The 144,179-nt window shown below is 42.6% G+C and overlaps 1 pseudogene; it reads left to right on the forward strand.

The window, feature by feature from the left end:
* The first annotated feature begins 25,170 nt into the window (after positions 1–25,170).
* On the forward strand, positions 25,171–111,085 carry LOC144277952 (zinc finger BED domain-containing protein 5-like; annotated as a pseudogene).
* Positions 111,086–144,179: the final 33,094 nt, after the last annotated feature.

Raw genomic sequence — 144,179 nt, forward strand, 5'->3', positions numbered from 1 at the left:
ACAATAGACGCTACAATTTTTCAGATCTTGAAGCTAAATCTAAAGAATAATGATATCAAAAGGTATGGCTAGAACTTTAGGGAGGAGAGCTATAGGTTTAACTGCTACAGGAGGAGGAGCGGGGTCTTGCATTTAGTAGAGCATGGCCCTCAAGAACTATGACATCTACTAGATCATGACACGTCATGATATCAAATATGAGCTTCCTAGGTATCTGGACCAACATAAATTCAGAGATGAACATTTCTATTTTTCTTGCCACATACAAGGCACAACTTTTTTGTGGAATTTTTAATAAGCCAATTTGCATCAGCATCAAAAGGTATCCTGGCAGGGAGCTGAAAGCAAAATTATTTTCCAGTCAATGTGAAGTTGAAGCCTTGACACAATTACTCATATTGAATAGGAATTGTTAATGCAACACAATTTATTAAAGCAAATTTGTCTAGATATTATCATGCTGAAGAATACTGTATAATGAGATGTTGTCACTTTTTCTGGTTAAAGTAATTGAGAATATAGAATCAGAAGTTACAAAATATAGTATTAGTTTTACTGAGTGACTAAGAAACAGAGCACATGAATGAGGCTGATATCGTACACTTATAGCTCAATGGAAGTTCTTTGAGAAGCAGGAAAAAGTCATGACTAGTAGCTAACAGCTGATGGCATGATTCTGCCACCTTTTTAGCTGAATAACATTTTATTCCACAAATAGCCCCAGTGACTTCATTAAGGGCACTCATGGGGTAAGGTGTTACTGAGCAGGAGTAAAGGTGAGAGAACTGGGCCCTGATTTAGCAAACCCTCAGTCAGGTTATCCAAAAATCTCAAGATTAGAATTTTTTCCAAACCAACCTTGGTATATACATGCCTGAAAATAGCAAGATGGGGGGAAGGTGGGGAAAAGGAGAATGGGACAGATCCTTTCAATGGGAAGAAAGTGCTGAAATATGTTTGAGGATCTGGGCTGTAGTACGTGTAGTTATAGATGCATGTTAAATATTACATAATAAATAGGTATTAATGCTCAATAATGAAACTTACATTATGGTTTAAAGTGAAGGGATATGGTATGGATTCAGGACAAATACTTATGCATTAAAAATAGAGTCTTATCATCTATTCAGTGGTGGTTGATACTGCTAAGTCCATTGAATTGGTCTCCAAAGTCATTGCAGTGCACTGGAAAATGTCATTCTCAATCTATTGCATAGATATCAAAACTTGGTGCGAGAAGCATGAACCAATCTGAAGGAAAGCGTACAGTGATTGGTGGCAAAAAGCCGAGGAGTTAGGTTGGCCATGGGAGGTGTCAGAATGAATGAAATGGCTGCAAGGAATGCATGCACAAGGTGACAAAGAACACTCCACTGTGTGCTAATCAGAAGCACATTAGAAAACAAGCAGGATTCTCAAAAAAAATCATGCAGTTTGCACCTTAAGAAAACAGCTGGATTAGCACTAGCAAACATGCAAGAGGTAGACAAGCATGCCCTACATTTTCAAATGGAACTTTCTAGGCACACCAAAGCAGCTGTGTACCCAGTGTCACTTGGACAGTCAGTGGCATTTCAGGGCATGACTCTGATGATAAGCAAGCAGTTTGCTTTCAGACAAGTGCAACTGTAAAGAGGAACCAAATTAGGCATGTGCTGCTCGTGATGATGTTCACACGCTATTCCATTGTATTCTGTTCAGGAAAACAAGGAGAATGTGTGGCTGTGGTTGGAACTCTACCTTCTGTTGGCTATTATGATCTTTTCAGGCCCAGAGCGAGGATAGAACCTACGGTGAAAGCTCCTAGGAATTGGATTTAGCCAGAGACAGAATGGACAACACTCAATCTATTGAGGCAACAGAGAAAAATAAATGAATGAGAGGGATGTTGAGGATAACATAATACTTTGAAAACGAAGGGTATAGGCAATTTATCAGCTTCCTGCTAGCAGCTACCTGACAGTAGCCTCAGCCAGTGGGACTCTTTTGGTGCCCCCTGCAGAATGAAAGCTGTGTTACCAAAGAGTGAATCTTTTCTCCAGTGGCTGGGCCTTTGCTGACACAGAAAGTTGCAGTTTGTAACTCTCTGTGATAGGCTGAGTCAGTCTGGCCCAACATGAATGCATGTGTTTTCATTTTAGAGCAGGAAAGTGAGTTCGCTAGCATCAGATAGAATGTACATCCTATGGCACTGGATTGTTATGCTTATTGTGGATGAAAGAATTCAGGGAAGTTCAGTTATGAGCAACAGATGACAGGCCAGAAGTGGAACCCTCAATCAAGACACTCCTGTAATTAGGGAATATCCAGATCAGGATCTATCTTGGAATTTCCTGGCTCCTGATTATTTACATACCAGGATTCCAGAGTCTGAACACCCTTAGAAGTGGGGAAAGTTTGGATCTGAATGCAGAACTGTGGTCTCAACTTCTCTATTAATTCAAGATCTTTCTGTTCAGCAATGCTACCAATCCTCAGAGTCTTGTGTACAAAATGTGTACCTGCATCCGATCCACAAACATCTGCAGATGCAGATATCCACAGATTTGTAGGGCTTTAATAATCTTTTCTTCACCTTCATTCCTGAACATCAGCTCTGTTTTAGCCTTATTGGTTGCTTAAGGAGAGTTTATTGTTGCTCAAATTTCTTTCTCGCTAGTCTCCTCAAAATAGCCTTAATGGAAACAGAAACTTCTATATTCACCAAATTTGACCCCAACAAGGAGTCTGGAGTTACCATTCACTGCACTGAAATGTTGAGAATTTCTGCAGTTTACTGAAGTGCCCATTGAGAAAGAAACAGAAAAAAAGAAGTACTAACAATATGTGTCTAGAGTAGACTGCCAGAAAAAACTCATGAAGTGTTTATTGGTCAATACTGCTTGCTGTGGAACTGTGATGGGGTGCCTGCCCCACACTGGGCTCTAAGGGATTAATAGAGCCCTAGGGAGGCTGTGCAGGAGGCAGTCAATCAGAGAAGGTCTGAAGGGAGCAGCCAATCAGGGCCAAGCAGGCCGATATAAAAAAGGGAGCTGCAGGGCAGAGGAAGGCAGTTCTCTGCTGGGAGCCCAGGGAAGAAGCACTGTGTCTCTGGAGGGCTAAGAGAACTTCCAGCACCCTGGACAGAGCAGTACTGCTAGCAGGGATCAGGGGAGCGAGAGACAGCTCCTGGCTTGCTGATGGGGTTTGCAGGCTGAGGCCTTGAGGCAAGGGCAAAGAGGATGCTGGGGCCATGAGGAGTGGCCAGATAATTTGCTGCAGTAGCCACTAAGGGAAGAGCCTGAACTGTAGACTGCAGGTCCCCCAGAAGGGGGGGCACAGTGCATGGCATGTCTGGAGGGCTGTGTCACTGTAGAGGATGCTGTGGTCTTTGGAGAGATATGGGTTCTAGAGCAGGAGTGACAGCAGCGAGGCACCGCATGAAGATGATGCACTAACATGCAGAGCTAATTCCCAAGACAGCCAACAGGAGGCACCACAGTGGTGAGTGAATCCCTGTTGCAGGAACTTAGCTGTGTAGTTACTACAGAAAAGCACTGATTGCATAAGACGGGATAAGGGGTGTTGATGGTGAGGAAGATATCCATGTTATGCCTTTTCTTCTACCTTTACTATTAATCTACACTGTGAAGTGATAATAGAATATAAAAATGTTTGTGTGTTACATTTAGGATGCCCCAGCCCTCTAATAATGGCTACTACTTCCCCTTTCCTTGCACTTCTGTCATTGTACTGCTTTTAAGTACTGCTCAAGAAGATGGATGACTCATTCTTTTCTTTGTCTTTATCAATTTTTTTTGGGATGAAATAGTCAATACATTGTGTTTTCAGTCAGTCCTCATGACAGGACCAGCTCCACAGCTAAGTTTATATGTGCCATGGGGACAGAGAAGGAGCAAATCTATTGGAAAATGATGAGTCTTTTAGGCCATTCCCAAAATATGGGTCTCCTATTCATTAAAACTGGGCATATTTGAGAACCCACACAATAACTCCATTTAGTGTGATGGTTCTCTAAACCAGAAGACAGAATACAGGGAAAGAAATAGAGACAATGAAGCTCATTTAATTTAATAAACTATATATCATCTGGACAAAATAGACCTTAATCCCTTTTGTTCAAGGTTGACTATGAACCATTATTTAGAAATCACTAACAAATTCATGAACAGAATTAATCATTTTCAGAGTTGTCTAAAATCTCTCTAAACTCCTTTATACTCTAAGGGGAAGACATTAAGATTGATATCTCTGCAGATCTATGTTTACTTAACCAAGAAGCAAGGACTCTTATTTTATATTATGTGAAGATGTTTTGTCTTAAGGTGACTTTTGTATCAAACTGTCACTGATCTAAGAAAGATAATAATGATTTTAGTCTTCAATTAAACCTTACTTTTAGTGAAAGTAAACTGTAGCTAGAAGTTGCTTCGTTGTACTTTTATCAATAATCCTGAATAGGGTGTAAGCTCTCTTTTGGCAAAAAAGAAATGGATCCTGGTATTTAACACATTTTGGAGCAGATTCTGCCATTCTTACTCTTGTTGAATAGAACCTTGTTCTACAAGTATTCCCATAGGAAAGAAGGTACTGTGTTGTAAGGATGGCTAGATTAGTCATTAGTTAATACATTGCCTGATAAAGAGTTAGTGGTGTTTTAACAGTGTGTTTCTTTCACATGGTGTGAGAAAGTCCCACAGGAATCTGAGACATTGAACTTGAATTTAAAAGTTTAGAAGTCAAACACTTTGGATTCTCACCAGATGAATGGCCCAAGGCCATCTTTTAGTGTTTGTGTCATTTTCACACACACACTGCACATGAAAACATGCTGACTTGCAAGATCAAAATACCCTGGTGCCATATTCCATAGCATTTGGGCCCATGGCTGTTTTCATAGCTGGTGATGCCCTTTAGTTTCATTAGGATGTAATTGCCTTTGCTATACATAGTGAAGCAAACATTTGAAAAGCAGTTTATTTCCAGTTCTTATGTATAAAACTGATAAAAATACAGTTAGGAAGAACATGTTTTTTCAGCCAATATGGTCTTATTAAACTCATGCACCCCTGAAAGGCATATCTAGCTGCATCATATAGCAGGAGGAAGGACGGTCTTCTACTTAAAGCACTGGACTGAGAGTTGGGAGATCTGGGTTTATTCCCTACTCTGCTACAGACTTCCTTTGTGATCCTGAGCAGATCATTTTTTAGCTCCCTTTGCCTCATTTTTCTCAGATGTAAAAAAAAGGTTAATAATACATCCTTTTCCGCACCTGTTTTGTCTAGTTAGATATTTAAACTCTTCAGAGCAGGAAGTCTCTCTTGCTATGTAAATATACATTGGCTTGCACATTGAAATCCTGATCTTTGTTGGGGGTTTCAGCACTAATGTAATATAGGTCAGTGATAAATAAAATATAGCACAATGGAGCCACGGTCTCTAGCACTGACAGATAAATACATTTAAGATAAAGGCACGATCTACAACAGTTTACACTAAGATCAGCGCTTCCAGAAAGTACTACACATGTGGTCAGAGTGGACTTACACAACAATTAAGAATATACAAAGTAACCCATAAAGAGGAAGACTGAGGAAGACTATTTCACCAAGTCTCCGTCTTCATTAAAAAATAGGGGAAAAAAGAAATTTACAAAAACACTGAATTTTATCAGACAAGGGACACAATTCCCCAAAAGCTGATCGGAATATCTACGTAGTATCTGTTTATCCTGGCATTCCAGATGCTTCAGAGAAACAGACTCTGAATGCTATTACATCAGATACTAAGGTAAGATCAAATTCAGCCATCATGCAATTCCCCTCAATACAATTTGCTTATGCTTACATTATTTTAATTGGATTTAAAAGACTAAACTTTTGATGTAATTACAATCAGAAAACAGAAAAAATGTATAAAATAAAAATCAATGTTCCATACTGAAATAACTACATTTTAATATCTGGTTTAGAAGAGGCTGATTACATTTTCTTTTCAGAGAGAAGGAGAGAGGTATTCCACAGACCTCAGCAACGGACACAAAGATATGGTGCTCAGGTGCTATGGTCATGAACGTGGTATAGGAATTTAAACAGAATAGAAAATACTGAATGAACGGTGTCCCTTTGCCTCTATAAACCCAAGTTCTAACAATGCCATCCCTTCAGAGCTTATATGGAGATGGTCTGCAGGGAGTTAGATAGTCACTTAGATAAAATAGACCTGCTGACCCTGAGGAACATATAACCAGACATGCTTAAGCGGGCACATCTGGGAGAGTGCACAAAGAGACCATTATGAAAGTGAAACATGATTGATTAACAAGGAAAAAACAAACACCTTGGATAACTGGAATGGAAATCAGATAAAAGACTTCACAAGGAGATTCTGTCTGGATTGAAGTACATTGTGAACAATGAAAGTTGCAGTGAATGCCAATATTACTTTGTGAAAAAAAGTTCACTGCTAGCTAATTTGTCCTTCTATTGAGGATAACTGACAAAAGAGGTTCCCTTAAAAAAAAAAAAAGAAAGAAAAAAGAAACTAGACTTACTGGGAAAACTGGCACATTGCATAGATAAAAGAATTCTTTAAATTATTTAAAAGACCTGCAGGTGTAATACAAGTTGACAAAATTTCAGATGAAAGGACAATTAATAAAAGTAATGGGCAAACCAAGATGAAGTGGACATTGACTAGGAGAAGTAAGTAAAGCCTGTGGGAGTCTACTACTGGCAATAATTAAGATAGCGGAAAAATATACTTTTTACTTATAAAATATGTTTAGTTGGGTTACGTTACCTTTTGTCAGCTTGTGACACGATTCAGCAGATGGGTACATAAAAGTCCTGTCTCTCTGTGACATATTAGTTCATACCACAAAAATATATTTTTCTATATTTAGTATTCTATTTCAATGCCATCACTCATTTTTGTGTAGGCACATAAGCATGTAGGAGACAATTTCCTGTTATTGGTACCACAAAGCAAATTAAAGTCCCCTGCAATTCAAAATAGCTTTAATTCAATTTGTGCTCCCAGCTAAGTACATGCTGGTATCTGTGTTTGTCTGAAAACAAATGACATGCAGCCATCAATAGCTGATGGCTAATTAACTGAATGAAAAAACTGATCTCTTGAGTTTTTACGCATATTACAAGTATTAGATATGGGTAGGCTAGCATCCATTCTTTGACTTCCAAATAGGCTCTACTTTCCTTATTTGGACAGACTTGCCATAACATCAATCTAGGTATTTAGTCTTAGATTGATACCAAGGCAATAGTTAATCCAAATAAGGAAAATAGGGTACCATGCTAAAGTTAAAAAATTAATGCTAGTCTATCTATATATTTTTATTTGCTCTGTATCCTTCTTTAATACAAGCATTGGAAACAGTCAGGACTGATTTTGATAAATGTCACTTTAAGCACCAAGGTTATCCTTTCATCAGTTACTTCATCTCCTGCCCTGCTGAAAGAAGCACTGAAAACAAATTTGTCCGAGGACAATCAGAGACAATCTATCTAGCATTTTCCATATATTTGATATATATTTCCTTCTCCAGGCAGGGTGGATTCAGCATTGTTAGCTATAGGTGAGCCAGCAGTAAAGAAGTAGCACAGAACTTCATGAGTCTTGTTACTGATTTTAATTATGTTAGATGATGGGTGAAAATAGACTTCATGCTAAATCAGATTAATTTAGTTTCTAGGAAAATATCCATTTGGGCATGATGGTAGATCCTGGTGGGTTAGGATTAAATTGAATGTGGTCTTCCAAAATTTAAGGGTCCAGTTTCTTTCTGGAGTCAAGGCAGCTTTGGGTGTGCTGTTGGTGCAAAGCTGCCCTAAGGCCAGTGTAACCCTCACAGGAGGATGCTCTGACCATGCAAAGCTAGTACAAAATGCTCTTATGCTACTCTCTCATCCTCTATGGCATAGACTATTTAATTTAGGAATGAGGATGTGGCTAGGGCTTCTCTGTACTCCAGTGATCTCTGGCTGCTGGCATAATTCAGCACAAGCCTCAGACTACTCTGATTTACACCACAGGATCAGCCCAGTACACAAATATCTCAGGACTGGGAGAAGCAGAAGGTGTACAATTCTATCTACTCCCATCCCTGCCTGACTTGTGGTGTGTGCTCCTTGTTCATAGCCCACCTAACATGGGCCACCTCCTTGATCGTATTCCTTCAGCTCCTCACACAGACACGTCTTCCCTATTTCATTCCCCCACACTCTTCTTCTCTGTATTCATTTGCTAGGAGCTAGAGAGAGGCACTACATGTTCTTCTCTTTTGTCCCCATTGTTATCTCCTGAGAGATTCTAGGTTTTTCACTCACTGCTGCTTCCAGCACCTGCAGGCTGCTGGTTCTGTTTCCCAAGGATTCAGGCAGACTGAGTATGTCTACCATGCAATAAAACACCCACAGCTGGCCTGTGTCAGTTGACTCAGGTTGTGGGGTTATACAGTTGGAGTCTAGACACTTAGGCTGGGGCTGGAGCTTAGGCTCTGGGTCCCTCCCCCAGCCTGAGCCCAAACATCTACACTGCAATTTTATAGACAACTGCAAGTGTTTTACTGCAGTGTAGACATACTCACTGAGTAAGGTCTCCCTTCCTGGGCACTGGGAACATGCCAGGGGAGGTAACAGAGGTTGAGGACAGGGAGTGGGTGGGGCATGGTGAAGGAAAGTGCTGTCAAGCTTCCCTACACAGCTGTCATTGCTGTGAAAATCCTGAGGTGCAACACTTGTGCAGTCCCAATCCTGGCCCTCTCTTGAACACTAATTTACTGTATATGATAGATTTGTAGATGTTTACCTAAGGTAGGATGAAATTAATAAACTCACATTCACCAGTAAGCAGTGCCTAACTTTTAGGTGCAGTGAAAAATCACAGGAACGCCACCGTGATTCACAAAGCCTGTCTTAGGCATACAATGAATAAAGAGAGTCCCCTTAGAATGTGATCCACAAAAGCTAGCACACTAGGCATAGAGCTGCCTCAACTAGCCAATGGAAGATGCTGAGCAGAAGAATCTGTGCTAAGCCCCACTCCCTCACAGAAATAGGCACTGGGTCTGCAGGGAGGCACATATAGATAGGTCCATCAATGGCTATTAGCCAGGATGTGCAGGAATGGTGTCCTAGCCTCTGTTTGCCAGAAGCTGGGATTGGGTGACAAGGCATGGATCACTTTATGATAACCTGTCTGTTCACTGCCTTTGGGGCACCTGACATTGGCCACTGTCAGAGGACAGGATAATAGGCTTGATGGACCTTTGGTCTGACCCAGTATGGCCATTCTTATGTTCTTATATATGGGCTTAGTGATCCATGAATGGGAACCCACTGCCTGGAGTCAGGCAGCTTAGGCACCTAAAATATTTCTTGTGGGAATACATTAGGTGCTGGTCTTGCTCCACACAAAGTGGCTGGAGGAGGAGGTGGTACTGATGAGTGTGTTGCTTTTAGCCTAGTGGTTAGCCACATTGACTGGAATGTGGGAGACCTGAGTTCAATTTCCCCCTCTTTCTGATAAGGGAGAGGGGAAGGCTTTGAACAGAGTTCACTCACCTCTGAGAAGAGTTCTCTAACCACTGAGCTATGGGATATTCTAATGTGGGGCTCCCTCACTCTCTCCTGTTGAAGCTGGGGATCAATAATAAAAGATTTCAGAATAGCAGCCGTGTTAGTCTGTATTCTCAAAAAGAAAAGGAGTACTTGTGGCACCTTAGAGACTAACAAATTTATTTGAGCATAAGCTTTCATGAGCTACAGCTCACTTCATCAGATGCATGCAGTGGAAAATACAGTGGGGAGATTTATATACCCAGAGAAAAAACCAGTCAGAGAACACTTCAATCTCTTTGGTCACTCGATTACAGACCTGAAAGTGGCAATTCTTCAACAAAAAAACTTCAGAAACAGACTCCCAATGAGAGACTGCTGAATTGGAATTAATTTGCAAATTGGATACAATTAACTTAGGCTTGAATAAAGACTGGGAGTGGATGTGTCATTACAGAAAGTAAAACTATTTCCCCATGTTTATTTCCCCCCCTACTGTTCCTCACATGTTCTTGTCAACTGCTGGAAATGGCCCACCTTGATTATCACTACAAAAGATCCCCCCCCGCCACCGCTCTCCTGCTAGAAATAGCTCACCTTACCTGATCACTCTTGTTACAATGTGTATGGTAACACCCATTGTTTCATGTTCTCTGTGTATATAAATCTCCCCACTGTATTTTCCACTGAATGCATCCGATGAAGTGAGCTGTAGCTCATGAAAGCTTATGCTCAAATAAATTTGTTAGTCTCTAAGGTGCCACAAGTACTCCTTTTCTTTTTAATAATGAAAGAGTGATTGACCAGAATCAGAGAGAGGAAGCATAAGACTGAAGCTGTAGTCCCGTGGTTAGGGCACCCAGCTGAGAGGTAGGAGACACAGGGTCCAATCTCCCTGCTGTAATCACTGACATTATTAATCACAGTGCAACAGCTTGAACAGGAAAGACTGAGGGAGCACCACATCAGAATATTCCATAGCTCAGTGGTCAAAGAACTCTGCTGCGAGGTGGGAGATCCCTGTTGAAACTATCCCCCTCCCGCCACACCCCCCCGCCTCAGATGGAGGGAATTTAATTTTCCCGGAAAGTGCTCTAACCACTGGAATAAAGGCCAGCAGCACCACCTCCTCCAGCCAGATTTTGAATGGGACCTGATCAGTTAAACAGTCTCTGAGCGCACCTTCTGGATTGGGTCCCACACACAATTTGTGTGCATGAACACCTATCTCTCCTCCCCTCCCCCCACCCGGTTCAGACATCACTCTACGACTTAGGCAGGAGACAGATGTTCAGATGCCTAGAATGAAGCAGCTGAGCATATGACCAGAAGCAGAAACAAAGGTGTCTAGGAAACCTTTACCCTGAAAATTTAGAGAGTTTAAGCACCTGCTGGGTTTGGTGGCAGTTTCAAGGATCCCAGTGGAACCAAAACTGGGCCATAAATGGCTAAATCTGAGATTTAGGCACCTAAGAACCTTTGTGGATCTTGGATTTGGTACTCAGGTGCATGATGGGGGCATTACTCACTGTGTCATAGAGCTTTATTTTAGTTTCTGATTCTATTATTAATTGCTGGCCGTTTGTTCTATTAGTGTCAAACTGTGCAATTTTTTTTAAAAAAGCCCATCCCTAATTTCAAACTATAATCTCTGGCCTTTGAATTCATTACTGTGATGTGACTACACAAACTAATGATATGCTTATTGTGAGCTCTCAGGGGTTTTCATTCTGAGTTCCAGCTTAATTAAACTTTATTATTGAAATCCATTCCAAACCCAGAACACACAAAGAAGGTAACCAATTTGGTCAATAACATCCGACCTGAATAAAGTGACTAGAACTGCATGCTTTGTTTTCAATGGCATGGATACAATAACTGTAGAAAAGTAGCAGGAACACAATGGTCAAAAAGCTACAATGTGAGAGTCTTTTCCCCTTGAACTGAATAGGAAATGCACAAGTTTGCTCCCTTCCCACACAGGCCCTGATATTTGGTCATCAAATGACACTGAGCAGTGTCAAAAATATCTTCATCTCATTTAAAGTACATTCTGCCAGTACTTTAGAGCTCATGACCTTATTTACTCTGACTAAAATATTATACATGGCACTAGGGCAGTTTTCAAAAGCACTCAACCTTTGCTAATCTCCTCCTAGTAGGGTGTAAGGCATGACCAGTCATGTGTATTTTTGGGATTATGCTTCCTTGAAGGCCTTTTCTCCATTTGTCTTAAACCTCATGTATTGCAGTCCCATGAACTAGATTAGTCATACTCCAGTAACCCATGTTATAACTATTGTATTCTTAGTGATCTATTTAAAAAAAAAATTGCTGAAGGCAATACTACTTCCATCAGACTTCTGGGATACAATTAATGTGAGTCTGGTGCTAAATCAATGTTAACACTCCTAAAGGCCTTATCTGCTTCAGCAGAGTGATACAAGCGTGTGAACAGCACCTGCAAGGATGAGATTTTGTATTACCTCTTTTACTTAATCATAGAATCATAGAATATCAGGGTTGGAAGGGACCTCAGGAGGTCATCTAGTCCAACCCCCGCTCAAAGCAGGACCAATCCCCAACTAAATCATCCCAGCCAGGGCTTTGTGAAGCCTGACCTTAAAATATCTAAGGAAGGAGATTCCACCACCTCCCTAGGTAACGCATTCCAGTGTTTCACCACCCTCCTAGTGAAAATTTTTTTCCTAATATCCAACTTAAACCTCCCCCACTGCAACTTGAGACCATTACTCCTTGTTCTGTCATCCGCTACCATTGAGAACAGTCTAGATCTAATGTTTTCAGTGATCATTGTTCTACAATGTCAGTCCAAGAAGTTATTCATGAAACTACAATGAATACTAAAAACCAGAAAAAAATCAGTTTAGAGGAATGCCCCACAAGGGGAGAAGCATTATCAAGCATGAAATATGAGTTCACCACAAGAGGGGTTATCTCCTCCCCAGCAAAATAAGGTCTACAGACATCTTTGGCTCTGTGGTAAGACGGTTATAGTGCTTCAGGAGTTCACGCTTGCTACTGGGTAAATGAAATCTAATTACAGAAAGTACAACCAGTTTGTGGTTTTCACCCTAAGTCTTGACAGTCTGCCCTAAGGTTGGCACTCATGGTTGTGAACCACTCCAGACAGCATGTCAGGGCTGCTCCTAACTCTGCCACTATCTGTCTGTGTGGGCAAGTCATTTAACCCTCTGTCTGTGAGTTACCCCATGTATGAATGGGAATATAAATGCTGTCTGAGCTTCATAAAGTAGCTTAAGATCTATGGAAAATAGAAGTGATGTGCTATTTTTAATAACACATGGTAATGCCCAGAAAACCCCATCAGTATTAGGGCCCTGTTGTGTTAGGTGCAGTACAAATACAGAAGTAAAAATGGTTTCTGCTCATGAGAGCTTATGACTAAGGAAATTACAGATCAGCTTCTCAGTTTATGTATATTTGCATAGTGATTTTGAATGGTCTTTAATGGAATTATGCTAATTTACACCAGTTGAGGATCTGCCCCCCCACAATTAATTACACTATTAACATTAAAAGCAACATAAAAATGGAGCTCTAGGCTTCAACGTTAGGAATACTTTTCTCCCTAGATAGTACAACGCAGGGCTGATATCTTACTTGACTGTTGCATAGAACAGATGCCAGGTTTAGCAAGGATATTCTTTACTGCACCCAGTCCCCAGCTGAGCACAAGCAGGGCATCAGGGATGTTGTGGGGAGAGGAAGGGGCATCCAGAGTGAGGTGGAGTGCACAGTGCTCCACCAGAACCCTGGTCACCATAGCTGCTGGCGGCAGGTGATATAACTTGGAGAAGCCCTGCAGCTGTTTTACGTTACTCTGACGCCTCTTTCAGTCACCAGCTCACTGAAGATCAGGGACCTAAAAGGCAACATATGTAATAGCTGTTGTCAACTTGCTATTATAATGTAAGAAAAGATACTGGAGACGTTTTAAAAAACAGTAAACACTTATCGTGTTGCTGAGGCCTGTACAGATAGGTGTTGCTGGCTTGCCTGTCTGCCTAAAAGGGCTGGAGCAATTTCAAAATGCCCCTGCTAGTAAGGCTCACTACACATTCCCTCCCCACCCCCTACTCATACAAAACTACTGATAACTTTGGTTCTGACTCCAAAGTTCCTACTATCTTTACTACATAGATCCATTGTCCCAAGCCGTGCTGAATGTAAATTGAGGATTGAATCCTACATGTAGATAACCAAGACCACTAAACCCATTAGTTTGGATGTGATGAGATACACACTCAGTTCTATATTCAGCTCATGTGAAATTGCAATGCATTCGTTCTCCAGTCCTCATTAGACTGGCCAGTGTATAATGTTACTGATGGCAATTATACACAATACACGGGGGCCATACAGAAGCCAATAATGTGCATTTAAAAACCCCATTCCATACACACATTTCCCACTGGCTAGCAGTACACATGCAATCCTGAATTAATTACAAGAAAGATTCTACTAAGGCAATAGGCCCCTAGTCTCTAACATAGTATCCAGAATGATAATTCTGTCATTGAGCTAAAGTAGCAGGTCATTTTGAAATTATTCTGTGTACATGAAAATCAGTGGTTACAGAAGTCACTGTTTTTCATAGTTTCAGAGTAACAGCCGTGTTAGTCTGTATTTGCAAAAAGAAAAGGAGTACTTGTGGCACCTTAGAGACTAACCAATTTATTTGTTTTTCATAGTGTAATGCTGATGTAGAAGAAGTGTCTTAAGGTTGAGTCTTATGGTGGGGACAAAAAACAAAAGGAAAAAAAGTATATTTCTGTTGCTTAACTGGCAAACAATTAGATTAGTATTACACACTGTTTAGAAATGCCCCAGAACTAGAGCAAGACAAAACCGTTTGTGTGGTCTAAACATTTTCCCAGAGAAAAATGATTTCCCCCCAAATTGAAGATGTTGGTGGAAAATTTTCTTTCGGTTGGGATTTTCCAGTGTACCGCTGAAAAATGGAAATAGATACAATTGGGAAAATGAAGGTGTCGGTGCAGAAAGTGGTGCAATCTCATTAACGGAGCTATTATCTATTATTTGTTTTAGCAGTTAGCTTCTCTTGACTTGGTGAGATTAGGTGACTCAGATCATGTTCATTTATTGGAGATGTCTGTAATTGCTGTTTTTTAAATACATAAAATTGTAGAGAATTTAAAATTACAGTTTGTTAAATGAAAAGGAGGACTTGTAACACCTTAGAGACTAACACATTTATTTGAGCATAAGCTTTCATGAAAGGTTTGTTCATGAAAACTTATGCTCAAATAAATTTGTTAGTCTCTAAGGTGCCACAAGTACTCCTTTTCTTTTTGCGGATACAGACTAACACAGCTGCTACTCTGAAACCTGTCAGTTTGTTAAATGTTTCATACTCAAACATTTCAACTCTTATAGTTGTGGTATGAAAGCTAATGTCAGAATTTTTAGACAAACTTCAATCCAATTAAATTTCCAAGGGGCTCCCTGGGAATTAGAAACTATAGGAATGTTAATCCAGTTCACCTGCAAAGTAAGGCTCTAAGAATCTAACAGCAGGAGAATTATGTCCTTGGGTTGTCCATCAGATAACTGACAGTTAACATAATCAAAATGGATTGAAGCAGATCACTGCTCATTCTCAAAGTTAAAATGTGGAATTGGAAGAATGCCAAAAGCATTGTAAAACTCTGGTTCTTGGCCTAACCTATGGAGTCCTTTCTGTATACAAAACTCTTACCTTAAGTCATAACATTTGCCATCTAGAAAATTGAAGAACTAGAAACTTGAGGGGGTAGGAGAGAAAGGTGTTGATATAAAACATGATGTTCCAGTGACTCCAACTGGAGTTTGCTGACTTTGTTGTTTAATTTCCCCCCAAATGGAAACTATTCTTGCTAAAGCCAAGAGTAAAAGGTCAACAGTTCCTGTTCATCTAGTGTGAAACAAGAACTGCAATGTTATAGAATCACTGTAGCATAAGCACTGCAGCCTTGTCAAACGATAGAAGCATGTTACTAGTATGCCTAAATACATTTTTTGCTGAAGTAATCAGATGCCATTAGGATGGCAAAGAACAATCAGACATTTTGATTTACTCTGGCAAGGATTTGAGTGTTTGTATAACTGAATTAGATTTATATTTACATTTTTATTAGAGAAGCCAACATTGGAAGCCTGACATTTTGCTTAACCCACAAGCACTCTTTAGAGTTATTTCCTCCTTAGAGCTATTGAATGCAACCCATCTAACATCAGAGAGTAGCTTGGCAGCACTTCTCACTCAGTGTGGGTGAAAATCCTAAATAGCGTAGCATGTACGTAAAGGTATTGGAAACCTTGTTTAAAAGTTAGAAAGGTTTGTTCCCCACATTCTCCATCTCTCTTTCCTGGATGGCCCCACAGGAAAGCTTTTGGTGAGGGTTGGATAGCAAACACTCAACATGCCATTTTCAGACTGAAAATATTCAGAAATAACAAAGGAAGGAAAGCAATGGCAATAGCAATACCATGTATAGTTTTGACATCTGAGACCAGATTCAAAAAAGGAAAGAATAATCATCTTAGTTATTATAGCCTTGTTAGTCTAACTGCTGGCCTTCTACAATAACCCTATGACAGAAAAAAAAATACCCGCTAAACACTGAAGACCCCATCCTGAAGGAGTGCTGAGCACATCTCAGCCAAAGACTACAGCAGGTGTATAAATGTGGCAGTCTCCAGCTTCCAGGGCTGATTTACACAAACCCAGCTCCCTGGTACAGTTCAGAACAGCTGGACACTAATTTACCCCAGCTGCCCACACCCAAAGGGCTGTCCCAGAAGCCATGTTCTCTTTAATTCCAGGCACAACCCTGTGTAGAGTCCAGGAGGTGGCAACATAAGCAGCCACTTTGATGGTTCTGTGGCACCAAAGGACCCTTAAAGGGTGGATGAAACTGACTTTAGCCCTGCTTTGCACTGCCAGCAGAAAGAAAAGCAGCTGAAGCAGGTCTGAAGATCTGGCCCCTTGAGGAAAACAGAGCCATACACAGCAGAGATTTATAAAAACAAATCATGTAAACATATTTACTAGGTTTTTTTAAAAAACAAATAGTGGATGAAGGAAATGCAACATGTAAGCCTTCTGTCAGGTGCTGATGGCAAAAACAAGGGCTGGGTTCAAAATATCACAGAGCAGGGTTCTCTCTCCTTGGATTCCTTGCTGCAAAAAATTTTCTCGCACATCAGTGGCAAGTTCAAAACCGAGTGCTTCATTTACAGTGCCATACAAGTCCTTGTCCCCCACAGCATCAGGCTTTTACCTTTGCACTAAGCACAGGGCAAGAAATTGGACCTCCCTCAGATCCCAGTTTCTCTAGCCCTTCCTTCTAACCTTTCCTGCACCTCTTTCCTTTTTTAACTGCCCTCAGCTGATGAGCTGAATCACCTTGCTAATTGCTTAATCATGCAGTCCTTAGCCAATTATCTCCGCAGTTTCTCCCAAGTAGGGGACGCTGGCCAAGTACATAGAGTGGTGAGTCAGACTTGGCTACTCACACTCTGTCACAGGGTCCCTCCTCTTCCAAAATAACTAAAACATTGGCTCATCCCTTCACCCAGAGTCATACTCAATTTCAACCCATGGGTAAAAGACAAGAAATTTTCCATGGTCCCCCTTAGCAGGCAGTTCTTCCCCCAATCACAAGCAGTCTTGAATATATTTGTGTAAATATTAAATATTTGTTCCTCTTGTAGGTACTTATAGACTGTGATCAAGTCACCCCTTAACCTTCTCTTTGTTAAGCTAAAAAGATGGAGCTCCTGGAGTCTATCACTATAAAGTGAGATTACAAATTCTTTAATCATTCCCCTGGCTCTTCTTTGAGCCCTCTCCAATTTAACAACATCGTTCTTGAATTGAATTGTCTGAAAATCATTCAGACCTGGGAACACCAGTGCCAAATACAGAGTTAAAGTAACCTTTCTACTCTTGCTTGAGATTTCCCTGTTCATGCATCCAAGGATTGCATTACACCCAGTTTACCAGGCAATCCAGATTGCTCTGTATTAGTGACCTGTCCTCTTCCATATTTATCACTCCACCAATTTTTGTATCACCTGCAAACTTTATCCAGTTTTTAATCCATTTAATTTATGACATGTTGATTTTATATTCTATTTTTTAAAACAAAAAGTCTTGCAGCACCAAGTAAAACCAGTTACAGAAGTCTAGAGTATATTATATCACCGCTATTACCTTTATCATCCAGACGTGTAAAAAAAGAGGATCTGTATAGTTTGACAGGATCTATTTTCCATAAACCCATGATGATTTGCATTACTTATATTACCTCCTTACTTATATTATTCTCCTTTATTTCTTTATTAATCAAGTCCTGCATCAGCTGCTTTGCTATCTTGCCATCCGGGCTCAGGGAGAGCTGTACTGGCAGCTGTAAGGAGCCGTAGCAGACCCTTCACCTGTCCCTGGCCCGTGACCCTGCCCCCTGGGTCCATCACCCAGGGCAGATGTAGGATCCGCACCATGGTTCCTCACAGCTGCCTGCCCAGCTTTTAATGTCAGAGCCCTGCACAGATACAACATTTGTATTCACATCTGAGCGGCTAGCTGCAAAAATGGTCCATGGATATAAAGCTGATAGCCGCAGATTTGCAAGCTCTACTTACAAGTGGATATAGCAGGGCAGATCCTCGGCTGTTGTGAATTGGTGTAACTCTACTGAAGCTGATTAACTTCAGCAGGAGATCTTGCATGTGCAGCACTTTTGAAAAGGAGGGAAGTGACTAAGTATGTATTTGGGACCCTAGCTTTATTATCCTATTTTTGAAAATACTGGCCCACCTATGCAGTGGAAGGTGCACTCTTGCATTCATTAGGATATAAACTGGAATGTCAAATACACACAATACCTCTAACCTCTGAATCTGTAAAATTAGGATAAACATAGGTGGGGAAACTAAGGCAGAGCGGTTGACTTTTTCTATGGCCTTGAGAAATTCATTCAATGTCAGAGCTGAGATTAGAAATCAGGGATGAAATGTTGACTTCAGTGAAGTCATTGAGAGTTTTGCCATTGACTTCAATAAGGCCAGGAGTTCCTGCATCTAGTTCATGGGCTTCGGCCTACAATTATTATAACCTTGATTCAGTAAAGCATTTAAGTGCAATGCTTTACTGAATCAGTGCCCCTCTTATTACAGAATCTTATAATCTTGTTAGTCTGCATTTTGCTAATCAGTACATTTCATAATTTGTACCAAAAAGGGACCTTTTTCCCAGAAAAGCTTTACTTGCTGGTGGCTATCAAATAGCAATCATAGAATATCAGGGTTGGAAGGGACCTCAGGAGGTCATCTAGTCCAACCCCCTGCTCAAAGCAGGACCAATCCCCAATTAAATCATCCCAGCCAGGGCTTTGTCAAGCCTGACCTTAAAAACTTCTAAGGAAGGAGATTCTACCACCTCACTAGGTAACGCATTCCAGTGTTTCACCACCCTCCTAGTGAAAAAGTTTTTCCTAATATCCAACCTAAACCTCCCCCACTGCAACTTGAGACCATTACTCCTTGTCCTGTCCTCTTCTACCACTGAGAATAGTCTAGAACCATCCTCTCTGAAACCACCTCTCAGGTACTTGAAAGCAGCTATCAAATTCCCCCTCATTCTTCTCTTCTGCAGACTAAACAATCCCAGTTCCCTCAGCCTCTCATCATTAGTCATGTGTTCCAGACCCCTAATCATTTTTGTTGCCCTTCGCTGGACTCTTTCCAATTTATCCAAATCCTTCTTGTAGTGTGGGGCCCAAAACTGGACACAGTACTCCAGATGAGGCCTCACCAATGTCGAATAGAGGGGGACGATCACGTCCCTCGATCTGCTCGCTATGCCCCTACTTATACATCCCAAAATGCCATTGGCCTTCTTGGCAATGAGGTCTCATATTAAGAATTTGTTAAATTCTACAATAAATTCTACAACAATTCTGTAACAAATTGTATTGTACATTTACTAGAACATTTTATAATTTCAATACAAATAACGAAAACTAAAGCACAATTATCAAAACGAATGATAAAAATACATTTTTGTGATGCATGATCCTTGCTTTTTTGTTCTGGCTATTTGTTAATGTATTGATTTGCAAAATCCACTAATTTGCAATGGCAACTACTGTGTTATTTTTGAGGACTCCAGGAAAGGGGAGGATGTGGAAGTTGGATAGAGGGGAAGTTGAAATAAAACAAAATTAAAGTCTGATTTTTCAAGTGGAAAGAATCTTGAGAAATAACTCACCTCCAAGCCATGATTAAATAATAAATGCAAAGAATGGTAGAAGCACTTAGAATAATATATTATTGATGAAGAATAATGAATTGAGTCATTTACTATTCACACATTTCAAGTGTAGTAATATATAGAGAGAGTTTTCATTAAAATTGTCTTTACGTGATTTAAACTTGAAAAAATGTAATTATTTTGATATATTCCATGTTAATTTCCTTGTAGATGAAAGTAATATTAATGCTGTTCCCTGCAGCAGAGAGTATAATCATGCCTGTACATCTCCGATTAACTAATAATCCTGCAGTATCTACTGGCTATTTATAGGGAGATATTCAGTTGGTGATAGAAAGTCCACCCAGAAGAGGGTTGCAGATGTGTAAGGCGTCTCAAACTCAGTCAGTCACAGAATACATGGAGTCCTATTTATGCTGGTTAATGAAACAGTCTTCAATACTGACCATTAAGAGCTTTTATAAAACACTCCTGGAACCCTTCATACTATACATGCTATGAATATGTAGAGAACCCGAACCTTTGCCCAAATATCAAACTGAATCTGTTTTTGGGGTTTGAAAAAGTTCAGTTAATTCTTTTCTTTCCCCTCCTTTATTTTCTGTACTCCCTGATTTTGTCCAGAACCAGGACTGGAAACTCTCATTTCAAAGTGCACTAGGGGCTTAGAGTGTGTGGCAGCAGGGTCCATACCAACACTATGTGTGCTGGCTAGTGACGGGTAGACTTACATCCCAGCCTGTCAAAAACGAAGTGTTCATTTTTAGGCAAGCCCAAAGTAATGAAATATGGCAGGAAAGGCTCTTCTTGTGGCATTTCCAATCTGGGTGAAGGTAGCAAGTCATGGAAATTTCACAGCACCGTCTGTTCTTGTGAGATGCCCACTCAGATCTAGACCAAAGCTGTACAAAGAAGCTTTTGGACAAGTCCACAATGTACCTGAACTGAACTCTGGATTTTAGCATGTCACTGGTTATTCCAACCCATCTGTTCTAGAAAGAGTTGAAATTAGTGATAGATGGATTAAAGGTTCGGTTCCAACCTTATCTGAACTTCTTGGGTTCACAAAATTGAGTTCTAAATTTCACAAGTATAGCCCTTTGTGTGAGATGTAACATTTACTTCATCAGTCAGGCCAGAAACATCATGAGATCAATCTTTCTTATGGTACTTTGGCAAACTTGCTTCAGCTGCCGTGTTCAGACATGCATAAAATGAATAATAATGGGAGATGTTAGAATAAAAAATATTTCAAATGTCATAAAAGTATCATATTTTTGTTCAGGTCAAGTTTGAGGCAAGGGTTTGGGTTTGTTTTTATTTTATCTGTACCTGTTTACTAAGCCCTAATTTTAAGTTGTTTCAGTTCAGACAGCAGACAAAAGTTTATGATCGTTTGAATGTTTTTGACTGACATGGCTCACCCACCTCAGACTGTGTAATCACAATGATTTCTTCTGGCCTTCACATCTATGTATCCTAATATATTTATGATTGCTTTAAAGGTGTCAAAGTTTGAGTCTGAGTTTTAAGCCAAGGTTCATGATGTGTTGAAATTCTGTCTGTCTGTCTCTCTCTCTCTCTCTATGCAGTACTGAAGCCTAAACAGGTACTATGCAGCCTGGTTTGTTATGTAGTATAAATAGGGCCCCATATAGCCTGTACTTCCATGAATGTTGAATTTGCCAGATTCCTTGCATAGCTGCAACCTGGTTTTAAAGGGTTCCCCCCGCCCCGCCCTTAGATAGGCACATATCCAATATAAATGGTGTCTGGCAAGAGATAACTAGGCTAGATTTTCATATATTTAGGAATCTCAAACTAGGCTTCTTGTGTGGCTCCATTTTTAACTTATTCACTACAAAAGCTTTTTGTAAACTCTTCTGTTTCTCCTCAGGCCCTGAGCCTGCACTTCTTATTCTTATTGTGAGATCATGCTTCCCCTTTCCCTCCGATCCCAAATTTCTACACAGAAAAATGCCCCTGCTCAAAATCATATTAAATATGCTCCATTGTTGTGCTTATGTTAGTGCTGTGCCCTCTAGTGGTAAATGATAAATCAGCTCCACAGACAAAAGGGGACAAAGATTGGAAAACCTGGAGAGAGAAACAGCCACTAAACTGAAGGGAATGACTGAAAAAGACAGCATAGATTTAACTTGTACTCGTACCGCTAGTATGCTGCTTTTACCCACTGTGCTATTTTTGATTATTCTCTGCTAGTACATGCAGCTGGAAGCCCAGGTGTCGATCTCATTCTGACATGACTCCTTTGGCTTCAGTGGAGTGACTCCAGATTTACACTGGGACTAGGATGAGGTGCAGAAATGAGAGTGCAGTAAAAAAGAGCTGCACTGCGTAATGGGAGCAGTACTATGGTAACAGAACAATGTGCACTGTTCCTTTGGCTTCCACAGCAGTACAAAAAAGTTCCAAATGTAAAGAGACACAGGCCCAATTGTGTCTACTTGTTTACAACACATGCACAAACACAGTCACTTTGGTGGCTGTGACACACAATGAAATCACGTCACTAGAGTGACCGCAACTCAAGGTGAGAGGTTAAATTCTGAGATGTTTCTATGGGTTTAATTTGATCAAGTTGTGCCCGCAACTCTCCTTTTAACAAAAGCTGTGAGAGAGACCTGTAATTCAGCTTCAATTGCACTGTCTTCATTTCTTTGTTTTCTGCTTGCAGATACAGCCCTGTTAAAAGTTATTGTCTTTATTTTATTCGGTGAGAAGAGGAAAACCAGCACAGTCTGAACTATCTGGAGCTTATGCCTTAACACAGGAGAAGGAGGGGCCAGTGGTGAGAAATTCTGAGTGCTCTAGGATCCTCTATATTTAGAAGAAAGAAAGAAGTGGCAAATGGCAGTAAACTGAAAATCAGGACCAGACAGAAAATGAAAGCCATGGATTCAGCATCACCAACATAAGTCTTAAACCTGTCTTGCTTACCTCCTCCCCGATGTGATTAATACTTTTCCCTTTCCTTGTAAGTGCTGGGGGCCTCCTAAAAGGTGGCATAGAACGCTCACCATGGCAGAAAAGAGTGGGAGGTTATGGGATCTTTTCCGAAGTGTAGTGAAATTGAATTTGCTTTTGTTTTTGAGGAGATTGATAAATCAGCAGCAGAGTGTAAGATTTGTGAGCCTTGCTACAATGCAATGAAGAGCCTGGCACACCAGTTACCTGGAAATGAATTATAAATACCAGAGGCAAGGAGGTCTTCCAAGTCAAAAAGATTCAGCTGCCCCCTAAGAGATGGCAACAATGGCGTTAGTATATGGTTGTTGGCAGCACTTTGGATTACTCTAGACTTGGTTAGATGTAGAAGTGTACTAGAAATGAAATACATGCTGCCCTTAGATATGTTCAACACACCTGACATATCTGTAGACATAGCAAAATGGCCAAGGCTGCCACTGTGAGGAATTGGGGCTATATTTGTATAACTTATGATTAGGACCCGACCAAATTCACAGCCATGAAAAACGCATCACAGACCATGAAATCTGGGCTCCTTCCTTGAAATCCTGGTCTTTGGTGTGCTTTTACCCTATACTACACAGATATCATGGGGGAGACCAGCTTTTCTCAAATTGGGGGTCCTGACACAAAAGGGAGTTGCAAGGGGGTTGGAAGGATTTTTTAAGGGGGGGGCACAGTATTGCCACATTAATTTCTGTGCTGCCTTGAGAGCTGAGCGGCAGCTGTTGGCTGGGTACCCAGCTCTGAAGGCAGTGCCCCATCAGCAGCAGTGCAGAAGGAAGGGTGGCAGTACCATACCATGCCATGCTTACTTCTGCGCTGCTGCTGCTGGTGGCTCTGCCCTCAGAGCTGGGCACCCAGCGGGTAGCCACAGCTCTCCAGATGCCCAGCTCTGAAGGCAGCGCAGCCGCCAGCAGCAGCGCAGAAGGAAGGGCAGCAGTAACACAACACCCCCTAGGATAATCTTGCAACACCCCCCCCCAACTCCTTTTTTGGGTCAGGACCCCTACAAATACAACACTGTGAAATTTCAGATTTAAATAGCTGAAATAATGAAATTTCTTATTTGTAAAATCTTATGACCATGAAATTGACAAAAATGGACTGTGAATTTAGTAGCACCCTAAATTCTGTTTGATCTTGTGAAGCTGTATTCTGAAAAACTTCTGTATAATGAGTGCCTGTATATAAGACAGGAAAAGGAAGTGAGGGGTAGGAGAGAGCAAAGTCACAGAAGTTGGGAAGAGGCTCCATGAAGGGGAGAGAGTGGCTAGCATGCAACAGCCTGAATGAGGAGGGGACACCTTGCCTGCCTATCTTCCTGGACCTAGATAGTTCCCCAAGGATTCACAAGGGAAGGGTGAGATAGAAAGTCAGGAATATTGTCATTTCAGATTTTTATTGTTTTGTATGATCTGTATTTTGAAGAACAGAGAATCCTTCTACACTGACATTTATATAAAATATTGTCATCCGTTCCAAATACAGATAAGATAATCCTTTTAGGAAACTTTAACACAAGAGTTGGCCAACATTCTAATGTATGGTGTAGCACCATTGGGAAGGAAGGAGTGGGCAAGACCAATTCCAGTGGCACCCTTCTACTCAGCAAATGTACAGAGCATGACATTGTGATCACAAACACAATCTCCAGACAAAGCAACAAGTACAAAAAAACTTGGCAACACTCCCACTCAAAATAGTGGCACCTCCTAGACTATGTCATTGTAAGAACACAGGATCTAAGATGTCCAAATCACCTATGTCATGAGAGGCGCTGATGTTTGCTGGACTGAACACCGCCCGGCAAGGTCAGTCATGTCCATCAGGATTTCACCAAAACATAGAAAGCAATCCAAATCACACAGACAACAATACAACATCCAAAGACTTAAATCCTCAGTGCACCAAGAGAACTTCCAAACACTCCTCAGTGGAAAAACTGGCCATATGCACACCTGGAAATAACAACACAGGTGTTGAAGACTGGGAAGCCCTAAAATAGACCATCCATGAGGTTTGCAAGGAATCCATCAGCCTTGCTACCTGCCGCCTCAGGACTGGTTTGACAACAACAACATTGAGATTACATCCCTTTCAGGCCAGAAGAGAAAAGCTTTCTGCGACTGGCAAAACCAACCACTATCCCATCAGAAGCAGAGCTCTTTCCATCAGCTCAAAGCTGAAGTTCAAAGGAGGATCTGAGAAATCAAAAACAAATGATGGGAGGACAAAGCAAAAGAAATCCAAACATGCGCTGACAGACATGATATGCAGAACTTTTTTTGTGAGACAAAGACCCTGTATGGACCAAGCTCATGTGGCCTCACACCTCTGAGCCCTGAAGATGGTAGTACCCTTCATAAAGATAACAAATCCATCAAAGAGCGCTGGAATGAACACTACCAAAAGCTTCTAAATCGAGAACTGACTGTGACTGATGACACCATGGACTCCATCCCTCCGCACCCAATCTGGGAAACTCTTGACAATCCACCAACACCTGAGGAGGCCTGCAAAGCAATTAAACAAATGAACAATAAAGCACCAGGTCCTGATGGCATACCAGCTGAAGTACTGAAATTGGGGGGAGAAACACTCAATAACAAGCTGCATTTGCTGCTCCTCAATCTGGCACACCAAAGAAATCCCTTCTGACTTATATAATGGTAACTTTGTCACCATTTTCACAAAGGGAGACAGAGCCGACTGTGTCAACTATCAAGGCATGGCCCTCCTGTCCATCACTGGGAAGATACTTGCTAGAATCTTACTGAATTGCCTGCTCCCTCTTGCAAAGGAAATACTTCCAGTGTGGCTTCAGACCATCGCAAGGCACCACCGACATGATTTTCACAGCCAGGCAGATCCAGGAAATATGTCAAGAACAATATCAGGAGCTGTGCATGGCCTTTCTCTATCTGACCAAAGCCCTGGACTCTGTCAGCCATGAGGCTCAGTAGAAAATCATGTCAGAGTTTTTGGCTGCCTAAGCAAATTTATCAGCATTGTAAGACTCATCCACAACCAGATGACTGCCTCCATCCTGGGCAGTGGCTCTACCTCTGAGCCCTTTGTCATCCGAACTGGGGTAAAGCAAGGCTGTGTAGTGGCACCCCCCCTTTTCTCCATTTTCTTAGCAGCTATGAAAACATTAACCCAAGACTGTCTACCACAGGGCGTTGGCATCCACTACTGGACTGATGGCAACCTCTTCAACCTTTCTTGTCTCCGTGCCAAAACTAAAATATCAGCAACAATAACCAAACTTCAGTATGCAGATGATTGTGCTGTAGTTGCACACTCAAAGGAGGATCTACAAACAGCTTCTCTGAAGCTTACAAAAGCCTAGGGCTCTGAACATCGGCAAAACAAAAGTTCTCCACCAGCCAGTCTCCAGTCAATCATCAGACCCAACAAGGAAGATCTACACTGATGAAGAAGAACTGGAAAATATAGAATACTTTGCCTATGTTGGCAGCCATCTCTCACAGAGGGCAGACATAGATGTCGAGATTTAGCACAGAATCTGCTGCACCAGCTTTGCCTTTGGCAGACTTTTGCCAGGCGTTCAACAATCGCAACATCAGAACACATACTAGTCTTAGTTTATAAAGCAGTGGTAATCCCAACTCTCCCCTACAGCTGTGAAAAAATAAAAAACCTGGAGCACCAGCACTATCTTCAGAAGATCCTCAGCATAAAGTGGGAGGATCATCCCACTAATGTCAGTGTCCTCACAGAAGCCAACATAGAATCATAGAAACATCTTCAGTATTGAGGCCCTGATGACCCAGCACCAACTGATGTGGAGCGGGCAATGTGTGTGCAAGCCTGATGTATGCTTACCAAAACAACTGCTGTACTCCCAACTCACCAAAGAAAGGAAATGGGGAGGCCAAAAGAAATGCTTTAAAGACACCCTCAAGATAAACATCAAGAGATGTGGCATTGACACCACACACTGGGGGCCAGCAGCCCAGGATAGGGATAGCTGGCAAAGACTAGTCAGAAAGGCACGACCACTTTTGAGGAAATTTGCCTTGCCATGGTCACAGAAACACCAGAAAAGAAAGTAAATACAACTGTCATGCAGCAATCATGGCCCAACTCTGTCTTCCAACCCCACCTGCAAAGTGTGCCAACAAGCCTGTGGCTCAAGGAGCAGACTCCTCAGTCACCAAAGGACCCATGAAAAATAAAACCGGTGAAAGATCATCCTCAACCTTGAGGGATCGCCAACCATGATGATTCTCTTGTGCCTTACACTATTACGCATAAAAGAGCGTAAAGGTCTTGGACTGTACAAAGTGTGTGTGCATGCTGACTACTTCCCCACTGCTGTGTGCCCTTGAGAGAACTAACTTATACATCAGAAGCTTCACACCCGTTGGGATGCATTCAAGTATCAGGGAGTTGAAAGGGTAAGCACTGAGCCCAGGGGAGGGCTTAGTGGCTCAAAAGAAGGTTTCAGCACTCAGAGGGAAATGCCAGATAGAAGGCCTGTGCCCTAAGATCGTGCCTAGGGATCCCAAGATTGGGGAGTGGCTAGATTCCAATCAGGCTCCAGGAGCTTGAAATACCCCAGGAATTCAGCACAGGCTTGGATTCCCTTCATACTAGTCCTAGTGGGTTGCCAGGAAGAGGCGCTCTCTAGGAACTGAGCAGCCATGAATCTATATTAGTCCTTAAGGTACTACCATGGAAGGTATTGATCTCTTTGAATAATGTCACAGAATATGCTGCTGTTGCTACTTTGAGTAATGACAACATGATGTTTCCCCCACAAAATACAGCTTTTCAGAACAGTTCGTTAGGTAGGCACTAACAGTCATGAACCACTCCAGACAGCATGACACTTACTTCCCCGGTTACTTACTTCCAAGATTGAGGAGGATGGAGAGAATGAGCCCAGTGGGTTTCCACAGAGGAACATCTCTCTTCCTCCCACCGTTCCCTCCCCCTGAGGGCCAGTCTTATTCCTCCTGCTTTCCATTCCAAGCTCCCCATCCAGGGTGATGTTTATGATTCAGTTCCCCACAAACAGATGCAAATTTCCCATTGGAAGAAAATGCAGCCTGAATCTCTGCAGGGACCCTTTGCTTCTCTTGCTGTCTTTGCCCCCTACTGGATTCAGAGGAAGCAACTCTCAGCAGGGATCATCTAGGAAAAGGAAGGGGCAGAACATTTAAAATATAAATTTAAAAACACCATCAGGGGGCCTGATTTTTCAGATGTGCTGAGTACCAGCAGCTCTTATTTACTCCACATGGAGTTGTAAGTGCCCAGAATCACTGAAAACTGTGCCCCTACATCTTACTATCCCATCTGTCCAGTTGAGGAGAGTATGCAGATGATGTTTTTAGTTCATCCAGTGTTATTCAATAGGAATGACTCCATGCAGCAGAACAATCCCTTGCAGGACACATGGAATTTTAAGACTCCAGGGGTGTGGAGCAAAACTGGTCAGTTATGCACCCCGTGATTCTAACTTTATAGAAAGTAAGTCCGTACACACACAAAGATCTTTTTTAGCTACACTTTAATATTTGACCATGTTACTTTCAATATATAAGCTTAATTTAGGATTTTACCTCTCAGAGGCCATCTGCTTACAATTTAATCTTACACATTAAGCATAAAAGTAAATTACACACAGCTGGTAAAGTAATTCTTGGTTAATTATTAAGCAGATATTGGAAGACAGAAATGAAGAATTTCCTTTCAGTGTAGCAATGATTTTATCTTTCTTTTAAAATCAGGCTACATACCAGTATGTAACTTTTAAAACATTCCCTTTCTTAAAAATGTGTTGATAAAGAATTTTAATCATGTATCAATTCCACAGAGAAAAAAAACTCTCTTATCTGAAGCTGAGACCTGTCAAAGCTAGCTTGAGTTAAATCTGAACTCAAATGCAACTGCTCATCACAATGGAATCACACTGTGCGGAAGGAAGCTGGGTTTCAAATCACCACGGGTTTCTACTTCTAACAGATGTTTGTATCTTACTTCATTAAAAGACATAAAATTGACTTACTGGAAAATAATTAAGTTCAATGAGTTTTGGATTCTAGGGACTTTGGTCTGTCTTTTTTGTTAGCAGTTCCATTTTGAAAGGGAGAGTACTACAGCGTAAACAGACTTGAGATCTCTGTTCCTGTTAAAGGTGAAAGAATTAACTTTGGGTTATTCTGACTCATCTCATATGGAAGTATGGATGGAATTCTGTAACAGTGTGTGTCATTTCTCTCAACATACCAGGCCCAAATAGTGGGACACAATGTGTGTCTAACACCCACAATAGCACATATAAAAATAATTAATGCAGGAAAATTAAAACACAGCTGGATTCCTTCTTGTAGTGTAAATGACTCTTTCAGATTCATAATTCTTTATTTCTAATGCAAAGAATTTTCAGCATTAAAAATGAGGGGATAACAATGTTCTGAGGAATGTTGGGAATAAAATGCCCCTCAAAATGAGTTATAACTGACAGGTGCTGGGGCAGAACTTAATTATTCTAGGTTGTATAAAATGGAACAACTAATTTGTAATACTTTCCCCCAGAGCTGTGATTTTAAATCAAATACCTTTTTGATGACCAACCGTTGTGTTTATATAATTATACATCCAATTTAGTTTTATTTTGTTCCTGTGCCTCTTTCAAAATAAAATTTGAGAAAGCAAGCAAGAGAGAAAGAAGTAGTTTAGCAAATCAGTTATCCCTGAACTAAACTCCTTGCTTTCTGCCATCCCAGAGGTGGTCTGTGTGATTTTAGCGGATGGGAGAGTAAGTAAATTTCTGAAGGCACTAAGAAAAATTAATGAATTTGTATTTTTACTAGAGAAAGGAAATACTAAAGTTTTTATGACTTTTACAATGTTTTCCTGAAATCAGAACATACCTTTGATTTATTGCAAAGCTGTTTCAGTGGAATAATATAGCAGTAAAGCAGTGGGTGCATGGTGAATTTAATCTCTCTCAAAATGCTGGATATCCTGCAAAACAGATTCCAGAATGTTCACTCTTTTGAACATGCTCTATTTCAGGAGCAATTCAAAACTTGGGGTGTCCACACTTCAGCATGAACTTTTATGTCTGACCTCTCACAATCCATAAAATGTACAGCAGCATAACAGTGATATACACCACACCATCTTCATTATCGAAAGCTCTCCCAGAGGCACTACTGTGCTGTGAGAAGATCAGACAAGTCACAATAAAACAGAACAAGAAGTTGCCTTAAATTCTGCGGTAATTCATAATGCCATTGCATTTACAAATAATATCCACCAGGTGGCAGAAGGAAACAAATTACAGTATAAATTAGCAAAACACTTTCTGATCATAATGAATGGGGAGAAAGACATTAAACTCAGTGACAGGTTTCAGAGTGGTAGCCGTGTTAGTCTGTATCAGCAAAAAAAACCAAAACAAAATGAGGAGTACTTGTGGCACCTTAGAGACTAACAAATTTATTTCGGCATAAGCTTTCGTGGGCTAAAACCCATTTCATTGGATGCATGCAGTGGAAAATACAGTAGGAAGATATATATATACACAGAGAACATGAAAAAATGGGTGAACAAACTTTTTATGAAAAGTTTTTATGAAAAAACTTAGTATGCTCTCAACGTTCATATATACAGTGGGCATCTCTGTGTCAGCAGCTAAAACACCATGTCAGTATGAAAAGATCAATAAAGTTGATCTTTAATCAAGATCTACAAGTTAGATGAGCCCTCGGGAGCAACGTAGAATGTTGTTTACTGTTGGAAGATATTGAAGTGGGCTCCTATAAGTATCAGTGGTTATTAATTATATTTTTAATGTTTTACATGTACTGTTTGCAATTATCATGTGTTTGTGAATCTACATGCACACACCTTTTAAAGAAGGCATATATTTCAGATTTGAAATCAGGAAAGCAATTAGACCAGGGGTGGGCAAACTACGGCCCATGGGCTGTATCCATCCTGCGAGCTGTTTTAAGCTGGCCCACAAGCTCCCGCTGGGGTGCCGGGTCGGGGGCTGCACCAGCGGCTCAGCCACACTCTGGCGCTCCAGCCGGGGCACTGGGTTGGGGGCTGCACCACATGGCTCGGTTCCGATCCAGCTGGGGCACTGGGTTGAGTGCCGAACCATGCGGCTCAGCCCCACTACAGCACTCCAGCCAGGGCGCTGGATCGGGGGCCGCACCATGCGGCTCAGCCCCACTCTGGCCAGGATGCAGGGTTGGGGCCCCGGGGGACGCACCATGCAGCTCCCGGAAGCTGCGGCATGGCCCTGCTTCGGCTCCTATGTGCTCCAATGGCCCCCTCCAGTGCTCTAATGGGACCTGCAGAGGCAGTGCCTGCAGTTGGGGCAGTATGCAGAGATGCCTGGCTGTGCCTCCACGTAGGAGCCGGAGAAGGGACGTGCTACTGCTTCCGGGAGCTGCTTGAGGTAAGCATCGCTCAGAGCCTGCACCCCTGAGCCTCTCCCCATGCCCCAATCCCCTGCCCCAGCCCTGATCCCCTCCCGCTCTCCAAACCCCTCAATCCCAGCCCAGGGCACCCTCTTGCACCCCAAACCTCTCATCCCCAGCCCCACCCCAGAGCCCGCACCCCCAACCGGAGCCCTCATCCCCTCCCCCACTCCAACCCCAATTTTGTAAGCATTCATGGCCCGCCATACAATTTCTATTCCCCAATGTGGCCCTTGGGCCAAAATGTTTGCTCACCCCGGATTTAGACCAATGTTTCAAACATGGGTTTTTAAAGTTAAGTCCTTAAATACACAATTTCTACAGGAGCTGTGAGTGCTCAACACCTCTGAATATCAGGCCACCTTTATTTAGGTGCCTAAGCAGGGATTGTAGGGAGGAAATCTGTTCTTTCTCTGTGACTGTTCTGAAGTACTGTCCCAAAGTGATACGTCAATAGAAGAGGTTTTAGAACAAATTGATAAACTAAACAGTAAAAAGTCACCAGCACCAGATGGTATTCACCCAAGGGTTCTGAAGGAAACTCTGATATGAAATGGCAGAACTACTAACTGTGGCCTGTAATCTAACACTGAAATCAGACTTTGAACCAGATGACTGTAAGGTTGCTAATGTAACGCTAATTTTTAAACCGGGCTTCAGAGGTGACCTGGCAATGACAAGCAGGTGAACCTGACTCAGTACCAGCAATGTGGTAGAAACTATAGTAAAGAACAGAATTATCAAATACATAGATGTGATTTCTTGGGGAAGAGTCAATGTGGCTTTTGTAAAGGGAAGTCATGCCTGACCAATCTATCAGAATTCTTTGACAGAGTCAGCAAGCATCTGGACAAGGGTGATACATTTGATACAGTGTACTTGGGTTTTCAGAAAGCCTTTGACAAGGTCCCTCACCAGAGGCTCTTAAGGAAACTAAGTAGCCATACAGAAGGTCCTCTCATGGATCAGTAGCCAATTAAAAGATAGGAAACAAAGGGTAGGAATAAATGGTCAATTTTCGCAATGAAGAGCGGCAAACAGCTTGGTCCCCTAAGGCTCTGTATAGAGACCAGGTTGTTCAACATATGCATTAATAAACTGGAAAAAAGGAGTAAACCCTGAAGTGGCAAAGTTTACAGATGATACAAAGTTATTCAAGATAGTTAAGTCCAAAGCAGACTGCAAAGACCTACAGAGGGGTCTCAGAAAACTGGGTGAGTGGGCAAGAAAATGGCAGATAAAATTCAATGCTGATAAGTTCAAAGTACAATAGAATCTCAGAGTTCTGAACACCAGAGTTACGAACTGACCAGTCAACCACACACCTCATTTGGAACCAGAAGTACTCAATCAGGGAGCAGCAGACACCAAAAAAAAAAAAAAAAAAAAAAAAAAAGAAAGAAAAAGAAAGAAATACTATACAGTATAATACTGTGTTAACCGTAAATTACTAAAAAAAACAAAACAAAGGGAAAGTTTAAAAAAAAAAGATTTGACAAAGTAAGGAAATAGTTTCGGTGCTTGTTTCATTAAATTAAGATGGTTAAAAACATTTTTCTTTTGCATAGTAAAGTTTCAAAGCTGTATTAAGTCAATATTCAGTTGTAAACTTTTGAAAGAAAACACCATAATGTTTTGTTCAGAGTTATGAACAACCTCCATTCCCTAGGTGTTTGTAACTCTGAGATTCTACTGTAATGCACATTAGAAAAAAAATCCCAACGATATTGGGTTCTAAATTAGCTGTTACCACCCAAGAAAGAGATCTTGGCAAAACCATGGATCGTTCTCTGAAAAATTCGGTTCAATCCACAACAATGGTCAAAAAGGCTAATAGTATATTAGAAGTGTTAGGGAAGTGATAGAAAATAAGACAAAATATAATGATGTCACTATGTAAATCCATGGTGCAGCCACCTGGAATACTGTGTCCGTTCTTGTCACTCCATCTCCAAAATGGTATACTGGAACTGGAAAATGTTCAGGGGAGCACAACAAAAATGATCAAGGGTACGGAACAGCTGCCATATGAGGAAGACTAAAAAGATTAGGGCTGTTTCAGGTTAGACAAGAGGTGCCTAAGGGAGGATATGATCAATGTCTATAAAATCGTGAATTGTGTGGAAAAAGTGAATAAAGAAGTGTTATGTAGCCTTCACCACAATACAAAAACCAGTGGGTTACCTGATGAAATTAATAGGCAGCAGGTTTAATACAAACAAGAGGAAATACTTTTTCACACAGTGCAGAATTAACCCTGGAACTCATTGCCATGAGATGTTGTGATGGCCAAAAGTATAACTGGGTTAAAAAAAGAATTAGAATTCATGGAGGATAGGTCCATCAATGACTATTCGCCAAGATGGTCAGGGATGCAACCCAATTTTTGGGGCAACCCTAACCCTCTGACTACCAGAAGTTGGGAGTGGATCATCCCGTAATAGCTCTGTTCTGTACGCTCCCTCTGAAGCTCTGGTACTGGCCACTCTCAGAGACAGGATACTGGGCAAGATGGGCCATTATCTGATCCAGTGTGACAGGTCTTATGTTCTTGTTATTAAGGCATGGAACTAGGATCCAGGAAACCTGAATTAAATTCCTGGCTACAACCTCCTCTGTTACCTTGGGCAAGTCACTTAATTCCGGATGACTGGAAAAAGGCTAATGTAGTGCCAATCTTTAAAAAAGGGAAGAAGGAGGATCCTGGGAACTACAGGCCAGTCAGCCTCACTTCAGTCCCCGGAAAAATCATGGAGCAGGTCCTCAAAGAATCAATCCTGAAGCACTTACATGAGAGGAAAGTGATCAGGAACAGTCAGCATGGATTCACCAAGGGAAGGTCATGCCTGACTAATCTAATCGCCTTCTATGATGAGATTACTGGTTCTGTGGATGAAGGGAAAGCAGTGGATGTATTGTATCTTGACTTTAGCAAAGCTTTTGACACAGTCTCCCACAGTATTCTTGTCAGCAAGTTAAAGAAGTATGGGCTGGATGAATGCACTATAAGGTGGGTAGAAAGTTGGCTAGATTGTCGGTCTCAACGGGTAGTGATCAATGGCTCCATGTCTAGTTGGCAGCCGGTGTCAAGTGGAGTGCCCCAGGGGTCGGTTCTGGGGCCGGTTTTGTTCAATATCTTCATAAATGATCTGGAGGATGGTGTGGATTGCACTCTCAACAAATTTGCGGATGATACTAAACTGGGAGGAGTGGTAGACACGCTGGAGGGCAGGGATAGGATACAGAGGGACCTAGACAAATTGGAGGATTGGGCCAAAAGAAATCTGATGAGGTTCAATAAGGATAAGTGCAGGGTCCTGCACTTAGGACGGAAGAACCCAATGCACAGCTACAGACTAGGGACCGAATGGCTAGGCATCAGTTCTGCGGAAAAGGACGTTAGGGTGACAGTGGACGAGAAGCTGGATATGAGTCAACAGTGTGCCCTTGTTGCCAAGAAGGCCAATGGCATTTTGGGATGTATAAGTAGGGGCATAGCGAGCAGATCGAGGGACGTGATCGTCCCCCTCTATTCAACATTGGTGAGGCCTCATCTGGAGTACTGTGTCCAGTTTTGGGCCCCACACTACAAGAAGGATGTCAATAAATTGGAAAGAGTCCAGCGAAGAGCAACAAAAATGATTAGGGGTCTGGAACACATGACTTATGAGGAGAGGCTGAGGGAACTGGGATTGTTTAGTCTGCAGAAGAGAAGAATGAGGGGGGATTTGATAGCTGCTTTCAACTACCTGAGAGGTGGTTCCAAAGAGGATGGTTCTAGACTATTCTCAGTGGTGGAAGAGGACAGGACAAGGAGTAATGGTCTCAAGTTGCAGTGGGGGAGGTTTAGGTTGGATATTAGGAAAAACTTTTTCACTAGGAGGGTGGTGAAACACTGGAATGCGTTGCCTAGGGAGGTGGTAGAATCTCCTTCCTTAGAACCTTAGAAGTTTTTAAGGTCAGGCTTGACAAAGCCCTGGCTGGGATGATTTAATTGGGGATGGGTCCTGCTTTTGAGCAGTGGGTTGGACTAGATGACCTCCTGAGGTCCCTTCCAACCCTGATATTCTATGATTCTATGATTCTATGGGCTAGATTCACAAAGGAACTTAAGAGTGGTGATGCAGATGTTGCCATACCTAACTTATAAACTCCTAGAAAATTGCTGGGATTGAATTAAATGAGTATGGTGCTTAGGTTCCCTATTCAATGAATGGAGGAAGATAAGTGCCTAAAAATGGAATTCACAAAAACCAGCAAGCTAGGTGGCTCACCACCTAAGATAGTCAATGGGTGATGCCCAGGCAAAGGGTATGTCCTAAGCCTCTGCTTGGGATTCTCATTTGCAAACCCTCTCTTGTGGTTAGATGCCTACACCATTTTTGGAAGAAGCTGGCGAGGAGATGATGGGAGCAAGCACTTCTTCATCAGTGAGCTCTGAGCCCACTTACCAGGTTGGTCCCTGCCAGTGAGTTAGGAGGAAGAACATTTACTTTCCCTGGTTCACGCATATGTAAGGGGACTGTTGTCTGCTTACTAAAACTCAGTGGGTGTGTTTTGGTTGGCTAACTCCCAGTACCAAAAGAAAGAGGAAGGGTCAATGGGAAATCAGGACCCTGAGATTGACAGTCCCCAGGAACAATGGAGAGAGGCCAATGCTCCAGGTCAGCCTGATTGACAGGGCGGGCTGGCTAATCAGGAAGTCAGGATGCCAGGGTCAGACAGAGTGGGGCTGAACTAAGAAGAAAGCAGGGACCCAAGCTGAGCTGCGGAGGAGAGCCATGCCAGCCAAAGGGGCCAGAAAAGTAGCCCAGGAAGCAGGTCAGTGCTGGGAGCAGAGTCACAGAAGCAGCCCTCAGAGCAGACCTGTGCTGGGAGCAGAGCTGCAGCAACCTGAGCCAGAGGGGCCAGAGAAGCAGCCCAGGGAGCTGGAGGCAGAGCAGCAGCAGCAGCCGTGCTGAGACATAGTGGTGGAGCTGGATCTCAGGCAGAATGGAGCAGGAGCTGGTGCTGGGGCTGGAGCAGTCTGGAGCCGGGTGGTGAGCAGCTGGGGAGAGCGAGGGGGGACCCTGGGCACCGGGCCCAGCGCAGGGAGACGCCCCCAGCCAAGATGCCCTGTCGGCCAGATTTGGAGGGGGATCAATAACCCTGATGGGGTGAGGGTGACGCTGGGAAGAAGGGTCCAGCCTGAGAGTGTGTGGCCACCACCAGACAATTGTCTGACCTGGAGCATCCCTGCAGCACAGCCAAGGCCTGAGAAGGAGGCCGAGGACTTATGAGAAACAATCTGAATTTTCCTTATATGCCAGAGACGCTGGTTGTGATGTCCCCGGGCCACAGAGCAGGATGATGTGTTTTCCTTTAACCTTTCCAGTCCCTGGAAAAATCATGGAGCAGGTCCTCAAGGAATCAATTCTGAAGCACTTAGAGGAGAGGAAAGTGATCAGGAACAGTCAGCATGGATTCACCAAGGGCAAGTCATGCCTGACTAATCTAATTGCCTTCTACGATGAGATAACTGGTTCTGTGGATGAAGGGAAAGCAGTGGACATATTGTTCCTTGACTTTAGCAAAGCTTTTGACACTGTCTCCCACAGTATTCTTGCCAGCAAGTTAAAGAAGTATGGGCTGGATGAATGGACTATAAGGTGGATAGAAAGCTGGCTAGTTTATCAGGCTCAACGGGTAGTGATCAATGGCTCCATATCTAGTTGGCAGTCGGTATCAAGTGGAGTGCCCCGAGGGTCGGTCCTGGGGCTGGTTTTGTTCAATATCTTCATAAATGATCTGGAGGATGGTGTGGGTTGCACCGTCAGCAAGTTTGCAGATGACACTAAACTGGGAGGAGTGGTAGATACGCTGGAGAGTAGGGATAGGATACAGAGGGACCTAGACAAATTGGAGAATTGGGCCAAAAGAAATCTGATGAGGTTCAACAAGGACAAGTGCAGAGTCCTGCACTTAGGACGGAAGAATCCCATGCACCGCTACAGACTAGGGACCGAATGGCTAGGCAGCAGTTCTTCAGAAAAGGACCTAGAGGTTACAGTGGACGAGAAGCTGGATATGAGTCAACAGTATGCCCTTGTTGCCAAGAAGGCCAATGGCATTTTGGGCTATATAAGTAGGGGTATTGCCAGCAGATCGAGGGACGTGATCGTTCCCCTCTATTCGACACTGGTGAGGCCTCATCTGGAGTACTGTGTCCAGTTTTGGGCTCCACACTACAAGAAGGATGTGGAAAAATTGGAAAGAGTCCAGCGGAGGGCAACAAAAATGATCAGGGGACTGGAACACATGAGTTATGAGGAGAGGCTGAGGGAATTGGGGATGTTTAGTCTACGGAAGAGAAGAATGAGGGGGGATTTGATAGCTGCTTTCAACTACCTGAAAGGTGGTTCCAAAGAGGATGGCTCTAGACTGTTCTCCGTGGTAGCAGATGACAGAACAAGGAGTAATGATCTCAGGTTGCAGTGGGGGAGGTTTAGGTTGGATATTAGGAAAAACTTTTTCACTAGGAGGGTGGTGAAGCACTGGAATGCGTTACCTAGGGAAGTGGTGGAATCTCCTTCCTTAGAAGTTTTTAAGGTCAGGCTTGACAAAGCCCTGGCTGGGATGATTTAATTGGGGATCGGTCCTGCTTTTAGCAGGGGGTTGGACTAGATGACCTCCTGAGGTCCCTTCTGTCATAAATATAAAGGGAAGGGTAAACCCCTTTGAAATCCCTCCTGGCCAGGGGAAAGCTCCTCTCACCTGTAAAGGGTTAAGAAGCTAAAGGTAACCTCTCTGGCACCTGACCAAAATGACCAATGAGGAGACAAGATACTTTCAAAAGCTGGGAGGAGGGAGAGAAACAAAGGGTCTGTGTCTGTCTGTATGCTGGGTCTTTGCCAGGGATAGACCAGGAATGGAGTCTTAGAACTTTTAGTAAGTAATCTAGCTAGGTATGTGTTAGATTATGATTTCTTTAAATGACTGAGAAAAGAATTGTGCTGAATAGAATAACTATTTCTGTCTGTGTATCTTTTTTGTAACTTAAGGTTTTGCCTAGAGGGGTTCTCTATGTTTTTTGAATCTATTTACCCTGTAAGATATCTACCATCCTGATTTTACAGGGGGGATTTCTTTATTTCTATTTACTTCTATTTTTTATTAAAAGTCTTCTTGTAAAAAACTGAATGCTTTTTCATTGTTCTCAGATCCAAGGGTTTGGGTCTGTGGTCACCTATGCAAATTGGTGAGGCTTTTTATCCAACATTTCCCAGGAAAGGGGGGGGTGCAAGTGTTGGGAGGATTGTTCATTGTTCTTAAGATCCAAGGGTCTGGGTCTGTAGTCACCTAGGCAAATTGGTGAGGCTTTTTTACCAAACCTTGTCCAGGAAGTGGGGTGCAAGGTTTTGGGAAGTATTTTTTGGGGAAAGACGCGTCCAAACAGCTCTTCCCCAGTAACCAGTATTAGTTTGGTGGTGGTAACGGCCATTCCAAGGACAACGGGTGGAATACTTTGTACCTTGGGGAAGTTTTGACCTAAGCTGGTAAAGATAAGCTTAGGAGGTTTTTCATGCAGGTCCCCACATCTGTACCCTAGAGTTCAGAGTGGGGGAGGAACCTTGACACCTTCCAACCCTGATATTCTATGATTCTATGATTCCCATTTTTTGCTTATTTTTTAAAAATTGATTGCTGTTTAATAAATTGTATTTGCTTTGAACTGTATGTAATGGTCAGTGAAGCAGAGAGAGCACCCTGGAGTGGGGAAACCCTAGCCCTTGCCCTAAGTGACCACAACAAGGTTGCGGGTTGAGCTCCCCAGGAATCCTGCACCCAGCCTTGTTGGGGTTACGAGGACTCTGCCACACAGTAGAGTGGAAGGGGAGCCCTAAGGTCAGGCAGGCCTCTGGGTAAAGGAAGTGGGAGCGAGGACTCAGATCCTTTCGCTAGCCCACTTCACCATGGTAGTGTATGAGCCAGGAAAGTTCCCCACAATAGTGGGATCATTCCCCTGCTTACACATACCACTGGGAATTAAGCTTCCAGATGCCTAGATCAAGAAAGCAGTGCACATGCTCAGAGACAGAAACATAGGTGCCCAGGAAACTTTTACTGCAAAAATGTAAGTGCCGAGCAAATGTGGCCAACTAGAGGGTTCGGTGGCAGCTGAGCAGGGGCTGAGCAGGGGCTTTTTGCATCCCAGTGGGGCCTGATTCTGGGACTTAGGTGCCTTAAGTGGCAGTTAGGTGCCTCAGTCCTTTCATGAATCCAGCCCTCTGTGCCTTAGGCCTGGGCTACACTAGGGGGGGATTGATTTAAGTTACGCAACTTCAGCTACGTGAATAACGTAGCTGAAGTCAACGTACTTAGATCTACTTACCGCGGTGTGTGCACTGCGGTAGAAGTCCGTTTTGCATTCCTCTAGTGGAACAAAGTGGATTTAAAACTTTCTGGATGGCATTAAACCAGAGTATCAGTCTCTACACCATTCTCTCCTGTCTTCTCTCCTCTAGGGGGTGTATTGAGGATGGAGCAGGCCACGGCTGGAGTCTGTTGATCCTTAGGCTACCATAATATAGAGATGCCCTTAGGTTGCTCTTAATTATACGGGGAGTTGGATTGGTTCCCAGCTGTCCCTGGTATATGTGGGAGGTGGCATGGAAAGTCAATGTAATCCCCCTTTCTTCCCTGAACCAGGTCCAAAGACTGCATTTGTGCAAATGGAGAGGTTTCCTAAATGTTTCTAACAGATTAAATTAATCAATAGAGAATAGTTTTAAATAAGACTACAAATCTGAGAAACTGAATTAAATGATTTAGTGTTCATTTATTTCTATGTTCATACAGTTTTTGGCCTTTAGTGTGTGTCATGAAGACTGGAAGCATTTGGGGCTCAAGTAGAGATAGGAGAAATTTTAGTGGCCAAACCTCCCTCTCTCTCTCTTTTTTTTTTTTTTTTGTATAACACACAGATTTGGTGACATCCAAACTTTTCATGAGTTTGTGTTGGTTTCACTGAATTGCTCATGTCAACCATTCCCTCCACCCCAATTTTTTGTTTTGAAAAAGTCAAAATGAAACATTTCAGTTTTGGGTTTAAAATGAGTTTTTGATATTTCCTTCAACTTTATTGTAAAAATTAATAATAATAATTAATAAATGCTTGATATCAAAACACAAGTTTTAATTTTGGGTTGAACAACATGTTTGTTCAATCCAAAAGAAAGTTTTTGCTTTTGTTTTTTATTTTTGTTTTGTTTTTACTTTTCAATCTGCCAATCATTTTTGGTTTGACTCAAAATGATTTTTCCCAATTTTTCAGAATTGCCAACAAACCAAAAAATCAGTTATTCACCCATGTCTAGGCTCAAGCCCTTTGTCAAGAGCTCTACTCTAGTTGCATGAAAAGTCTTCAGGCAACTGACTCCAGTCTGCAGGATGCACCATAAGATTAGCGTTTTGTGCATGAATTTAGTATGGCAGATGATATCACAGGAAATAACTGAGGAGATAAATATTTCAGGGGATTATTGCCTTTCACGATTGCATCTGATTGAAGAAATAAAGTGCCTTGAAGACCTCCTTACATATCACCAAAGTATTAAAAATGTAAAGTTTCCCCATAGCCTTTTTACATTTTGAAAATATTTCAGCTTAAAAATAAATGTTGTTCTGATCAGCAAGTAGTCTCAGCTCCAGCTCATAAACCTTATGGAGAAGTAAGCTTGTACTAAAATATTTTCAACCATTTTATAGATTCAGACCTTAGTCAGAGCTCTGTAATCCTGGAAACATTATCACTTATAATTAGACCTCTCACCCTTTGCATGAAATATTGAAACAAAGATTCTTCTTAAGTGTCTTTGAGTGGTTCTCCGTGTAGAGATGAAAGATTCCATAGCATTTTTCATTTTCTTCCCTTATACACCCAGACTGAGATTTTGAAAGGAGTCTAGGGTAGCAGTTCTCAGCCTTTTCCATACTGAGACCACTTTTGCTCTAATGTATTTCCATCCACCCAAATTCTCCTCTTATCGATCCAGGCTCTATTTAGGGCCCTTCCGCCCATTGACCAATATGAGAAGAGCAAGTGGTCAATACCCCCTGATCCCTGTTTGTGATCCCCAGGTTAAATCTTCTAGACTGCTTTGAAAATCTCATCCTTACACCTTTTGTTAGTTTATTCCACACTCCCATCATTCATTCATCCATTTTCTAATGTACTCATGACTATCACCATGGTATATGGAAATTAATCTCACCCTCTGCTCCGTCAGCATGAAAATTATATTCATTTACACCACTACTTACAACACCTCAGAATTTGATCTGTGACATACAGGAAAACATCCATGTTAGAAAAGGATTAATTATTTAAATCACCAAGTTAAACAAGACTTAATAAGGGCTATCTTTGTCACCCTTCACCATTTCTCAAAGCCCGGGTGTAGGTATATGCACTTTACTAAGTGGGCCAAACTATCACAAATTAGTTTCCTTCTAAACATTGATGTTCTTAGAGAGATCCCATTTTTTTTAAGGTTAGACTAGCATTTTCCTAGGCTTTTTGGTACCTATCTCTCCCCAGCTAGAGGAGCTGTTGCAGCAACTGCTGGGAAACCTATGTCTGAATTTATGAATACCAGGGGCAATTGCTTAAAAATAAAATTCACTTCCAGTGCCGAATAGCACAGGTGTGATGGGAACAGACACTTTTCAAATTACCGTTTGAGGTTTTCGTTAGGAAGTTGAGTGAAAGAAATAAACTAGAATGATACAAAAGCAGCATGAACTAAAAACTGGTTAAATTGTACGTCTAAAAATGTAAGTGTAAATGGAGAATCATCATTGCATGGGTGTGCCTCTAGCTGGGATCTAGCTCGCTCAAATAACCATAGTAGGGAAGCCACAGCAGCACAGGATAGCCGCTTGAGTACACACCCAGGGTCCCGGGCAGGTTTGTATTCCATGTTGCTGTGGATTCAGCCTTCCCGCTCTCTTCCACTCTTTCCTTATACTCTTTGTGACCCAGTGTGCCTAGGGCAGCCCTCACTGGAAATGCCAAGGTTAGGGCAGGCTGCAAAAGGGAGAGCAGACGCTCCCAAGACTGGTGGTTAACACTGAAGTAGACTCACCAGCCAATCACCAACTGAGCTCCTGATTCCCCACACTGGTTATCAAGAAGCAAAAAAAGAAATCAACAGCCCCTTTATTTCAGTGGTTCAGCATCAAAGGTCAGGATGACACACTGCATCTTTTAGAAATAAACATGAAAATCTAATGAATGCAGATATGAATGGAATTAAGAGTGAAAAGAAACTTTCCAAACACTTTGATGAGTTTAGTACTTGAGAAACAGAGGATCAGTTCTATAAGAACTTAAGTGATCTGGTCATGGTCTTGCAAATCTTCACAAGCTTTTTTCTCCGTATTCTCCAAGTTCTTCATTTAGGGCCCAAGCCAAAACTCCATGCTGTTTAGCATCTGTGCAACATGCCTCAGGTGGCATGTGACCAGGATTCATCACAAAATTTGGTCTACTTCCCATTGACTTCACTGAGCTTAAAATTAGGGTCCTAGTGGTGGGGGGATTTAGCCATGTGTGGTGTCTGACTGACAACTCTCAGAATTCTCCTTCTTACATCCCATATTTTGGGGATTGTTTATCCAATGGTGTTAGGGCAGCTACATCTGTTCATGCATTTAAATTAAAGTTAAAGACCTTTCTTTTTTGATCCATTTTTAGTGTTTTCCTAATTTATATGCATCACCCGGGTTTGGAATAGTTTATTTAATGCAGTTTGGCCTCTTTTATCTGTCACTGATATTTTTTATGTGTTTTGTTTGACAGCACTTTAAGATGTGCATGTGATGTGCATGAAAACAGCTTTATAAATAAAGATTGATTACTCAGTAAGATTTGCCCAATAAACTATGATCTTCACAAAAGGCTGTGGAAATATTGCATGCTTTTTTAAAATGATAGCATTACGTACCTGGCAACTATGCTGATTTAGTGGATTCTGTAGCAGCTATTGTCTTCTGATACCATGCATGTGGCTTTTGAATTTTGAAGTAACTGAAACTCTGGGCAGGGCTGGTGTCTGTAGCCTCTATTTCCCAGATGCTGGGAATAAGCGACAGGGAATGGATCACTTGATGATTACCTGTTCGGTTCATTCTCTCTGGGGCACCTGGCATAGGCCACTGTCAGAAGACAGGATACTGGGCTGGATGGACCTTTGGTCTGATCCAGTATGGCCATTCTTATGTTCTTCTGTTCTGCAGGCAAACATTTTGCTTAAAAGCTTTTTGTTAGTTTGTTTGTTTTTCCCAGGGGCAGGGACAGAGCAGGGGAAAAATCTTTTCTTTTCTTTTGTTTCTTTTTAAATTAATCATTCTGCTACTGCTGGTACTAATCAGCTTGTTTGATATCAAGCTAAACAGAACAGTGGGAGGGAAACTTTCTCTCTGATTGAAAGAATCATCTGAGGAGAGTCAGTGGGAACCAATGGGATTTATGTAGGAACAGTAGCAAGAGGATTTCAAAGCTGTTGTAACAGTGTGCAAAATGTTTTTGGCAGTTGGGGAAAGTAGTGCGGAGGAGGGGAGAAGGGGATGAGCTGTGAGGGAGGTAAAGAAAGAAAGAAAGGTATGTAGGAAATGAAGATGGGGTGGGTTTACTCCTGGCTGTGAAGTGTAAATAAAGTCCTCTATCTGCAACAAGTTCAACAGTGAAAGGTAGTACAATCTCGTCCCCACTGGGAGACCCACAGACTGAAAAGGGGGTGACATTGGCCAGAGACAGGGCAACGAGGCAATATATTTCTTCACTTCATCCCAACTATAAGCTCTTATGAAGCCTGCAGTTAGGGTGACCAAATAGCAAGTGTGAAAAATCTGGATATGGGGTGAGGTGCCACACGCACCTATCCGAGACAAAGCCCTGAATATCGAGACTGTCCCTATAAAAGTGGGCCATCAGGTCACCCCACTTGCAGCAAAAGAAAAACTTTCCACCTTGATGGAGAGTTGTGATGGAAATAACATTTGCATTCCCTAATGGGAAAACAACTTGACTCAACACATTCAGCCGGCAAATTAGACTGAAAATGAATAGCAATAAGACAAAAATCATGGCCTTTAATATTGCCTCACCATCACCAGTACGGATACAGGATTATGTTCTCACCAATGTAGAAACATTCACATACTTGGGCAGCACCATCAGCCAGGATGGTGGAATAAGCCAAGACATCCGGAACAGAATCAATAAAGCCAGGAACACCTTCAGGAGCTTAAATACAGTCTGGAAATTGTCAAAATGCAACACAAAAACCAAACTCAGCGTTTATCAGAGCTACGTACTTTCAACACTGAATGCTGGGGAATGAGAAAGTATGACATGTCCAAACTGTCTTCATTCCATACCCATGCCTCAGAAAAATCCTTCGTATCTTTTGGTCCAGAACAATTTCAAACCAAGATCTATTGACACCGTGCAGCCAAGAGGATATGAGCACCATCATTGCCAGGAGGCGCTGGAGATGGATTGAGCATGTGCTTCAGATGGAAACTGATTCCATCACCAGTGTAGCACTAAGATGGACACCTGAAGGCAAGCGAAAATGAGGCTGCCTGAAAACAACATGGTGAAGAGCTGTGGAAGCCGAGCTGAAAACCCTGGGGCACAGCTGAACCATTGAAAAACTTGCCAGAAACAGACAGGAGTGAAGGAGCTTCGTTGCTGCCCTAAATGCCAGAGGCATAATGGGAACACGATGATGATGGTCCCTAGCTGGTGAATCATGGTAATGCATAACAGGCCTGACTGGAGCAAGGGGTGAGTCTGGCACAACAAGGTGCCAGCAGATCCTGAGGAGGGAAGAGAATAGGAAATAAAGGTGACATTTCATCTATCTCTTCCTAGTCCCATCAGTGGCTTTCCCCACTCCTCTGTCTCTGTACTGCTGGGTCAACCCTTCCCAAATGTTACTGTTTGTTGCACCAGCTCCATGTCAGGTGGATCCCCTCAAACACATCCCCTCTGCACAGTGGAACCACATGAAAGTAGGCAAAAAGGAGTTTTGCTCTTGCGACCTGTTTGATTTGCAGGCATAGTTGTGAGACTGCTAAAATTATCAAACATAAATCTAGCCAGGGTATTATCATTTATTTTTATTCTAAATGAAACTGGTAGAGCTGCCATTAGTTAAGGCTGTATGACACTTCCCATAATAGGGCTCTGCTTTCTGTTTATATAACTTTAGACACTTTAACCATTTAGGTGAAAATTTTCCAGGGTGCTTGTCTGGCTCAGGCACAATGTTTAATTTTATTAATGATTCATTATTATTATTATTTATTTATTCAGCAAAACAGGTTCAGAAGTTTCTGAGAATGAGATTAAGGAAAATAAATTGTTTTACCCATATTAAAAAAAATTTATAACCACTTTATTAAGCACAGACTTGTCAGAGTTTGGCAACTAAATTTTCTGAAGATTTCATCCGCAATGAGCATGCTCCAGCCAGGGCTAAAAGGGCTGTGGGTCTCGGTAGTACTGGCTTCAGGAAATGAGAGCAGTGACTATATCTCTTGTGCTCTCTCTTTCTGGTGATCAGGCAGCATGGAGGAGGAAGCTGCCTGACATGAATTCAGATGCAATAAAACCTGCATTTGGTGGGAAGTAAGGAAGGAATGGTGGAGGGAGAAGATTGGAAGAAGTCTGGAGGAGGTGGGTGAAGAATGGGAGCTGGAGAAGGGAGACTGGCATTGGCTCGTCAAGGAGATGAAGAGGGGGCAGTGAGATGAGGAGTCTGGAGATGGAGACTGTGACAATGGCTATGGGAAAGATAGGGACTTGGGTGGGAAGGTTCAAAGGGGAGACTAGGACTTAATGAGCAAAGAGACATTGTTTGGGATGAAAGCCCCAAGCACCCAGATTGGAACTCACTAGGTGAAGAGACTGGGATTGGGATAAGAAGTTAGAGAGATGGAGAGTGAGGAGAGACTCGGACAAGGGACCTGTGGTTTGAACAGAGTCAGAACTGGGACAAGGACAGGCTGGAGGGCAGAAGCATAAGGAGTCAGGAGGGTCGGTGTCCATTAGAGCACACTTCCCCCGAGAGCCTGGAATGGACACCAAGATCCCACAGGATTGTTGTAAAAAAATTAATGAATGTCTGTGAGGCACTCAGCAGCTGTAATGATGAGCACCACAGCAATTCCCGTAAGGAAATGAACAACTCTGTATCCAGAGTAAGGTTTGAATATTGTGGAATAAACAAGGGCTGGGACCACACACTGAACAGGGAAGAGAAAACAAAATATTGAATAACTGCTCATTAAGTGAGCCCCACCCATCCTGTGCACTGAATGAGGCAGGAGTGGAAAAAATACCATGTGATCATATAATTAAAGACTGTATCATAATGCATCCACACAGGCACCTGAGTTAAAGTTGCATCAGCAACCTAAACTCTGACATTTCCTAGATTTTGAGTTTCAATTTTGTATCCTTAACCTTCTTTAATATGTGTGTGTGTGTGCGTGTTTGTGTGTGTGTCTAGCACCAGGGGTAAGAATGGCACTTTACTAACAGTTCATACCTGAAAAAGTTTCAGAGTAGCAGCCGTGTTAGTCTGTATTCGCAAAAAGAAAAGGAGTCCTTGTGGCACCTTAGAGACTAACCAATTTATTTGAGCATGAGGTTTCGTGTAGCTCACGAAAGCTCATGCTCAAATAAATTGGTTAGTCTCTAAGGTGCCACAAGGACTCCTTTTCTTTTTTCTGAAAAAGTTTATAATCTATATAGACCACATTTAGATATAGGAAAGACAAGGGAAGGGGAAGATAAAACTTCACTCTGATTAAATGCTAAATAATAACAGTAATAATTAATTAATTAATAATGGCCCCTGTCTTTCTCCTTGTCTCCAGCTAGTTCCAGTTATGAAACAATGGCCCAGATTCTCTGCTGGTGGAAATGGGTGAATCTGCACTGAAATCAAAAGAGCTCCAGTCATTTACACCAGTGGAGTATGTGACATGATATGTCTTGTCTTTCCTCATTGCTCTGGTTTCAATTCGTCTCTTTCATATCTTGGCAGTAATATATCACCTAATGCTGTTGGTGGGACACTGTGTGATCCAACCCATGGCGGCAACATAATATTGAATCATCTGATGCTTGGTCTTTTGTGTATAAGACATTTTTTTTATTTTGACACTAGACCTGCTTTTGTTTGGGCATAATTTAATTTGACAGAATCTGGAGTGGAAGAAGTTAATGTGACAGTTCTCGGGGCACCCAAGTCTATGAGTTACCCTGTTACACCTGCCTCCAGCAAGAGGGAGTCTGCCATGAGGTAACTGGATCAGATCCCTGACACTCTCAGCCTTTCAGTCACTCAAGCTTTCTCCTCTGTGTCACAGTTACTAATTAGATATGTGAGAAAACAGCTTATCAGACAGAAGAAGATTACAGAGTTCAAAGACTGCAATAAAAGACTAGTGGACATGAGAGACAATGCAGATGAAAAGGACAAATCAAACTTTTCCAGCCAGGTTAATGTGCCCATTGAAGTGCTTGTCTTGCCGTTCACACACACACCCAGACAAAACAGGCCCGAACCAGATCATTTGAATCTGGATCTGGACCTGAATTTTCACCAAATGTTGGGAGTGCTGGGATGTATGAGGGGCTTGACCTAACCAAATGTGTATCTTTTTTTTCATTTGTCACTTGAAGTCATGAAAAACATGGAGAAAATAATGAAATATAAAAACTGGGCTCAAGAATAAAACACTTTATCAAATAAATAACATGTCAGACCTTACAGTCCACTGACTGTTTGTAGAGAATGTTAATAGCATCACCTAGGCTACCGTTACTCCCACCAGAAGTCAGGTTTTTTTACAAATACGATCTTTCAGCTATTGCATTAACCTTATACTCCCACACACCAAACTGGAGCTTAAAGGTCACCTTTAATGTGTCCTGTGTTTTCAAAATGGCTATAATTCCAACCTGAAGATTATTTTGTCCAGTAAACCCATTTACTAATCCTGAACTTTAATTCCTTCTTGTTATAATTTATCTTTATTAGAATATTTCTGTTATAATTTAAAGCACTGAGTTTTTATTACTAAATGTTACTATTTCTTATTATCTTTTCTATTGTCTTCCTGCTCCTTCAGTGCACAACGATAAAACCTCTTGATTGGGAAAGGAAGAGGTTTTCTAATGAGTCTAGCACATTCAATAATAGTAGCTGTTCCTGTGAGTAACCACTCTGTACTTTGTAATACTGTATCTTCATGTGTATAACATGAGGAGATGTCAGTGAAATGTAGAAAAAATGACTGTTATATGCCCCAGTACCATTCATGGTTATACACAACAGCAGGGCATTGTGTACGCCTCGTTAGAGCTGCAAATTTTCTTGAAGGAAATGTTTTCCAGCGACAAATGAAGATTTAGCAACACCAAATGTTTTGTGACCTCATGTCAATTTCACGGAATAGTTAGTTTAAGGGGGGGAAAAAAACCCTGAAAATTCAAAAACACCCTAAATCTTTTGTTTTGACATTGTTGAAACAAACCCTTTTGACGTTTCTGTTTGAAATGACATTTTTTTTCCAAAATATGCTTTAATTTTATTATTTAAGAATCCAAAAACATTTAACAATGGTAGCAATTAAAATGAAAAGATTTTGGTTTTTGTTGAAACAAAACATTAAATTAAACGGGAAACAATTTTTTTTCAAATTTTCAACCAAAACTTTTCACTATCTGAATGTTTCTCATTTTCTGGGTGCTCAACATGAGGCACCTGGGGTCAGATATTTGAAGTGCTGAGCACTCACAGCTGCAAGTGAAGTCTATGAGAGCTGTGCTTTGAGCATATACAATGTTATAAAAATGCAAGGTACCCTAACAAATCAAGCCCAAATGTCTCAAGTTGGGTACCTTAATTACACAAGTGTCATAAATATAAGGGGAAGGGTAAACCCCTTTGAAATTCCTCCTGGCCAGGGGAAAGCTCCTCTCACCTGTAAAGGGTTAAGAAGCTAAAGGTAACCTCGCTGGCACCTGACCAAAATGACCAATGAGGAGACAAGATACTTTCAAAAGCTGGGAGGAGGGAGAGAAACAAAGGATCTGGGTCTGTCTGTATGCTGGTCTTTGCCAGGGATAGACCAGGAATGGAGTCTTAGAACTTCTAGTAAGTAATCTAGCTAGGTACGTGTTAGATTATGATTTCTTTAAATGGCTGAGAAAAGAATTGTGCTGAATAGAATAACTATTTCTGTCTGTGTATCTTTTTTGTAACTTAAGGTTTTGCCTAGAGGGGTTCTCTATGTTTTTGAATCTAATTACCCTGTAAGATATCTACCATCCTGATTTTACAGGGGGGATTTCTTTATTTCTATTTACTTCTATTTTCTATTAAAAGTCTTCTTGTAAAAACTGAATGCTTTTTCATTGTTCTCAGATCCAAGGGTTTGGGTCTATGGTCACCTATGCAAATTGGTGAGGCTTTTTACCAAACCTTGTCCAGGAAGTGGGGTGCAGGGTTTTGGGAAGTATTTTGGGGGGAAAGACGCGTCCAAACAGCTCTTCCCCAGTAACCAGTATTAGTTTGGTGGTGGTAGCGGCCATTCCAAGGACCACGGGTGGAATACTTTGTACCTTGGGGAAGTTTTGACCTAAGCTGGTAAAGATAAGCTTAGGAGGTTTTTCATGCAGGTCCCCACATCTGTACCCTAGAGTTCAGAGTGGGGGAGGAACCTTGACAACAAGGAAATTTAATTCTAGCCTTTCCTAACTCTGAGTGCTTGATTTTGCAGCCTTAACTTACTTTTAACATATAATTTTGTGTCTAACATATATTATTAATATTTAAGCCATGTACTGCATAAATAGCTGTATTATTTGTTAATTGATGCTAGCATGCATCAGGGAAATGCATACTCGTCATTACTGCTCCATTTCTTGTTTTGCTTGGTTTGCTCTAGAGCTAATCTAGCAAGTTTTGAAAAAGGAAAGCATATTCACTTATCTGTGTCTCTAGGCAGCTTGAATTCTCCAGTAAGTATTTAATAAATTGTTCAGAATATTTGACTAATTTTGTTGGTTTAATTTTTGCTTCTCTTCCTTCAGGGACTCAAGATGTGTTGAACTGATACAGGAGTTTGACCCTTTTAGGCACTGATTCCTTCTCAAGGAGTTTCAGCTAAAAATCCAAGTCAATTTGAGAGTTAGCTATGCAAGTAATAACACTTTAATTTGTGGCTCTGATGAACCCGTAAGTAATCAGTAAGGGGATGATTTTGACTAAGTGAATAAGAGTTTTAAAAAAAATCCTTGAAGCCAATCCAGCTGTTGTCCATTTGGAGATGGTACTACCCCAGAGCTATGCAACCTCCTACCTCAAAGACACCCATTTTAATAGAATGCTGCCATACAAGTCTTTGTGGTTTAATCTTTGATTTAATTTAGTGATGAAGGGTCCGATCCATCTCCTGTTCAAGTTGATGGACAGACTCCAAATGAGTTCAGTGGGAGTCAGAGCAGGCATTGGCTTGGGCTAGCCATAGTGTGGAAAGGCTTGCTTTTTCACACAGATCCTACAATGCATAGTAGCCCTGATCCACAGGGTTATTCCACTCAGATGTCTCTTGAACAAAGACAAACATGGCAATTTTGGGATTTGTATCATTAACTTGTACCCCAGCCAGACAGTGTCTCAAATGATCCTGTTGCCGGCACCCAGTGCCGAGAGGCTGAACAACAGCTTGAGTTGGTTCGTTACCCGGTGTGCTGCACCCAATAATCACAACGGGGTGGAGAAGCAGAAAAGTTTATTTGAAGCTTCAAAAAGGTACAGGGAGATTTGAATCTCAAATCCTGTACAACAAAGCAGGAAGTTACACAGGCTTTTATACATCCTTTTTCCCAGCATACTTATCCAATAGCAAGCTGCTCCAAGTATCCATATAGCCAGCCAATCCAGTTCCCAGCTAGTTCCCTGATTCTCTGTATCATTTGTTAAACTATACATAAAGCTGCTTTATTCAGCATTGTTCTTCCATATCTCCCCTGTTTGGCCTTGCTTAGTTTCAGGCAGTCTGACTCTGCAACATACTGTTGCAGATTCTCAGCATAACTGCTGTGTGTGCCTCCAGGCGGGGGGGCCAAGGACACTTGGGCCTAGCACGCAGAGCTGCTGCGAGTGCCTCCAGGCAGGAGGGGGGCCAAGGACACTGGGGCCTAGCGCAAGGGGGCTTCATCGACACTCGTGGTCTTCCATCCCCTCGAGTTACCTAGTGGCCATGCCCCAGTGTTCCCAACAACTCCCCCCTTTGAGAACACTCAACAGCCTTGGCTCTGAGTTTTCTCACTTGGGCTACTTATTTCTTTACAATATGACTTTGCATAAGCACTTTGTGATAGCCCTGAAGAGAACGACTTATTAACTTTTGCAAAAGGGCCCTGACACATGATACCGCACAGCATAATACCAGTAATACAAGCAATACAGGAAAGAGAATTTTCAATAGCAGGCTAAATAAACCACCAAGCTAAGACGACAAACCCCAGCCTGAAAACAAGGTTTGCAACCAATCGTTTTCTGGGGCAGTATAGGCAACCTGTGCTCCGGCTCGGGCATGGGCCTCAGCCTGTACCACCTTTTCATAAATCTCATAACTGCTATCATTTACATATACACAACATCGGGGCCCGATGAGGGCACAAACCCCTCCTTGGGATGCCAAGAGATAGTCCAAAGCCAGCCTGTTTTGGAGGGAAAAGGTCCTGAGCTGCTGTACCTCTTTATTTAATGTTTTTACTGCTGACCCTAAATCACTAACCGAGTCCTCTAACTCTAAGGCCACTTTCTCAAGTACCATCTGCAGCCTTATAGTATAGCGGCCTATGCATGCCAGGGCTGGCCCGGTAAACAGTGGCGCTATTCCCAGTACAGAGCACCCTACAAGCTTCTCGGTTGTGAGGGGATTCTTCATATTGCCCTCCAATGCCTTAGTCAGTCGCCGCAGGGTTTTTTTCTCGTGACTCAACAGAGGTGTCTCGGGCATTTCTAATCTTTCCTTTGGGCAGTGTGGCAGTTATGGAAAGATGAGGAACTCCATGAGCTATATAACAGCTACCTGTCCAGTTGGCTGGCAGTACCTTGTAAGCCTTTCGGCCACATACAAAATAGTGACCCTGTAGGGCCCAGTAAGGACTATTTCTTAAGGGGATTCCTGGGATATTTAAGGCTGCTTTTCCAAACAGTTCATATGCCCCTAGGGGGGCATCCCATCCTCCTGATTGGGTACAAGTGGGGGCATTTCTAATTGTGCCATTCAAATTACACTCGCCATAGGGACCACTACAAACCCACCATTGGCTTGCTACATTGGAGATATTAACTGGACGGCAAGTTACATTTCCAAACCCCTTTTTTGTGGTAAGATTATTTGTAAGTGTTTCCCTAAAAGGGGAGGAACCATTACACCCACACTGTTGGCCTCCCCTGTTGGTTTTTATCCAATACCCATCAGCCCACTGTGTAATAACACAGGAGCTCTTTCCCACAGGATGCCCATAGGGATCAGTTTGGTTTCGGGTAAAACATAACACTCCCTCAGCGAGTACTGCAACTGAATACTCCTGGTCCTGATAGGTGGCTTGCTGTAAAGAGGTCTTGTTCCAGAACGGTGAGTCCGTTCTTTCCTGCTCTTTGGTGGTGGCTAATTCTGCTAGGGTCAGGGGCAGCATATCAAGGGGCATTCCCGTTTTGGGGGATAGTGGAGTTGGAGCACACACCCAGCAATCAGTCTGGTTCGTTAAATTAGTAACATGGTGCGCAAGCGAAACAAAGGAGTTATGCTCCCGATATGCACAGTTTGGAAATACCAATACAGAGAATAACAATGTTACCCAATTAATTATCACCAGAGTCTTCCCAACCCAGGGTCTCCAGTACCTGGGTGGGCCCATTTTAGCATTAAGGTGCCCGCTATTTGTGTCTTTTAAACAGTAGCTTTAGCCCGAGATCGTCACTAGATGAGGAGTCAGCAGGTTGGACGGTCCACTGTTCTGCTGACGAGGGGGCAGGTACTGCCTTCAGACGAGAGTGATGGATCCAGTTCTTGTGTCCCTCGATCTTTGCCGCTGTATGGGAGATCAGCAGGACGGTATAGGGTCCTTTCCACTTTTCCTGGAGAGGCTCGTCTTTCCAGGTGCGAACAAGCACGGAGTCACCGGGCTGTAAGGAGTGGACGGGAGAGTCCAAGGGGAGAGGCTGGGAATCCTTGGTATACCTGTGAAGAGACAAGAGAACAGCAGACAGGGAACACATATACTGTGACAAAAAACCATTACCCAACTCCCATTCCCCTGACAGAACCGGGGTGCCATTCATAGGCCATGCCCTTCCAAACATAATTTCAAAGGGACTGAGCCCTAATCTACCCTTTGGGAGAACGCGGATACGGAGTAGGACGAGGGGCAAAGCATCAGGCCATTGCAGTGAGGCTTCTTGGCACACTTTTGAGAGATGCCGTTTAAGGGTCTGATTGGTACGCTCCACTACACCACTGGCTTGCGGTCTCCAGGGCGTATGGAGTTTCCAGGGGATCTGTAAGGCATGTGAGATGCTTTGAATGATTTTTGACGTGAAGTGTGTCCCATTGTCAGATTCCATCCACAGGGGGAGTCCAAAGCGAGGAATGAGCTCCTTAACAAACTTGAGGGCCACTGTCCTGGCAGTGCAGTTACGGCATGGGAAGGCTTCCGGCCATCCGCTGAACCGATCCACTATAACAAGGAGATATTTGAACCCTTGGGTCCGGGGAAACTCAGTAAAGTCTATTTGCCACACTTGTCCAGGGCCCGGAGTGGGTTCTAGGGCAGCTGGTGGCACAGGATGTCCCGGTCGGGGGTTATTCTTTTGGCAGACTAAGCAGTCCGCTTGTACCTGGGCAGCCAGGGGTCGGAGTCCAGAAGTGATAAAGTATTTTCCCATTAGTTGGATAAGTGCTTCCCTGCCAGCATGAGTGGTTTGATGTAGTTTCTGCAGCACTGGCCGGATTAGGCCCTTTGGAAAGAGGACCTTCCCTTCTGGGGAATGGAGCCATCCCTCCTTTTCCCGGAGATTGAGTTTGTCAGTTAGCTGTCTCTCCTCCCCAGAGTACTGAGGGGTTGGAAGTTCCCCTACTGATGGGATAAGGGCATGCATATGGGCGTTCTCAGTCTGAGGGGATGGCAGGGTGGCAGCATGCTTAGCCTCTCTATCTGCTCGGGCGTTACCTCTGGCCACATCTTGATCCTCCCTTTGATGGGCTTTACAGTGTACCACTGCCACTTCTGAGGGGAGTTGTACAGCTTCTAGGAGCCGGAGGATTTGGGGCCCGTACTTGACTGGGGAGCCTTGGGCTGTCAGCATTCCCCTTTGCTTCCATAGGCCAGCATGAGCATGCAGCACACCAAAAGCATACTTTGAATCAGTAAAAATGTTGACCCGCTTTCCTTTTGACAGTTCAAGTGCACGGGTCAGGGCTATTAGTTCGGCAAGCTGGGCAGAGGTCCCAGCAGGCAAACCTTCAGCTTCCACAGTGTCATGGAGGGTCACAACAGCATAACCCGCCCTCCTTTGCCCATCTATTACAGTACTGCTACCATCAGTGTACCACTCATAATCTGCATTTGGGAGAGGTACATCCTTTAAATCCAGACGGCTGGAGTACTGGACATCTATGATCTCTAAACAGTCATGTTTCTGTTCCTCTGTTTCTGGCAAGAGGGTGGCTGGGTTAAGGAAGGGGCAAGGCTGTAAGGTGACTTCAGAGTTCTCTAACAGCTTAGCCTGGTACCGAGCAATCCGAGCCTGGGTGAGCCAAAGCCCTCCCTTTGCATCCAATAAGGCTCGGACCATATGGGGAGTATAGATTTGCATAACCCCTCCCAATGTTAGCTTCTCAGCTTCCTCAAGCAATAGGGCAGTAGCTGCGACCGCCCGTAAACATGCCGGCCAACCCTTTGCAACCTGATCCAGTTGCTTAGAAAAATAAGCCACTGGACGTCTCCATGCTCCTAACAGCTGTGTAAGCACTCTTAGGGCCACCCCCCTTTATTTATATACATACAACTGAAACGGCTTAGAGAGATCCGGCAGGCCCAGAGCCGGGGCTTCCATCAATTTTCTTTTCAGGATTTTAAATGCCCTGTCAGCCTCTGGGGTCCAATAGAAGGGGTCATGATCTGCTCCTTTTACACAGTCGTACAGGGGTTTAGCCCACAGTCCAAACTCTGGGATCCATATCCTGCAAAAGCCTGCCATACCCAGAAATGCCCTGAGCCGCTTACGGTTACTTGGGGTAGGAACTTGACAGATAGATTCCTTTCTTTTTTTTCCACTTGAACGCTGACGCTCCCCTTGCCTTAGCTGTAACCTGATCCCTCTCCACCTCAGACAACAGGGTTCTCAGGAGGATATTACAGTCGTCTCAATCGGCTTGTGACTACTGAGGCACCCCTCAAAGACTGAAAAAAACCTGCTTGCGTTCGTTGAGAATTCCCCAGCCTGTGTTTTAAAAGCTGCTAAGTCTATTGGATTGAATGGCACATGGGTGTAAACTTGCATAGTGGTAGCCTGACGTCCGTCTACCCCTGGGCAAGCCACAACAGTCTCGGTAAGCAAAGGATAGAGTCCCACCGAGGGGGCAATCTCTGTAACCCGAGGCATCCTACCCTTATACGGTGGGAGTGTGGGGGCCGAAGGGGACACCGGCTCTGCCATTACAGTGGGGGTGGGGGTCTGGGGACTAACATTAGCTGCTACCGAACCAGTCGGAGTCAGATTACAGTGCTGTAAAATATCTGGTCGAGTACATAAAGTCAGAAACAAATGCGCATACATATGTTCATTCCATTTCCTTGTTCTCTGACAGAACAGGAGTAACTGAAGGATCGTGTTGTAATTAATTGACCCTCCTGGTGGCCACCACTCCTGGTCCTCTAGTTGATATTGAGGCCAGTCAACTGTACAGAATCGTTTTAATTGGCTCTTAGTCATCGGATCCGCACCAAATACCTTCCAGTTTGCTAGAATGCACTCTAGGGGCGTACACCGTGCCCTAACCTCTGAGCTCTGTCCCTGTCCCATACCTACAGGGTAACTCTGGGCGTCCCCAGGTTCCAACAGAGCATATAATCCGGATTTCAAAAGGTTCCTACCTTATCCAAGGGACCGGTTCTTCACCGTGGCCTGCAGCTGCTCCTCCCCCACGTCTAAGGGACCGGTTCTTCACCGCCGTCCACAACTGCTTCTCCACTATATGAGTGCGTTGCACCGTTGTGCCCTCCGGGGTCGATCAAATCACGTCTCCTCCGAGGCCCCCGATGAACTCACCGGTGCGCGCTGGGCGTCGGTTCTCGCCGCAATCCTCGACCTCCAGGAGGGGTCCGGGCAAGGCTAAATTGCAGCCTCGTCGCCCACCCAGGGACGCCAAAAGCTGTTGCCGGCACCCAGTGCCGAGAGGCTGAACAACAGCTTGAGTTGGTTCGTTACCCGGTGTGCTGCACCCAATAATCACAACGGGGTGGAGAAGCAGAAAAGTTTATTTGAAGCTTCAAAAAGGTACAGGGAGATTTGAATCTCAAATCCTGTACAACAAAGCAGGAAGTTACACAGGCTTTTATACATCCTTTTTCCCAGCATACTTATCCAATAGCAAGCTGCTCCAAGTATCCATATAGCCAGCCAATCCAGTTCCCAGCTAGTTCCCTGATTCTCTGTATCATTTGTTAAACTATACATAAAGCTGCTTTATTCAGCATTGTTCTTCCATATCTCCCCTGTTTGGCCTTGCTTAGTTTCAGGCAGTCTGACTCTGCAACATACTGTTGCAGATTCTCAGCATAACTGCTGTGTGTGCCTCCAGGCGGGGGGGCCAAGGACACTTGGGCCTAGCACGCAGAGCTGCTGCGAGTGCCTCCAGGCAGGAGGGGGGCCAAGGACACTGGGGCCTAGCGCAAGGGGGCTTCATCGACACTCGTGGTCTTCCATCCCCTCGAGTTACCTAGTGGCCATGCCCCAGTGTTCCCAACAATCCCTTCAAGGGGAAACTCTTATATAAGCTTAAAGATAGGCATTGCTCACGGACGTCTTTGTTGTTGTTTTTTAGTCTGGTAAATTAACAGGTGCCATGGTGCTGAGGTCTGTATTAGAATACATAGAACATACACCTCTGGCATTGTGGACACTACCTCCCAAAAGCACAGTTCCTACAAGGGATTCTCTTGCATTGGGGGAAGATTAATTGACTATATCCCTTTGTGAGGTGCAGAATACTCTGCTAGCACATGGGTGAGTAGAGTCATGGCTCCAGTGACACCCTGCCTATTCCCTCCCCGCCAACTGCTCTTGTGGGGTTCATTGGCCCCCCCAGCATCCAGAGCTGCAGCATGGCCATATAAGGGAGGAAGCCATGCCCCCTTTATTCCCCTAAAAGGCTGTGTTAAGGCTAGGCATAGTGTAGATAAAATTGTGCACAACGTAGGACAAGGATGAGAATACAAATCTATTTCCACATGAGCTCTAATCCATCCAGATCTGCACTGACTTCTAAGCAATTGTAAGCCAGGGCACCAACCCATGACACTAGCCTGCCTCCATTTGTAGGTACAATTCAGGCCTTGTCTAGAACAGGAAAAAAAGTGGGTCTTTAATGCTAGCTGCTAGTACGAAATGATGTGACTAACACAACAATTTTAAAGCATTTCAGCTGAACTGACTCCACAGCTGTATTTCTTTTGATGTCATTTTTATTGACTTCCTGCTTCTGTAGTTCTTATCCACTATTTTGCATTTCTACATAGTCCAGTCCGGCACTGCACTTATGTGGCACTTCACAGCAATTAAGTTGCCTTTCTTTAATGACTGAATGTGTTCCTTCCGTGGTGCATGCAACACTAAAGCCTGTCTAGACTGGGAAAAGACATGTTCAAAAAACATACTTACAAATTTTAAACACCACTTGGCCCTAGTGTAGGCAGGGTTTAACATAGTTAAAATGTGCACGCTGGCTCAACCCAGGGTATAAGGGAAAGCAATCTTTGACCCCCTGCCTGCGTAATGATCATTTTGCAGATGTTCCTGTACAGATGTCATTTGAAGCTGGGTGTGCTTGTCACTGTTAGAAGACTAACAGTCGCCATCCAAGTTTGAAAAAATTGGCCCAAGTGTCCTGCCCAAAGTTAGTTTTCAAATATACTCAGCAGAATATATAGAGTGAAGTGTTGCAACCTTTGCCTTGCGAATTACATATTGGCTTTGTGTCTTTGTACACCAGAAAGGAATAAAGGTGGGGTCAGTGGATCCACCACTTTGCCGATCTACCAATCATTTCCCCCACCTTATTGAGGAGATGTAAAAGCTCCATCATTCTGACTGCAGTCCTGTGGTTGAAGTGTCAGTCACTAAGTGGTTCTTCTGCATGGGTTGCGCTTGCTGCCTCCCAGTCCCTTGGAAAACCCCAGTGTACAGACCTGTTATTCAAAAAATATGCTGGACTAAGGAATTTCCCCAATATAAGAGAAGTGGGTATCATTTTAAACTCTAATGGACAATTCTGCTCTTACTGTGATGGTCGCACATACATACTTCTGTACACACCAACTTTATCTGTAATGTACTTGCTTGGACTAATATACAGTCTAAGGCCAAATATCGTTGTCTGAGTGTACTCCTTTATTCATAGTGGGCCGGATCCTCTGCCGCTGAAGCCCATGGGAGTTTTGCCAATGGAAATGAGATCAGACTCGTAGACTATGAGTCAGATTCTCCTCCTCCCTACACTTCACGTAGTCATTTACACCAGGGCAAGTCATTTACATCAGAATGGTGATATGATTGACACCTGCTTTGCCCTCATGTTGCACTGGTGTAAATGACGACATGAGGTGCCAGGCAATCTGTCTCTCTCTTCATGTTTATAATGAAAGTCCTGGAGATACAAAAGCTGCACTTATTTTATTCATAGCCTACACTTGAATACATAACCTTTTGTTTCCCTTTGTATGGACTTAATGATTGATCATTTTTCTTCTCAAACCCGAGCTTGCTGCTGTGGGTTTGTTATCAAATTGGTTGATACCCTTTTCGAGTACAAAGAGGCTCAGATTACAAACTGCCCTGCCTGACATCATTAATAAAAGTAACCAAGCTGAAGATTTCTTTTACAGGAAATCTGCCAAACACAGAAGCTAGAGAGGTGGAAATGATGGCTGGGGAGTTACTTGTAAAAGACCAAAGTACATTCCACATAATAATGGGTCATATTCTCAAGCCTTGTTATGACCCCTTTGCACCACTGACGTGTTTTAAAGGGGTCATCAGCCAGCCTGTGTAGGAGAATTCCTTGCTGGTTCCTCTCTGCTGCTGCCAGCACCTCTGCTCTCCACCTCCTAGCATAGGGAGACTCTTGGGCAGTGGTGGGCAACATGTGGCCCATCAGGGCAAGCCACTGGCGGGCCGCCAGACCATTTGTTTACATTTTCACAGCTGCCCACAGCTCCCAGTGGCTGGGAACGGCGAACTGCAGCCATTCGGAGCTGCAGGCGGCCTAACAAATGTAAACAAATGGTCTGGCGGCCCACCAGCAGCTTGCCCTGATGGGCTGCATGTGGCCCACAGGCTGCATGTTGCCCACCACTGCTCTAGGGCCTGTGACGGGGCATAGTGGAACACCACTCTTCTATTCCAGTCCTTTCCTGCCCAGCAGCAGCTCTAAGTGGGATTGACGATGGTGAATCAGGGAACTGGAACTCTGGTGCGGAAGTGAATCTGCCTCAATGGCTCTGATTGAACTGACATACAAGATGTCCTACCCCTGTGTTAGTACCGGGCACAGTGCATCCTTTTAGAGGTGGGAAATGAAATTATCTCCTGCACTGCAGTCATGAAATAACTTTTAGCAGCCCCTGAAGAAAATAAAGTAATGCAGGAATGAGATGGAGCTTCAGTGACACCATATTTCAAATGCAAGTCAGCCTCCTGGTGGAAGTACGTACAAACATGCCAGTACAGAATTGTTATCAACCTTAAAACTACTGTACAGTGATTAACTGAGTAGGTGGTGAGCCACCAGCTTGGATGAGGTCATTAATCAATACAGCAGAGTATATGTCACACACATTACTTCAAAAAAAGAAAAGGAGGACTTGTGGCACCTTAGAGACTAACAAATTTATTTGAGCATAAGCTTTCATGAGCTACAGCTCAACTCAAACCCTTGGATCTTAAGAACAATGAAAAAAACCATTCAGTTCTTGAAAAGAAGAATTTTAATAGAAGTAACAATAAAAAGAATCACCTCTGTAAAATCAGGATGGTAAATACCTTACAGGGTAATTAGATTCAAAACACAGAGAATCCCTCTAGGCAAACCTTAAGTTACAAAAAGACACACAGACAGGAATATCTATTCTATTCAGCACAGCTTATTTTCTCAGCCATTTAAAGAAATCATAATCTAATGCATATCTAGCTAGATTACTTACTAAATTCTAAGACTCCATTCCTGTTCTGTCCCCGGCAAAAGCAAAAAAACCTCCAACTATTTCCAGTTGGAAACCTGCTTTCCAGCAGCCCAAAGGAAAAAAAATCCTTTACAAATCTGTGCTCCTTGTTAAAAAAAAAAGTCAAAATCCTACTTTCCACTCCCTTCTCTGATCTCAGGATGCAGGACTGCAGGAAGCAATTGACAAAATGCTACCTTGGGACAATGGGGAAACAGCTGCTCACCATCACCATCACCAATAAGTTTACGTTATTGGAATCATAGGGCCTGAGTCTGCTCTCACATCAGCGTATATCAGATGCAATTCCAGTGATGTCATTGAAGCTGTGTGCATGACAAACTGATGTAAAGAAGAGGAGAATAAGGCCTGTAACATGTGAGGAGGAAGCATTAACACACACTTATATATATTCTTTAGAAATGTTACTTTCAGTCTAGAATGTATGTTAATAAAAGTATTTTGTAATTTTTCCATATGACATAGTGGCACATTGTTCAAAGTCTAACAGGGGTTAGCAGTCAGGACTCTTGGATCTTTCTAGCTATGCCATTAACTCAGTGTATTTCAATGGTGCTGGGCAACACTTCATCTATTTTTCCTCAGTTTCACCGTCTGTACAATGGATCTAGTAATGCTTTCCAAAGGACTTGCCTCATAGTCAGCCCTATCCTGTAGACTTTACTTGGGCACAATTCCTACTGAAGTCAGTCAAACTTTCTGTAGATCATGGACTGCAGGATTGGGTGTAGGGTCTGTAAGGCTTAATTCATCTATGTCTGTAAAATGCTTTGAGATCCTCAAATAAAAGGGGATGTATTATATAAGCACTAAGCTGTATGATTGTAAAGTAATACAATAATTTCCCACACAGAGTTTCATCAAGTTAATTCAATTAAGTGTCAAATGCAGACCTGGTGTAAGTGAATGCAACGCCATTTCAGGCAATAGAAAAAATAAATTAAAAAAATTAAATTAAATTCTCCCCCTTCCTCCTCCCACAGGTTTTGCAGCAGCCATCAAATAAGCAGCTATTTTTCATGTTGGTTGCATTGTATATATTATTTATGTCAATAATATTTTTTTAACGTTGGATATGTCAAACTAATACCCAGTTAGCAGATATTAGACTAGAGAGAATTGGTCAGAACTGCAGAACAACAGAGGGACTAGGCAAAAGTTAAAAACATAGAATTAAAGCTTACTTATTCCAAATGGAACGTGTGTGCCAGTCAGGCAGTTTGTTGGGTGGTTGGCCATTACTCACAGTCCTCTGTGACATAAAACTACAGATGAGCAAAGCTGCAAGATTTAGATCTGGATCTAAATGCAGATTCCAAACACACTCATCAACTTCCCCCAAATTTAAGGGTGGGGGGTTATAACCAAATATTTGATCTGGGCTTTAATTCTAAAGAACCCCAGCTCTTCCAGAACTCCTCCAGTGTTCCAGTAGGTCTTAGAACATACCATTTTTTCCACTGCAAGTGTAGCAGCATTTTACAGAGTTGTTGACATAAGCTATACAGAAAGTGGACATGCTTTAACTTCAATTCTTTTCTCAAAGTGCTTGTCATTCCCATTTTGAACCTGGTGAAACTGTCTTAAATTCAGGTGAATGAAAGTTTATCTGCATCCCGGGAATTTTATGAAATATTTCTGCTGAAAAAATAAAAATAAAGAAAAGATCAGTTGGCAGACCTATTGGCTCTTGCCGCCATTTGTTTTATATATTCAATTCACTGCATTTACAATTGCTTTTCGTAAATACCTTGATCTCAGCAGGACAATGGAGTTTTGTCTGTTTCTGGTAGAGTTGGTGGAGGAGTTTAAAAAACGTGAATATTTTCATGAATAAAAAGGACAAATTGATTTATTATAATGCATGGGGTCATGTTACTCACTCATGAGGATTTGGACATTATCAGGTATTCACAGAAATGGTTGCAAATCTCAGTAGTTTCACAAATAGCTAGAGACGTGACATCCACCATGTTGGTTGACACCAGTGATTAAACTGGGGACCTCCAGAGCTGAAAGCATAAACTGGAACTAAAAAAACAAGCTCTGTTGGATCAGGCAGAGAGGGGAACAAGTAACACATATCAGAAATACCATACTGGATCAGACCCAAGGTCCATCTAATCCTGTATCCCATATCTGGTAGCAGCCAGCACAAGAGGCTTCAGAGATAAGTGTAAAACCCTACAGTAGTCAGAAGGGGGATAATCTACCTCCCTACATGAGATCTCATCGTGATCTTTGATAGTTAGAGTTTGGCTGAAACATGAAGTTTAATATCCCTCTGTGATGCTTTCTTGGGGTGCCCAGGACTATGAGTCACCTTGTTCCCCCGCACCCTATGCCTCCAGTGAGAGGAAGATTTACTTGTGCTTCACTGGGAGTCAGTTCCCTGACACCACCAGCCTGCTAGTCATGTAATCTCCCCAGGGCTCTGCTAGCCCTTACTTTGTCCTACAGGTTAACAATCAGCGCCCTTCAATCACTGAGCCCACTTGGAGTGTTCCCTTGCAGTGTCCAGCCCTTAACCACTAGGCACTCACAGAAATTACCAGTTAAGCTGTTCCCAAGGGAACAGCTTGTTTGAGTCAACTGAGGATCAGCTACAATATAACGTCACAGTACTACAACATATTTATAGTGAAAATAATCTTACATTTATTATCAAAGGGTAACATTTAAGAGATAGTGAGGAGGGATAACAATGGAAACAGAAGTGGTTACATATAAAAAACTATAGCAGGCATCTTAGAATTTAAGCTTAACTTTAACAGGTTAAATCTTCATCTACAGTAGTTTATCTCACCTAAAGCAACCTCCCGCCATCTCCAACCAACATGGCTGGGATCCCTCTTTAATGAATGCTAAAAGAACTCTCCTTTTTGTTGCCTCAGTGAAGGATGAAGAGGTGTCCTTTTGCCTTCTCCTTATAGCCTCAAAGTTCATTGCTTTATACCCAGAATGAGGATGACTCCTTGCATTTATTCCCTGGCGCATTGGCTTCATGTTACCTTCGCATCCTCATATTGACATCATATGCAAACAGGCTTCCATTGTGTTGGCTTGCAGTGCCTATTTTACATATGAACCCAGACAGACAGGTGAATATACATCCTTTGTCTGGTCAAAACTTGCTTGTCAACCCAGCTTTGTTTTAGTCTTTAAAACACATCTTCCAGTATATATACAGAACTCCTGAATTATCATCTGTAAATACATCTCACAGTGATTATGAGGATCCTTATGATTTAAGCTTTGATTAGAGACGTCACTTGACCCTCTTTGGATAAATACAATGAAAGCAATGTATTGGATGTAGTGAGTTTGTCAAGCCTGTCAGACTTTACTGTTAAAGAATAGTGAATCCTTTGGGAGTTGGCAGTGAGGGATTCTTAGGGTCACTCCCTCCTACAATGTTTTGGTGTTAATTATGATAATTCTGGATATTCTTGATATCAACAAATATGTCCATACACACTTACCACTGGGTTTCCTATATACTGGAGGTGAGTTATTCATTATTTGCTGGTTTATCATTTTGTCTTAGACGTTTCAGTAATCTAATCAGGGAGCAGAATAAATACTATGTGACTGAGTTTCAGAGTAACAGCCGTGTTAGTCTGTATTCGCAAAAAGAAAAGGAGTACTTGTGGCACCTTAGAGACTAACCAATTTATTTGAGCATGAGCTTTCGTGAGCTACAGCTCACTTCATCGGATGCATACCGTGGAAACTGCAGCAGACTTTATATATACACAGAGAATAGGAAACAATACCTCCTCCCACCCCACTGTCCTGCTGGTAATAGCTTATCTAAAGTGATCATCAGGAAATGGCCTAACCTGATGATCACTTTAGATAAGCTATTACCAGCAGGACAGTGGGGTGGGAGGAGGTATTGTTTCATATTCTCTGTGTATATATAAAGTCTGCTGCAGTTTCCACGGTATGCATCCGATGAAGTGAGCTGTAGCTCACGAAAGCTCATGCTCAAATAAATTGGTTAGTCTCTAAGGTGCCACAAGTACTCCTTTTCTTTATGTGACTGAGGTAACCAGCCATTCAGTATAAGCAACAAATAGTGAACAAGCAAAGCAAGCAGCTGGAGGACAGCCCATTGTCTAAAAAGTATTCATCCAAACTATTCAGCAAATACTTACTGATAAGAATACATTTGAAGAGAATCAGAAAAGGCTTGCAAACAATACACCAATCAAAAAAGTGGCTATTACTTACTATGAAGAGTTTTAACCACTCTTTTTAATGGGTTAATATTGCTAAATTCCCATGGATCAGGAGCTGAGCCTGACAAGTCAAATTCCCTGGATCAGGAGTCAAGGCCAGCAAAAATTCAGTGAAATGCCTTAATATTCTTTCTTTATCACTGCCGACTGTTCCAAATGTGTGTCCCTTCTGAGAATAAAAAGAAAAATCTGTTTCACAAAATTGGTAACTGTGTGGAAGCTTCCATTACCCACTGAATGTAACAAAACAACACAACATGCCTAGACATTAAAGTGCCAGAAGCATCACATCACATTGATTTGCAGCCTAATGGGAACACAGAATACAGCAGATAATTGTAAGCAGCATTCGCTACATCACTACAATTCAAGATGTGTGATAGCTGCAAAACACATCATTCCCCCCTCCCCTCCCCACACACACTCTCACTTTTACATTATTGCTAATATTCTCCTAGTATGTCTGAGCAGAAGATATTTCCTGTTACAGAGTATATACCATACTCCAAAGCTAAATTATGTGAATGTTGCTTAGGAAATGGTAACTCAGGCATGCTCTTAGTATCAGTTAAATTTCTGCCACACAAGTGCCAAAGACCCAGCTACTTAAACTGTTTTCCATAAGGTATTAGAATAAAAATGTAATTATCTATCTTAATGTAAATAATGTGTGATTTTTTTTAGAAAGATCAATAACCACACCACTCAGAGGAAGTAACATTTTTTCCATTTATTTATTCATCCGTCGTATGTTCAATACATTCAACTGCCAGCACAGGAAAGAAATTGCAGCAATGGTATAATCCCTAACCCTGTATATAGGCTGATAGGCTATCCAGAGTTTATTACTTGGAGTAGTATCTTTTCGTGCACTGAATAAGGCCATCCTGTTGAAGGTGCAGGAAAGTATTGTCTTTCTCCATATTATTAGTGCTGAATGAAAGATATTTCATAAACAGTTTGGGGTAATTTTGAATAACGTTTAGATTTTGTTTGTTTCCTGCTTGTTTTTCTTTATTTTTCTGTCAATATTCATGTGAATCGGTATTTGTTTCCAGGGATGTTGTGGAAAAGCTGTTTTTCATTTTTGCAGGTGTCTGTATTTGTGGGATTTGTCCCTGCTCTGTCTGGAGCATGGGTCACAGGGACTTTCAGGCCTCTCATTTTCTCCCTTCCCTGCTCTGATGTACACAGGCTTTCAAGACTTTCTGCAAGTATCTGAGGGCCAATTTCGCTCTTAAACTGGCTCCAAACCTCTATATTTTTTGACCAGCTCTGCAAATAACTTGTGTTTTATTACAGCCAAATGCAAGGTCATGCATCTTGGAACAAAAAATGTACATCACACTGACAGGATGGGGGACTGTATCTTGGAGAAAGCAGTGATTCTGAAAAGGACTTAGAGGTTATAATGAACAAGCAACTGAATAAGAGCTATGGCTAAAAGGGCTAGTTCAATTTTTGGTATACAAACAGGGGAATATCTAGTAGAAATGGGGGGCATTATTATCTCTGAATAGAGCACTGGAATAATGAAACCATTACTGGAATCCTGTGTCCATTTCTGGTGCCCATATTTCAAAAAAGCTGTTGAAAAATTGGAAAGGTTTCAGAAAAAATCTACAAGAATGGTTTGAGGTCTGGAAAACATGCCTGATGGTGAGAAAATTAAGGAGCTCAACCTATTTAGTTTATCCAAGAGAAGGTTATTAAACAGCTTCTTCGTGGTCTATAAGTACCTCCAGAAGGAGGAGATTTCTGATAGTAGACATCTCTTTAATCTAGCAGAAAAAGGCATAACAAGATCCAGTATCTGGAAGCGGAAGCTAGACAAATTCAGGCTTGAAATAAAAGAAAAAGAAATTAACAATGAAGGGAATTACGCATTGGAACAACTTATCTAGGGACACAGCAGATTTTCTCCGTAACTGGAAGACGTTAAATCAAGATTAGGTGTTTCTTTCTAAATATATATCCTGTAGCTCAACCACAAGTTATGAGCTTGATGCAAGAATCCCTTGCTGGGGTTCTATGCAGGTCAGACTAAATGATCATAATGGTAACTTCTGGCCTTAAAATCTGTGTTATCTCTATATCTTAATACAACAGCAGGTCATCCCCAGAGAGCTGTAGAAAGGCTCAAACAGTCAAAGACCTGATGCACTTCTCAAAATGGCCACCCTCTTCCATTGTTCTCAACTGAAGTGAGAGGCCAGAGGTTTCCTTTAGAAAGATGATAACTATGTCTATTCACTGACTCCTTATGGTACCTTTTGTGTCCTGACATCATAGAGGTCTACCATCTTCTCTGGGGGCCACTTGGCTTAACTACATCTTAGTTTAGTTTTTGTCTGTGCATGACAGTGTTAAGGACAGAATATGCAGCGCAATGAATGTAACAGATGAAGTCAGGAATGATAAGTCAATATGCATAACAGTTAACATGCAATACAATACTCCAGAGCCAAATGATTCAAAATTATGGGCAGAACCACATTAAAAATAATCAGTAAAATGAAGTAAAACTCAGATTTTGAAGCAAGATATGCACTTTGGCAAAGTGGCTTAAAACTCTAATTACTCTCAATTAAAGAAACTGTCACGAAGCAATGATACCAGATCAAAAGATTTCACTTATCTCACTGATGTAGGTTCAGGGTCTTATCCAAAGCTCAGTGAAGTTAATGGGAGTCTCTGGATTACTTCAATGGGCTTGAAGGAAGTGGGGGCACAATAACCCATATGTTTGTGAGACTGTGTGATTTTTTCCCTGGATACCACTGTGTCAGTGTCAGGGTGTAATGTGGAGACTTAACAAAACCCTTCTGTAAAGATGCATGAAGCTAAGCTGTGAAGAGCTATGGATTTTACCACACCAGGGCCACAGTCTGTAAAACTCAGTTTTTTATGCTATGTGTAAGCTGGCTGATTTTCAAAGCTAACAGCAGGCTATTTATTTCTTTTGCATGTGTCTAATTCACCAATTCTATATCTGTAATATAAGTGGCATGTCGTGAGTTGGGCTGATTTTGCCATGAATAGTGTGTTTCTGAAGGTTTATCTACATGTATAAAGAGAATAAGTGACAAGCAATGTCACCTGTTTATCATAAGTAAGTGTTGCATAAATTCTTCAAAAAAAATCCTGATAACATTTTTTTACTTCTTTTAAGGTAAAAGTAAATATTACTTGTAGCACTGCCAAATGTATTGGTTTAAAAAATAGCTTTGGAATACTTTATGTGGGTTAAGAAGACAATTATGTGACATCCAAAAATGCCTAATAAATAGTTATATAATATTTTAAACGGCGACAAATAATTATTTTCTGAAACCTAGATTTGTTGAAAAAAATCAAGAACTAAATTATGATTCAGTGGGTTGCGATGCGGCAGAGGTGGTGGAGTTAGACCCTGCATTACCCAGAGTGGTGGGGGGAGGCATTGCGCTCATGCAGGACCTAATACTAGAGCTTGTTGAAGTATGGGGGCAAGGGAGATTGTGATTTTTTTGCAAAGATTATTTTCATAACATTTTCTCCCTTTTTATCATTGGAATTCTTTGATATTTTGAAATATTGCAACCAGTTCTAAAGCTGTTCAAAATATAGAAGAGAACTGTGATTTTCCCCCATTTTTGTATCTTTTGCTGACGTTTTGACCAAAATATGGCACTGAAATTTCAAGTTATGATAAAATCCGCTTGACATAATACCTCCAGGGCCCTAGGGGGAGCATGTTACAATGCAGTACTTGCTGTACCAGAAGTAAAATGATTGTGTATGCCTCTCCCAATAGTATCAGGTGAACATGGGGATGTTCCCTGCTCCAGTTCCAAGCTGCACAAACACACACTTTGGGGAATGCCGTGCTGCCAGTGGTGTTAGGAGCGTCTGTTGTGTGTCTGTAAAACAACTGCATCATGGCTGCCTTCTGTACCAGTCCTCTAGGATGAAAGAACCCACTTGTGTCCCCTCAGCCCACCTTTGAAAAGCCAACCATAATTTGGTCCCAACAGATGTTTACTTTTGCTACATAAGGGCCAGAATGTGCTGCCCTCATTCATGCTGAAATTAATAGTACCCTATACCCTGAGTAGTCCCACTGAAGTCAATGTGCCTATTTCATTGTAACAAAGGGTAGCACAATCTGGCCCTAATAAAGTAATGGGATGATTAGTAAATATTTAGAGGAACACTAAATATTTTGACTTGAATCTAGATAAACTAAATATTTGGCTTAAAACTAAAGAGGTCTGCTATTTATTAAAGTACTTTTTTTTAAGAATAGGCTAGACTGCTCTATAAATATGTTGCTGCTAATTATTTGAATCTTATTGATACTAGTATGACTGCACACCAGCCAAGGAATCTGTTACTCTCTGGGAAGCCCTATATCATACAACCACAGTTAACCACCTGTGTAGCTACATGGAATGTTATCCACAGGAGAGGAATGTCATTTTTACAATGCATAGACATGCCCTAGTCCAATTAATAAAGAGGTGGCCAAAGTCAAAGTTCCTTGAAATCTGGACAGAGCTGTGCTGTGTTACATTCAAGGCATTTATCAAACTGTCTCACAGAAGTACTGTTAATCTAAATGTGTCTGGTTTAAATCCCTGGCAATTTATTTGGCTATTTCATCATTTGTGAAGTTTCGAGCTTCCGTATTTAATCATCCTTAACTCATAATCATCCTCCTTTCCTGCATGATACCTCTCAAGTATTGCAGTTGTATCTTTGTAGTTCTCCCCCCCCCCATCTTGTACGGTGATGAAGTGTTTTTAAGATACAGGGTACCGCATTCCGCCAGGCTATAACTTTGGGGACAGTAAGACGATCACTTTTACTTAGAAAGATGCAAAGTAAAGGGATTAGTAACACATCATTAACCGAGTAGCTTTCTATCCTCAGCTTTCCTTGCTTTTATCTTGTAGGTCTTCTTGAGTTGAGCCTGGGAGCAATGCCGTTGAAACACACACTGGAGGCACATCAAAGAATAAATCTGTGATTATTAAATATTTCAGGTTCTCTGGGCAGTACCTTTCTGTTGGTTCTTTGAAATGTTGGTGCAGGTTCAGTCAGTCAGCTTTGTGTCCATTTTAAAGACAGGTGTCTGCAGGGGACTGACTAATTGCTTCAGAAAAAAGTGTCAGTGTGCAGAAAGAAACATACAGAGTAATGGAAACTTAGAAGTTTTGCATTTAGAATCATAGAATATCAGGGTTGGAAGGGACCTCAGGAAGTCACCTAGTCCAACCCCCTGCTCAAAACAGGACCAATCCCCAACTAAAGCATCCCAGCCAGGGCTTTGTCAAGCCTGACTTTAAAAAATTCTAAGGAAGGAGATTCCGCCACCTCCCTAGTGAAAAAGTTTTTCCTAATATCCAACCTAAACCTCCCCCACTGCAACTTGAGATCATTACTCCTCGTTCTGTCATCTGCTACCACTGAGAACAGCCTAGATCCATCCTCTTTGGAACCACCTTTCAGGCTGTTGAAAGCAGCTATCAAATCCCCCCTCATTTTTCTCTTCTGCAGACTAAACAATCCCAGTTCCCTCAGCCTCTCCTCATAAGTCATGTGTTCCAGTCCCCTAATAATTTTTGTTGCCCTCTGGTGGACTCCTTCCAATTTTCCCACATCCTTCTTGTTAGTGTGGGACCCAAAACTGGACACAGAACTCCAGATGAGGCCTCACCAATGTCGAATAGAGGGGAACGATCACGTCCCTCAATCTGCTGGCAATGCCCCTATTTATATGTCCCAAAATGCCATTGGCGTTCTTGGCAACAAGGGCACACTGTTGACTCATATCCAGCTTCTTGTCCACTGTCACCCCTAGGTCCTTTTCTGCAGAACTGCTGCCTAGCCATTCGGTCCCTAGTCTGTAGAGGTGCATGGGATTCTTCCGTCCTAAGTGCAGGACTCTGCACTTATCCTTGTTGAACCTCATCAGATTTCTTTTGGCCCAATCCTCTAATTTGTCTAGACCCCTCTGTATCCTATCCCTACTCTCCAGCGTATCTACCTCTCCTCCCAGTTAAGTGTCATCTGCAAACTTCCTGAGGTGCAATCCAGACCATCCTCCAGATCATTGATGAAGATATTGAACAAAATCGGCCCAAGGACCGACCCTTGGGGCACTCCACTTGATACGGGCTGCCAACTAGACATGGAGCCATTGATCACTACCCGTTGAGGCTGACAATCTATCCAGCTTTCTATCCACCTGATAGTCCATTCATCCAGCCCATACTTCTTTAACTTGCTGGCAAGAATACTGTGGGAGACCGTGTCAAAAGCTTTGCTAAAGTCAAGGAACAACATGACCACTGCTTTCCCCTCATCCACAGAGCCTGTTATCTGATTGTAGAAGGCAATTAGATTAGTCAGGCATGACTTGCCCTTGGTGAATCCATGCTGACTGTTCCTGATCACTTTCCTCTCCTCTAAGTGCTTCAGAATTGACTCCTTGAGGAACTGCTCCATGATTTTTCCAGGGACTGAGGTGAGGCTGACTGGCCTGTAGTTCCCAGGATCCTCCTTCTTCCCTTTTTTAAAGATTGGCACTACATTTGCCTTTTTTCAGTCATCCAGGATCTCCCCCGGTCCCCATGAGTTTTCAAAGATAATGGCCAATGGCTCTGCATTCACATCCACCAACTCCTTTAGCACTCTCGGATGCAGCTCATCCAGCCCCATGGACTTGTGCTCATCCAGCTTTTCTAAGTAGTCCCGAACCACTTCTTTCTCCACAGAGGGCTGGTCACCTCCTCCCCATGTTGTGCTGCCCAGTGCAGCAGTCTGGGAGCTGACCTTGTTCATGAAGACAGAGGCAAAAAAAGCATTGAGTACATTAGCTTTTTCCACATCCTCTGTCACTAGGTTGCCTCCCTCATTCAGTAAGGGGCCCACACTTTCCTTGACCTTCTACTTGTTGCTAACATACCTGAAGAAACCCTTCTTGTTACTCTTAACATCTCTTGCTAGCTGCAACTCCAGGTGTGGTTTGGCCTTCCTGATTTCACTCCTGCATGCCCGAGCAATATTTTTATACTCTTCCCTGGTCATTTGTCCAATCTTCTACTTCTTGTAAGCTTCTTTTTTGTATTTAAGATCAGCAAGGATTTCACTGTTAAGCCAAGCTGATCGGCTGCCATATTTACTATTCTTTCTACACATCGGGATGGTTTGTTCCTTCAACCTCAATAAGGATTCTTTAAAATACAGCCAGCTCTCCTCGACTCCTTTCCCCCTCATGTTATTCTCCCAGGGGATCCTGCCCATCAGTTCCCTGAGGTTATCAAAGTCTGCTTTATTGAAGTCCAGGGTCCGTATTCTGCTGCTCTCCTTTCTTCCTCGTGTCAGGATCCTGAACTTGGCCATCTCATGGTCACTGCCTCCCAGGTTCCCATCCACTTTTGCTTCCCCTACTAATTCTTCCCGGTTTGTGAGCAGCAGGTCAAGAAGAGCTCTGCCCCTAGTTGGTTCCTCCAGCACTTGCACAAAGAAATTGTCCCCTACACTTTCCAAAAACTTCCTGGATTGTCTGTGCACCACTGTATTGCTCTCCCAGAAGATATCAGGGTGATTGAAGTCTCCCATGAGAACCAGGGCCTGTGATCTAGTAACTTCTGTTAGTTGCCGGAAGAAAGCCTCGTCCACCTCATCCCCCTGGTGCTGTTGTCTATAGCAGACTCCCACCATGACATCACCCTTGTTGCTCACACTTCTAAACTTAATCCATAGACTCTCAGGTTTTTCTGCAGTTTCGTATCGGAGCTCTGAGCAGTCATACTGCTCTTTTACATACAATGCAACTCCCCCACCTTTTCTGCCCTGCGTGTCCTTCGTGAACAGTTTATATCCGTCTATGATAGTACTCCAGTCATGTGTGTTATCCCACCAAGTCTCTGTTATTCCAATCACATCATAATTCCTTGACTGTGCCAGGACTTCCAGTTCTCCCTGCTTGTTTCCCAGGCTTCTTGCATTTGTGTATAGGCACTTGAGATAAATTGCTGTTTGTCCTGCTTTCTTAGTATGAGGCAGAAGCCCTCCCCTCTTCCGCTCTCCTGCCCCTGCTTCTTAGTTTAAAGCCCTCCTCAATAAGTTAGCCAGCCTGCTTGCGAAGATGCTCTTCCTTCTCTTCATTAGGTGGAGCCCGTCTCTGCCTAGCACTCCTCCTTCTTGGAACAACATCCAATGGTCAAAGAATCCAAAGCCTTCTCTCCGACACCACCTGCGTAGCCATTCATTGACTTCCACGATTCGACGGTCTCTACCCAGGCCTTTTCCTTCCACAGGGAGGATGGACGAGAACACCACTTGTGCCTCAAACCCTTTATCCTTCTTCCCAGAGCCACGTAGTCTGCAGTGATCCACTCAAGCCCATTCTTGGCAGTGTCATTGGTGCCCACGTGGAGAAGCAGGAAGGGGTAGCGATCCAAGGGCTTGATGAGTCTCGGCAGTCTCTCTGTCACATTGTGAATCCTAGCTCATGAATTTGGGAAATGGTGCTGTACTATTCCGAAATATTGGGCCTGTCAGTACTGAACGTTTGACTAGCCACAAAATGAAGACATAAGAAACTGTGGAAGGGGGAGCCAAAGCCACACATATGGGCATGGACTGGAGGAGAGCCAACTCAGCATCAGGCTCCATCTTTCCCAGGAACCCATAGAAACTTAGGGATGTGGAGAAGGCAGGCCAGGTGGAGAGGAGGGGACAGCTGCTCTCCATGACATCTCCAGTCACCCCACCAGCTGCTTTGGGCATCAGTTAACAAGTTCATACTGACCAGGTTAACATTATTTTACTTGCAATTCTGCTCTGTCTAGTGAAAATGCACACTGCAGGGGAAGGGGAGGTCAGGAGGAGCTTCCACAAAGGGAACCCATGGGAATATTGGCCCTGTCAGTTCTCTGTTGTAATGAGACCAGGGGAGTAGTGGAGGAAACAGTGTGAAGGCTCAGGGTCTTCATGGGATCAGCTGAGATCAGTAGTTTCTGTAGGAGTAAAAGGGCAGAGCTCATCAATGCCAACCCACAGTGCAGTATTTTGAAGCAAATGTCACATATGGAAACTCATGGACAAGCCAAAGAGAAGATGATCTGGACCATAATTACTGGTGATTTATTCATGGTTTACATTGGTCTAAGGCAGTGGTTTTCAAACTGTGGGGAGGGCCTCCCAAGGGAGGCATGGTAATGTGTCAAGGGAGGTGCGAGCTGTATGCTTCTTTTTTTTTAAAGAGCTCTGGCTGTCTGCCCCAGATGGCGGGGGCTCATGCAGATGGCCTGTGCACACCTGGGAGGAGGGGTAAAGGGGACAGTCGGACTCCCACCACCCTGGGGCTGACAGCCACAGCCCAGCCACACGGGCTGAGACTCAAGCTCTCCTCTCTCCCCCGACCCTCAAATCCCTCACTAGGAGGCAGCCCGGGATTGGGGTCTCCCTCCCCCCAGTTTGGGGCTCTGGCTGTCAGTCCCGGGGTGGCAGCAGCAGCGCAGAATTAAGGGTGGCAATGAGGTACTAAGTTTGCTGTGAAAAGTCATAATGACAAATATCACTGTTCACATTGCCTTCCTTACTTCTGTGCTGCTGCTAGCATGATGCTGACTTCAGAGATGGCCTTCCAGCCGGCAGTCACTGCTCTCCACTCTGCCTTCAGAGCTGGGTGGTGGTATATGTACTTGGGGGCGCGGGGGTGGGGGGGGGAAGATGCCATAAATGACCACAGACACAAAGAAAGGGAGGCCTGATCTAATAAGGTTCAGAACCACTGGTTTAAGGGACTATACATTGTTTTTTATTTGACTGAAATTTCCCTTTAACAAAGAGAGGGCCAGAGTCATTTATTCCTGGAACAGTAATAAAATCAGGATTTTCCAAAAATCTGCAGGCTTGATGAAAATAACTCCCTTGATTTTGTATTACATTTTTTCGCACCATTTTCAGGTTTGTAGTTAAAAGTCACACTTTGAAATACACACATATGTCCAGCAAACATTTATAGGCACATTATGAAAGGAGATTACAGAAATTAAATTCATTAAGTCAGCATTGTCAAGTGTTGGAGCAAGGGACTGGGATTCAAGGGTTATCTTCCTGACTCAAAAAGAAAAGGAGTACTTGTGGCACCTTAGAGACTAACCAATTTATTTGAGCATGAGCTTTCGTGAGCTACAGCTCACTTCATCGGATGCATACCGTGGAAACTGCAGCAGACTGACTGACTCAGACACCTACTCACTTTTAATTCTTTGTACTTCAGCCTAGTCACCTGTATAGCTTCTATGGTATAGCGCTACTCTCTTTATATCGGGGGGGGGGGACGATTAATGTTTGCAAAGAGCATTTGCCATAGTGACAGTAATGCCCAGGACCACAACACGGAAATAAGAAGTTCTCACTTTTCGAGACTACACTATAGACAAGTCCCAGTTAATATTATTCCCCTTTCTGTGGTATAAGCAGAGGAGCCCAGAATGACCTCAACTTACACAATGCTCTTTCCCCCCCACTCCAGGCACATCTTCCTTCTTTTTCTTCTTTTTCCATCTACCCATGGGGCCTAATAGGTTCACAGTTTTCAGTTGCATCCACTCCTCCAACCACTTAGTTAATCCTTCCCTTTCTAGTTCCAAAACCCTGCCAACCTAACAGGGAAAATAGAGGATTTGATGCCCAAGGACTTGTTTCAGGCACTACTGCAATCCACAAATCCCCCATTCAGCGGCTACATTACCCTGTAAGCAATTAAGCTCTCCTGGCACCTAAATTTTTGCTCTAACTGTTCTCTAGATGCCTATGTTTCCTTAGATATTTTTAAGGTCAGGCTTGACAAAGCCCTGGCTGGGATGATTTAGTTGGGGATTGGCTCTGCTTTGAGCAGGGGGTTGGACTAGATGACCTCCTGAGGTCCCTTCCAACCCTGATATTCTATGTTTCTGCCCCTGGACATGCACACTGCTGTCTCTGGTAGAAGCCCAGATACCTATCTCATGCCTAAGCCCCAGGGCAATCCTTAAACCAGGCAGAGACAGATGAGGGAAAATCTACCTTGCCTGTGGCACCCAATCCAGCAGGCGTGCTCTGAGCCAGAGGAGGATAAGACCGCAGGCTCCGTTCTAATCTTTAGCCCAGTGATTAGGGAACTCATATGATGTGTGGGAGAGCTCTGTTCAGATCCCTTCTCCTCAGGCAGAGGGTGAGCGTGAAGCAGGCTTATGCAGCGCCTCACCTAGAGTGCTAGGTTGGTGGGTTCCATTCTCAGGCACCATTTTTTCCTCATTCATGGTATCGGAAGCCTAGGCACGTTACCCAGGCTTTGTGGAGTCAAGTGATTTTCCAGCCACCTGTAAGTTAAGCACTACAATGCCCAAATTGCTTTGTGGATCAAGGTCTTTGGCTCCCCATTTTACATGGTAAGATCAGTCCAACTGCTTATGCTTCCTTGGATCCAAAAAGGCAGTATAATTCCGGACAGGCAATGACATATGCAAAGCATTATTTATTTATTAGTTGAGTGTTAGATTGTCCATGTGTTTAGTATATTTGTATTCCAGAGTTAGAACATAAGAAATTGTTATAAGATGGGAATTTACCATTGTCTGGCTTGTCTATTTAGACTGTAAGCTGTCTGGGGAAGGGACTGTCTCTAACAACATATCTGTACGGTGCCTAACACAATGGTTCTCTGATCTCAGTTGTGGCTTCCCAAACCTACTGGAATCTGGAATCCTTCCTGCACCGTCAGACCTCGCTTAGGGCTCACCATCCCTGTCTGTCTGGTGCTGCTCTTTGCATGTCATCTATGTTGCTAAGGTCCATATGTTTTCTTGTCTAAGTACTGTGTGACTGCAGTGTAAATACTGTTTATACATTTTGGTTGGTAGGCCACGTGAGACCTGGATTAATATTGTTAAAAAAAATCCAAACTATTTCTGCACCTATATGAAGTCAGCAGGAGGAGAAGAGGGGACTGAGGTTGTGGATATTTCTCTGTGTGGAGTGAGAGAGAATGGTGTTAGAGTGGTACCTCCATTCCTGAATTGGTCTCCATAGAAAGCACCCATAAAAATGTAGCAAAATTCTGTTGGTGGATGAGTTTCCTTCTGAAGATTGCCATCTCTTCAGAAAGACACCATCCCAGGAAAGCCAATGGCTACTGTCACCCTGTTGGGTTGTTGAGTGTTGTGTCAGTGCTATCTCCAAGAAAAGAGCACCGCTGAACTGACCAACCAGCCATGTGAACCATCCAGGTCCAATTCCGCTCAATTGTACAAAATAATACAAGTTCATCACCCAAGCTAGTATGACTGAAGGATACCTAAAGGCTAAACTGTGCCTTTTAAAGGACAGCTATGCATTGAGCTGTGCAAAGGGACTGCTTTACAGCAGGAGCCCCAGGAGAAATTCTGACTGGTTTGATGCCTTGGGCTTTTCAGAAGTGCTGGGCACCCACAACGTCAGCTGAAGTCAATAAGAAAGTCAACAGCTAGCTACTGTCAGTGGTGGATTAAAGATTTTGCCTCCCCTAGGCCCAGAAATAATTGCCTCTCCCCACCCCAGCTCACCTCCACTCCACCTCCATCTCCTTCGCTGAGCTTGCCACTGGGTCCTGCTTCTCCCCGCTCCCTGCCAGTGCTTGTGCACGAAACAGCTTCGTGAAGGAGGGGGGAAGGAGGGGAACGTGGCGCGCTCAGGAGAGAAGGCGGGGCTGGGGCAGGAATTTGGGGAAGGGGACCAATAGGGGCAGGGAGGGGGCAGGGAAGGGGTGGAGTTGGGGCAGGGCCGGGGGCGGAGGACGCAAACCAGCACCGGGGAAGCAGCCTCTGGCTGCTATTATAAATTTGCTGCCCTAGGCCTAGGCCATGTCGGCCTAGGCATTAATACGCCACTGGCTACTGTAATAGCCTAGTAATCTGTAGCTCTGAAGAAGCAGAACAACAGCACGGCTTTTCTACAGCTGTCAACTTTTCTATTCAGGAATAGCAAAGAAAACTGTCATTCAGAAACTCTAGTGACTATTCCACATGTGATCTGAACTGAAATATACGGATTTCTATCACATTGGTCAATGTGTTTCTAATAAATACTCTGACAGTCGCTGAAATTGTCTACAGGGTCGCTTCATGGACCACCACTTTTCTGTTTAATTAAATAGATAGATGCGGGTGGTCCCTGAGATGCTTCCCCTCTTGTTACAGACAGTTCCAAGGTTTTGCCTGGGGCAACTGTTGTATTTTTCACATTGCCAGCATTTTGTTAGGCTTCTTATGGTGCATCTGCCTGTGACTGGGGCATTAGAGGGGCATTGTAATAGTGCTTTTTGGTAGCACAAACATATTTGAACTTAGCTGTTTTATTTGCTCCCTTTTATCTTAGAATTGTAATTATTTTTACTGTCCCTTTCATATTGTTTTCAACCCTCTAGTAGCTGATTTAAAAGATTTCTCTAAGCTCTTTCTTATCTTCCATATTTTTTCCTCTACATTTTCGATCACGTTAATTCTCCCAGACCTTTCACTGTGTCTGTCTTTTTAATTGATACCATGTCTTCTGAGATACCATCCACCATGATAATCAGTGGCTTAGGTTACTTAAAATTATGCTAGAATGGATCTGTACTCAAACTTGAGAGTGTTTCATAAACCTCTGAGATCATCTGTTTCTTTAGGGGGAAAAAAACCTAGAGTCTGCTGCTGGGAAATACAGGCTCATCTTATTTTGGCGTCTCTTCCATTAAGTTTCAGATGGAAGTAGGAGGGTACTGCTCTGTCTCATCTGCTGCTAGTTACTGGGTCCAGTTTACATTAAGTCTAAACTCTGCTTAGTGTGAAATCCAAAGGGATGGCAAAGGTGGTTTGCAACACTCTTGCACCTCTGCTATTCTGGGAGCAGCTGAGGCCAATTTTGGCCCTTGTTCAGGTTAGAGAAATCTAGTGAGAGGAGTGAATTTTAAGGTGGGATATGAAGGAGGAGATGATGGTTGGCTCATGGTAAATGAGAGACTGTTACAAGTATAGGGATGGCATGAAAGAAGGTACAATGTTGAAATTTGGGAGGACATGAAAAGAGCAGTTAGGAACATAAGACCATAAGAACGGCCACACTGGATCAGACCAAAGATCCATCCAGCCCAGTATCCTGTCTTCTGACAGTGGCCAATGACAGGTGCCCCAGAGGGAATGAACAGAACAGTGAGCCATCCCGTCACCCATTCCCAGCTTCTGGCAAACAGAGGCTCTGGACATTATCCCAGTCCATTCTGGCTCATAGCCATAGAGGAGCTTAAGAAGTGACGAAAAGAGTAGAAAGCTATGAAAGCAGATATTTTTTCAGGGACAGAGCTGTGCTGAGCCTTAACGGATGAGAGCAAACAACGTGAGCTCAATGGAGAGAAAGAGAGGAAGCCAGTGATGGGATTTGAGAAGAGGGGTTGATATTGCTGGAGTGCTGTGACAAGAAGCGCATTTTAGCAGCTATGATGTGGGGGATATACTGGAAGCAGGAAAGGTCAGAGGTGAGAAGGCCAGACAGAGGCTATGGGGCTTAGAGTGGTTGAAGTGAGAATCTGCTAAGAAACACACATTGGTTTTAGCAGTGGAAATATATAGGAAAGGACAGAATTTAAGGAAGTTGTAGGTGAATGGAGAACAGGAATTTATGAGTACCTGGATATGGGAGGAGTAGAGATGGTAATGGAAAATGTCATCGAGGTTGCAAGTCTGGCAAATAGGGAATAATTCAAATGGGATTTTCTTATTGCTTAGCAAACTTTTGGATGTTTTCTCTAAATTTTATCTCTATCACTCTCCTGGCTAGTAGGAAGCACTGTGTTAGCCACTAGTAAAAACACAACCTAAAACTCCATATCTTCTCCCCCATCACTGGTTTCTAGAGGAATATATTAGTCATGAATTCATTAGTTTGGTTATACAGCATAGTTAACTGTTTACATCCACATAAAATATTAAGTTGTGAGCCGTAATTTAAAATGGAAAGTAACTTAAAAGTTCAATAAGCCCAGAAACAAGAATCCCTCTTTATTTTTTATTCTTTACCTACAGAAGAGTACACTGTAATGACTCCTGAATTCCATAAGGTGGCATAATCCACCAGAGTGAAAAAGGAAACTACTTGTCCGCTATTTCAGGTAATCAGATAGACCCTTTGCTTTTATTCACAGCAAGTATAATGTTAATCATAGAAGGCTTTCCTGGAAATGAAAATGGTCTTTCAGGGTTTTAATGACTGTTGACTAGTAATGGACAAACATCAGAAGGCTTGGCCGCTTGCCTACAAAATCGGACTGGACACTTTGTGAACAAATAAACGAATCTTGTCCATGCTAGGGATTCCCCGGTGCTCCAGAGCAGAGCCAGCTCCCAGTGGGCAGTCGTGAGCCCAGCACTGCCACCTGCTGTGCTTTGAGGGAAGAACGTAGGCTCTCTACCAAGCATGGCTTTGAGCCTCCCAGGAAGGGGACGCCTACCTGGCAGCTGGAGGTGCAATTGCCAGCTCAGGTAGACATACACAAGTGAGCATTGATGGAGCTAGAATGCTAAAAATAGCAATGTAGCATGCTAGAGCAGGCAATGGCACGGACTCAGTGCCTGAGTACTTAGGATCTCAGCTAGGATGGCACTCTTGTGGCTAGCCTGTGTTGCAGCCCAGAGTAATGCATTCTACAGCCACAATCTTGCAGACCCTTATGCACCATGCTTAGCTTTAAGCACATGGGTCATCCCATTGAAGCCAATTTTGTGTGTAAAGTTAAGCATGCTCTAAGTATTTGTGTGGGGGGTGGGGGAAGGGGGAGTTTACGGTATCTACAGCAAAGCTATCGTCAGAAAGAGGCCTTTGCAGGCTGTACAAAGAGTTTGTAAAGGCAAATAAATGCTTCTGATAACACCATCAATTTGAAATCTAATCAGTTTTCTAAACGAGTAGGAAATAAAACCCATTATGATGCCTTTACAATATTTTGTTTCTCTTTTTAAAATCCCTTTCTCCCATCTGCCACTGTGTGAAAGACCCCCCACAAATAACTGGCTGGTTCCCTTTTTGTAACTTAAGTGTTTAGAACTCCTGCATACTAATAATAAGTCGCTTTGTTATGAATGTTCACTGTGTATCAAAGATAAAACTGAACCAAGTGCTACTGCACATGTTAGAAAACAAACAGCTACCAGTATAAAATCATTAGCCTGTTTTCTTCGGCTTGGACAAGATTCAGACAAGGCCTCTAGTTTAAAAAAATGTCATTTTGGTCACTAAAAAGCTGCAACACCACAAGGTGGCAGTAAAAATGCTTTTCACAACAATTCAGGACTCCCTCAATTATGTGAAAAGTTAATGCACCTACAGTTCTACTGTTGAGCTAATGGGGACGCTAAACATTTCTCTTATGCCATCAGAATAACAAAAACAACCAAAATACCACCACTAGGGTCAAAAAATATTAGGAAAATTAGTCAATTAGATAATCTTAGATCAAGAATCTAGTCAATGCACTTATTTAAATATACAATACAGGCAAACAATACAGAATTCCTTAAATATTTAGAATGAAATCTTTCCTTTCAAATTATCAGCAAAAAAGTTTGAATACAATAGAAGATTGGAAACATCAGCCACATTTAACTTGTCTTGTATAAAATAAAATAAGGATTAAGATGTAAATGCATTTGATATAAATGAACCGATCCACGCAATGTATCTATTAGTTTATACTGTGGAACTGCTTGCATGGTAGGGTTCTGCTCAATGTGAGTAAGAATGGCAGACTCTGCCCCCAAGAGTTAACGGCCCAAATCCTTCTGCCACTAGAGACAAATGGACAGTTTGTCCGTTGGATTGGGCTCTAAACTGCTGTTGGCTTTTAAGTGACTGCCCAACCAGGAGGGTGTGGAAACAATGCTGTGGCAAGAGTCCCCAGGAAGAATTCTGACTGACAGTGAGAATATCTCCTTCAGGCTTCTGGCTGAGTGCACACTGCAGTGTCAGCTCACCCATCTTTTCAATGTGTGCAGCCGACTCTGCTGGCCGGTATAGAGCATGTGTATATGGGTGAGGGGCAGAGGGAGATGACTCGTCCCAGACTCTGCCCAGGACTGCCACCTGAGTAGCTAGCACCTGATAGGGTTATAGCAGGGGACCCTGCTCATGCTCACAACCTGAATTATGCCTGGCCACCATGCACCAGGAGGGAGGTACTTGTCGGTAGAGTATCGATATACCATAAGCCCAGTTTTCTCGTCAGTCTTAATAAAGTAACTTCAACTAGTTGAGTGTCAGTGTAATACCAACAGATGCTGCTCATCAGCGGGCGGGGTTGAACCTGGGACCTCTGGAGCTTAGTGCATGAGCCTCTACCGCATGAGATAACTCATTTAACTAAGCTAACTCATGTAGAACATTTAACTCTCTCTAAGGCTATGTCTACACTACCATGGTAAGTCAACCTACGCCACGCAACTCCAGCTATGTGAATAATGTAGCTGGAGAAGACGTACCTTAGGTCAAGTTACCGTGGGGTCTACACCGCAGGGGGTCGACGGGAGAAACTCTCCCATTGATTTACTTTACTCTTCTCATCGGGGATAGAGTACAGAGGTTGACTGGAGAGCAATCAGCAGTCGATTTGGCTAGTCTTTACTAGACCCATTAAATCGACCGCTGGTGGATCGATCTCAGAGCATCGATCCCCACTGTAGTGTAGTCCTGCCCTAACTTGTCTCGGTGCCACTAGATGGGTCAGAACACCACACCCAGAAGGTGTGTGGGTTACATCAGCACCATCTTTCTTCTTGTTCTGTAGAAATTCTACATCTTACAATCGTATACCTAACTAACGGTATGTTTCCTTTGAGAATACTACACCCTACACAGAGTTTGCTTAAGGGTTCAGATGATGCACACTCAATTCTATGTTTATCAGACAAAATGTCACACATTTAAATTAATAGGAACTTGCAGAAATCAGAACACACAGCAGCATTAAACTCTATATTCTGCTGGAATCACCTTCTATTGTAAATCTTATTATTTACAGACAGGCATAAACAAAATTGCACTTCACATGACCTGTTAAAAGACAGAACAAAGGGCCTAATCCAAAGTCCACTGAACTCAATGGAAAGATTCCTACTGACTTTAGTAGGTTGTGGATCAAGCCCTAGAAATACAGACAATTTTCAGTGGTGCTGGATAGCCATTCTTCGAGTTCTACTGGTCTACAAGTGACAGGCTATAAAATTAGATTCAGCCAGTTGGCTGCTATCCCCATAGCATTGTCACTAATGAGCTGCTGTCTCTGTGGCTTCTATACAGCAGCTCCATCAAAAGTTTCAATACAGTTTATCCAAATGTTTCAACCGTGTTAAGACTTTTGATGGAGCAGTCCCTGTGGGCTGTAGAGGAGCCTAGTACAGCATGTACAGTGGGGAATAGAGCAGGCTGGCAGACTTGAAGGCCGTAGGAACAGCAATTTCAATCCTTTTGCAACAGACCTCAAGTACAAATCACAAAAGGAGAGGATATACCAGCATTTCCAAGGAAAGCCTCTGCTTTGATCTAGAGGAATAAGAGTTATTTTCACAAATTAAGGATGACAGAATAGCCCATGGCAGAGGAAAACAAAATAAATAAACCTGAACACAAGAAAAGCTGTTTGAAAAGGTATATAATTCTATAATGCATTTGGCCTTCCTAGGTGAAAGTAGTGTAGCGAAAAAGCTGGGAGGGGGCAGTTTTAAATTTGTGAGCTGACAGTGGGAGGATGAATATGCTCCGAGGAACTGTGTTAGAAAAATTTTCAAAGAGAATTCCAGAAATGACAGGGGTTTAAACAGATGTGTTTTTCCCTAGGTTTGAATCATAGGCAGCTAGAGACTTAAATTTGCATGTCCTGAACATTTCTCTGCTTTCCTGATCCTGTGTGGTACAAAATGGAAAACAAAAGTAATTTATTTCCTAAAAATTCCACACTGTGCCTGGATGCCCACCTGACCTTCACACACGGAGGGGATCCTCTGATTATGAATCTTCAAAGGGTGAGAGGAGTTCAGCCATCCCCAAAGCACTGTCACCCACCCACCTCTTCTCTGGGCCCTGCACAGAGCTTCTGCAGAGCTGGCTTCTGTGCAAGAAGAAGGGCAGAGACTAGAAGGGCTCCAGAAGGAGTGAATGGGGTGAGGGAAATGCACACAATTCCTCTCTGGCCCCATGGAGTTTACCTGGACTACTCTGGGGTCTTGTGGGCTCTGAAGGGTGGGAAGGCTGTCAAAGTCATGGGAATTCCACACAAAGAACCGTTGTCTCCTTTGGATAGCTTGGTGTCTACACATTTGAGAACAGGCTCTGACAAGATGATGCGGGAAATACCTGCAAAAAGGACCCTCAACGAGATTACCTATCTCAGAGGCTGCTTCAGAGATTACCTTCCTCAGAGCCCATTTCAGTGGGTTTTAGTGTTGGGGTGGGGATCTGAACCTCCCTGGCTCTTGACTTCCCCATCCTCTTCCTTGGTCCATTCTCATAGATTGGTGTCTTTCATTGACTTTCAGCATCCAGAACAGTCATCTTTGACACTGTGGAATCATAGAATCATAGAATATCGGGGTTGGAAGGGACCTCAGGAGGTCATCTAGTCCAACCCCCTGCTCAAAGCAGGACCAATCCACTCTCATGTGAAATCCAGCCTACAGGTGAGCATCACTACAGAGTGTGTTTTGGGAAATCCACTACTGCACTTTTGCATGCTAGTATAGCAGTCGATTTTACAAAACACTTCCTGATGCAATCCCATGCATTCCAGATTACTACTGAGTCCTTTGATTCAGGTGGACACCAGCTGAAAGAAATAAACAGGAGTTTGATTCTATTATAAAACTGGCATCTCTCCCTTTCCGTAGGGCATGCTGAAATAAGTAGCTTTTCATTTTAGGTGGTAGGAGTTCTTCTGTATAATCTTCATGTGAGGATGTATTGGAGGTCACACCATACTCCCAAGTGAGAGATGGTTGCTGACAAAAATAAATAATGATGTGTGTTAAGTCACCAAGTATTTGAGAAAATAGCATATGTTGTAGCACTGAGTAAGATGTGGTTTAACCCCCAGTAGCTGGTAATTTTTTCCTAGTGGTTAATAAATTGGGAAAGGGGGAGATTTTGAGAGGAACTGTCTCAAGGAAAAAGGAAAGGTGTTGGGAAATCACTTTTAACTGTTCTGTGACACGAAATCTACTCTTTGGGGGAACAATTTTTATAGTGTGTATTTTTTGGAGGTGAAAGTTTACATTATTATAATGTTTGACTATTTCTAGTTGTCTCACCATTATTGCGGTTCTACTGCATGCTTATTAAGTACTTCCAAATGGGAAGTTTCTTACTTCCATTGGGACCAAATTATTATTAGTTGTTTTCCAATAACCTGGAGAGTACATCTCCACTGGAATTAAAAACCTGCAGCATTGAATCTCAGAGCTCAGGTCAATTGACTCAGGCTTGTGGGGCTTGGACTGTGAGACTAAAAATAGCAGTGCAGATGTGCAGGCTTGGGCTGGAGCCTGAGTTCTGAGACCCACCCCTTTAGTGGGGTGTCAGAGCCTGGACTCCAGCCTGTGCCCAAAAGTCTACATTGCAACTTTTAGCCCCACAGCCTGAGCCCCACGAGCCCAAGTCAGCTGACCCAGACCAGCCATGGCCATATCACGGGTCCTTTATTGCAGTGGGGATATACCATTTGTAGCAACAGTGAAGATCAGGCCGTGTTGTGCTAGGTAGTATTGAAATCAGTGGATGTAAGGCACCTAACTCATGCAATTGCTTTCAAAAATCCCACTAGCTGCCTATCTGCATCTTTAGGTGCCTAAATGTCTTTGAAAATCTGTCCTGAAGTTTCTTCGCCAAAGAAACACAAAAGGCCAATGACTGAGTCAGGAGCAGACTTCAGGTCTCCTGAATCCTAGCCTAGTGCCCTATGTACAGAATCACACTGTCCTCGACAAACCCTGTGGCTTACAGAAGGGCCATTGAGGAAATCTTAAAGAGCCAAAAGACTTTCATTGACTTCAGTGGGGTTTGGGTGGTGACTAAAGGCAACACATCTGGTGTGGTTCTGCTATATAGTGGGCCGTACTGTGACAGGCCATGCCAGGGTATCAGGCAGTGCTTTATGGTAGCTTTTGCCATGCTACCATTGAGAGACAGGGATGGGAAATGGAAGATGCAGGATCGGAAGAACCTTCACTATGTGGATTCGCTACCAGTCCCCCTTACAGAGTGTACAGGCTGTGCTCACGACTGTAGGAGTAAGGCTGCAGTAGAAGGCTGTGGAGTGAAAGTACTGGGTGTGTATATAACTGGTGGCTTTCTTCCAAAATTGTCTCCGAGAATCAGTTCACACAGCCTGTTTACTTGCTCTTTTTTTTTGTACAGGGATCTGAATTCCTCCCTTAGGAAGTTGTAATCTTACAATCATTAACAAATGAAGATGCTGAGGTATTCTACTTCTTACCTAATGTAGCATGTGATTAATTCTGTGGTATAATTTATTTGTAGTTATACATTTTTATCAGGTAAATTAAGGAATTAGCATTCCAGAAGACTGTAAATTGGGGATTCCAGAGGGAGATCAATGTAGGATATTAATTCACTGCTGCACTTCAGAATAAATCTGTTTATATTGTGAGAGACTCAGTTGCAAATCCCTAAAGGCAGCAAACTAAGTTTACCTACTTCATTTCTAAAAGATATGCTCGCGGGGGAGCGAGGGGATTCTATAGCCTTTGTTATACAGGAGGTCAAACTAGATTATCACTGACCCCTTCTAGCCTTGGAATCTATGAATGTATGCACTTTGTGGCAGGGACTATGACTTTGTACAGTATGTAGTACAATGCTCTGCACCTCTGGGCACCAGCACAGTGCAAATAATGAGGTCATGAGTTGGGTTAAACGTTGTTGTTATGCGTCAGACATAACCACCACTCAACATTCAGCATAAATGTAAAGAAGCCATTGTAAAGAAAGGGCTGAAACAATAGCAGTGACGCCCAAACACAGGAACGTGGAAAAGCTTGTGTAGAAGTCGAACCGGGTGGCCAAAGGGGTTTCAAATTCAGGGCCAGGGTTTGGATTGATGGAACTGTTTTTGTGTGGGAGAGAGAGAAAGACACAGCACAAAGTGAGAGAGGCACACAGAGAGACAGAAGCAGAAATAAAGCCAAGCAGACAATAACAAAAGTGTGGGTAATGTGGGTCTGAGAGGAAGTGTTTTGGGCACAGAGTGCTACCTGGAAAGTCAGGCTTGGAACAGTGAGCAAAGAAATTGTCTCCTGCTGTTGATTCCTACTGTGTTCAGGGAAACAGGACTTTATGTATAATCTCAGTAAATAAGATAAATTGAATCAGAGAAATACCTGATTATCATCAATTTCTCTTCCTAACTAGAACACCCCACAACATGCTGAAATTTTCACTAGCTGTTCAGGCCAAAAAGAGTTACAATAATAAATAATAACAATATAATAATAAATAATGAGGTAGTCATAGCTTTAGGATTAAGGAATGTTATCTGATATAAATTGGTGGACATTGACTTGAGTGACATTATTAAAATTGACACCAGTTGTCAAATTTGGAGGAATTTGGCATAGAGTCTTTAAACATGAAATTGTTGACAGTGATACAGATGTTGTGCTTAAAAATAAATTGTAAATAAGATAAATAATTAAGGTAATCTCATTGCCTGCAGTATGCCCAAATATTTCCATAGGTTCAATACAGGAAACACCTTGAATGTTGCAAATACTAATATTACCTAAATGAAAATATCTAGTTAGGCCCTCATGCAACCCCTGCTAAAATCAATAGGAAGATTCTCAATTCATGCAGATCAGTTCCATGAGACCTTATTGGCATGACAAGCAGTGTCAATAAAGAGATGGAGCCCTCAGGAATATGACAAAGGTAGGATAGGGCCACACTGTGTTTGGGGTTGTATGCCTTGAGTACATTTGTCATTATTGTCCATTCCTGGTCCATTGGCAGGTTGCTATGTAGCATGACGTCATCACTTCAGTGAAGGTAAATTGCCCCTTTGCTATTATCTAAGGCAGGGGTTCTCAAACTTCATTCCACCACAACTCCCTTCTGACAAAAAAATCTGACAATACATGACCTCAGAGGTGGGGGCTGGAGCCTAAGCCCTGTTAGGATATAGATATTCAGGCCTGTCTGTAAAGGCCTATACTCTAAGAATGTAGGTGTATTCTTATCACTTGGCTAATTATAGAGGTATAAAAGAAGAATCAAAATCACTGTCTGCTGGTGTAAGGGCCTTCTCTTACTGTGACAGTCTGAGGCCCTGTTCTTAGGCTAAGGCCTTTGGCTAAGCAGCAGAGGCAGCCATAAGCTGGGAAGCGAACGGTCACATCCTCACTTTCCAAACTAGTCACACTGAAATAAGGTGCTATTCGGAATACAATCCTGTCCTGATAATTCCTATCACCTCCAGAGAAAGGGAAGTGCCTAGAAAATGTAAAAGGAAAATTTAGTTTGATAGCATCCTGTCTGGCAAGAACTCACTTATCAATAGCTGGGATGTGAAATCCTCACTTCTGTATTGTTTTGTCATTATAGTTCCCACTTTGCTGTTGTTTGTCTGTATAATCTCTGTCTGGTTCTGTGATTGTTCCTGTCTGCTGTATAATTAATTTTGCTGGGTGTAAACTAATTAAGGTGGTGGGATATAATTGGTTACATAATCATGTTACAATACGTTAGGATTGTTTAGTTAAATTTCAGGAAAATGATTGGTTAAGTTATAGCTAAGCAGAACTCAAGTTTTACTATATATATATAATCTGTAGTCATTGAGGAAGTGAGGGGGTGTGGGTGTGGGTGGGGGTGAGGGTGGGCATGGGCATGTGGGTAAGGGAGATGGGAACAGGGAATGGGGGTAAGAAAACTGGAATCATGTTTTGCTAAAGGGGGAAATGGGAACAGGGAATGGGAGTAAGGAAGTTGGAATCATGTTTGGCTAAGGATAGGAATGGGAACAGGGACACAGGTATAAGGCTCTGTGGTGTCAGAGCTGGGAAGGAGGATACTAAGAAAGGAAACTGGAATCATGCTTGCTGGAAGTTCACCCCAATAAACATCGAATTGTTTGCACCTTTGGACTTCGGGTGTTGTTGCTCTCTGTTCATGCGAGAAGGACCAGGGAAGTAAGTGGGTGAAGGAATAAGCCCCCTAACAAGCCCCACTGCCCCAGGTGTGGGGGAGAGAAGGCCAGAGCCTGAGTCCTGCCGCCCTGGGTGTGGAGGAGAGGGGGCCAGAGCCCTAGACCCACTGTCCCGGGAGTCAGGGAGAGCTCGGCCTTCAGTTTCAGGCCTGGGTCTCAGCAAGTCTAATGCTGGCCCTGGCGACCCCATTTTAATGAGGTTGTGACCCACTTTGGGGTCCCAACCCACAGTTTGAGAACGGTTGATCTAAGGCAATGGGCATATGATTAAGGGCTTCAACTGTACTTCACAATTGTGACGAACAGTAGCGCTCCATTCCGCTCATAAAGTGGAGTGCAGTTTAGCAGTGAGCAAACAAAACTATACAGTTTATCCAGTTAATCCCTTAGACACAATGAAATGCAAATAAAATATTCATCGCACGTAGCAGTTTCAAACAGGTGAAAAACAAATGACTTTTTGATGATTAAAAATTTGAACATTCCCAAAATTAGATACAGTATGCAATTAGCTAACTAGCTGCTGGCTAAAATAGAAATACCCTAAAATAAATCAAATGAAAAAAAATGAGCCAATATGCTGCTGGAAGGATACAAATCATCCCTAGCAAAAGAGAACATAGAATAATTCACAGGAAAAGGTAATCTCATGGAATAAGGGAGAGGTAATGTGGGCAATGAGACTCTAAGCTTCTGTAAGTGCCATAAGCATACTCTGTGCTGCATGCTTAAGAACCAAGATTTGGTCCTGCTTTGAGCAGGGGGTGGGCTAGATGACCTCCTGTGGTCTCTTCCAATCCTAATCTTCTATGATTCTATGAAATGATACAATCGTAATTAGCAAATATGTCTGTGCTTTCGGTGGACACTCTGCTCTACTCCTTTTGTGCCACTCAGGCAGGGCAAAGGGAACAGAGACAGAACTTAAAGCACTAGATAGGGAGACCCTTGACATGAGAGATCCCATAGGAAGAGAAGACCCAGTGTAGCCACCTTCTATGCCACAACCTTTGATGCAGGAGGCATGTCTGGGGGAGGAGGAGTGCTGGGGGAACAGGTAGTGCACTTCATGCTCTAGCACAGTGGTTCTCAAACTTTTGTACTGGTGACCCCTTTCACATTGCAAGCCTCTGAGTACAACCCCCCCCTTATGAATTAAAAACATGTCTGTATGTATTTAACACCATTATAAATGCTGGAGGCAAAGCAGGGTTTGGGGTGGAGGCTGGCAGCTTGCAAGCCCCCATGTAATAACTTTCCAAACCCCGGAGGGGTCCTGACCCCCAGTTTGAGAACCCCTTCTCTAGCAATCCCCAGTTAGAGTAGCCTGCTGTGCCTGGCAGAGAATCTGGAAGACATAACCAGCTTCCTGAAAATCTTCATCTCTGGTACATCCAGCCAAATTCTCTGGGTGCAGCATAGAGTTAACAGTAAAAGCTAGACACCCCACCATGTGCACGCTATTAACTGCACTCAGGAAAGCATCAGAGTCAAACTTTAAAGAAAGCTCCTTCTTGACAAGTTACTTGTCTCCATACTGATGGAAAATGGATGAGCCAAGTAGCTTTGAGAGGTGTGCTTTCCTTTAGAGGAATGCAGGGAGAGAGATACCCAGCATATGACATATGAGTTTAGAGGCTTGATGTGCATATGTATTCAGATTTGCAAACAGCGTGACTTTCATAACAGAATAAACCCCACAGAAATCATCATGAAAAAAGTCAAACAGCAAATAATATTAATGTTAGACTAAGAAAGGCCCAGAGATTTGGGAGATGTTAATTTCTGCATGTTACAACAGTAGCAGCAGAGCAGAAGCTGCAGCATGGAGTCTTGGCAAGAGAAGCAGCAGGAGAGGCTGCAGACCTTAGCAGATGTTTGTGACCTGTGTAATTGTAACAGCCTCTCTTGTCACAATAAAATGCCCCCCATGGGGTCCCCTGGGTCAGCACCAGCATTGTATGTTGCTAATGCCTTTATATGCATTGGAAAGTATCTTGGGAAGGGTTGAAGGTGTGGAGTGGAAGATTCCTTTGCAGGTTACAAGAGGCCAAAGGGGGAGGAAGGGAGAAAGGAACGGGTCAACTTGACAATCCAGCTAGGCCTTGAAAATAAGGAACAAAACTGCAGCCCAAGGACAGAGCACACAAACAAGCTCTCTGCTGCCAAACAGCCAGAAGCCTGTATCTCAACCCTGGCCAGTCATGAGAAAGGAGAACTGAGCCAGACAGAACTGAAGGGGTTGCAAAACTAGTAATATTGCAAAGGTCAATGAGTTAAAAAAAAACAGTCTCATGACCCTGAAACCAGTGTATTTTGGGGAAACTAAGGGAGCCGCGGAAGGCCGGTTCGGACTGGTATTGAGAGCACGGGGGACGAGGGGCCCTGGACAAAAATGCCCCCAGAAGAACCCAGGGCTTAAAAGCCTCCCGAGAGCTGAAGCAAGTCAGAGATTTAGAGCGGACTGTAGATGACCTGTGCACAGGGCAGAACTCTCGTCCATTCTTCCCCCTCCCCCCTTCTTCTTACGTTACACTTAGGCTTGGCCAGCCTTGGGTTGTGCATGTGTAAGTCTGAAAGTGGGTTAGGGCCCAGGCACTAACGCTTTCTTCCTCCCTCTGAGTGACGGTTATTTTATTAACCAAATAACAGCACTCACAGCTGTTATTTGGTTAATAAAACTTTAAACTTAGTCACTTTGTGTGCTCCTTCATCTCCTCCCCTAAAGATCCCGTGGCCTCAGCCTGATCACCTGAAGCCCCAGGCAGATTGGTAACATAAATCTGTCACACTCTGACATCATGTGGTTCTCTTTAAAAATTTATTGGCAGGGTATGCTGGAGGTCACCCAGAGAGATGCTAGATTTTAATCCTCTACTCATACTGTGAGCTCGATTCCAAAATTTATCACCCCCGAAAGCTTAAACACTACTAAAACAGTCATTAATACCTAGAAAAGAGCACCTCTCAATTACTAGTTAACTAATATGTGGACAAAGTGAGCCACATACTCAAAAGCATTTGCAGGCAGAGGAGATGGAGAAAGACCCTGGGAGGAAATAATTGGCAGCAGAGACACAAAAAGAATGCAAGAAGAAATACAGTTCAAAAGGATATCAGAGGCAGTAACCCAAAAGTTTATAGTAAAATCTCCTCAGTTGAATCTCAAGCAACTGGTCCTTCCAGACTATCTAGTCATAAAGAGAGGATATCTGATTTGAGGCACAGAGACAAATAGATCAAAATAGATAGTAGTGAAAATGTGAAGACTGACAAGAAGAAAAGTATTGAGTAGAGAAATAAATATTTCACATTTGTCAGGAGCCACATGGAACATTTTATTCTCGTGTCCATCAACCCTATACTCACATATACTGATACCCAATTTAATCACCCTACCCCATGCTCAGGAAACTTAAAAGTGAAATCACCAGTAGTGATTTTTGATCATTATCTAATATCATTAAGAAGGTTAAGGAAAGAGACAGGAAACAGAAATTGGAGATTTCAATTCATCTTTATTAAAAAATAATTTCTGTGTTCAGACAGCTAATGAAGAGCTAGAATTGCACATAAGGATTAATAAAGGAACCATTAACCTTACTGTGGTTTGGAACACTGTGAAAATGGCAGTGAGAGGGCTGATTATAAAGTATTACAAAAAACAACCAGTTGTACTTTGGGGGCCAAATAAAGAACGGGGAAGGTAATTAAAAGAGACAATATTAACTCATAGGATGGTCTCCTTATGGAAAAGCTGATTAAATTTCCAATAGCAACAACAACAACAAAAATAGACTGAGTTGGAGAATTTACTTAAATGGTACTCTTACCATTGTGCATCAAAGAATATTTTATTACCATGGGGAGAGAGTGAAAGAATAAAAAACACCAAAAATACAGCATATCCACCATTATAAACCATAAAGATGATCCTACCAACTGTTCAAAACACATTCAAAAATAGAAGGGGGTTTATTGAATTTTATTTAAATTAAAGATCACAGGGTATAAAGGAGTTATCTAAAGCTGGAGCTGCTAATAGAGAATATCTATTTAGCCCCTTAATGGGGAGTGAAATTAATAATGTGCTAAACTCAGGAAAGGCAAATCTCGAGTGATGAAAACTTCTCATAGGCATTTTATTTATATTTTAGGGAACATCTGTCACTCCTGATATTACAAATTGTTAACTGATTTACTATAGTTAATTACCCTCCATCGGTGAAAAATGTGTCCATAATAGTGCTTGGAAAACCTATATAGCAACACCATCCTGTGTGGCTCTTAAGTCCTGTTACATGAATAAATGGATTGTAATTGCTAAATTGCTCCTGATCTATCAAATCCCATAACATCCCATAATGTTCTCTTTTTGGGAATGAAAAGTCAAACTGAGTCTCTGAGTAAACGATCATTTTCTGACCCCTGGGAACCCAAGTCTTTGATTCCTTCTGGAAATATGGGTAGGTATTCATTCAGAATTAGTATTTATTAAGACAAATCAGAAATGGTGCCCTGGACTCACTATGTGATAAAAGTCCCAATGGAAGACTTGGATTTTGCTTGGGGAAAAGTTACACTAAAATATCATTATTATGAGCATCTAAGTAAAATTGTTCTATCCAGCAAAGGATGTACAATATGATTGAGAAAACCAGCTCCCTTAGCAAGGAGTGGCTATAAACATGTAATCTTTGCTTATCTATCTCATGCTGATAACGTTTTCATTTTCTAACTTGTGGATGCTATTATAAACTCTTGAGTGAAATCCTGGCCCCGCCGATGTCAATGGCAAAATCCTATTGACTTCAATGAGGTCAGGACTGCACCCTCTATATTGTATACTAGTCTGTTTCTCAAACAAACATACCTTTGGTTTATTTTTATAAAAGCCAGCCCACATTTTACCCCACAGATCTGTGCATGCAGCTTAGAGGAGCAAACCACATCTTAGTCATTTTCCTGCTGAAATACTTTATGGCTTTATCTTCATTTATTTGCAACCCCAACTGAATGGACTTGCTTTACGTATGATGGGTGTGTGTGCATGTGCGTGTGTAGCGGATTGTTAGTTTCTCACCAGCCTCCTAATACATTGTGGAACCAGGAGCCTGCTACATATCTCCCAACTTAGACAGTGGATAAAGCATAACATTTCCTGCCCCCAGTGCTGTAATGTTAACAATTTAACTATGGAGACGCTCAGTGTTTGATCCTCCGTGTAAGTTTCCCTTTCTTGCTTCATACACATTCGGTGGCTGTTCTTTCTAACTTTGGTAACATTGATTCAAGTACTTTGAATGGTCTCACAGAAAATAGTAGATCTCTGTCTCTCTCTAAGGAGTGAGTTCACTGTAATTATAGACAATCTCCCTGCCTAGGAGAGCAGTAGCTTTCCCCATTCTTGCAAAGCCGATTTATATATTATAAGCACTAATATGCAGCTGGTTCACAGCAAAGCCTCTAGGGACAGTGTAACTCTTATTCATAAGTATTTAATGCCTGCTTTGTCTATTTGAAAGTAAATCCTCTGAGATTTCCAATCCCATAATGACCAGGTGGGTGTGTTGTAATTTAGTTTAAAAACTTCAATCATCCCATAATCTTTAAGTTACTTTATCATATTTGGTCGAGGAACAATATAATTTGATACTGTTTACATAATAATTCCATCTGCAAACAAATTTATTTTGCCTTGCCAGTGAAATTCCCTTTACACCTGGTTAAAAGGGGAGACAGCTTTCTCCTCTCACTGACTACTTCATCCCTAATTGGCTCATCCAATACCTCTCAACCTGCTGAACCCCAGACTCCAGTGTGACACATGGCTAGGGCACAGAGAGGAGGAGGGGAAATCTTTGATACCTCATTTTGTTTTGTTTAAGGATTATTTGACCGTGACAATATCAACTGTGGGTTATATAACCTAGTAGGTCCCACAAGGCAACAGGGCTATACATTAGGACAGTGGGTTGCGCAGCTGTAACTGAGATCTATCTATATCTGTTTTGGTTTCAGTGTAGAAACGCTGTTTGGGGTAGGGTTTTTGTTAGTTTTTGGAGGTGTGGAGAATAGGGAGAATGCTGGTGTTATGAACATCATTATGGTCAGGGTGGAAAATGTTCAGGACAGAATCTGGCCCTCAGTGTAAGATGAGAAGTATACAGGAGTTGCAAGTGAGACTTTTGGAGGGAGTAGATGAGGACCCTATGCTTGGAGGTAGAGGAACTTGGTGAGTTGTGTGTTCAGTTTGTTTGTTCTCTGTGAGGGTTGTTGTGATTGGGCTTTTGGCTCCCTAAACAGGCCAGGTGGTATAGATCTGTTTGTTATGTCTCACAGAGGGCCATGTGGCTGGGACTCTTGGGTCTGTGATCATCCCCGGGGTTTAACATCTCTGAGTGGTTAATCCCTCCCTGTTAGAGAAGGGGTGGAGTTGAGCTGTGAGGCTTAGTATAGAAGTCAGTTGCCAGACAAACTCCTGAGCAGGTGAACAGAAGTGGCAAACGGGACTTTTGGAGAGAGTTAGAAAAGGAAATGAGTGAAGCTTTCTTTCTAGGTACAGCTCTATATTCTGTGCTGTGATGGACAGTGCTGGAATAGTGGTTGCGATCGTGCCATGTTTTCTTTCCTCCCTGAAGCCAGAAGATACTTCCTCTGTATGAAGTGCACATTAGTGGCTGTTCCTGAGAAAAAGACTTGTGGTTGGGAAGGACAAGTACTGATTGTTCAGTGCATCAGAGAGGCTGAGGGGTATTGGTTGCCCAGCCTGGGAAGCATCACCACCCCCAGTTCAAGAATGAAAGGAACTGGGGATGAAGGTTCCAGAAACCAAAGAGGAGGCTGGACCGTTCATAAGCACCAGAGGTAAAGGGACCAGCTATTCTAAAAGGCTGTCAATAGACATGAATGAGGCTGTGATCATTAGAGAGAAGAGGACCTGGAGGAATTCTACAGAGCTAGAAGAATCCCATCATCATAGGTTCTCCACATATAAACTGCAGAAAATATCTCTTAAGATCCAATTGGTCAAATGAAATGGAGATGTGTATGGGACATACTTGAGGATGACTGCTCAGTCAGTGGTGTAGTAGTAAAAAGCGAAGTGGGTAAACTACCTAAACTAAACTTCATATTTCCCAAATGATGAGTAGGTAAACTCCATAATACTCAAAGAGATTTCCAACTATCCAAAGAAGACAGGCAATCTTTGCTGATGATTCTATACTAAAAGGAACAGAAAGAACATTGTGCAAGGGACAGGCAGACAACAGGATGGCATGCTGGAGCCAAGCCATGGTGTCTTCCTGGAGCCTAGACATCACTCGAAGATTGGATAGGCTTCTGAAGTTAGTGCTGACAAGCACCTGCAGCAGTGATCTTTTATTGCTGACAACACTGGTTCATGGGATATCTCACACACTATAGATAACTTCAGGGAACCCAGAAGGATGTTGAAGTAGAAGACTGTGCAAGAGATCTTATCAGACATTCTGCCTGTTTGGTAAGCAAAGCAAGGTACAAGGCAAAAGACTCTGTAAATGAACTGCTGGCTAAGTAAGGGGTGAAAGGCAGAGAGGATTTTTGTTTTATGGAATGTTGGTCCACTTTCCATGGAGAAGGAGGACTGTCCAGTTTGGACGAGTTGCACCTCATTAGAAGGAAAACCAGCCTTCGAGGAGACAGGTAAGGAGGGTGTTAGACTAACAACAAAAGGAAAGGGTTAAAAAAAAGGGAGATCCAAATGAGCATTAATTTAACATGAAATCAAGATGTCAAGAGCAAAATCAATCAAGGCACCAAGGAACAGTAAGAGAAGAAATTATTTAACTGCCTATAGACCAATGCCAGGAGCCTGGGTAATAAACAAGAGGAATTGAAATTGTTCCTTTATTAGTATAAATTTAACCTAGTCAGTATTGTGAAAACCGGTGGGAAGATTTGCATGACTGGAATGTTAAAATCAGTAGGCATAACCTATTTAGATGGAAAAATCAGGCAAAAGGGAAAGGGAAATGGCTCTTTGTGTCAAAAATGGCAATATCAATGACAATTTGGATGCAAATGATTTTGAACAATTATGTATCAATGTTCTAACACATAAAGCAAAAGATATGGTACTAGTTGGTGTCTGAAGAAAGAAAACAGGATATCCCGATCCTTAAGCACCTATATGTAGAGAGTAAGAAAACAAAACAAAAGAGTGTTATCATGGGGGACTTCAATCTGAATGTCATATGCTAGAGATCTCCTGCTGTCAACTTTAAAACATCCTTTGATTTCTAAAAATTATAGGTGACAACTTCCTAACTCAACGTGTGTCACATGAAACAGAGGGGAATTCTATATTAAACCTCATCTTGACTGATAAAGAAGAATTGATCACAGAACTAAACATTAGTGGTTGCTTAGGTGCAAGTGATTATGACTTGATCACATTTGTGATGTGGAAACAGAAAAGAAGTCCAAACCAGTTGTATATATTTTTGTTGCTTTAAAGGGGCCAGTTTCACAAAGCTGAAAATTATTATGAGCAATATCAGCTGGGAGAATGTAAACTCAAAAATGTGAATGATAATTGGGAATTGTTGAATTACACTTTACTTTATCCCTCAAAAGCTGCATTTAAGAATGAATATTACACTGGTTAAAAATCCAGCCAGGCTTAAAGAGGAAGTGAAAGCCGTAATAAAAAGTTGAAAACCCAACATATAACAAATGGATTGAAGGGTTAAGTTGATTGCAATGAATATAAATTGGGACCTAGGAATTACATAAAATTGATAAGGGTAGCAAAAAAGACACAAGGAAACATATTTGGCCAGCGGAGTTAAAGACAATAAAAAGGAGTTTTTTAAAGTTTTAGGATTCTAAAAGAGAATTCTAAAAATGGTATAAGTCTGTTACTTGATGGAAATGGGCAAACTGTCAATAATAAGGCAGACAAGGCAGAAGTATTCAATAAATATTTCTGTTATGTTTTTTGGAAAAAGTCAGATTATGTATTCATGTCATGTGATGACCATGACATATTTTCCGTTCCACCAGTAACTAAGAAGGATGTTAAACAGCAGCAATAAAAATCAGACATTATTGTGCATCCAAGAGTTTTAAAACAGCTGGTTGAGTAGCTCTCAGGACCATTAATGTTTATTTTCAATAACTTTTGGAACAATGGGGAAGTTCCAGAAGACTTCAAGAAAGTTAATGTTGTGACAATATTTAAAGGGATAAACGGGGTGACTTGGGTAATTTCATGGCTGTCAGCCTGACACTAATCCCAGGCAAAATAATGGTGTGGGACTTGATTATCAAAGAATTAAAAGAGGATACTATATAATAATAGATCTTGTCAAACTAATTCAGTATCTTTTTGTGATGAGATTACAGGTTTGGTTGATTAAGATCATAGTCCTGATGTAATATACTTAGACTTCTGTAAGGCATTTGACTTGGTACCGCATGGCATTTTGATGAAGAAACTAGAATGACACAAAATCAACATGTCACATATTAAATGGATTAAAAATAGCTAATTGATAGATCTCAGAATGGAATTATGCAAATGTATTAATCATTGAGGGAATGTGTTTCTATTGGGGTCCTTCAGGGTTCAGTTCTTGGCCCTAGACTATTTAACATTTTTAATAATGACCTGAAAGAAAACATTAAATCTTTATTGATAAAATTTGCAGATGACACAAAGATTAGGGGAGTGGTAAATAATGAAGTGGACAGGTCACTGATACAGAACATTCTGGATTGCTTGGTAAACTATGCCTTAGCAAACAACATGTTTAGAGCCCTGCACGGGTACAAATTTATATCCACAGATGCGGATATCATTCTAAACTTGCCAAGATGCCTATTGTAATTATAGGAAAGACTATCAGAACACAGATCTCATTAGTATCACATTAGTATCTACTATCCTGGTACATTCTTACCATGTTAGGGAGCATACATAATGCTCCATCCTTTGCATTACACATATTCAGGGCCCTACCATATTCACAGCTATGAAAAATGCATCACGGACTGTGAAATCTGGTCTCCCCCCCATGAAATCTGATATTGTGTGTGCTTTTACCCTATACTATACAGATTTCACGGGGAAGACCAGCATTTTTTCAAATTGGAGGTCCTGACCCAAAAGGGAGTTGCAGGGGGAGACACAAGGTTACTTTAGTGGGGTTGCAATATTGCCACCCTTACGTCTGCGATGCCTTCGGACCTGGGCGCCCAGAGCGCGGTGGCTGCTGACTGGGGGCCCAGCTCTGCAGACAGCAGTGCAGAAGGAAGGGTGGCAATACCATACCGTGCCCTCCTTCCTTCTGCACTGCTGCTGCTGGTGGCGGCTCTGCCTCCAGAGCTTGGCTCCTGGCCACCAGCTGCCACGCTCCAGATGCCCAGCTCTGAAGGCAGCACCGCCACCAGCAGCAGTGCAGAAGTAAGGCTAGGAGTATCGTAACCTCCCTTACAATAACCTTGCAACCAACACCCACCCCCTTTCTGGGTCAGGACCCCTACAATTCCAACATCATGACATTTCAGATTTAAATAGCTGAAATCGTGACATTTATTATTTTTACAATCCTGTGACTGAAACTGACCAAAATGGACTCTGAATTTTGTAGTCCCCTACACATCTTAGGCAAGTGGTCAGATATACCTTTTCTCCCACCAGAACTATTACAGACAGAAATAAAGTAAAGGAGAGTAACACCACATTTTCAGTCTATATTACTGTAGGTTGTGATAAATCAGTAGAAAATTGGAAACCACTAATGGGACACTGTGGAGCTTTTTCACTCTTTGAGCAGTCAAAAAACCCCACCAAAAAACAGCACATAACCAGAGCATAACAGAGGTGCTAACAGCAGCTCACAGAAGAGAGGCAGGAGAAAATGATAGGGTTTGTTACTCCACTTAGATCTATCACATTATTTCCCTGTGTATCCCCATGTATCAAATCAAAATTTATAGTGTGTAAAACAAAGACTTGTTTAAATTATGTGTATGGATTTGCTCCTTACCCATAATGAAAATTAGGCATTATCCCAACACTGGAGATATGTGTAATAAATACATGCTGATGCATATCTAGCCTCATTTTGTATGTCATATGGGTCTGCAAGTTGAATTTGTCATGCGCTTCTCTGGATTTTTAGGATCTACTTCAAGATGCATAAGCTAATTCAGAATGACAGAATAAGGTAATGAGGGCCAAATTTGAGCTATAGTGGCCAAAGTCTGTATGAAGAAATGCATGCAAAATAGCGTGTTTGTCGTCATGCCCAGAATTTGCAGCCATCATCAAAGCAACTTCCTGTGCATATTTGTACACTAACCTAGCTGCACTCTTTCTGGAAATTCAAGACAATATTTTCAAACTTGGGTGACTAAAGTTAGGCACTTATATAAAACTGGACTGATTTTCAGAGTCCTTATTGTGCCACATTAATTTTCTATGAATAAATTATTCTTACTGCTAAAGATCCCATAAAGTATTTCAAGTAAATTTTTAATTAGTTTTGTAATTCTAAGATAAACAACAGTGGCAAATATGCTTATTACATTATGCACATTCCAAGCAGCTCAATACCTTAAAATTTTCTCATTTATCCAGATTTTAGGTCTGGATAGAATTTACTTTTTTGATTGTAAGTATTTCTTAATGCACAACACACTATAACTGCATTGCCCTTTCTTAATGTATGTCCTAATAAATCAATTACTTCATACTCCTTTACATTTAGAAAGGTATTCTTTCAGACTGGAAATAAGGTATACATTTGTAACAGTGAGAGTAATTAACCACTGGAACAGCTTACCAAGGGTCATGGTGGATTTTTCATCACAGATAGTATTAAAACCAAGATCGTTTTTTCCCCTAAAATGTAAGCTATAGCAATTACAGTAGAGAAGTTATATGGCCTAGAAGTAGGAGGTCAGGCTCCATGATCACAACGGTCCCTTCTAGGCTTGGAATCTGTTAATCTTTTTTAAAAAATGCTATATATAACATTTAGAAAGAACGAGGAGTACTTGCGGCACCTTAGAGACTAACACATTTATCTGAGCATAAGCTTTTGTGGGCTAAAGCCCACTTCATCAGATGCATGTATGAAACTGAAGTTGTAGAAAGGGGTATTTACATTAAAGATATAACCCCACACATTATAAATTTACTGCCTTAATCATTTTTTAGCATCACTTATCTTGGGTCTTTCTCTCACAGTTTGAATCTCACATTTGGCCTTGGCTTGTTGAGGGTGATAATTATTTCTACTAAGATGTGCACTACAGAAAGAACACTTGGGAAACAAGCATAAGCTATAAGATTAGATCATTAGTCTTTACACCACACTAAATAGATGGGAAAGGAATTCATCTGTGATTCTGTTGAGCTCAGACCTACATCAGATCATACTCCCCTAAATGAATGTGTTTTTCTCTTTTTCTACTGTGACTCAATGTCAAATTAAGTTTCTTTCTGAAGCACTAAGGGAAGCCTCCTGGATCCTATGAAATATGATTACATGAGAGATTTTGTAACCATGGTTTTGTCTTGTGCTTCCACTTATGATCAGGACAGTACTCTAAAATACAGATACAGTAGGAGGGAGATTTGGGAATGGAGGGGAGTTTAGGGATTTGAGTAGAAAGCTGGGAGTCAGGACTCTTGGGTACTATGCCCTGATACGAATGTTCTCTGCTATCTTGGTTACTCCCTCAACCATAAATGAAGAGAAGAAAAGCATTCCTAGAGATTAGGTGGCACTGGCCAAAAAAAGCAACTTCTACTTTATTTTCCTGCTTTCAGTTTCAGGTACAGCACTGCATAGCAATAACCATATGAGAGCAAAACAACCTAACACATATAAGAATCTAAAAATACAATTGGGGAAGTAATAATAAAAGAAAGAAGAATGGGAGAAGAACATAAGATAAAATATCGTGATACCTTTATTGCATTTTATATTGAATCCTTTTATATTTTATTGGAAAAATAAGGGGGTATATGGAACTTAAGGGGTACTTTGTGGATATGTGAGCAAGGAACAGACCTGTAGCCACTGAACAGAGGTTCTCTTAGCTTCTCTGCCTATACAGGGTAGGCACAGGTCAGCTGGCTCTAGGTTCCTTCAAGCAGTGCAATCATCACCCTTATGGCTGACCCAAAAGCCCCAGACCTAAAGGTTAGTTCTTCTGCAAATCAGTAAGTGCTTATGGGAGCAGTGATCCTTTGCAATCCAGGAACACTGATGAATTCATAGATTCCAAGTCTGAAGAGGTCATTGTGATCATCTGGGCCAGGGATTTTCAAACTTCATTGCACCACGACCCCCTTCTAATAACAAAGTTACTACATGACCCTGGGGGCAGGAGAGGGGGCAGGAGCCCGAGCCCTGCAGCCCTGGGTGGGAAGAGAGGGAGCAAGAGCCAGAGCCCTGCTGTCCCAGGTGGGGGTGGAGCTCAGGCTTCAGCTTCAGCCTTGAATCCCAGCAAGTCTAATGTTGGCCCTGGTGACCCCATTAAAATGGGGTTGTGACCCACTGTGGGGTCCCGACCCACGGTTTGAGAACTGCTGATCTAGGCTGATCTCCTGTTCAACAAAGGTGATTGAACATCCCCAAAATAATTCCTAGAGCTTATCTTTTAGAAAACAAACAAAAGAATCATCATTCTAAAATGGCCAGTGATGGAGAACCCACTCCAGCACTTGGTAAATTGTTGCAGTCATTATTACCCTCACTGTTTAATATTTATACCTTATGCACAGTCTGAATTTGTATATCTTCAGCTGCCAGCCATCATGGAATGAAATAGCCAGCCACTACCAGTGTTCAGTGCAGTGCTAGGTCACCATTCTTCCTGGTTACAATGTGGGTGGAGGAAGGGTGAAGAGGTGCCCTTTATCCTCTTCCTCCATTATCACACATCCATAGAAAATACACAGAATTTAACCCAAAGCGGGGTTCAGGATTGTGACACTGGCAGAACAACCAACCAGTGTATGAGCCGTAGTAATTTAACAAGAGGCATTGCAATTGTAATCAAGAAAATCCTCTTACGTACGGGTATCAAAGAAATGTTAATTAGGCTAGCGATCTCCAACTCATTCACTTTGTATTGTTAAGAATAATTGCTAAGTGTATTTGTCTGTGTTTACCTATATTTTGTTAGAAGTTTAACGATGTAACCAAATTAGCTTTTAGATGATAAAATCCTTTTCATGTCTTAATTCCCTTCTATTATGTATGCGCCTGTGGTCAGTTAACCTTAAGATCAAAGATGTCAGACACTGCAGGAAACTAATAACTATCTCTGTTGTAATGAATGATCAGTTGTTGTCTTACAGTCTAACTAGATTACCTGTGTATGCATCAGAAACAGAAAATGAACTTCAAAGGAAATGTCCACCAACTATCTGCACTGCCTATTCTTCCTCGGAGGACAGCTCTGCTGTGACAATTTCTTGTCAGCCTGCTGGAGGGCTATAAGAGAGGAACCTCAGGCCTGATCCTTTCATCTCAGGTCTGCTTAAACTTTAACAGAGAAGATCTAAGCCATAGGACCAATATCTCCAGGTAGTTACTTGGATTACCTGGAATTCTTATGGAAAAACTCTAACCCACTCAATACCTGAACTGCCTATTAGACTATAACCCTTTGGATTGATTCCAGAGAGACTTTTACAAATTAGAAACCTCACTATCTCTGCTATTAAACTGGTCTAAGGACATTACACTCATTTGTATGTGTATTGATCTTTTAATCGTTTATGTCTCTCTGCTTTCTTTTTTCTTTTATTAATAAGTGTTAGATTTAGTTCATAAGGATTGGCTGACAGTGATATTTGGGTAAGATCTGAGATTCATCTTAACCAATCTTTTAGGATTTGTAGAACTTTAAGTATAGTGAATAAGATTTTCAGTAACCCCTCACTATATTAGACTTAGTTGTCAGGTTGGAAGCTCAGGGCTGGAATGCCCAAAGGGGACTACGTTTGGCTTCTGGTTAACCAGTGTGGCATTGCAGAAGCTCTTTTGTTACTGGCGTGATGACTCTAGAATCATAGAATCATAGAATATCAGGGTTGGAAGGGAACTCAGGAGGTCACCTAGTCCAACCCCCTGCTCAAAGCAGGACCAATCCCCAATTAAATCATCCCAACTAGGGCTTTGTCAAGCCTGACCTTAAAAACCTCTAAGGAAGGAGGTTTTTAAGGTCATCTCCCTAGGTAACCCATACCAGTGCTTCACTACCCTCCTAGTGAAAAAGTTTTTCCTAATATCCAAACTAAACCTCCCCCACTGCAACTTGAGACCATTACTCCTTGTTCTGTCATCTGTTCCCACTGAGAACAGCCTAGAGACATCGTCTGGAACCCCCTTTTGGGTAGTTGAAAGCAGCTATCAAATCCCCCCTCATTCTTCTCTTCTGCAGACTTAATAATCATAGTTCCCTCAGCCTCTCCTCATAAGTCATGTGGTCCAGACCCGTAAGCATTTTTCTTACCCTCCACTGGACGTTTTCCAATTTGCCCACATCCTTCTTGTAGTGTGGGGCCCAAAACTGGACACAGTACTCCAGATGAGGCCTCACCAATGCTGAATAGAGGGGAAAGATCATGTCCCTCGATCTGCTGGCAATGCTCCTACTTATACAGCCCAAAATGCCGTTAGGCTTTTTGGCAAAAGGGCACACTGCTGACTCATATCCAGCTTCTCGCCCACTGTAACCCCTAGGTCTTTTTCTGCAGAACTGCTGCCTAGCCATTCAGTCCCTAGTCTGTAGCGGTGCATGTGATTCTTGCGTCCTAAATGCAGGACTCTGCACTTGTCCTTGTTGAACCTCATCAGATTTCTTTTGGCCCAATCCTCCAATTTGTCTAGGTCCCTCTGTATCCTATCCCTACCCTCCAGCGTATCTACCTCTCCTCCCAATTTAGTGTCATCTGCAAACTTGCTGAGGGTGCAATCCACACCATCCTCCAGATCATTGATGAAGATATTGAACAAAATCGGTCCCAGGACCGACCCTTGGGACACTCCACTTGATACGGGCTGCCAACTAGACATGGAGCCATTGATCACTACCCGTTGAGCCCGACAGTCTAGCCAGCTTTCCATCTACCTTATAGTCCATTCATCCAGCCCATACTTCTTTCACTTACTGGCAAAAATACTGTGGGAGACCGTATCAAAAGCTTTGCTAAAGTAAAGGAATAACATGTCCACTGCTTTCCCCTCATCCACAGAGCCAGTTATTTCACCATAGAATGCAATTAGGTTACTCAGGAATGACTTGCCCTTGGTGTATCCATGCTGACTGTTCCTGATCACTTTCCTTTCCTCTAAGTTCTTCAAAATTAATTCCCTAAGGACCTGCTCCATGATTTTTCCAGGGACTGAGGTGAAGCTGACTGGCCTGTAGGTCCCCGGATCCTCCTTCTTCCCTTTTTAAAATATGGGCACTACATTAGCCATTTTCTAGTCGCCCAGGACCTCCCCCGATTGCCATGAGTTTCCAAAGATAATGGCCAATGGCTCTGTATTCACATCCACCAACTCCTTTAGCACTCTCGGATGCAGCTCATCTGGCCCCATGGACTTGTGCTCATCCAGCTTTTCTAAATAGTCCTGAACCACTTCTTTCTCCACAGAGGGCTAGTCATCTCCTTCCCATACTGTGCTGCGCAGTGGACTAGTCTGAGAGCTGACCTTGTTTGTGAAGACAGAGGCAAAAAACGCATTGAGTACGTTAGCTTTTTCCACATCCTCTGTCACTAGGTTGCCTTCCCCATTCAGTAAGGGGCCCACACTTTCCTTGACCTTCTTCTTGTTGCTAACATACCTGAAGAAACCCTTCTTGTTACTCTTAACATCTCTTGCTAGCTGCAACTCCAAGTGTGATTTGGCCTTCCTGATTTCATTCCTGCATGCACGAGCAATATTTTTATACTCTTCCCAGGTCATTTGTCCAATCTTCCACTTCTTGTAAGCTTCTTTTTTTGTGTTTAAGATCAGCAAGGATTTCACTGTTCAGCCAAGTTGGTCGCCTGCCATATTTACTATTCTTTCTACGCATAGGGATGGTTTGTCCCTGTAACCTCAATAAGGATTCTTTAAAATACAGCCAGCTCTCCTGGACTGCTTTCCCCCTCATGTTATTCTCCCAGAGGATCCTGCCCATCAGTTCCCGGAGGTTGTCAAAGTCTGCTTTTCTGAAGTCTAGGGTCCGTATTCTGCTGCTTTCCTTTCTTCCTAGTGTCAGAATCCTGAACTCGTCCTTCTCATGGTAACTGCCTCCCAGGTTCCCATCCACTTTTGCTTCCCCTACTAATTCTTCCCGGTTTGTGAGCAGCAGGTCAAGAAGAGCTCTGCCCCTAGTTGGTTCCTCCAGCACTTGCACCAGGAAATTGTCCCCTACACTTTCCAAAAACTTCCTGGATTGTCTGTGCACCGCTGTATTGCTCTCCCAGAAGATATCAGGGTGATTGAAGTCTCCCATGAGAACCAGGGCCTGCAATGTAGTAACTTCCGTGGGTTGCCGAAAGAAAGTCTCGTCCACCTCATCCCCCTGGTCCTGTGGTCTATAGCAGACTCCCACCACGACATCACCCTTGTTGCTCACACTTCTAAACATAATCCAGAGACTCTCAGGTTTTTCTGCAGTTTCATACCGGAACTCTGAGCAGTCATACTGCTCTCTTACATATAATGCAACTCCCCCACCTTTTCTGCCCTGCCTGTCCTTCCTGAACAGTTTATATCCATCCATGACTGTACTCCAGTCATGTGAGTTATCCCACCAAGTCTCTGATATTCCAATCACATCATAATTCCTTGACTGTGCCAGGACTTCCAGTTCTCCCTGCTTGTTTCCGAGGCTTCTTGCATTTGTGTATAGGCACGGGAGATAACTTGCTGATCATCCCTCTTTTTCAATATGAGGCAGGAGCCCTCCCCTCTTGTGGGCTCCTGCTCATGCTTCCTCCCGGTATCCCATGTCCCCACTTATCTCAGGGCTTTGGTCTCCTTCCCCCGGTGAACCTAGTTTAAAGCCCTCCTCACTAAGTTAGCCAGCCTGCTTGTGAAGATGCTCTTCCCTCTGTTCGTTAGGTGGAGCCCGTCTCTTCCTAGCAATCCTTCTTCTTGGAACACAATCCCATGGTCAAAGAATCCAAAGGCTTCTCCCCGACACCACTCTAATTATAGAGTAAACTTACCAGTTTGGGGGGATTGTCTGCCCTATTTCTTGCAGCCTGCCCTGAGTGTGGCATTCTCAGTGTGACCCATCCTGGTACCCAGTCATAAGGATACTCATCCTTGGGAAATAGTCCCACCCCATGAGTGGTAGGGAGGGGAGTGTGACTATAGTGTCACTTTCTCCTCACCTCTCCCTCCCTGAGTACAAAAACTGCACTTAGACCTGGCCTTTATGCTGGCCTCTTGTACCATCCTCCTCTGCACACCTTCAAAAAGGTGAGGTACATTCAGTGCCTGAGTTTTACTCAGTCTATAACAAGCCAAAATTTATGAGGAGTTCAGGATTTAGTCCACAGATTCCCCCTCCCCCTACTCCAGAAATAGATGTGTAGTACAGCACCTGGTAGCTTCCTAATATGGTGTCTTAGATACTATTGTGATTGGCATGCTAGAGACAGCTGGAGAGATAGATAGATATACCAGTGCTCTGAAGAAACAGAAGTTTCCACCTCATAGACATTTTAATAAACACTCTTACTGAGGTCTAAAGGCAAACAAGCCGCACAGTTTGAAACAAAAGCCCAGTCCTCTTTCACTTCTCTGCCAAAATCCTTACTGCAAATATTAAAAACAAACCTATGCTCCATTATAAAAATATCTTGACTGCATTTATAAACTCTTGAGAGGAGACCTCTGGAAGAACCAATTTTCAGTGAGGTGAATTCAATTTTGGTAAGAGATCTTATGAACTGCTGCTAATAGTAAGCTCTGTAGGCAAAGAAATGATGCTGAAAGTGTTTTAAAAAGGGAACTTTTTGGCCTTTAACTAACAGTAATTTTATAAAATCATATCTGTAGGTCAGCGTTTCCCAAACTGTGTTCCACGGAACACTGGTGTTCTGCACGATGTGAATAGGTGTTCCATGAAAGAATCGTAATTTTAAAAAATGGTCTTTAATTTTTTTTTTAATTTAAATTTGGCATATTTGAAGCATAGTTTACAACTCTTTTTGAATGACTATAATTTAACATAAAACTCTTTTCCCGGTTATTGATAGATCTCATATTGAATATCATGGCATAAAGAGAACGCGGCATGCAAGCATGTTGACGTCTACCCCTTTCGGGCACTTTTCAGTTAGTGACGTCATACCCCTTCCGCTTGAGGCTGCGCAAACTGCAGCCGTATGCACACACCATTCTCTTTACGCCATGTTGAATATAACATATTCACTTAACACGTTCAAACCGGTAGGTCTTTACTGTGTGTGCGATAAGCACAACTAAACTAGCTTCACTCAAAACAATATAAATATTTGTGACAAACAAAATTTGACAAAAATCAGTATTTCTAAATATTGTTACTAAACCTAATCACCATGGATTTGTGGCTAAAAGAAGGAACTTTGAAATGAAAAGCAAGTTCTTCTGGTACTCCAACTGTGGCTGAAATAAACTAGCAAAATACTGTGACACTTCAAAGTGAGGATGAACGATCACAGTCTTTTGTTGCCAAAAAATCTGTTAGTACTAGTGAGTTATCCAAGGTGAAAGAATTTCCACCGAAGTATATAAAAAAAGAAGAAGAAGCAGATGTTAAAAGACCGAAACGAAAGCACGATGAAAGTTATTTGTCTTTCCGTTTTACGTGTGTTGGAAATAAAGATGTTCCTGATGTGCAGTGCGTCATGTGCAACAAAATACGAGCAAACAGTTCATTGGCTCCTGCTAAACTTCGTAGGCTTTTGGAAACCAAGCATGCTGAATACAAAGACAAAGATACAACGTTTTTCAAGAGGCAGTGTGGCTCACTTGGAAATTGTAAACTTTCAATGATTAAAATTGCTAAAACAGACAACGAAAGTGCAATAGAGGCATCTTATTGAGTAAGTTACCGTATAGCGCTTGCCGGAGAAGCTCACAGTATTGCAGAAATGCTTATCAAGCCTTGCGCAAAAGATATTGTAATGTGCATGTTGAGTGAGCAGTCTGGTAAAAACACTGATGCTGTACAGTTGTCAAATAATACTGTTGCACGCTGTATTAAAGATCTTGCTGATGACATAGACAAAGAGCTAGTTTGCCAACTGAAAATTTGCCACGAGTATTCATTGCAGCTAGATGAGTCCACTGATGTTTCAGGACTTGTTGTGCTACTAGTATTTGTCCGATATAGATTTAATAATATTAATGAAGAGGACCTACTCTTATGTGAATCTTTGCAAAGCTGCACGACTGGAGAAGAATTATTCAACTGCATCAACAATTTTATCAGAAAGCATGAAATTAGTTGGGGGAAATTTATTGATGTATACATACATCAATGTATTGATGTATGTACTGACGGTGCTCAGGCAATGATCGGGAAGATTAAGGGAGCTGTAACGTGAATCATAAGTGTGGCACCAGAAAGCACTAAGAGCCATTGTGTTCTACACAGACAAGCACTTGCAGTTAAAAAAATACTAGCATATCTGAAAATTGTGCTCGATGAAGCAGTACAAATGATCAATTTTGTCAAATCTCAACCACTTCAATCCAGGTTATTTAAAATTTTGTGCGAGGAAATGGGTAGTCAGCCCAAAACGCTTCTTTTACATACAGAAGTGAGGTGGCTATCCCGAGGAAAAGTGCTTGTGAGGCTTTTTGAGCTTCGTAGTGAACTACTGGTATTCTTCACTTCAGATAATTCAGGATGAAAATTTAATGACTGTCTGACAAATTCCTCATGGCTAATGAGACTTGCATATCTTGCAGATATTTTTGCAAAATTAAATTAAATTAATCTGTCGCTGCAAGGAAAGAATGTGACCATTTTTACTACAATGGATAAAATTTCGTCGTTAAAAAAGAAACTGGAATTCTGGGCATCTTCTGTAGAACAGAATAACTTCGACTGCTTCCCTAAACTACATGAATTTCTGACTGAAATAAATTCTACAGTCCATGAAGAAGTTTCCAGCACAATTTTACAGCACTTACGTGACTTGCAGGCCTCTTTATTAGAATATTTTCCTACAACTACTGATGATAATGCTTGGGTTCAAAATCTGTTTGTAATTACAGCCAAAGCAGTCGGCTTTACTGCGCACGATTATGAAAGCCTAATTGACTTAATTTCTGATTCTGATTGGAAACAAACGTTTAAGGATCTTCCGCTGAATAATTTTTGGAGCAACCTAATAGAAGAGTACCCTAATGTAGCTAAACGTGCAGTTCAAGTGCTCCTTCCTCATTTGTGTGAGACAGGATTTTCTTATTATACTTCAACCAAATATAGGAATAGACTTGATGCTGCACCTGACATGAGGACTCAACTTCCCAGCATTATTCCTAATATCAAACGAATTTGTGATAGAAAAATGCAGAAACACCAATCCCATTAAATCCAAATTTGTATTCCTGTTTATAAAAATAGATTTTCCTAGTAAAAATCTAATTTGTTTGGTGTTTGTGTATATATAAAAACAATTTTTTTAAAGTAGAACACTGTATTTAATTTTGACTCTTGCACTTGATTTTTGTGCTACTTTATATGCACTTTCCAGTTAGAAATTGTTAGTTCAAATTATTTTAAATTTGTATTTTTGCTTTGTTTTATAAAATGAAATATATTTGAGCATAAATAAAGCAATTTTTTATTTGAAAATCAAACAACTACAAAATAATATTATAAATGTTCCATAATAGGCTAAAAAGTGTTCCGTGGCCAAAAAAGTTTGGGAAACTCTGCTGTAGGTGAATGTATATTTATAGTGATGCCTATTAGTAAGTCTTAATATTAGCTAATAAAAGCTTCTTTTCTCTCTAGATGTAATTAAAATACTTCATCTTACCATAGGGCACCACCATTCCCAACTAGACTTAGTAATTACCTTACCCAGCTTCTTTAAATTAAAAAAAAAAAAAAGATTGGAGACACTGTTCAGTAACACTGCCAACAAATATAGAAATCTAGGTAACTCTATCCTTTTCAGTAGGTTATAGGTTCAACTCAATTTAGTAACACATTGCTTTAGTTCACAAGGATTAGGCTATTTTGTTTAAAGGTGGGGCAAAGTTAGATTGATAATAATTATTGCTATCAAGAATAACTTGTACCCCTAAGCGTTTAAGATCAATTGATACAAAATATAAAAGCTTGATATATGTAATTTCTATTTTTAAACTTTCCTCCTCAACATAGCTAGGAATGTTATTTAGGAATTCTTTTACTTTAAAGCAAAAGAGGGAGTCATAAATTTCAAGAAATGTTATGTGGGAAGAATCAAGGCCTTTACGTATAAATATGAAATATTCTCTGCCAACAAGTTACCTTGCAGATCTTCAATCCCCCTTCAGTTCCATAAATCCACAGGTTATTACTTGTTGAAGTTACCAATGGTTCCATTGAGAGACTTAATAGGAAAGAGAGAAAGGGCACCATGCCAGGCTATATGACCTTCTTCTGTTCTGTTTATTCTTTTGTAAGGATTTGGCTCATTTGAGAGTCCTTGTTTCTGGTCAATGATCGTTAGAGCTGGAATCACTGATAAGCTGGTTTAGGGGCTGAACTTTAGATATGCTGTGGGTACAGTGTTGAGTGAAAGACAAAGCAGAAAAGAAGTTCCCTCTCTTCTTAATAAAAAAATTATTTTGTTAGACACAGATTCAGCGCTTACAAGAGGGGAAATATTGGTTCCTAGAGGCAACCAGGGGTGTTAGCAGATTTCTGGGAGATGGCTCAAACTGGTTCTTTTTGTAATATCAAGAGGAACCCCTAGATACTGAACCCTGCCTTTGTTGCTCATGACACCACCTGCGATAAGCGTCACATTTTTGGAGGCTTTTCCACAATCCTGGTTCAATACCCCTGGCAAACACATTTTGAGTAAATCATTATTTTCGGAAAGCAATTTTATTATATTTGGGGGGGGGAATTGCAATGTGCATAATGCCTGTATACATGTTGGAGACCTGGTATAAGGAGAGGGATACTGATACTAAGAAATGCCTTTTACTAACAGGGATATCTGAGGGCTCCAAAAGATCCATTTTATGGGCACACACAGAATGCCTGAGCAAGTGCAGAATGAGTGGGCGCGTAGTTATGAGGGAGGAAGGTGCATTTTTAGTGCTATGTGAGCAGCCAGTGGCAGTGGAAGCCTCACAAGTTCCAAGTGAGATAGTGGTGGCAGTGAGCATGTGGAAGCTGTTAGCCTCTGGACACCAGCCCCCATTGACTCTAGCTTCAGATGCATAGTTTTTAATGAAAATGCCAGCCTTCCTTGGAAAAGATGGAAAGACCATGCCTGATAGGCCAGGTTTTTTGGCCCGGCAGCCCCAAGCCTGGGAGCTGCAGCATCACTGGGTGTATGGACAAAAGCTCTGAGGCAGGCATTAGAAAACATTGTACTGCCCCATGTTAAGCCAAGCCCGTACTGAAAATTAAGGTTATTCTCTGGGAGTGCAGTTCCAATACCTGGGGAAGATGGGTTTGATGTAAAGGACTGCCTAGAGGTCCCCCATCGTGCATTTAGGAGAACAGACAGCTCTGGGGACATTTACTGTAAGTTCCTCCATGAAAGATGGTGACACTGCAAAAGTGTGACAAAGTTTCCGCCTATATAAAGAGAAACTTTTACAGTGAGCTGTCATGAAGGAAGCAGTGACTGCTGAGCAAATGGACTGGACCAGACTGACCCAAATTATATGAGGCACTTATTAGTACAACCCAAAGTTGCTCAATCTTTGGTGAAGAGAATGACAGGAAAGTCCATCAAGTCACTTTCTGCTGATGAGAGGTCAAAGAGGAGGAAAAAAATGCAGGCAGGTAATGAGGGCTGGGAAGTCTGAACCATCTGAACCAGACAGTGCAGCACCAATGTGACCAACCAAGGCACTGATGGCGAGCATCAAAGAGGAACTTGCCCAACAAATGGGTGTCATGACAGAACAGATGGCTGAACTACAGGGTACCATCAGCCCATCTAAGACTTCAGGGTACAAGGAGCCATCAGCTGCAGAGATCCAGAAAGACTGGCATTTAGAGTCACCATCCCACCTAAGTGTAAAGGGAGAAGACAATCCTTTTGCTTCAGCTGTGACCAGGATGGCCCCTGGGAACCCTTTAGACCCCAATAGGATGAGAGATGTAAAAAGACTTTTTGGGAAATCATTAATTTCCTAACCGATGCTCCAGTCCTAGTCTTTTCTGACCCAAGCAAACCCTTTATCCTACATAAAGATATTAGAAGATTTGGGAGCAGTCCTTTACCAGGAAGTTGAAGGCAAACAGAAACTTGTGCCCTTTGATAGAAAGTCTCACAATCAGAATCCTCAGCTATCTCATTCACAAGCTGAAGTTCTTGATCTTAAAGTGGGCTGTTATTGAAAAAAAATGGAGACTACTTGTATAGTACTCAGTTTCAGGTGTGGACAGACAAATCTATTCACTTATGTCTGAACAAGTTCCCAGATGGATGCTACAGGTCAGAGATGGGTGTCTGATTTGTCTAACTACATGTTCAGCCTCCAGTGCTGACGCAGGAGAAGCAATGTAAATGTGAATGCATTGTCTCAGCATCCACAGGCTTCAGAAATTGCTGTGAGAGGTGTTTGCAGTACAAGCCATCAAGAGATCCAGGATAGTCTTCTCGACTGTATTGCAGAAACTTTGGGCCTGTCCCTGAAAGTGTTCCATTAGCCTCAGTGAGCTGTTTTGTGTTAGACCTAGACTCAATACTGCAGACTGGTAAGAAGCCCAACGGCAAAATAATGATATTCGTGACACACAGCTCACTAAAAAGGAGAGGCAAAATCCAGCCATAATTATTCACTCTATCCCAGAGGACAAACTACTGTTGAGAAAATGTACTGAATGAAAACTGATTCAGGGAGTTGTGCACAGCAGACCCTTTACTAAATCAATGAACACAATTAGTGCTACTGAAAGATTACAGAGCCCTGGCCATGTGGGGCTTCCTTGATAACTTTTGGATATTTGGGAATGGAGAGACTCCTGGAACTTAGTGTTCTATTGGTCCCAGATGGCTAGGATGTTTGCAAGAAATGCAAGATGTGCTTGGTGTCTTCAAAGGAAAACTCTACCCACTAGAGATGCATACCTGGAGAATATCATTAGCAGCAAACATTTGGAGCTGGTATGCATTGAATTCCTGTCTTTAGAAGCATCCAGAAAAGATGCTGCGAACACCTTAGTAGTGACTGACCACTTTACTTGGTATGTGTGTACATGTTCTATACATGACCAGAAGTTCACCTCAGTTACTTGAATGTTGTGGGAGAAATACTATTCCATGTATAGATTTCCAGCTAAGATCACTGACCAAGGAGAGGACTTTGAAAGTCATTTTCTGAAGGAAGTGATTAAGATGGCAGGAATTAAGAAGTCCAGGACAAGCACAATCACCCACAAGGTGATCTTTAGACAGAATAGTTTAATTGAACTCTGTTAAATATGTTGGGGACTATACATCCAGAGCAGAAGTCAACTTGAAGCTGGCATACTGAATTTTTGTGCATACGTACGATGTCTCAAGAAAGGAAGCTACAGGAGTCGAACTGTATTTCCCGATGTTTAGATGAGAACCTCAGATTAGGAGGTTTGGTGGATAGGATGATGAAGATAGCTAGGAGTGGGATACCAATATGTCAACCTGATTAAGAGAAATGTTGTGAGATGCTTATTGCTTAGCTATGGCTGAAGCCGATAACAACTCAGACAGAAGTAAGCACTGGTATGATGCTAGATTGTATTCTCTGGAGCTCCTGCCAGGAGACAGAGTTCTGTTGCAAATATGGGTGTTGATGATAAATGTAAGATAGCAAACAGATGTGACACATTACCTGGTGGTGGAAAAACTAGGAGATCTGCTGGTCTACAAGATCAAACCTGACACCAAGCAAGGTCAAATAAAAACAGTATATAGGCACTGTCCATTACCTGTGAGGGAATTAGTAGGAGCCCCATATGAGATGGTCCATAACGTGGGACTTGGGCAGCAAAAATTTGCTGGATTGAAACCACCACCCAACATGTACAGTGGGCCTCCTGGGGGGTAAACCACCACTACCCAGCATGTCTGAGAGTGAGTCTGAAAGGAGGGCACTATCATGGTTCATCTTAGACTGGAGATCAGACTCTGGCCTCAGTCCGCTGTGTGTTCCTCTTAGAGGAATACAGGGATGGTGTTTAGTTTTACCAGATTTCTAGGTGGGGACTGAAGCTGGTTCTATTTTATAAAGAGCAATCCCCAGATATTGAAGCTGGACCTGGTTGCTGCTGACATCACATGGCAGAAGGGTTACATCATTAATAATAATAAATTATTTAGGGCTGGTCAAAAACATTCCATGAAATATTTCCCCCACAGAAAAATGGGGTTTCATTGAAATTTTCCATGGAAAAAGATAGGTTTCAGCTGAATTTTCTATCACGAAAATCAAAATGAAACATTTTCTTTCAGTTTGCCAACCTGAAAATTAACACAATATTTTGTTTTTGATCATCATAAACCTGTGACCTGCTGAATGGCCATCATGGAACTATACTGCAATGACTTAGCAATAGGGAGAGAATGTGGTGCATTGAGGGAAATACAGTCTGGCTGGGGAGAAAAGCCAGGGGAGATAGGAGAGAATAGGGGCATGTGGGACCCAGAACTAGAGCTCCTGAGCCATCACAGTGGCTCAGGGAGACACAGAGACTCATGCTGACCCAATCCAAAATGGAAGTTTTTGTTCTGTGTTGGCAAACATTGGGAACATTGACAAGTTTGATTTTGATTGTAAACACTGAAATGACATGTTTGATATCACCAAACAGGAATTATTCGGAACTTTCAGTTCTGCAAAAAGTGTCAATAGTTTGACTTTGGGGCTGTTTTCAGGCCAAAAACAAATATCAAAATATCAGAGTTTCCCATGGGACAGAAATCCTGTTTCTGATCAACTCTAATACTATAATTATTTTGTGGTTACTCCTACAATATATTGGTCATTTTTCTGACATATAAGAAGGGGTTGTTTATGCCCTGAGGAGCTCATAGTTTAAGGATATACAGACAGGGAGTGGTCAGATAAGAGGAACAACAATAGGCAATTTTCTATACAAACCAACAAGATTCACTCATTCACTCATGGATAAAATTTGCTTCAATATATTGAAAGAAATAAAAAAAAGGAAACATGAATGGACCAAATCTTGGATCGGCATTTCTGGCACCGAATTTGCAGGGATGCTGCTCTCTTTCTATTCAAGACTGTAATGTAAATTACTTGATACATTTTGTTTGGTTGGGAGATTTAGTACTTAGGTGCGAGAGGCTGATTAAAGTCAGTGGAAACATTTAACTTGCCCTTAGCACTGGCGGCATCTAACAATAATAGAGTGATGTTTTGTTTTTTAAATTCACATTGTGAGAAATGTTTTGCCTAGTTTGGTTTGATTTGTGTCCAAACTAAGTACATTTGAGAGTGATGATACTTTATCGGTGTGGGTCAGATATGAATTAAATTGACTTTGCCATAGCACACAAATGTCTCCATTATTTTCTTTTCTTTTACATTGTGTCAATATATTTCCATAATAAATCAGAGAATCTTTATTCAACAGGCCTACATAATATTTGAAATATGTAAGGGAAGCATCAGGTGCACGGTTGTTGTTTTTTTTAAAAAAAGATGAACTCAGCGAAAGACTAAGAAATAATCAGGAAAGAAAAGCTTTCCTATGCTGGTCTCTTTAGTTCTCACACCATTAAAAGAAAAGAAAAGAAAATTGATGTCTTGCTTGTTCATAAATTGAATAGATAGATTAACGTTACAGCTTAAATGAGGTCTGGTGAAATCCACTGTTACATTCAGGTTTTGTACTTTTTGGCACAGTTTGACTAATCAAACAGAGAAGTAGAAAGATAATGAATAATTCATAGGTACAGAGACTGTAAAGTACAGAGCTATAAATACACCAAGAAGGGTTCTAGTGACACCATAATTAACAATGAGTGTAGAGCTTGACTGGTTTATGATGTCACCACAGTTCCAAGTGTAATTATAACTTGCTCATCTTTTTCTGTTTTATTTGCTTTATCTTATACAGTTCATAAATCCTACTAAAATACACAAAATAAGATACAAGAGGCAACCATCCAATTCATCTCATTCTAACTCTATCTTCTACCTCAACTGCTGGTCTCTTGGCCTCCACTCTTCAAATGTTTTAGTCTTTCTTGTTTGTTTGTTTGTTTTCTTTCTAGCCTCCTCATGCTCCTTCTTTCCATCTTCCAGTAAAACCCTTAACAAAATATTATTATTTGTATTACAGTAGTGCCCACAACCCAGATCAGGGTCCCATTGGCGCTAGGCACATTGAATCATAGAATCATAGAATATCAGGGTTGGAAGGGACCTCAGGTGGTCATCTAGTCCAACCCCCTGCTCAAAAGCAGGACCCATACCCAATTAAATCATCCCAGCCAGGACTAGGGTGACCAGAGGTCCCGATTTTATAGGGACAGTCCCGATTTTGGGGTCTTTTTCTTATATAGGCTCCTATTACCCCCCCACCCCAGTTCTGATTTTTCACATTTACTGTCTGGTCACCCTAAAGGGGACAGTCCCTGCCCCAGAGTGCTTACAGCTTAAATAGACAAAACAGATGAAAGTAACTTATGGGGCTCTGTCCTCTTGTGCCTGACTACTAGCACAAAGGCAGTGGGGAGCAATCAGGGAGCTGGATAGCAGCTCCCTGGTCCTAAGGGGCAGTACTGTTATTATTATTTGTATTACTGTAACACTAGGAGCCTCAGTCATGGACCAAGAGGACCCAATTGTGCTAGGTGCTGTGGAAACAGAGAACAAAAAGATGGTCCCTGCTTACAATCTAAATATACGACAAGAGACAACAGAGACCGATTGCAAGGCAGGGGGTACAAAGAATCAGTGAGACAATATTGGTCCACATGATAGGTTGTGGTATCAGCACACCAGCCGCCTAACTGTTGTCAAGTTTATTGTAGGCATCATGGCAAAGGAGAGTTTTAAGGAGGGATAACAAGGTAGTTTTGCAGATGTTTATGGAGAGCATCTCCCAAGCATATGGGGCATCATGGAAGAAAGCAAGAAGGTGTTTGTTTGTATATTTAACAAATGCGCAGTGGAGACTGGCATCATGCAATAGGCAGGAACTGACAATTTTGGCAGTGGATGAGAGATGATAGGTAGGGTGAGGATAGGCTGTAAAGGACTTTAGAATCATAGAATCATAGAGTTAGAAGGGACCACAAGACTCATCTAGTCTAACCCCTGCCAAGAAGCAGGATTTGTTATGTCTAAACCATCAAGAGAGATGGCTATGCAGCCTCCTTTTGAAAACCTCCAGTGAAGGAGCTTCTACGACCTCCCTACGCAGTCTGTTCCATTGTCCTACTGTTCTTACAGGTAGGAAGCTTTTCCTGAGATTTAATTTAAATCTGCCATGTTATAGTTTGAACCCATGGCCTCTGTCCTGCCCTCTGTGGCAAGAAAACAACTTTTCTCCATTTTTATTATGGCAACCTTTCAAATATTTGAAGACCGCTATCAGTCATGTCCCCTCTTGTCAAGGTTCCTTCCCCACTCTGGACTCTAGGGTACAGATGTGGGGACCTGCATGAAATCCTCCTAAGCCTACTTTTACCAGCTTAGGTTAAAACTTCCCCAAGGTACAAATTAATTTTACCCTTTGCCCTTGGATTTCCTTTGCCACCACCAAACTTTATCTGGGTTCCTGAAAAAATGGAGTTTGGACACGTCTTTCTCCCCAAAATGCTCCCAAACCTTGCACCCCACTTCTTGGGGAAGGTTTGGTAAAAATCCTCACCAATTTGCATAGGTGACCACAGACCCAAACACTTGGATCTTAGAACAATGAAAAAGCATTCAGTTTCCTTACAAGAAGACTTTTAATAGAAGTAAAAAGAAAAGAATCACCTCTGTAAAATCAGGATGGTGAATACCTTACAGGGTAATTAGATTCAAAACATAAAGAATCCCTCTAGGCAAAACCTTAAGTTACAAAAAAGACACACAGACAGGAATATTCATTCTATTCAGCACAGCTATTTTCTCAGCCATTTAAAGAAATCATAATCTAACACATACCTAGCTAGATTACTTACTAAGTTCTAAGACTCCATTCCTGTTCTGTCTCCAGCAAAAGCATCACACAGACAGCCACAGACCCTTTTTTTTTCTCCCTCCTCCCAGCTTTTGAAAGTATCTTGTCTCCTCATTGGTCATTTTGGTCAGGTGCCAGCGAGGTTACCTTTAGCTTCTTAACCCTTTACAGGTGAGAGGATTTTTCCTCTGGCCAGGAGGGATTTTAAAGGGGTTTACCCTTCCCTTTATATTTATGACACCTCTTAACCTCCTCTTTTCCAAAATAAACATATCCAGTTCCTTCAGCCTTTGATTGTATGGCTTGCATGCCATCCCTTTGATCATCTCTGTCACTTGCCTCTGGATCCTTTGCACTTTCTCCACATCCTTTCTATACATTGAGTTCACTTGACTGGGTCTTCATCAAACACTATTCTCTCTCTGATCTTTCCAACCACCAACTGGTGTTTTTCAGCACTGCTCAGCAACTACACACACCCCTTCACTCTCACTTAGCCTTTCCAGGACTTCCAGACCATCAGTGCTGATGACTTCTTGTCTGCTCTCAGCCCTCTTCTCCTTACCCTATTTTCCCTTAATATGGTTGGTTATTCTCTTCATGCTCCTCCACCATTGACGTTTTGCCCTTTGCTCCCATCACAAAGTCTGCCTGCCAACTGCCAATGCTGGTTCATCCCCAAATCTGCTTCCTCTGCTCCTGCTCTCAGGCTGCAGAGCAACTCCGGTGGAAATCCAGTGACCAAGCTGACTTCCTCTACTACAAATTCATTCTCTCCTCCTTCAGTTCTACCATCTTCCTAGCTGAACAATTCTACTTCTTCAATTTATTTGGATCCAATATCCACAATCCAAAGCCTCTTCACCATCTTTGACTCTCTCCTCAAACCCTCCCCATTTCCTACCTCCATTCCTCTCTCTGCATAGGGTCTTGCTATTACGAGAGGAACTTGACCAAATACAACATGACTTTTACCACCTCTTCACCACTTTCCTTCTCCCTTCCCCTCATACTATTCTCTCCTCCTTCTCCCCTATGACAGATGCAGAAATTTCTCATTGGCTCTCCTCCTCTAGCCCCTCCACTTGCCCCAGAGACCTCATCCCATTCCATCTCCGGATCCCCTTCCCACCCACTCTCATCCCCTCCCTTACTGGTCTCCTTAACCTCTCATTCTCCTCTGTCTCTTTCCCTTCACAGTACAAGCATGTGTTAGTCTCTCCCATCTTTAAATATCCCCTCTCTTGACCTTGCTTGCAGCTCCAGCTACCACTCCATCTCCCTTATCCCTTTCATCTCTAAGCCCATTGCATGTGGTATCTAGTCACTGTCGGGAATTCTTCTTCTCCAGTTCCGTCCTGGACTCTCTCCTAGCCTGCTTCTGCTCCTTGCACTTTATTGAAACTGTTCCCACAAAAGTCTCTGATGATCTCTTCCTGGCCAAAGCTCAGAACCAGTGCTCCATCCTCATCCTCCTTCACCCATCAGTATATGTTGCCTTCCATTTCTCTGTCCTCTCCTGGTTCTCCTCCTACCTTTCTAATCACTCCTTCTGCATGTTTTTTGGAGGATCCTCCTCATCCTCCCTCCAACTTTCTGTGGGGGTTTCACAGGGTTCTGTCCTTGGCCTCCTTCTTTTCTTCCTCAGCACCTTATCTTTGGGCAATCTCATATACAAACACAAATAACTACCACTTCTATGCTAACAACTCATAGATCTCTCTCTCTACTCTAGGCACTGAGAGTGCTTAGAGCAGCTGCAGGCCTGCTCTGAGATACACAACATATCATAGGGATTCTAAGCACCTTTTTCCAGAGGAGGATTGACATAGGGGAGCTCTGCTCCACCACACAGCCTCCTTGGCTCCATTTTCTATGCCATCCCTTAGGACTTAGGTCCGGCTCAGCTACACCAGCAGGGAGTTCACCTACACTTGTGGAGTTTTTTGCTAGCCCCTTGCAGCCAGTTTCTGGCCCCTTTGCACCACCTGGTAGTACAAAGGGGCTGTATTTCAGCAGAGAATCCAGCCTTTTTTTCCTCTAAAGAATAAATGGGCCTAATATTTTAGAGATGCTGAGCACCTGCTGCTCCCTCTGAATTCAGGTTGATCATCTCTTCAGCAACAGGCAACCTGAACATAATAGTCTTCCATTTGTTGCTTGAATGTTAATGCACACCTTTGTGCTCTGGCTTATTAACATAGAAGTTCATCACCATATCTCTTCTGTCTGAATCTCCACTACTTCCTCGCTGATACCCCCGCTTCCACCATCACCTTCTGGTACTGGACAGCAAGACTCTGAGGTCCCTCCAGCCTAAAAAAAAAAAGACTCTCTTCTTGATCCTGAGGCTCCAGGCCCAAAGAGCCATGCTGGTGGGTGACAGGAAGGATAGTTTCCAACCCAGCTCCATCTCTGAAGTAGAAGTCAGTTCATTTCTCACCACTCTGACCTGATTTGTCAAGTGGGGTAGTGGGTCAGCCTGATCCTCTCAGAAAGAACAAGAGGCAGTTCATTGGCCACAAAATATGTAGAGTTCTCATAAGTATAGAACATTTCTGAGGCACCACACTTGGCATCCAGGACGGTCCCTGTAACCAGGTGCCTTTTCGTGGCTGCAGGTTTCATAATCTAAACTAGCTTAGCCTGCAGAATCCTACAGTGAGATTGTTCTGTCCCTTTGCTGGCATTTGTTACTAGAGAATTAAAAACTCAAACAAGTTCCATTCATCTTGCACATAAAGCAGGATACAAAACCAGGAAATAGTCAGTTACTTTTTATTTCAACAATTATGTAAATGTATGTACCTGCAATCAGGGGCAGCCCTCAGGTTCCTTGGATGTTTTCAAAGAGGCCGTTGGAGTTGCAAAGTTTGGGCAATCCTAATTAATAAAACCTGGAATAAGGAACCAGTTCAGCAGCAGCAGAATCAGTCCTGTTGCAATGCACAGAAGATGTGCAGAGGATTTTGGTGGGAAATGCAGTAGTTGCAGCATGGAGCAGAGTGAGTGTGGGTGGATCATCTGGATTAAGTTTAGAAGTGTGAGCAATAAGAGTGATGTAGTGGTGGGAGTCTGCTATAGACCACCGGACCAGGGGGATGAGGTGGATGAGGCTTTCTTCCGGCAGCTCGCAGAAGCTACTAGATCGCACGCCCTGGTTCTCATGGGTGACTTTAATTTTCCTGATATCTGCTGGGAGAGCAATACAGCGGTGCATAGACAATCCAGGAAGTTTTTGGAAAGTGTAGAGGACAATATCCTGGTGCAAGTGCTAGACGAGCCAACTGTGGGGGAGTTTTTCTTGACCTGCTGCTCACAAACTGGGAAGAATTAGTGGGGGAAGCAAAAGTGGACGGGAATCTGGGAGGCAGTGACCATGAGTTGGTTGAGTTCAGGATCCTGACACAGGGAAGAAAGGTAAGCAGCAGGATACGGACCCTGGACTTCAGGAAAGCAGACTTTGACTCCCTCAGGGAACGGATGGGTAGGATCCCCTGGGCGACTAACATGAAGGGGAAAGGAGTCCAGGAGAGCTGGCTGTATTTCAAGGAATCCCTGTTGAGGTTACAGGGACAGACCATCCCGATGAGTCAAAAGAATAGTAAATATGGCAGGACATCAGCTTGGCTTAACGGTGAAATCCTAGCGGATCTTAAACATAAAAAAGAAGCTCACAAGAAGCGGAAGGTTGGACATATGACCAGGGAAGAGTATAAAAATATTGCTCGGGCATGTAGGAATGAAATCAGGAGGGCCAAATCGCACCTGGAGCTGCAGCTAGCAAGAGATGTCAAGAGTAACAAGAAGGGTTTCTTCAGGTATGTTGGCAACAAGAAGAAAACCAAGGAAAGTGTGGGCCCCTTACTGAATGAGGGAGGCAACCCAGTGACAGAGGATGTGGAAAAAGCTAATGTGCTCAATGCTTTTTTTGCCTCTGTCTTCACTAATAAGGACAGCTCCCAGACTGCTGCGCTGGGCATCACAACATGGGGAGTAGATGGCCAGCCCTCTGTGGAGAAAGAGGTGGTTAGGGACTATTTAGAAAAGCTGGATGTGCACAAGTCCATGGGGCTGGACGAGTTGCATCCGAGAGTGCTAAAGGAATTGGTGGCTGTGATTGCAGAGCCATTGGCCATTATCTTTGAAAACTCATGGCGAACGGGGGAAGTCCCAGATGACTGGAAAAAGGCTAATGTAGTGCCAATCTTTAAAAAAGGGAAGAAGGAGGATCCTGGGAACTACAGGCCAGTCAGCCTCACCTCAGTCCCCGGAAAAATCATGGAGCAGGTCCTCAAGGAATCAATCCTGAAGCACTTACATGAGAGGAAAGTGATCAGGAACAGTCAGCATGGATTCACCAAGGGAAGGTCATGCCTGACTAATCTAATCGCCTTCTATGATGTGATTACTGGTTCTGTGGATGAAGGGAAAGCAGTGGATGTATTGTTTCTTGACTTTAGCAAAGCTTTTGACAATGTCTCCCACAGTATTCTTGTCAGCAAGTTAAAGAAGTATGGGCTGGATGAATGCACTATAAGGTGGGTAGAAAGTTGGCTAGATTGTTGGTCTCAACGGGTAGTGATCAATGGCTCCATGTCTAGTTGGCAGCCGGTGTCAAGTGGAGTGCCCCAGGGGTCGGTCCTGGGGCCGGTTTTGTCCAATATCTTCATAAATGATCTGGAGGATGGTGTGGATTGCACTCTCAGCAAATTTGCGGACGATACTAAACTGGGAGGAGTGGTAGATACGCTGGAGGGGAGGGATAGGATACAGAGGGACCTAGACAAATTGGAGGATTGGGCCAAAAGAAATCTGATGAGGTTCAATAAGGATAAGTGCAGGGTCCTGCACTTAGGACGGAAGAACCCAATGCACAGCTACAGACTAGGGCCTGAATGGCTAGGCAGCAGTTCTGCGGAAAAGGACCTAGGGGTGACAGTGGACGAGAAGCTGGATATGAGTCAGCAGTGTGCCCTTGTTGCCAAGAAGGCCAATGGCATTTTGGGATGTATAAGTAGGGGCATAGCGAGCAGATCGAGGGACTTGATCGTTCCCCTCTATTCGACATTGGTGAGGCCTCACCTGGAGTACTGTGTCCAGTTTTGGGCCCCACACTACAAGAAGGATATGGATAAATTGGAGAGAGTCCAGCAAAGGGCAACAAAAATGATTAGGGGTCTAGAACACATGACTTATGAGGAGAGGCTGAGGGAACTGGGATTGTTTAGTCTGCAGAAGAGAAGAATGAGGGGGGATTTGATAGCTGCTTTCAACTACCTGAGAGGTGGTTCCAGAGAGGATGGTTCTAGACTATTCTCAGTGGTAGAAGAGGACAGGAGAAGGAGTAATGGTCTCAAGTTGCAGTGGGGGAGGTTTAGGTTGGATATTAGGAAAAACATTTTCACTAGGAGAGTGGTGAAACACTGGAATGCGTTACCTAGGGAGGTGGTAGAATCTCCTTCCTTAGAAGTTTTTAAGGTCAGGCTTGACAAAGCCCTGGCTGGGATGATTTAATTGGGGATGGGTCCTGCTTTTGAGCAGGGGGTTTGACTAGATGACCTTCAGGGGTCCCTTCCAACCCTGATATTCTATAATTCTATGATTCTATGATCTGTTCCCCTGAGTCTCTCACACATGCAATGTGTGTGTGTGTGCGTGTGTAAGGGGACTGGTATGGGATTAAGGGTCTTTACCACGAATTTGGCTTGATTACCCTCCGAGGAGTGGCTAGTGTCCTCTAGCCTGCATTTTTACCCAGTACCAAGCCTTGCTACTTGTGCTGGATGCTGACAAAAAAATTTACCCCTAAACTATAATTTCTTCTGATGAAATGTACTAGTTATTGGTTGAAAGTTTGGCAGTTTGAAAGCATAGTGGTTTTGTTTGTTATTTGCAATGAGTCACATTGCTAACTTTACTTGTAGCTATAGTAAATGAGCACAGTCTTTGTAGCTCTCTGACTTTCATAAAGTCATGGTAATTTGTGAACCAGCAATTTCCTCTCGCTAACTCTCTAAGCTCTTTGTACAGCAGTGAATTGCTCATTTGTGGTGCAGCAATTGTTTGGATTTCTATTAGTGCTGGTTAGTCTGTGATATGTGTTACTTTAGAGATGTAAATGTTGGCCAGAGCTCTACACTTTAATTGAATAGTGCCATGGGATGGAACTCATAGTATATTGATCCAGAAATGAGAGTGCTATCCACAGAGCCACAAGAATGCTAGGCTAAATTGCAGTTTAATATAAGAGCTGGAGTAATATTTTCTCCCTGGAACATGTGATTTAGACTCAGAACTTAGGTTGAGTATTTATAGTTAAAGAAGAATATTAGGTATAAACTGAGAAGAAAGGAAATCTATCCCCATCATTCTGTTTTTTCCAGAGATGGGGTTATTCAATAACTACAGGCAGAGGAGACTGGGATACAGCAGATCATTGTTTGGGGGTCTCTGAAGTGGAGCTTGTCTCTGTATCATTAACTGTTGTACTCCAACTCGCTGGAGGTGTCTCTGGGGGTGCTCACATAGGACAGTATTTATAGTTAAGAAAGGGGTGAGGACAAGAGTCTTAAAGGGGCAGGGCTGCAGACTGTTGCAGAAGTGACACTGTCTACCACGGAAACCCACCAATTAATGCTGACCACATAAGCATGGTCTGTGCTGTTTCCCCCCCGCCGCTTGCAGTTTAGATCCTCTTTTAGGGCGTATTCTCCAAGGACAGTAGCCTGTGGGCAACACTTGGCAGCGCTGCTCCTACAGGACCGCTGAGAAAGAGGGCTATGAGCAAGGCTGGCTGGAAAACCAGAATTTCGTTTTGTGAAAATGTTTGAAGTTTCAAAATACATTTTTGTTTCTGCTTCAGAATGGAACTGAGGCCTCTGGAAATTTTTCTCAAAAAAATCAAGAAAACTCCTTCACCCAGAACAGCTAATACCCCAGTGGTTAGGGCACTCCCTAGACTGTAGGAGACCCAGGTTGAAGTTCTTGCTCTGTCTGATTTGGGCTATAGAATCAGTCTTTCCTGTTGAAGCTATTTTACCTTATACAAATAATCAAACACTCACTGGGCTGGAAATAGCCTGGTGTTTAGGGCATGTACCTGGGTCTCCCTTATCCAGCTAAGTGTCCTAACCACAGGGGTATTTGGCTATGCTAGGCTTCAGGGTCTCTCTCTCTCTCAGTTCCTTTGTGGACCTGAGAAAACTTATCAATGAGAGCTTCATCCAAAGCAATACATTTTGTGGGGAAAACCAGTTCTAGCTATAAGGGTCTGAAAAACCAGGTAAGGGCTTCTGCACTTTCACAGATATCGGGGGTTAAGGCTAGTTTGGTAGGGAGGGGGCACACCCTGCTTTCAAAATAAAATAATTCCAGGGAGGCTCATGTGCCCAGTTTGTCAGATTTCCTCTGTCCCTGAGCAGCACTCCATGGAAACGATCAGGCTCTTTATGTTTATCTACTCTCAGTGATAGCATTCATGGGAATAGTGCCATGGATCCATGAATAACATTTGAGTAAGAGCAACTCAGTGTTTCTGGAAGTACTGGCTTCCAGTGGTTTCACTTCTTGAAGTGATGTCATAGAACTGTGGAGTGTTGATAGCTGGGGTAGCTGATATCAGGCTAATTCAAATGACTGAGCCTTAAAGTTGTTCAGACACTTGCAAATACAGATTATTGTTGCTACAGTAAATTTTATAAACCTTTCTTAAAGAAAGTGAGAATAAACTCCAAAGACAACAAATAAAGAAAATACAGCCAACCTAGTAATATAAACTGGTCTGGTTACAAAATGAAATAGCTATCTTCACTACAAAGAAAAAGAAAAGACGCTTCTGTGCAAAGTATATAATTTTTGTTTTAATTTTATACTGACAACATTAAAAAAATACAACACTCTAAGATGTCTATAGTCTTCACAGTGTTGTAGCCATGCTGGTCCCAGGATATTAGAGAGAGACAAGGTGGGCAAGATAATATCTTTTATTGGACCAAATTCTGTTGGTGACCTGAAGAAGAGCTCTGTGTAGCTCAAAAGCTTGTCTGTTTCACCAACAGAAGCTGGTCCAATAAAAGATATTACCTCTCCCACCTTGTCTCTCTACGGTCTTTGCCATTATTAAGAAAACACAAAAAAGGCAGAGTTTTCTATTTAAAAATCTTGATTTTGTTGACATTATTCTTATATAACTCTTGATGTTTTAATAGTTAATACCAGAGTAGTATTTTGCTTATTATTCTCTAATGACTGTCCAGTATAAATGATATTGCCTATCAGTAGATGTTTCAACTTGTATAAAAGAATTATTCTAGAAGACAAATAAAGATATCTTCTTAGATTCTGGAAGGCTACAAGATCATCCAAATTAAATTTCTGCTTATCTCTGTGGAGATTTAAAGATAATGTAAAATGATTAGGACTAAGTTTAGGGCAAAATAGCTTTTAATAAAAATTAAATGCTTTTCCGCACGGTGAAAACGGGAATAATATGGAGCCTCTTTCCTTTTTTCTTATTTGAAGTATTGCATTCAGGCAGCAGGAGCAGCTAAGGATGGAAAAATATGTGCCACTAAATTTCAAATTCATTTTAGCATCAAGGACTGGAATTTTAATCACAGAATTCAATTTTCTGAGGTTAAAATTCTATTGATAACACAGGACGCACAGCCACCTTAAAGAAGAATGTGTCAAGGGCAAGGTCCGATGGTGCCTTGAGAGGTGGTGATCTGATTAGCAATGATGATAAATAGATGGTGTTAGTGTTGTACTTAGATTGTCATTTCTGGAAACCTGAATTCAAACAACTTCCAAAAGTGGGTCCCTTGATATCAAATTCCTCCTCTAGAAATATGGACAAGTAATAAAAAAACATAGACATTTTACGATTTCAAATTTTAAACAAAGCTAATCTATGTTTCTTTGTGTCCATATGTTTGATAATGATGCTCTTATTGTTCAAAAGAGTGAGACACTGAAAATTACAAAACAAAATCCTGCCTATTTGTTTAGAAGGAAGGTGATTTTAATTGTTAACAAGGTATAGTACTAAACTGAACAATGAATTGATTTCTTACTATGGAGATACTAAAATATTACCCTTGCCTACACAACTAGATTTTGGCTTCTTTCTTAACCAACAGGAAATTCTGTACTTCCTTTAACATGCCCCATTTCCCCTGGTACAGCTGAATACATACTTCTTAAAAAAAAGCACTTCTGCCAGACCAGTTATGTTTACTGATAATACTGATCATAGAATAATAGAAGATTAGGGCTGGAAGAGACATCAGGAGGTCATCTAGTCCAACACCCTGCTAAAAGCAGGACCAACCTCAACTAAATCATCACAGCCAGGGCCTTATCAAGCCAGGCCTTAAAAACCTCTAAGGATGGAGATTCCACCACCTTCCTAGGCAACCCATTCCAGTGCTTCACCACCGTCCTAGTGAAATAGTTTTTCCTAATATCCAACCTAGACCTCCCCCACTGCAACTTGAGACCATTGTTCCTTGTTCTGTCATCTGCCACCACTGAGAACAGCCTAGCTCAATCCTCCTTGGAACCCCCCTTCACGTAGCTGAAGGCTGCTATCAAATCCCCCCCTCACTCTTCTCTTCTGCAGACTAAATAAGCCCAGTTCCCTCAGCTTTTCCTCATAAGTCATGTGCCCCAGCCCCCTGATCATTTTTGTTGCCCTCCGCTGGACTTTCTCCAATTTGTCCACATCCTTTCTGTAGCGGGGGGCCCAAAACTGGATGCAATACTCCAGATGTGGCCTCACCAGAGCCAAATAGAGGGGAATGATCACTTTCCTCGATCGGCTGGCAATGTCCTACCTATGCAGCCCAATATGCCGTTAGCCTTCATGGCAACAAGGGCACACTGTTGACTCATATCCAGCCTCTCGTCCACTGTAACCCCTAGGTCCTTTTCTGCAGAACTGCTGCTTAGCCACTTGGTCCCTAGTCCGTAGCGGTGCATGAGATTCTTCCGTCCTAAGTGCAGGACTCTTCACTTGTCCTTGTTGACCCTCATCAGATTTCTTTTAGCCCAATCATCCAATTTGTCTAGGTCACTCTGAACCCTATCCCTACCATCCAGCGTATCTACTCTCCCCACAGCTTAGTGTCATGCACAAACTTGCTGAGGGTGGAATTCACCCATCATCCAGATCATTAATTAAGAAGTTGAACAAAACTGGCCCCAGGACAGACCCCTGGGGCACTCTGCTTGATACCAGCTGCCAACTAGACATCGAGCCGTTGATCACTACCCGTTGAGCCAGACGATCTAGCCAGCTTTCTATCCACCTTATAGTTCATTCATCCAATCCATATTTTCTTAACATTGATAACATTCCTTAAACTATTTCTTTAACCATTTTCTGTGTAAAAGAAGGAGAGGAGAGAAATTATGTGTGTGTTTCTCTATACCAGGGCTATTTGAATTGCTATAGACTGAAAAAGAAAATTGAGCCAGTGTTAAGCATACATAGCACATGCTTTCCAAATACAGTCAAACCTCGGAGTTACAAACCCCAGAGTTAAGAACTGACACAAACCTCATTTGGAACCAGAAGTTTGCAATCAGGCACTAGCAGAGAAAAGAAAAAGTAAATGCAGTACAGTACTGTGTTAAACATAAACTACTAAAAATAAAGGGATAATTTAAAAAAAAAGATTTGAGAAGGTAAGGAAACTGTTTCTGTGCTTGTTTCATTTAAATTAAGACTATTCAAAGCAGCATTTTTCTTCTGCATAGTAAAGTTTCAAAGCTGTATTAAGTCAGTGTTCCATTGTAAATTTTTGAGCAAATAACCATAACATTTTGTTCAGCATTCTGAACATTTCATAGTTACTAACAACCTCCATGCCCCAGGTGTTCATAACTCCGAGGTACTACTGTAACCTCTTCTCACATGACTGTGTGATAAGAAAAAATGAGAGACTTGTGTAAAACCCTGTTAGTAATTTTTAACTCGAGCAGACAGTAACATTTTTAAGGTTTTTTTAAATAAAGTTAAACTATCAGAGACACTGAGTTATAATTTTCTTGGAACTAGATCTTGCAACAGGAATGCAAGTCTGCAGGAGAGGTTTAAGGCCTGGGCCATGTAATTGACATTGGCCTGAGGACTGTACTTTTTAAAAGATTTCGAGAAGATAGGTGAAGATACAGATGGCAATATTTTTATCCTACAAAGCTTTGAGTCATTTGTTAGGTTAAGGGTAAAATTTTCAAAAGAACCTAACTGATTTAGGGATCTAAGTCCCTTTTTCAAGAGCGGTTTAGGCACTGAAGAGACTAAAGGCTTGTCTACACAGAGGCTCAACATATGGAAGCCACAGTGTAAATCTAGAACACTAGCATGTCATCCATGACATCTCTGGCTCTACGGTCCTAAATCACTTAGTCACTTTTGAAAATGTCACTCCAAGGAATTGTTAATACATAATTTTACAATTTTTTTTTCAATTTTCAACACTTCTTAAAACTGTAAACTGGGTTTCAGTCTTTTGAAATTGTTAATAACTTTGGTCTCATTGAAAATTCTTATTTACTGGATGCTTAAGTAGAACAAACCTTCATTTCTGAATTGAACAGAGTTCTGACAATTGTTCTTGATCTGTAGAAAATTGATCTAATTCTTACAACTCTGCAACATATCTTACTTGTAGTACCTTGACCAATTTTCTTTCTGACCAGAGATGGTGTAATTCAGCTACATTTTTATGTTGGTCTATTTTATATGTGCAGAAGACTTTTAAAAATATATACATAAAAAAATCAAAAAGCCATATAAATGTTTCTGTGAGAGCTCCATAGGTCATATTCTCTTTCCTGGAAATTAAAGGCAAGACCTTCAACTTGTGTAATCAGTGTAACAAATTACACCAGCTAAATTTCTGGCCTAAATTGTTTAATCTGTTCAAGTAGAATCTTTCTGCCTGCAATTTTCATGGGAGCAATACTCTTCATCTCCCATCATTCCATCTTTCTGAGGGCTTCAGAATCATTCTGTTTTAAGCTATTCTTGGCTATTTACAGAGCTGGACTTCAGCTTTAAGACCTCTGTCTCCATGGCTGAAGTGGTTTTAGAGGTGTTGCTGAAATCCATTAAACCCACTAGAATTTAATGATTCAAATGAGACACATAAGTATAATTTAGGGGACAGGTCTGTTATCTTAAGATCACACAATCTCCTAAAGTAAAATCCTGCTCATACTGAAGATATTGGCAAAACTCTCATTGACTTCAAAGGGGCAAGGATTTCACCCCAGATATCTGCAATCTATTAATCTGTCATATGCGTGCATTGAAAATATACAAATATTAATGACAAGATTAGAGAGGAAAGTAACTTCATAAGTACAGATCTATGGGTTATCTATTTTTAACTGGCTGTACAACAGTCTCATCTGATGTGCGAATCCCTAAAATGCTTACTGGTATATTGAGCCAAGGCCCAGTTTATTAGATTCCAAACAAACTACATTGTATTCAGAGGGGCAAAAGCTAATACCAGCAAAGTTCTACTGAACCAAAAATGTAAGAGTAAATGTAATTTCTTCCAAAAATCACATGATGCCCCTCTATTCTGGGTAATCATTCATGCTTGTCAGCAGTGAGACAGATTTAAATTGGAAAAGCTTTTATTTCTTAAAACTTTCCCTTGGCTCTTGTTTCATTCTTACATTCCAAGTGCACTAACATTCCACTCAAATACACTTTTCATACCTTTTGCACACCCTTTCCTATGTACTCATTTCTCACTTGAGTGCTGTCAAGAGGCAATGCTAATGTACTTCTATTTCTTTGTAATTATTCCTCCCTGATTGATATTAGTTATCATCAAAATGTTCAGAATGACTTCTTTCCTCGTTTCAGATGAACGACACAATCAAATACAATTGATAGGAGAAATTAGCTTTCTTCTTGATTGACAAAATATTGCAATTGTGAAGATTTAATTTTCCCCACCACCCAGAATTCATCCCTAGATGGGTGAATGGCTATTTTCTCCTCTCTCAGTACAGTATTTCTTTCTGAGATATTTGGGAATATTGTAATGAGTAAGGACTATTAGTGTGAGTAGAGACTGCAAGATGATTCTAATCCAATCATGGACAATATAGATCGGATACATATACCATAATCATAGAATCATAGAATCATAGAATATCAGGGTTGGAAGGGACCCCAGAAGGTCATCTAGTCCAACCCCCTGCTCGAAGCAGGACCAATTCCCAGTTAAATCATCCCAGCCAGGGCTTTGTCAAGCCTGACCTTAAAAACCTCTAAGGAAGGACATTCTACCACCTCCCTAGGTAACGCATTCCAGTGTTTCACCACCCTCATAGTGAAAAAGTTTTTCCTAATATCCAATCTAAACCTCCCCCACTGCAACTTGAGACCATTACTCCTCTTTCTGTCATCTGCTACCGTTGAGAACAGTCTAGAGCCATCCTCTTTGGAACCCCCTTTCAGGTAGTTGAAAGCAGCTATCAAATCCCCCCTCATTCTTCTCTTCTGCAGACTAAACAATCCCAGCTCCCTCAGCCTCTCCTCATAAGTCACGTGTTCTAGACCCCTAATCATTTTTGTTGCCTTTCGCTGGACTCTCTCCAATTTATCCACATCCTTCTTGTAGTGTGGGGCCCAAAACTGGACACAGTACTCCAGATGAGGCCTCACCAATGTCAAATAGAGGGGAACGATCACGTCCCTCGTTCTGCTCGCTATGCCCCTACTTATACATCCCAAAATGCCATTGGCCTTCTTGGCAATAAGGGCACACTGCTGACTCATATCCAGCTTCTCATCCACTGTCACCCCTAGGTCCTTTTCCGCAGAACTGCTGCCTAGCCATTCGGCCCCTAGTCTGTAGCTGTGCATTGGATTCTTCCGTCCTAAGTGCAGGACCCTGCACTTATCCTTATTGAACCTCATCAGATTTCTTTTGGCCCAATCCTCCAATTTGTCTAGGTCCTATCCCTAGGTATCCTATCCCTCCCCTCCAGCGTATCTACCACTCCTCCCAGTTTAGTATCATCCGCAAATTTGCTGAGAGTGCAATCTACACCATCCTGCAGATCATTTATGAAGATATTGAACAAAACCGGCCCCAGGACCAACCCCTGGGGCACTCCACTTGACACCGGCTGCCAACTAGACATGGAGCCATTGATCACTACCTGTTGAGCCCGACAATCTAGCCAGCTTTCTACCCACCTTATAGTGCATTCATCCAGCCCATACTTCCTTAACTTGCTGACAAGAATACTGTGGGAGACATTGTCAAAAGCTTTGCTAAAGTGAAGAAACAATACATCCACTGCTTTCCCTTCATCCACAGAACCAGTAATCTCATCATAAAAGGCGATTAGATTAGTCAGGCATGACCTTCCCTTGGTGAATCCATGCTGACTGTTCCTGATCACTTTCCTCTCATGCAAGTGCTTCAGGATTGATTCTTTGAGGACCTGCTCCATGATTTTTCCAGGGACTGAGCTGAGGCTGACTGGCCTGTAGTTCCCAGGATCCTCCTTCTTCCCTTTTTTAAAGATTGGCACTACATTAGCCTTTTTCCAGTCATCCGGGACTTCCCCCGTTTGCCACGAGTTTTCAAAGATAATGGCCAATGGCTCTGCAATCAAAGCCGCCAATTCCTTTAGCACTCTCGGATGCAACTCGTCCGGCCCCATGGACTTGTGCACGTCCAGCTTTTCTAAATAGTCCCTAATCATCTCTATCTCCACAGAGGGCTGGCCATCTCTTCCCCGTTTTGTGATGCCCAGCGCAGCAGTCTGGGAGCTGACCTTGTTAGTGAAGACAGAGGCAAAAAAAGCATTGAGTACATTAGCTTTTTCCACATCCTCTGTCACTAGGTTGCCTCCCTCATTCAGTAAGGGGCCCACACTTTCCTTGGCTTTCTTCTTGTTGCCAACATACCTGAAGAAACCCTTCTTGTTACTCTTGACATCTCTTGCTAGCTGCAGCTCCAGGTGCGATTTGGCCCTCCTGATTTCATTCCTACATGCCCGAGCAATATTTTTATACTCTTCCCTGGTCATATGTCCAACCTTCCACTTCTTGTAAGCTTCTTTTTTATGTTTAAGATCCGCTAGGATTTCACCATTAAGCCAAGCTGGTCGCCTGCCATATTTACTATTCTTTTGACTCATCGGGATGGTTTGTCCCTGTAACCTCAACAGGGATTCCTTGAAATACAGCCAGCTCTCCTGGACTCCTTTCCCCTTCATGTTAGTCCCCCAGGGGATCCTGGCCATCCGTTCCCTGAGGGAGTCGAAGTCTGCTTTCCTGAAGTCCAGGGTCCGTATCCTGCTGCTTACCTTTCTTCCCTGCGTCAGGATCCTGAACTCAACCAACTCATGGTCACTGCCTCCCAGATTCCCATCCACTTTTGCTTCCCCCACTAATTCTACCCGGTTTGTGAGCAGCAGGTCAAGAAAAGCGCCCCCCCTAGTTGGCTCCTCTAGCACTTGCACCAGGAAATTGTCCCCTACACTTTCCAAAAACTTCCTGGATTGTCTATGCACTGCTGTATTGCTCTCCCAGCAGATATCAGGAAAATTAAAGTCACCCATGAGAATCAGGGCATGTGATCTAGTAGCTTCCGTGAGCTGCTGGAAGAAAGCCTCATCTACCTCATCCCCCTGGTCCGGTGGTCTATAGCAGACTCCCACCACTAAATCACTCTTGTTGCTCACACTTCTAAACTTAATCCAGAGACACTCAGGTTTTTCTACAGTTTCGTACCGGAGCTCTGAGCAGTCATACTGCTCCCTTACATACAGTGCTACTCCCCCACCTTTTCTGCCCTGCCTGTCCTTCCTGAACAGTTTATAACCATCCATGACAGTACTCCAGTCATGTGAGTTATCCCACCACGTCTCTGTTATTCCAACCACGTCATAGTTCCTTGACATCACCAGGACCTCCAGTTCTCCCTGCTTGTTTCCAAGGCTTTGTGCATTCGTATATAAGCACTTGAGATAACCTGTTGATCGCCCCTCATTCCCAGTATGAGGCAGGAGCCCTCCCCTCACAGACATTCCTGCCTGTGCTTCCTCCCGGTATCCCGCTTTCCCACTTACCTCAGGGCTTTGGTCTCCTTCCCCCGGTGAACCTAGTTTAAAGACCTCCTCACTAGGTTAGCCAGCCTGCTGGCAAAGATGCTCTTCCCTCTCTTCGTAAGATGGAGCCCGTCTCTGCCCAGCACTCCTCCTTCATGGAACACCATCCCATGGTCAAAGAATCCAAAGCCTTCTCTCCGACACCACCTGTGTAGCCATTCGTTGACTTCGACGATTCGACTGTCCCTACCCAGGCCTTTTCCTTCCACGGGAAGGATGGACGAGAACACCACTTGCGCCTCAAACTCCTTTATCCTTCTTCCCAGAGCCACGTAGTCCGCAGTGATCCGCTCAAGGTCATTCTTGGCAGTATCATTGGTGCCCACGTGGAGAAGCAGGAAGGGGTAGCGATCCGAGGGCTTGATGAGTCTCGGCAGTCTCTCCGTCACATCATGAATCCTAGCCCCTGGCAAGCAGCAGACTTCTCGGTTTTCCCGGTCAGGGCGGCAGATAGATGACTCAGTCCCCCGGAGGAGAGAGTCCCCGACCACCACCACCCGCCTTCTCCTCTTGGGAGTGGTGGTCGTGGAACCCCCAACCTCAGGACATCGCATCTCATGCCTTCCAACCAGCGGAGTCTCCTTCTGCTTTCTCGCCCCAGACATATCATCTGGTCCACTCTCCGCAACGGTACCTGTGGAGAGAACATGAAAGCAGTTAGTTACCTGTGTCTGTGTTACTGGAACCCAGACATTCCGCTTACCTCTTCTGGAGGTCACATGTTGCCAAGCTTCTTCACTGGCCTCTTGGCTCCTCTGTGCAACCTGCTCTATATCTTTAGAGCTTTGTGCCCCTAGAAGCATATCCTGAGTTTTGTCCAGAAAATCCTCAGTTTCTCGTATGCAACGCAGGGTTGTTATCTGTTGCTCCAGACCTTCAATCTTCTCTTCCAATATGGAGACCAGCTTGCACTTTGTACAGACAAAGTCGCTTCTGTCCTGTGGAAGAAAGACAAACATGGCACATCCAGTGCAGGTCACAACAGCTGAACCCCCCCCTTCCATATCACCTTCCTACTATGAGCTTCCTCAGAGCAGTTTGCAAGACGTAAGTCTCACTGGGCTCACTCCAGGCGAACTCCCAGGCAAACTCCTGCTGTGAGCTGCTCTGCTGTCCCCCGCTGCTCAGCTGGTTCGCCGCCGCTCAGCTGGTTTGCGAAGCTCTGGCTATTTTTAAACAGCCAGGCTTCCCTGACACAAACAAACGGACACCCTAATGCCCACCCCTGAATCACTGAAAAGCTCTGCAGAACTGTGAGTTAAGGAGGGCGATGAAGGAAAAGAGGGAAGAAGAATATCCCTCAGCAATCACAGTCTGTAATGCGGTTTACACACCCTGTGCTGAGTGTAGGCAGAGGCCCCACCCTCCATCCCAGTAACGGTGTACTAGTGACACCAGAACCTCTCATCTCCTGTGGGTGTAGGCTAGCATTGGCAGTTTGGGGTTTTCTGGCCAGAGTAATGTGGGACACCTTAGGCTTATGTTTGCTGCTGATTCTAGTGGGAAGGTAGAGCTAAAGCAGGTAAAGTTGAAGTGGCCTCATCTCTCCCCACACTGAGAATAAACATTATCAGTGATAATGTCTCACATAGATTATTGCCATCTATCTACCTAACTGTATAACTACCTACCTACTGCTATGGCTCCATCACGGTAGCATTTGACTGCCTCACAAATACTTACGTATCTATGCTTACAACACCTCTCTGGCAATACCAGTTATTGTGAGCACATAACCAAATATTAGTCAATGGGATTTTCAGAAAAATTATGTTCTCTGTGTGTTTAATGTAGCTACTAGTTCTTACTACCCCATTTAAGCAAAAAACAAATAGGGATATATACAAACTGATTTTAGCAAAAACAGTGTCCTTTAGACTTACACATACTTGGACAAATATGGTAGGAAGTAATTTCCAAATGTAAGTCAAATTAGAAAGAATGAGTTCATCATGATTCCTGTATGGAAATGCCACACAAAGGCACATTTAATTTGAAATGTCTTTTTTTTAAAAAAAATATGCAGATGACTAAAAGGGAGTGATTTTGGTGAGGGCAGTGAAGGAGGAAAATATTGAGTTATTCAATCATGCAAATATATGTGAGCATTTCTCATATTGTCATTTGGATAAAATCTGCATTAAGGTGCCACAACAGTGGCCTGTTCCTACTGCTGTGTTCAGATTTCCGTGGGAGATACACAATCCCATGCTCCCATGATGATTCTGAAGTAATGAATGGAGTCTAGTCTCTCATTTCCATTCTGGAAGTCATTGAGGGTTCTTTGGAAACAGCCTGCTTTGACATTAGAATACAACCGATAAAAAGTGCCCCTCACGGCACTCCAGACATTCCTTTGGCCAACTGAAGAGAAGCATCGATGGGCACTGGAGAGCACTGTGTTCACTATTCTATTCTCTTTGGTTAGAAAAAGATGATCCAACCTGAGGGAATAAAAAGAATCAAACAGTGGGGATCCTCTGAGCTATGAGAAGAGCTTGGATGATCACATGAGATGAAGGTAAGAGATGCTTGAAAGGAGTAGGTCAGTTGCTTTATTTGTTTATTTTAAATGTTGGTTTTGAAAGAGCTGGCAGGGTGACAGGAATGTCTGTGGATGCTCCTTCATTAAAGATTTCATCAAAGACACAAATATTTTAAGACCAGAAGAGGCTGTTATGATCTAGTTTGACCCCCTGCACAACCTAGAATTTTACCAAACTTGCATCAAGCCCATAACTTCTGGTAGAGCTAACGAACATCTTTTAGAAAGACATATTTTATTTACTGTGCTGCATGGGTGACAAATGAACGCACCATTGAGGGAGGATAGCCCCCGGCCCTGCCCACTCTGCCAGAGGCCCCGCCCTTCCCCTCCCCCCGCCAAAGCCTAGAACACACAGCCCCGTGGCTGCCGGCCCCACAGCACGGTGGGTGGTATGGCTGGAGTGACCCCAGCCCCAGCCCCGGAGCGCCCCCAGCCCCAGCTCTGGGCAGGTGGGCAGCATGGCCAGAGCACCCCCAATCCCAGAGCACCCCCCAGCCCCAGATCGCTGGGTGGGTGGTGTGGTCCCAATGCCCCCAGAGCTGAACAAGTGGACGGATGGGCGGTGCAATGTGCCCAGCCCCAGCACCCCAAGCCTTGTGCGCACCAGCCCCAGCCTGCCTGCCCGAGCCTAAGCCACAGAAGAGTGGGAAGGGAACTGGAAGTAGGCGGGGTGTGGGGTCTGGGGGTGGAGCATGAGCAGGGCCATGCCAGGCCGTTTGGGGAGGCACAGCCTTCCCCTGCCTATGCTACCCGCTGCCCGTGCTGTGCTGCCTGTCTGAGCCTTGGAGTTGAATATTTTGAGCCAGTTTCTCAGCGGGTGCAAATCAACATTTTCAGATTTACGCCATCAGAGAATCTGGCACCTTTATGTTGGTCTCCACCACAAACGTCAATGAACAAACAGCGTAGTACAAATGTGTGTGACAGTTCAGCAGTGTCTGTATTCCCTGAGCAGTGGGCAGGGATTTTTAATTTCACACTTCTTACCCAGCAGATTCCAGACCCTTAGCAAACATGAACATTAATGCCAATATATTACTTGCGGTCTCTCTGTGTGTATATATATGTTTGTGTGTATATAGAGGAAAATGGTTATTTAGAATTGGGGGAATATTGGTAACAAAGGAAGAAAGTCTGGCTGAGTTTCTCAATTAGGGAGCATGCACAAGAAATCATTCATTTATTAGTCTCATAATATTTTATTACTGTCAGGGCTGACTTGAAAACAAGACTTCTGTTTCACAAAATATTTTGAAGTTTCACTGGGCTATTGGCTCCTGTGAGGTGTCTTTTGCTTTGGTTTTGACCAGAAAATTTCATGCAATGTTTTTTGACAAATCAGCATTTTCCAACAAAAAAATGTTTTGATGAACAAGTACCGATTGGCTCTAATTACAGTAACATCTAAATGTTCTAACCAAGACAGTGGGCCCCATTGTACTGGGCACTGTACATGCACATAGTAAGAGACAGTCCCTGCCCAAAGAGTTTACCATCTAAACCAACTGATTGGGGGAGAAAAAGTAGTTACCCCTGGTTTGTACATGAGGCACAGAGAGCATAGACGGCTGTCCCTGGAAATTTATATCAGAACTGAGACCCAAACTCAGTTCTTAAGAATCCAAGTCCAGTGCCTTAACCACCAGATCATATTCCCAGTCATGGATGGTCTTTTAGATAAAGCACCTGGTACTTCTTGCACTATTGAAGTACATTGTAGAGGGATTATATTTCATGACACTGTCCGTTTATAGTGCCAATACAACCATGTCATTGTCACATTTGTTTTCTTATCTTTCCTCAGGATTGTTCACCTCATCTGAAACTGGACATACATCAACTGAAACAGAAATGGCCCAGAGAAAGTTAATGAAGATGGATAGAAGCACAGGGTGTTCGAGAGCTGGGATAGCTTTCAGATGAGAAGGAAATAAACATCTATTAATTTGAAAAAGGGAAGCTTAAGAGGAAAAACAATGTCTACTACAGTGAAAACCATCTAGACACTCCCATCTCATAGTACAAGAACAAGAAGACATTCAATCAAATGTAGAGGAAACATTTCAAATAATTAAAAAGAAATATATTTTAACTTAAAATATCATTAACCTGTGGAACTCATAGCTAGAGGATTTATCATCATTAAGGGCAATCAACCAGTAATAAGATTACTTATTGTGGGCTTAATTCTGCTCTCAAACCAGCTTTACACTGACTTCATTGGAGTTACCCCTCACGTGCACAGGTTTAAATGAGAACAGCATGAGGCCTAATATATGAATAAGACTAGCAACTAAAGTTATACCAGCTAGTATAGGAAAGGCTATCAGTCCAAATAAAGGCTGTCAACCATTATACCTCAGGACATAATGCCTGGAGGCCAGGAAACATTTCTACTCTCAGAGATTCTATTGCACAACGGATCAAGTATATTTTGTATTTTTTGAGGGAGGGGCATGAGGAAAGGAGAGTTTATCTTCTTCATGCATGGTAGAGAGACCTCTCTACCCGTTCCCCAGTGAAATGTCTCCCATTGCCACTGTCTCTACCCATACTGAAGCAACTGCAACTTCCTCCCAACTTGGAAGAATTTTTGTTGACACTCCTCTCACATACAAGCAGGTGGAGGACTATGCTCCCTCCTGCTAATAGGTAGCTGAGGGAGTGCTCCTTGGCACTGCAGAAGATACAAAAAAAGTGCCCACAGCAAAGGTAAAGCATATTAGATATATGGATCATAATGCTAGAACTAAGAACTAGTATCACTGCCCCTTACTCTGATTATAGTCACTTCCAATTAGGAATGAGCCAATCACTTTGGAGTAAAAGAAGAACTGACCTTTCCCCCAAATTTAAATGAGCCCCACAGTTTAGTTCTTGCCTGTGCTCTGTATCTATCTTGGTACTTGTATGACCCTCATCATCATAATATCTGAATACCTGGCAATGAGGCACTCATTTACGTATGCAGTCCATGGATTTGTCTTTTAATTACTAAAGAGATCTTCTGTGGTTCATTTTAGAACCGCATTTTATGTGCTGTACAAAAGGCTGCTAAAGCTGTCTTCCCCCTACCTTTTAATAAAAGTGCCCCTCCCCCAGCCCCACACGGGCGTGTGCACACACCCACACACACACACCCACACCCACACTTACACTTTTTGGTCTTTCAGTAAATGTCAGAAATCAAGAATTTTCCTGAAACATGGTAGGCAACACATGTCAGTCTTGTTAAGTCACCTTTGCCGTGTGCTTTTAGTATACATTCTGTCTTAATTTAAACAAAATGCTCATAATCTGTGGGAAAAAACAGGAACATCGGCCCAAATCCTCAAAGATATTTAGATGCCTAAATGCCATGGAAATCAATGGGAGGTAGGTGAGTAAATATCTTTGAGGCTCTGGGTCAGATATTTGGAAACTACATTTTCTGAAATACAGATATAGAAATGTGGGATTGAAAGGGACCTCAAGAAGTCATCTAGTCCACCCCCCGGCACTGAAGCAGATGGGATGGATCTGCAAATCAGGGGAGTACAGTTCCCATTAGCTCCTTCCCTACTGCACATCCCCTTCCTCATGGCCAAGTTCGAGGAAAGGTCCCGAAGCAGGAGGTGGCTGGGATCTGTGGGAACAGCTGCCACATCAGAGGTGGGCAAACTGCATTCCGCGGGCCATATCCGGCCCCCGGGACCATCCTGCCCCGTCCTTCAGTTCCCGGCTGGGGAGGCTAGCCCCTGGCCCCTCCCCTGCTGTCCTCCCTCCCCCGCAGCCTCAGCTCCCCGTGCCTCCAGCGCTCTGGGCAAAGGAGCTGCGAGCTCCTTCCAGACAGTGTGGCTGCGAGAGCCATCGGCCTGCTCCAGTGCTCTAGACTGCACGGCAGCATGGCTGGCTCCAGCTGGGCGGCACAGCTGCCAGTCCTGGTGCTCTAAGGGGTAAGGGGGTAGGGAGAGGGGGCATTGGATAAGGGGTAGGGATTCCCAGGGGGCAGTCAGAGGACAGGGAGCAGGGGGTGGTTGGACAGGTGTGGGAGTCCCAGGGGGCCTGTCAGGGGGCGAGGATGTGAATAGGGGTCAGGGTAGTCAGGGGACAGGGAGCAGGGGGGTTGGATAGGGGATGAGGTCTTGGGGGGGCAGTTAGGGGCGGGGGGTCCCGGAGGGGGCGGTCAGAGGACAAGGAGCAGGGGGATTGGATGGGTCGGAGGTTGTGGGGGGGCAGTCAGGGGGCGGGAAGTGGGCAGATAGGAGGTAGATAGGGGGCGGGGGCCAGGCTGTTTGGGGAGGAACAGCCTTCCCTACCCAGCCCTCCATACAGTTTTGGAACCCCGACGTGCCCCTTAGGCCAAAATGTTTGCCCACCCCTGTGCCACCTGGTTAGCTAGAAGATGCAGAAAAGCTCCAGGCAGAAAAGATTCCCCAGGAACTGTAAGAGCCTTGTGGGGAACAGGCTGTGACTGTCAGACATTACAGCCAGGTGCAGGTTTGTGTGGGACTTTGGGGGAGCAACAGCAGCTAGGCAGGAAGCCAACAGAGGGGGTTCCCAAAGAGATACACTAACTTAGCCTGGCCTGGAAACCTGCATGTGCCTATTTGTTTGGAATAGAGACTGCACTGGAGAGGGCACCCCAAGCACTAGGCTGAAGAGCCCTGACTCTCAATTGGACTGCCCCAGGGACCTAAACAAGAGCCAGTACTGCTCACTTTGAACTGTAACTGTTTAAGCCTCTGTACTTAGGGCATTTGCAACATTTCCCTTCCCTGCTAGCTCTAGTAAAATAGCCTTGCCCTTAGCCATGCATCTGAGTTTTTATTGGGGCCCAGCAGGGCTAGCACCTACAAAGCCTACCTGGGGAAGCACCTGCAGCACTTGCTTCGGAACTGTGGTACACCTTGCATGCAACTGGCACCCTCCAGGCTTGGTGTACTGAGAAGCCATAATAATTACACAGGATTAAGTATACCTAGACCATCCTTGACAGGTGTTTGTCTAACTTGTTCTTAAAACCCTCTGGTGATGGGGATTTCAGCACCTCCCTAGGTTACCTGTTCCTGTGCTTAACTATCCTTACAGTTAGAATGTTTTTCATAATATTTAACCAAAATATTTGTTGCTGTAAACTAAGATGATTCTTTCTTGTCCTACCCTCAGTGGACGTGGAGAACAATTGTTTACAGTCCTCTTTATAACAGTCTTTATCATATTTGAAGACTGTTATCATGTTTTCCCTCAGCCTTCTCTTGTCTAGACTAAACATGCTCAGTTCTTTCAACCTTTTATCCCTTTTCTCCTCTTCTCTGGACTCTCTAATTTGCTCACACCTTTCTTAAAGTTTATTGCTCAAAATAGGTGACATTACTCCAGGTGAGACCTCACCAGAGCTGAGTACAGTGAAACAGTTACCTCCCGTGTCTTACTTATGACATTCCTGTTAATACATCCCAGAATGACATTTGCCTTTTTTGCCTTACTATCACACTGTTGGCTCATACTCAATTTGTGATCCACTAACCTTAAAATTCTACCAGTTATTTTTATTTTTATTTTTTCACATGACTTTTCCTTCCTGAGTGTAATACTTTGTACTTGTCTTTATTGAATTACATCTTATTCA

The sequence above is a fragment of the Eretmochelys imbricata genome, chromosome 1 (genome assembly GCF_965152235.1).
Source record: "Eretmochelys imbricata isolate rEreImb1 chromosome 1, rEreImb1.hap1, whole genome shotgun sequence".
Taxonomy (NCBI): domain Eukaryota; kingdom Metazoa; phylum Chordata; order Testudines; family Cheloniidae; genus Eretmochelys; species Eretmochelys imbricata.